Source organism: Oncorhynchus masou, chromosome 29 (assembly GCF_036934945.1).
Source record: "Oncorhynchus masou masou isolate Uvic2021 chromosome 29, UVic_Omas_1.1, whole genome shotgun sequence".
Lineage (NCBI taxonomy): Eukaryota > Metazoa > Chordata > Actinopteri > Salmoniformes > Salmonidae > Oncorhynchus > Oncorhynchus masou.
In genome coordinates this window covers 83,575,220-83,719,398 of record NC_088240.1, presented here as the reverse complement: position 1 = coordinate 83,719,398, position 144,179 = coordinate 83,575,220, and the positions used below count along the sequence as shown (strand labels likewise).

Below are 144,179 nucleotides of genomic sequence, written 5' to 3'. Positions count from 1 at the left end.
CATTATACACCAAAGCATTTGGAAATACCAGTATTAGAAAATAATTTGTCAATACATTTATTTTAAACACTGTACTTTATTTTTGAAAAGCATTTACTCTTGTTGACTTATGGAAGGTAGGTAGGTAGTAGATACCGATGTTGACTGAGGAAAAATCTGATGCATTTATATTTGGATGATGATTACAAAGACCCACAACAGGATGTATGGAGGCTGGGTGTGAAGAGGGGTTTCAGGTTTTGACCACCCAAGCTGGAAGTGCTTAAACATTCTCTTTTCATTGAATCATTTTCTCTGGCCTAGGTTCTCCTGAAGTCCCTTCTCCCCTGCGTGTCCAGAGGGCCTCTACCATGATGAAGCTGACCGGTGCTATTCTACTTCTCTCGTTGGTGTCGCTAGTCCACGGTGCCTGCTCTCTCAATGGGAGGAACAGAGGAGACCTCTATGGTAGGCTATCAAGCCAAGCTGCAGCTGAGTAGCCTTGCTCTCCTGCCCACTCTTTTTTTACTTAGCAAGATGTTATGCCAATACTTAATATCTGTTGAACATTTGCCAAAGCAAAGCATTAAACACAAGAATCCTTAATGTTGCCAAGTGAAAGGGTAGTACATATTAATTTAGATGCACTTTAAAGGGCAACTCCATCACATTTCAACCTCATTTTCATCATCTCCAGCACCGTACCATAGTCAACACATAGTCAACACGTTTTTGTATAATTAAAAAAAAAATCATCAAAAGTTTAAACATTTTAAAAACAGTGATTTTAGAACACTATGAGATTGGCGGTGACGTGGGGATCGTGGCCCCTCCCTCTGGCTAGAAACTCGTTGAAGGTTTTGAAAATCACTGTTTAAAAAAAAACATGTATCCTTCCTGTGATGTCAGAGAAGCACTTCTTTGGATTTCTTTCCTCTTATCTTGTTAACCACAGATCACATAAATACTAAAATATATTAAATTATTTTTTAACTCACCAATCTACACACAATACCTCATAATGACAAAGCAAAAACAGGTTTTTAGAAATTTTGCAAATAAAAAATACTGAAATATCACACTTACATAAGTATTCAGACCCTTTACTCAGTACTTTGTTGAAGCACCTTTCGCAGCAATTACAGCCTCAAGTCTTCTTGGGTACAACTCTACAAACTTGGCGCACCTGTATTTGGGGAGTTTCTCTCATTGCAGATAATCTCAAGCTCTGTCAGGTTGGATGGGGAGCGTCACTGCACAGCTATTTTCAGGACTCTCCAGTGATGTTCAATCGGGTTCAAGTCCGGGCTCTGGCTGGGCCACTCAAGGACATACAGAGACTTGTCCCGAAGCCACTCTTGCATTGTCTTGGCTGTGTGCTTAGGGTCATTGTCCTGTTGGAAGGTGAACCTTCGCCCCAGTCTGTGGCCCTGAGTGCTCTGGAGCAGGTTTTCACCAAGGAGCTCTCTGTACTTTGCTCCGTTCATATTTTCCTAGATCCTGACGAGTCTCACAGTCCCTGAAACTGAAGAATATCCCCACAGTATGATGCTACCACCACCATGCTTCACCGTAGGGATGGTGCCAGGTTTCCTCCAGACGTGATGCTTGGTATTCAGGCCAAAGAGTTCAATCTTGGATTCATTAGACCAGAGAATCTTATTTCTCATGGTCTGAGAGTCTTTAGGTTCCTTTTGGCAGTCTGGCCACTCTACCATAAAGGCCTAATTGGTGGAGTGCTACAGAGTTGGTTGTCCTTCTGGAAGGGTCTTCCATCTCCACAGAGGAAATCTGGAGCTCTTTCAGATTGACCATCGGGTTCATTGTCACCTCCCTGACCAAGGCCTTTCTCCCCATTTTTGCAAGTCTCATAGTAAAGGGTCTGAATACGTATGTAAATAAGGTATTTCCATTTTTTATCTTTTATACATTTGCAAAAATCTGAATACTTTCTGAATAGACCATTCTTCTGTGCTGGAGATGATATATGATTTTGGAAAGTGGCCAAATTGATTAACCAAACCCAAATGTGCTCAACCCCTGTAATAGAAAACAGAGGGAGGTCAGTAAATCTTGTTGTCAGTCAATATCCTCTGAGCAGTCGTTAGGAGGTTGCATGTAATCTCTCTACTACATGTTGATATATGGAGTACCTTTGACCTAAGATCTTTGGATTGAACCAGCCATTTCTCTATGTGTCTGTATAGGGCTAAAGCTTTGTTCACACTGCAGGCCTTAATGCTCAACTTTCTTTTCAAATCCATTCTGGAAAACTGACTCTCCAAACGCTGTGACCAAATTGGATTTGTGTTCAGAAAGCATTCTATGCTAGTTGTTATAGCAATGACCAGTGGTGTAAAGTAATTATGTAAAAAATACTTTAAAGTCCTACTTAAGTCGTTTTTTTCTTCTTCAGTATCTATATATTTTTTTGTTGACTAATTTTACTTTTACTCTACTACATTCCCAAAGAAAATATGTAAATTCTACTCCCATAAATTATCCCTGACACCCAAAAGTACTTATTACATTTCAAATGCTCAGCCAGGACAGCAATATCCAATTTACGCACATACTGTATCAATATTATGCGTTGTCATCCCTACGGCCTCTGATCTGGTGGACTCACTTAACACAAATACTGCTTTTGTCATTTATGTCTGAGTGTTGCAGTGTGCCCCTGACTAGCCGTACATTTACAAAAATACAGTTGTGCCATCTGGTTTGCTTAATATAAGGAATTTGATGTATAGCATTTACTTTGTAATTTTACTCAAGTATGACAATGAGTATGTTTTCCACCACTGTACTTAAGTACATTTAAAACCAGATACTTTTAGACTTTTACTCAAGTAATATTTTACTGGGGGACTTTCACTTTTATTTGAATCATTTTCTCTCAAATATTTTGTAAGGAGATGTCATCCCATTTGAAAATGATCCTTGGCTGAGTTGGCTATAAAGAAGCAGTTCTTCAGAAATTCTTGGGAATTCAGCTTACCAGTGGGAATTCCACATAATGTCTGTTCATGGATATTTTCATAGTTCCTTTCTTTTTGTAAATGACTAAAACAGAGTACATTTTCATCATATGTGTTGAAAACTGTCCTGAAGTTGAATTTAACCAGAACAGTCAGTTTAATGAAAAATAAGCCTGTTTCAGTATCCAGAATAAATAGAAGAAAAAAAACTATATTGAACACAGTATCACCATTTAAAAAAAATAGTTTGTACATTTATTTTATGCTATGTCAAATCTAACATTATCCTCCCCTTCCTGTTTCCCCAGACTGCCCAGCGGATGTGTACATTGTTCTGGACACCTCAGAGAGAGTGGCACTGAGGGCCAAGCCCTACGGCTCCTTTGTTGATCAGATCAAGCAGTTTGCCCTGGACTTTGTGGACCAGCTCAATACTAGGCGTGTATCACCTCCATACTGATAGTTTCAGCTACATGACTGGTATTCATTAAGAAATGATGTGGTTAACAATGGGTGCTTTCAGGTCCTTGACTTCAATTCATGACATTTGGCAACTAAACGGTAATTAATGCTACGTAGTAATGATTATGGCGAGCTTGCCAAGAGAAATCAAGTATCATGTTAGCAACAAGGCTTCTGGGAAACTCGCGCCTGACCGTTTATTCACCCCACAGACTAGCGCAGACCAAACAATATCAATCCTCCTATAGAGGCTTCCATCGGCATACCTCCTGTTTAGTTTCTTAAACTCCTCTCTATGATCATTACTAAAATATACAGTCATATTGTACCAGTATTATTCACCACACACTCAGACTCACCCTGATAAGTGACATGCAGAATGACCATTGATAGCTGCTCTGGGCATTAGTGTTCTCCTGACAATGTGTTGTTGATGATCATCTCAGGAGGTCTGCCTCACTACATGCAGTCTTATGAACACAGTTGTGTGTTGACCTCTGTGTGAACTGTGGTTCTACAGTGATGAATCGGGGCTGAGAGGTAGTGTATGAGAACAACTTCTCTCCTTACATGGTGCTCAGGGTTGCGTTAATATGATGCTCTTGGAAAAGCACAAGCATACTTCTGTGGGCTAAAACAGAGTCACACAGTGTTTCTTGTTAGTATTAAACAAATCTACCTTGAAACAAAAGTATACACCTCACACACATGGTTATGGGCTTAAAAGAAGAAGACACCTGTACCATGTCAGATATTATCAGGTATGAAGGTAAGAACCAGGTGCAGACACATCAAATTAACAATGGTTTAATAATCCAACAGGGCAGGCAATAGACAGGTCAAGGTAGGCAGGGGTCAGTAAACCAGAGATGGGGCAACGGTACTGGACGGCAGGCAGGCTCAGGGTCAGGGTAGGCAGGGGTCAGTAAACCGTCGGCAGGCAGGCTCAGGGTCAGGGTCGGCAGGGGTCAGTAAACCAGAGGTGGGGCAACGGTACTGGTCGGCAGGCAGGCTCAGGGTCAGGGTAGGCAGGTGTCAGTAAATCAGAGGTGGGGCAACGGTACTGGTCGGCAGGCAGGCTCAGGCAGAGTGGTCAGGCAGGCGGGTTCAAAGTCAGGACAGCCAAGGGTCAAAACCAGGAGGGGGAGAAAAATAGAGCCTGGGAAAAGCAGGAGCTGAGAACAAAAACACTGGTTGACTTGACAAACTGGCAACAGACAAACAGAGAACACAGGTATAAATACACAGGGGATAATGGGGGAGATGGGCGACACCTGGAGCGGGGTGGAGACGATCACAAAGACAGGTGAAACAGATCCGGGTGTGACAGATATAGAGTTCAAATGTACATTTTAAGTTTGCATCCCACTCTTACACGTTATATACATCACAGAAAAATATAACAAAATCGTTTGAAATTAAAACACCGGAGTTTGGGAGTAAAAAATATAAACGTTTATTCATTATGAAATGATGACAAATATGAATAACATTCCATCCATGAGGCCACTAGAGGGCGATTTGGTCATTTGACTGAAGGAAAGCGGTCTACGTAGGCCAAGACAGCTCATCTTGTTGAACTACAAAACGCATTGGGCTTTTTGCTAAGACCAGCGGCATTTATACAGATGCTGCAACTTATCTATTATAATCGTAATAGATTTGCTTTTGCCATCCCACTGTTCGGAAACAGTGCAACTATTACGGTTAAAATATTTGAGCCTTGTTTTCTGTGGCCCATACCGATATGTTTCATCACTGAATGCCTGTGTGTGTGTGTGTGTGTGTGTGTGTGTGTGTGTGTGTGTGTGTGTGTGTGTGTGTGTGTGTGTGTGTGTGTGTGTGTGTGTGTGTGTGTGTGTGTGTGTGCGTGTTATTCACTAACAAGCTCATACAGGCAGCCAGGGTAATGAGTGACTGTGCGTGTTTGTTCAGTGCAGCCATTCCAAGTCATTCGCCCAGAAAAGGTTTGGGGTTTACCTTTGGGGCACCGAGCTGCATTCCTGACTGAGAGAAAGGTTGATATGTTATCTCCATCTAACGAAGTCTCACCTCACAGCTTAGGAGTTGTCCTCCTGAAGTTCAGAGGACCTGATGAATGACGTCTTCACGTGATAAGAAACACACATATAAGAGAACAACACTTTGTCATTCAGGCACACAGTGAGCTTTGTCATTATCTGACATTTATTGAATTGGGGCCCATGTTCTGGAGAAGCCCTGTGATTCAAGACATTGTTGTACAATAAAATATCATCAGCTCAATGTTTATAAAGGAAGGATACATGTCCAAGTATTTGCCAAAGATCATGGTGTATCCACTAATGTGTCTGACTCAGCGCAACTTCTTTGCAAAACAGCCAAAATAGTATATATATTTCTTGTGTGATGTGATCCTACTGAAGTATGCAAAATGCTACTGGCCTAAAGTTCAAAGAGCTAAAGAACACCTAGTTATTGACATGGTTGGTTCAGTATTTATGTATCTTTCATTGACTTCGTCAGAATAGCAACTGCCTGATGGTTTGATTGGGTACTGGAGAAAATAGGAGGACGATGGGTGTAAATGTGCTTGGGGCTTGAAAAGACGGCACACTTGTAATAGATTTGTTCTATCAGGTTTTAGTACCACTTTCTCCCCTCTGGGAATCAATTCATCATTCCCATGAACAAACTCCCTGCCTTCTAATCTGGAGACAGTAAATGAAATACTGCTGGTTTAGGGGAATTGTCCCTGTAGTGCATGGAGATCAGAGGTAACTTGCTTGGTGTCACGCTTTGTGTGCCATTGTGACATAGCTCTGCCTGTACTCATCTAGATACTACCGCTGTGAGCGTAACCTGACGTGGAGTGTGGGAGTGCTGCACTCCAGTGATGAGGTAAAGGTGATGAGGGAGCTGACCAGCACTAAGGAGGCCCAAGGAAGAGCTCAGCTGAAGAGAGCTATACAGGACATTCGCTACATCGGCAAGGGAACCCACACCGACTGTGCCATCTCCGTAGCAACTGGGCAGCTGATGACAGGGTGAGTCCATTGATTGTATAAGGGCTCAGGGCCCAGATGCAGATGGTTTGAGTATTTGATATTTATTAGTTTAAAAAAGGGTAGGCAAGAGAATGGTCGTGGACAGGCAAAAGATCAAAACCAGATCAGAGTCCAGGAGGTACGGAGTGGCAGGCAGGCTCGAGGTCAGGGCAGGCAGGCTCGAGGTCAGGGCAGGCAGGCTCGAGGTCAGGGCAGGCAGGCTCGAGGTCAGGGCAGGCAGGCTCGAGGTCAGGGCAGGCAGGCTTGAGGTCAGGGCAGGCAGAATGGTCAGGCAGGCGGGTACCGAGTCCAGAAAACAGGCATGGGGTCAAAACCGGGAGGACTAGCAGGAGCACGGGGAGAAACACGCTGGTTGACTTGGAAACATACAAGACAAACTGTCTCAGAGAGACAGGAAACACTGGGATAAATACACTGTGGAAAATAAGCGACACCTGGAGGGGGTGGAGACAATCACAAGGACAGGTGAAACAGATCAGGGCGTGACAGATTGGTTGATTGAGTAGTTAGTACCAGTCAATCGCTTAGTTAGTCTGTCTGTCTGTCTGCATGCATGTATCCATCTCAAATGTGACGTGTGTGAGAGTGTCTTAAAACACATGGGTTTCATCCCAATATACCGTGCATGATATTTTGATATTGTGTAATACGTTCCTCCTTCACTTCTATAGTGGCCATAGGAAAATGCTTTGATATTTACACCTTGGAGCAGAGTTCAACGTTTTGTCAGGGGCAAGTTAAAAACACACTTCCTGCATCCTTGCAGGGGTAAACAGATAGACATTCAAACCTCTCCTAGGAGATAGAGTTCCTCCACAAAGCTTCTGACAAAATAAAGTGCTCCACAATTATACAGAAAGGATCCCGTTTGACTCAAACGTTCTGCTTCGTTGTATCTCTTTCTTCAACCCACAGCTCTCCTCTCCATGGCAACAAGTAGATGGTGGTGGTGACAGATGGCCACCCGCTGGACGGCTATAAGGAGCCGTGTGGCGGGGTGGCATACACCATGTCTGAGGCCAGAGCCATGGACATTAACATCTTCAGCGTGGCTATCACTCCACATCACCTGGTAATCAAGAGGGAATAGAGCTCTGGCTAGAAGGTCCAGGTTGTAGACAGAGAACTTTGTCCTCTGTAGTGGTCATGGAAATACAATAACTAATACTGCTCAAACAAACTGGATTGGCTGTAGTCTGACATCCTTCAGTTTTTTAACTCAAGGATCCCACTGTATTTGATATATTATATATTTATATGTAGTCTTTGCATTCTTCTCTTGCACCTCAAGAATGTGTGGGTATGCCAAAACCCAGGCTGTATCACATACGGCCATGATTGGGAGTCCCATAGGGCGGCGCACAATTGGCCCAGCGTCGCCCGGGTTGGGCCGGGGTAGGCCGTCACTGTATATAAGAATTTGTTCTTAACTGACTTGCCTAGTTAAATAAAAAATATACAAATAATTAAAACAATTAAAACAGCCTTTTTTACTGTAGTTTTTCTAGTTTGAGGTAGTTTTTTCAGTGTTTCAGTCTCTGTCTCTGTCTCTAAGACTCGCTCTCTCTCTCTCTCGCTCTCTCTCTCCCTCCACCTCTCTCTCTCTCTCTCTCTCTCCCCCTCCACCTCTCTCTCTCTCTCTCTCTCTCTCTCCCCCTCCACCTCTCTCTCTCTTTCTCGCTCTCTCTCTCTCCCCCTCCACCTCTCTCACTCTCTCTCTCTCTCTCTCTCTCTCTCTCTCCCCTCCACCTCTCTCTCTCTCTCTCTCTCTCTCTCTCTCTCTCTCTCTCTCTCCCCCCCCCTCCACCTCTCTCTCTCTCTCTCTCTGCAGGACAACAGACTTGGTTCCATAGCAACAGATGTACAACACACCCGTAACATGTCTGCTACTAGTGAGGACCCGCAGGTTGTTAGGAACACCATCAGCTCCATGTCTACCATGGTGAGTACACCATCGTCACATAGTTACCATCATACAAGCGGACATTTTTAAACCAAGGCCCTGTACCTAAATGGCATTTACTGTAGGGCATTTTTTTTGTTGCCCAAACAAACTATTCTAACCAAATGTCTGTCTCTTCTTTTATGGATCTGTAGTACAAGGATTTTGAATCTGTGGTGAGTTTTTTCTTTTTGATACAAGCATTTCGCTACAACATCTGCTAAATATGTGTATGTTACCAATACAATTTGATTTGATTTGATAGTTCCCGACCAATACAGTGTGATGATTGTTGTTTGTGATCTTATTTATGAACAGTAATTATGACTGGGGTTGATTTATGTTTATTGTTATTTTTCAGTACTGTTCGTTCGAGTGCAAGGTAAGCCTGATCACATTGTCGTCCCTTTTCAACATAATCTGGCAGAAAACTTAATTACAGATTGTTTGTTTTGATTAATCTGATCTCAGTATAGTCTTAATATGGGGTCCAGTGGAGTCAGAAGTATTTCTCATCAGTGTTCTTTGTTTCACAGGCTCCCCTGGGATCTCAAGGCCCTGCTGGTGCAGGAGGGGGCGCGTTAGGGTGCTATCTGTTTTCCTTTGAGTTAAAACACCACATTTAGATTTACCAGACCCTCGTATCCAGAGCAGCTTACTGGGGCAATTAGGGTTATTAGAGTGTCTTGCTCAAGGGCACATTGACAGATTCAAACCAGCAACCTTTCAGTTACGGGCCCAACACTCTTAACCGCTAGGCTATCTGTCGCCCACCTTGGCTATTGGTGAAATTTTTGAAAATGCCGATCGCTGCGTTCTTAGATATACTTACCTTACCTTATACTTACCTTACCTTATACTTACCTCAAATTTTTGATGGTTTGCTTAGCTCCAACTCTCAGTGACTAAGCTAAGTAAGCATAAGTAAGCATTGGGGGGGATTGATTGAAAAAAAGAAAAGATGGAATAGACTGGCTTATCTATAAACATGCGATTCAACCAGTGGAGGTCAGGGGTTTCAAGCCAGTCGTCTACAGTATCATGGGATGTTTTCCGTTACAGAATAAGATCGCATGGCATGTGCTTTTACTATCAGGGCAAAGAGACATGTTTCACTCGCTAATGTACATGTGAGAAAGAGAAAAGAGTGTGTGTGTGCGTGTGTGTGATGGAGGCGTGCATGACTGTGTATAAGAGTGATGAGAGCGAGAGTAAGACAAATTGAAAGACTGGGGCTTGATTCAGTAGTAACTTGTCTACAGAGGATCCAGAGCTGCCCCTGCTGTAGTCTGGATTCAAACCAAAGGTTTTAAGGACGGGAGTGGCTTTGCGCCAATATCCAATGGAATGCTAATGAGATGACAATCTTTGCTTTACCAGGACTGTATTCCATGGGGTGCAGCGTTATGGAACATTGAGATAGAAGCATGGCTTTTCTATGTAATATATTTCCTAAGTCATGTGGAATAGGGAATCATGTCCACTCTATAACAGACATTTCTATGTGTGATCTGAGCGTGCCCCCAGGCCCCTGTTTACCTGATGGGGACTAATGACTCTGGCATTCTCTGTGTCCGATCTAATCATGGTTTCCAGATGGCCTGCCTAGCCCACTGCTAGTCAACACAGCTCTTGTGTGTTCCAGCCAAGAAATGCATTAAACCGGTCATGCTGGAGGATATTGCAGGCAGCAGAACGTTCTCCATGGCGTCTCCAGACTGTCACGTCTGTCACATGTGCTCAGTGTGAACCTGCTTTCATCTGTGAAGAGCACAGGGCGCTAGTGGCGAATTTGCCAATCTTGGTGTTCTCTAGCAAATGCCAAACATCCTGCACGGTGTTGGGCTGTAAGCACAACCCCCACATGTGGATGTCGGACCCTCATACCACCCTCATGGAGTCTGTTTCTGACCGTTTGAGCAGATACATGCACATTTGTGGCCTGCTGGAGGTCATTTTGCAGGGCTCTGGCAGTGCTCCTCCTTGCACAAAGGCGGAGGTAGCGGTCCTGCTGCTGGGTTGTTGCCCTCCTACGGCCTCCTCCACGTCTCCTGATGTACTGGCCTGTCTCCTGGTAGCGCCTCCATGCTCTGGACACTACGCTGACAGACACAGCAAACCTTCTTGCCACATCTCGCATTGATGTGCCTTCCTGGATGAGCTGCACTACCTGAGCCACTTGTGTGGGTTGTAGACTAGAGTGAAAGCACCGCCAGCATTCAAAAGTGACCAAAACATCAGCCAGGAAGCATAGGAACTGAGAAGTGGTCTGGTCACCACCAGCAGATCCACTCCTTTATTGGGGGTGTCTTGCTTAATGCCTATAATTTCCACCTGTTGTCTATTCCATTTGGACAACAGCATGTGAAATTTATTGTCAATCAGTGTTGCTTCCTAAGTGGACAGTTTGATTTCACAGAAGTGTGATTGACTTGGAGTTACATTATGTTGTTTAAGTGTTCCCTTTATTTTTTTGAGCAGTGTATATATATATATATATATATATGTATATATATATATATATATATATATATATATATATATATATATATATATATATAAGGGTAAGGTGACTAGGCAACAGGATATAAGATAAACAGTGTAGCAACAGCTTGTATGTGAGTGGCTGTGCTTGTGTGTAGAGTCAATATGAATGTGCATATTATGTCTGAGTGAGCAGGTGATGGAGTGACAGTGTGTGTGTGTGTAGGGCCCTGTGCATGTGAACAGAGACAGTGTGTGTGTGTGTGTGTGTGTGTGTGTGTGTGTGTGTGTGTGTGTGTGTGTGTGTGTGTGTGTGTGTGTGTGTGTGTGTGTGTGTGTGTGTGTGTGTGTGTGTGTGTGTGTGTGTAGGGCCCTGTGCGTGTGAACAGAGACTGTGTGTGTGTGTGTGTGTGTGTGTGTGTGTGTGTGTGTGTGTGTGTGTGTGTGTGTGTGTGTGTTACTCAGATAGTAAAGATACAAGGTTAACTCAGACAGTATAGATACAAGGTTAACTCAGATAGTATAGATACAAGGTTAACTCAGATAGTAAAGATACAAGGTTAACTCAGATAGTAAAGATACAAGGTTAACTCAGATAGTAAAGATACAAGGTTAACTCAGATAGTAAAGATACAAGGTTAACTCAGATAGTAAAGATAAAGGTTAACTCAGATACAAGGTTAACTCAGATAGTATAGATACAAGGTTAACTCAGATAGTAAAGATACAAGGTTAACTCAGACAGTATAGATACAAGGTTAACTAACAAGGTTAACTCAGATAGTAAAGATAGATACAAACTCAGATAGTAAAGATACAAGGTTAACTCAGATAGTAAAGATACAAGGTTAACTCAGATAGTAAAGATACAAGGTTAACTCAGATAGTAAAGATACAAGGTTAACTCAGATAGTAAAGATACAAGGTTAACTCAGATAGTAAAGATACAAGGTTAACTCAGATAGTAAAGATACAAGGTTAACTCAGATAGTAAAGATAGAACTCAGATAGTAAAGATACAAGGTTAACTCAGATAGTAAAGATACAAGGTTAACTCAGATAGTAAAGATACAAGGTTAACTCAGATACAAGGTTAACTCAGATAGTAAAGATACAAGGTTAACTCAGATAGTAAAGATACAAGGTTAACTCAGATAGTAAAGATACAAGGTTAACTCAGATAGTAAAGATACAAGGTTAACTCAGATAGTAAAGATACAGAACTCAGATAAAAGATACAAGGTTAACTCAGATAGTAAAGATACAAGGTTAACTCAGATAGTAAAGATACAAGGTTAACTCAGAACTCAGATAAAAGATACAAGGTTAACTCAGATAGTAAAGATACAAGGTTAACTCAGATAGTAAAGATACAAGGTTAACTCAGACAGTAAAGATACAAGGTTAACTCAGATAGTAAAGATACAAGGTTAACTCAGATAGATAGTAAGATACAAGGTTAACTCAGATAGTAAAGATACAAGGTTAACTCAGATAGTAAAGATACAAGGTTAACTCAGATAGTAAAGATACAAGGTTAACTCAGATAGTAAAGATACAAGGTTAACTCAGATAGTAAAGATACAAGGTTAACTCAGATAGTAAAGATACAAGGTTAACTCAGATAGTAAAGATACAAGGTTAACTCAGATAGTAAAGATACAAGGTTAACTCAGATAGTAAAGATACAAGGTTAACTCAGATAGTAAAGATACAAGGTTAACTCAGATAGTAAAGATACAAGGTTAACTCAGATAGTAAAGATACAAGGTTAACTCAGATAGTAAAGATACAAGGTTAACTCAGATAGTAAAGATACAAGGTTAACTCAGATAGTAAAGATACAAGGTTAACTCAGATAGTAAAGATACAAGGTTAACTCAGATAGTCCATGTAGCTATTTTGTCATCTATTTATCAGTCGTATTGCTTGGGGATAGAAGCTTCCTGTAGTTAAACACAGTTTATACAAATGGCTTCACTCAGACTCTGCTTCAGAATGACTAACACTGGAAGAGGTTGACTGATGACAATGAGAAATAGATATGATTATTTTTTTCAGGGAACTCCAGGACGTCGGGGGGTTGCCGGGAGACCGGGAAGTTTGGGAGCAAAGGTAGTATATGACACATTACAGAACATGAACTTGTCTGTCTGCTGACTGTAGACTGTGGATACATTATGCTTTGTAGCCTGTTTGATGCTACGGATTATGGCTACAGGCAATGTGGATCATATCTTTGTCACCTAGGGGACTGAAGGTGAGCAGGGGCCCCAAGGACACAGAGGAGAGAAGGTCAGAGTGATTATTTATCTAAAATAAAAATATGTACCACTTTGAATGTTTTAGATTATTCATAACACATGCTGGTTAGCTATAATGTAACATTGCCTGGTAGAATTTAGAGCTATGGAGTAAATGCAATATTTAGAGACATACTTGTCTGGCTGTATGAGGTTAGCTAATGCAATATTCCATGAGCATTCACTTAACTGTATTGAAATATGCCATATGTTCCCAGTGTTTCCAACACCAGGAATTTTAACTGTCCGGATCCGTATTAAGTGCTTAGAAGCTAAACTCTGATATTCGTCACTCTCTTTCTCTACAGGGTGACCGTGGTCCTACTGGTGACAGAGTAAGCTCTAATCGATTTTGTGGAGAGTAATAGTGATTATAATAGTGTTTATAAACCTTGTAGTACATACGTATATAATGTAAACAAAGAATACATCACATCAAATCATCCAACAGCCATGGGTTCAGCTGTCAAAATGTTCAAACATTATTTTACCCTACAGTGTCCAAGAGGACCATCTGGACAAAAGGTATGTTGATCTTATGCATCATTCATTCATTCATTCATTCATGTGTCCATCCATCCATTCAGTCATGCACATTGTCACATACTCACCAATTCAACCAGTTGCAGTGGTGGGAATGAAGTCGTGTGACCCATGTGTTTCTAGGGTGAGAAAGGAGCGGATGGAGTGGACGGGAAGGATGGCCTTGTGGTTTGTTTGTTTTCTTCCTCTTACTCAACACACAACCCCCGCATTATTAAATGTTTAACAAGAGTATCACTCTGTAGACTTACAAACAGAAAAACAAGGCTATCAAGGCCTCGTAAAGTGTGAGTGAGCAATTAAACAGGGATGCAGGCTTCGCCCTCACAGGTCTCCCTTTATACACACCCATATTCCAGAACTATTAGAGGGGTTGAGAGGAAAACAAGATGAGAATGAAATACAGACGAAGGATGGCCCAGCCCATGCTGAAGGCTGTTAGCATTATGTAACACCTGTACCTTCTTCCATAGGCTCTGGACCTATTATACAGTATAGAGCAATGCTTTTGTCCATCCCCATGAGGCACTATATGGAGTATAACAGGGTGCCAGATGAATCATATAGGTGTTTTTATAGGCGAAATGTTCAGCACTAAAGCCTCATGGTCACATCCCTTTAGACCCCCCCCCCTGGGAGATTTGACTGTACTTTTTGTCTGTACACTGGTTTTTCTGAGAAAAAGTATATATATATATACATAAATAAAAAAATAAAAGTCTATTAATTTAAAAATATTTACCAAAAAATTATTAAAATTGAAGATTTAGCTTAAAGACAGTCCCCACCCCCACCTCCACCTCCACCTCCACCCGGGGTCCTGAATCCCTTGGCATGTTTCTCAGACCAGAGCAGATGTTTTTCCGAGCAGATAACTGTGGAGTAGGCCCAGATTACAAAGTACATTAGAGAGTTCTGTTTCTCTGGAAACCTTCAGTGAGGTCACTCATGTTCGTATTATTCCTTGAAATGTGCAGTAAACTCCCACGTCGCCCGCTCTCTTTCTCTCTCTGTAGGGGGACTCTGGGGTTATGGGCCTGCCTGGTTGTAGAGGAGACGAGGGGGCAGAGGTACGTCTATAGGAGTCATGCAAGGTCATGTAGCCAGAGTCAAAGTAATCACACTCTGCTTGTCTTGTTTCCTACTGCTTTTCCTTTTTTTCACAGTCTTTCCAGACTGATCACCACCGGCCCTCCTTAGTCCCACTTCCACACTCCCCCCCATGTGCACGTACCCACACACACACACACACTCACCACACTCACCCACACACGCACCACACTCACCCACACACACACACCACACTCACCACACAAACCCACATACACACCACACTCACCAGACGAAACCACACACGCACCACACTCACCCACACACACACCACACTCACCATCTCACCCACACACTCACCACACGAACCCACACACACACTACACACACCACACACACACACACACACACACACACACACACACACACACACACACACACACACACACACACACACACACACACACACACACACACACACACACACACACACAAACACACACTACACGCACCACACACACCCACACTACACGCACCACACACACCACAGCTTACTGTATTCATGACCTCCTAGACTAGTTACAGTGAAACTCTGGGAGCGTTACACCAAGCGGTCATCATTTCCCAGAATTTTCCCCCCACAGCCAAGAACCACTTGGCAGCCAATAGCGCTCTAGGAGCCAGAGCTAGTCAGTAGACTGACATGTACTGCAAACACAATACTACACGTTATTCCCATAACTCTGTCCTCAGCAGACTTCATAGTCTCTAGATAAATAGTAGATTAATGCTGTTAGTTATATCTGAAGTATTCATATTTCAGTTCAGACTGGTAGATGTTGGTAATGACTGTTTCCTCTGATCTGAAGTATTCATATTTCAGTTCAGACTGGTAGATGTTGGTAATGACTGTTTCCTCTGATCTGAAGTATTCATATTTCGGTTCAGACTGGTAGATGTTGGTAATGACTGTTTCCTCTAATCTGAAGTATTCATATTTCAGTTCAGACTGGTAGATGTTGGTAATGACTGTTTCCTCTGATCTGAAGTATTCATATTTCAGTTCAGACTGGTAGATGTTGGTAATGACTGTTTCCTCTGATCTGAAGTATTCATATTTCAGTTCAGACTGGTAGATGTTGGTAATGACTGTTTCCTCTGATCTGAAGTATTCATATTTCAGTTCAGACTGGTAGATGTTGGTAATGACTGTTTCCCCTGATCTGAAGTATTCATATTTCAGTTCAGACTGGTAGATGTTGGTAATGACTGTTTCCTCTGATCTGAAGTATTCATATTTCAGTTCAGACTGGTAGATGTTGGTAATGACTGTTTCCTCTGATCTGAAGTATTCATATTTCAGTTCAGACTGGTAGATGTTGGTAATGACTGTTTCCTCTGATCTGAAGTATTCATATTTCAGTTCAGACTGGTAGATGTTGGTAATGACTATTTCCTCTGATAGGGGGAGCCAGGTCCTCTGCGGCAGAAAGGAGATGAAGGATCTTATGGATTACCCGGACAAAAGGTAACTGTCATACCCAGCACCTTAATTGTCTGTTCTGCGTTATTTAATGTGTGAGTGACTTAAGTTTCTATTTGACCTTCCTGTCCACAGGGAGAGATGGGAACACCTGGGGAGCCAGGGGTTCCTGGAGTGTCTGGAGCCAACGGAGCCAAGGTAATCAATCAATTTATTGATTTATCAACTAATCAAATCAATCAATCAATCAATCAATGATTTCAATCATCAATTTCGATCATTCAATCATCCATCCATCTATCACACAGGATAGCTTTTCTGTGTGGCTGTATTGTTTCATCTGTGTCTGTAGGGGGAGCCTGGACCAATCGGAGGACCTGGAAATAAGGGTGACCAAGGAGACAAAGTAAAAACACCACCACCTCAATAACTCTTATCGTCAATAAGTTGCAGATTCTGATAACTGCCAGTTGTGATAAACGCACAAATGTATAGGTGTATTTTTTATAGTTGAGTGGAAAAATTATGCCATAACCAAAAACGATTGGACAATGACCTCAGGCACCTGTCCACCTTTCTGTGTTTATCAGGGGGACTTTGGACCGTCTGGAGCGCCAGGCACAGAGGTTTGGAACTCAGCTAGTTCTAGAATCAATACAACACCCGGACCAGGACGAACACTGTCCACATAATCTGACACAGGAAGACACATATCTTACGAGATCCCTGAACATCAGGGTACCCCAACTGATGGCGCGTGGGCCGAATTTGGCCCGGGGGTGGTTTTATTTGACCCCCCCAAGTTTTCTAAAAAATAGGTGACATCTTATTATTTTTTATTGTTGGACAACAGGAAATCAGCTCCAAGGGAATTGAAGAAATCTGTTCCCAAGTATTCACACGCATAATAGAGAGAAACGTGACTGAATACAAATGTAAGCAGGGCTTCTTGCGGTCAATTTGCCATCTATTTGTAACTATGCTCCGGTCCACCCGACAATCTGCTCAAGACATCTAGTTGATGATCCCTGCTCTACATTGACTAAATGGCTGAATGAAATAGTTGTATCACTGGAAAAGAAAACACATTCGTATATAATGAATCAAAAAAGTTGGATTAGCTTTTGTAAACACTTTGATGTTTACATTATGGTAAAATGGCCTTTTTGACCGATGGGAAGCTGCTGTTTAGCTGAACAATGCTGTTCACATCCAAGCTGGTGACCTCTCTCTCTGTAACGACGTGTGCTGAGAGTCAGGAAGCAAGTTCAGGGATTTGTGCTTTAATAAATAAATACAACTAAATACAACACAAGAAACACAAACAGCACACAGATATGAAATAGAAACAATGACGCCCGGGGAAGGAACCAAAGGGAGTGACATATATAGGGCAGGTAATAAAGGAAGTGATGGAGTCCAGGTGAGTCTGACGATGCGCACGTACGCGTAATGGTGACAGGTGTGCGCCTTAACGAGCAGCCTGGTGACCTAGAGGACGGAGAGGGAGCACACATGACACTCTCTCTCCATCTCTCTCCCTATTTGTCTCTCTTAAGGGTGTAGGGGGAGAGAGGGGACTAAGAGGTGCTCCACAAATAAGAGGTGGTCAAGGGGAGACAGGTGACACAGGCTCTGCTGGAGCACAGGGTCATGAAGGTCAAGCTGGAGACGTGAGTTCACAGGTGAGTGTCCCTCTGTCCTCTATTACTCTTGTGTGATCACTTGTTCTTTCTTATATGGTTCCACCAACACCTTCTTGGGGAACAGGCTAGCTCTCTCATGGGCTATTGCTAAATATAGGATGTCTTGCTCCCAGGCAGACTAAATAACTTTTTTGCCCGCTTTGAGGACAATACAGTGCCACTGACACGGCCTGCAACGGAAACATGCGGTCTCTCCTTCACTGCAGCCGAGGTGAGTAAAACATTTAAATGTGTTAACCCTCGCAAGGCTGCAGGCCCAGACGGCATCCCCAGCCGCGCCCTCAGAGCATGCGCAGACCAGCTGGCTGGTGTGTTTACGGACATATTCAATCAATCCCTATACCAGTCTGCTGTTCCCACATGCTTCAAGAGGGCCACCATTGTTCCTGTTCCCAAGAAAGCTAAGGTAACTGAGCTAAACGACTACCGCCCCGTAGCACTCACTTCCGTCATCATGAAGTGTGTTGAGAGACTAGTCAAGGACCATATCACCTCCACCCTACCTGACACCCTAGACCCACTCCAATTTGCTTACCGCTCAAATAGGTCCACAGACGACGCAATCTCAACCACACTGCACACTGCCCTAACCCATCTGGACAAGAGGAATACCTATGTGAGAATGCTGTTCATCGACTACAGCTCGGCATTCAACACCATAGTACCCTCCAAGCTCGTCATCATGCTCGAGACCCTTGGTCTCGACCCCGCCCTGTGCAACTGAGTACTGGACTTCCTGACGGGCCGCGCCCAGGTGGTGAGGGTAGGTAACAACATCTCCTCCCCGCTGATCCTCAACACTGGGGCCCCACAAGGGTGCGTTCTGAGCCCTCTCCTGTACTCCCTGTTCACCCACGACTGCGTGGCCACGCACGCCTCCAACTCAATCATCAAGTTTGCGGACGACACAACAGTGGTAGGCTTGATTACCAACAACGACGAGACGGCCTACAGGGAGGAGGTAAGGGCCCTTGGAGTGTGGTGTCAGGAAAATAACCTCACACTCAACGTCAACAAAACAAAGGAGATGATTGTGGACTTCAGGAAACAGCAGAGGGAACACCCCCCTATCCACATCGATGGAACAGTAGTGGAGAGAGTAGCAAGTTTTAAGTTCCTCGGCATACACATCACAGACAAACTGAATTGGTCCACTCACACAGACAGCATCGTGAAGAAGGCGCAGCAGCGAGGCTGAAGAAATTCGGCTTGTCACCAAAAGCACTCACAAACTTCTACAGATGCACAATCGAGAACATCCTGGCGGGCTGTATCACCGCCTGGTACGGCAACTGCTCCGCCCTCAACCGTAAGGCTCTCCAGAGGGTAGTGAGGTCTGCACAACGCATCACCGGGGGCAAACTACCTGCCCTCCAGGACACCTACACCACCCGATGTTACAGGAAGGCCATAAAGATCATCAAGGACATCAACCACCCAAGCCACTGCCTGTTCACCCCGCTATCATCCAGAAGGCGAGGTCAGTACAGGTGCATCAAAGCTGGGACCGAGAGACTGAAAAACAGCTTCTATCTCAAGGCCATCAGACTGTTAAACAGCCGCCACTAACATTGAGTGGCTGCTGCCAACACACTGACACTGACTCAACTCCAGCCACTTTAATAATGGGAATTGATGGGAAATTATGTAAATATATCACTAGCCACTTTAAACAATGCTACCTTATATAATGTTACTTACCCTACATTATTCATCTCATATGCATACGTATATACTGTACTCTATATCATCGACTGCATCCTTATGTAATACATGTATCACTAGCCACTTTAACTATGCCACTTTGTTTACATACTCATCTCATATGTATATACTGTACTCGATACCATCTACTGTATCTTGCCTATGCTGCTCTGTACCATCACTCATTCATATATCCTTATGTACATATTCTTTATCCCCTTACACTGTGTATAAGACAGTAGTTTAGGAATTGTTAGTTAGATTAATTGTTGGTTATTACTGCATTGTCGGAACTAGAAGCACAAGCATTTCGCTACACTCGCATTAACATCTGCTAACCATGTGTATGTGACAAATAAAATTTGTTTTGATTTGATTTGATGTTTTACCTCCAGTCATTGTCGCACCCCCTCTCTTCATTTCTTCCCCCTGAAAGGGTCTGAGTGGAGTGTCTGGACACAAAGGGTACAGAGGAGAGCCGGGACCTTACGGGCCTGCGGTACGATGGCCAATCATTTTAATGATTTTGATGATGACACAGCTGTACCATGTGGTAACACATGCAAACTACAATACATGTTTGGACCAGGGTCTCTCCCCTCAGGGTGTTAAGGGCTCCAGGGGGCCTCCAGGAGCACCGGGAGATGCAGGGCCCATTGGGAAAAGGGTGAGTGTATTGAAGAGGTTATCTGATTCATCATGAGGCTAATATTCTGAATACACAATATTATCTTGATTCTCTCTTCAGGGGGATGATGGAACACAGGGAGAAGGCCAACCTGGATATCCAGGGTTCCAGGTCTTTATGTCTTCAGCAGTGAATTTCTGAGCAATAAGTAGGCATTCATGGTTTGATTCTTAGTTACAAGTATGATTTATCAACATTGTCTGGACAAAATGTCCATGGACCTCATTTGTCTATTTCAGATTTTTCTTTCATCTTCTTACAGGGATACCCTGGTCTGAGAGGACCTGCAGGTTTAAAAGAAGGAAGGAAGGAAGGAAGGTCGGTAGGAAGGTCTGTCTGTCTGTCTGTCTGTCTGTCTGTCTGTCTGTCTGTCTGTCTGTCTGTCTGTCTGTCTGTCTGTCTGTCTGTCTGTCTGTCTGTCTGTCTGTCTGTCATCTCTATCTCTCTGTCTGTCTCTCTCTATCTCTATCTCTATACCCAGGTCTGAGAGGACCTGCAGGTTTAAATGTCTGTCTGTCTGCATCAGGGTTTGGAACCAAATTATTTTCCAATAGTTCGTTCTGAACAGAAACACTATTCTTTTTGTTCCATTCCACTGTTACGTCCAGAAAATAAAGATATGAACTGGCTTAGCTCAGTAGATTACTTTGTCAATCAGTGCAGATAGAGCAGGCAAACTAGTTGTTTACATATGTGATGGACAGACAAGTGTAGCCTATGGCAACTGAAATTTTGCAGGGGCGAGAAAGCGAGAGAAGGTTGAGGAGGAGGCTTGAAGCGCTGGGCATCTTGTTATGACATGCGTTATCTGAATTAGGTCCACAGAATTATATCTAGGAAGAGGAGCTTCTATGGAGGAACTTAGAATGTCCTTTGAGCTAACAAGCTGTTGTGTGCAGAGCGGCAGCTGAATTAAAAACACCTTTCCTTTTTGTAGTTAACAAATCCAATGTGAAATGTGATAACTCGGCCTATAGAATCCTTAACTAGTATTGTAAAAGTAAATTATTCTCCAGCTAATTAAATATCTCTCCCTATCTTCTGAATCATGCTTGTAATGTCAGTACTGCTCTAGAGGGGGAGGGGCTACAGTAACCTATGCTTTGGAGGGGGGAGGGGCTACAGTAGCCTATGCTTTGGAGGGGGGGGGGCTACAGTAGCCTATGCTTTGGAGGGGAGGGCTACAGTAGCCTATGCTTTGGAGGGGGAGGGCTACAGTAGCCTATGCTTTGGAGGGGGAGGGCTACAGTAGCCTATGCAGTTAGCCTATGCTTTGGAGGGGAGGGCTACAGTAGCCTATGCTTTGGAGGGGGAGGGCTACAGTAGCCTATGCTTTAGAGGGGGGAGGGGGCTACAGTAGCCTATGCTTTGGAGGGGGGCTACAGTAGCCTATGCTTTGGAGGGGGCTACAGTAGCCTATGCTTTGGAGGGGAGGGGCTACAGTAGCCTATGCTTTGGAGGGGGCGGGGGCTACAGTAGCCTATGCTTTGGAGGGGGATGGCTACAGTAGCCTATGCTTTGGAGGGGAGGGCTACAGTAGCCTATGCTTTGGAGGGGGAGGCCTATGCTTTGGAGGGGGAGGGCTACAGTAGCCTATGCTTTGGAGGGGTAGCCTAGGGAGGAGGGCTACAGTAGCCTATGCTTTGGAGAGGGTAGCCTATGCTTTGGAGGGGGAGGGGCCTATGCTTTGGAGGGGGAGGGGCTACAGTAGCCTATGCTTTGGAGGGGAGGGCTACAGTAGCCTATGCTTTGGAGGGGAGGGCTACAGTAGCCTATGCTTTGGAGGGGGAGGGCTACAGTAGCCTATGCTTTGGAGGGGAGAGGCTACAGTAGCCTATGCTTTGGAGGGGGAGGGCTACAGTAGCCTATGCTTTGGAGGGGGAGGGCTACAGTAGCCTATGCTTTGGAGGGGGAGGGCTACAGTAGCCTATGCTTTGGAGGGGGGAGGGGGCTACAGTAGCCTATGCTTTGGAGGGGGAGGGCTACAGTAGCCTATGCTTTGGAGGGGAGGGCTACAGTAGCCTATGCTTTGGAGGGGGAGGGCTACAGTAGCCTATGCTTTGGAGGGGGTAGCCTATGCTTTGGGCTACAGTAGCCTATGCTTTGGAGGGGAGGGCTACAGTAGCCTATGCTTTGGAGGGGGAGGGCTACAGTAGCCTATGCTTTGGAGGGGGAGGGCTACAGTAGCCTATGCTTTGGAGGGGGAGGGCAGTAGCCTATGCTTTGGAGGGGAGGGCTACAGTAGCCTATGCTTTGGAGGGGGAGGGGCTACAGTAGCCTATGCTTTGGAGGGGGAGGGCTACAGTAGCCTATGCTTTGGAGGGGGAGGGCTACAGTAGCCTATGCTTTGGGGGAGGGGGACAGTAGCCTATGCTTTGGAGGGGGATGGCTACAGTAGCCTATGCTTTGGAGGGCTACAGTAGCCTATGGGAGGGGAGGGCTACAGTAGCCTATGCTTTGGAGGGGGAGGGCTACAGTAGCCTATGCTTTGGAGGGGGAGGGCTACAGTAGCCTATGCTTTGGAGGGGGAGGGCTACAGTAGCCTATGCTTTGGAGGGGGTAGCCTATGCTTTGGAGGGGGAGGGGCTACAGTAGCCTATGCTTTGGAGGCCTATGCTTTGGAGGGGGCTACAGTAGCCTATGCTTTGGAGGGCTACAGTAGCCTATGGGGGGGAGGGCTACAGTAGCCTATGCTTTGGAGGGGGGGGCTACAGTAGCCTATGCTTTGGAGGGGGAGGGCTACAGTAGCCTATGCTTTGGAGGGGGCTAGGGGGAGGGGAGGGCTACAGTAGCCTATGCTTTGGAGGGGGATGGCTACAGTAGCCTATGCTTTGGAGGGGGAGGGCTACAGTAGCCTATGCTTTGGAGGGGGGAGGGGGCTACAGTAGCCTATGCTTTGGAGGGGGATGGCTACAGTAGCCTATGCTTTGGAGGGGGAGGGCTACAGTAGCCTATGCTTTGGAGGGGGAGGGCTACAGTAGCCTATGCTTTGGAGGGGGAGGGCTACAGTAGCCTATGCTTTGGAGGGGGAGGGCTACAGTAGCCTATGCTTTGGAGGGGGAGGGGGGGCTACAGTAGCCTATGCTTTGGAGGGGGATGGCTACAGTAGCCTATGCTTTGGAGGGGGAGGGCTACAGTAGCCTATGCTTTGGAGGGGGAGGGCTACAGTAGCCTATGCTTTGGAGGGGGATGGCTACAGTAGCCTATGCTTTGGAGGGGGAGAGCTACAGTTGCCTATGCTTTGGAGGGGGAGGGCTACAGTAGCCTATGCTTTGGAGGGGGAGGGCTACAGTAGCCTATGCTTTGGAGGGGGAGGGCTACAGTAGCCTATGCTTTGGAGGGGGAGGGCTACAGTAGCCTTTGCTTTGGAGGGGGAGGGGCTACAATAGCCTAAACACACACACTAGTAAAGATTTTCAGCTTGTTGGTAGACACTGGAAGAAGTTTTTGAGTGACAGAGGGAGGACTCTGCATTTGTGGGACTAGAAAAAAATGCCTGGAAAGTAAAATAATGTTATAAACCGGTTCCCATGCTTTTAAAATAACCATTCTGTTCTGGAACAGTATTGATCACTTTCACTCCGGGTTCCGTTTCTGTTCATTGAAAATGTTTTTGGTTCTTTTCCATGAACTGGTTCCAACTCCTTGTCAGGACCAATAAACTTGGATTTGCACCACTAGCCATTGACATCCAAACACCTTGGCTTTTATCAACAGCCAGACCAGTATAAGTGTCTTTCAGGAAGCAGTGACTCTGGCATATGTATAAAGTGAAAAATCTCTCCAATTACTCAAGCTGTGTTGAAAACTTTTTAGTCAAAGTTTCAAAGAGCAGGCATGGCGCTTGTCGTGGACATTTCAGTACTGAGAGAGACTTTATTTATTCAAACAATCATCTTTATTCAACATTGATTAATTATTGCAATAATGAAACCATCGACTGCACACCCTAAGTTGTGTTGCAGAGAGCTTCACTTTTACAGAAATGCAGAGTTGTGTATATATAGTAGACCTAAAAATGCTGTCATGGCTGGCTCCACCCTTCCCATTCAGACTAAGGGCCATCATAAGCCACTCTGGGTTCATCTCCTGGTCATCTGCCTCTGGTGTTGTCTTAACCCCACCCTGTCTTAGTTTCCCGGATACTTAGGAATACTGAAGCCTTGGTTCTGCTCCTCCAGGCTCTCTCTATCCCGGCTAAACATACACCATATCTTGTCTATGGAATGCAGGCTTAATCAGACCGGAGACATATGTCTCATATGCACCACTAATCATAGAATGGAATGTGGCTGTTGGTTTTTACCACTGAGATATCCATCAATTACCAGCTCAAGCTATCTCTAGTAAAACCATAAGCCCAGATTAGCTGCAGGGTGCTAGAGTGGAGACCATAAAACACAGCATTAGCAGGACAGAAATATCTTACTGTTTGTTAAGTAAATCATTGTTAAATATCCAACCAATGAGGTAAATACGTTGGTTTTCTCAGGCTCATTTGTTCATGTTCATTATGAAGCAAAGGGAACTTCAGCCTTCACAGCAGCCCATTAAACTCAAGAAACTGTCTAATATGCGATGGTCCTGCCAGTACTTCTCGCTGTGGACAGTGCAAAAAACCCTCCCAGCCATCACTGCTACCTTAAAGGACATTAAGTCGCAGCCCAATTCACGCAGATCGACTTACGAGCGGTCACTACTCACACTCATTGATTCTGAATTCATTTTCCACCTTATCCTGTTTGAGGATCTGTTCTGCACAGCAAAGTTTATGTCTGACACTCTACAGTCCCCTGATCTTTTGCTCGAGATTGCCACTGACCTCGCACAGTCCGTCATCACGAGCATAAAAAAAGAAAAGCACACGGAGGACTCTTGGAGAGCCATATGGAGCAAGGCAGAGGCTCTGTGCACAAAGGTCGATCTCGCCGTACAACCGCCGCCCCACGAGAAGAGACAATCCCAACATCCTCCCCACCTACAGGACTTTATAGTTGAAGCTCCAATTCAAACTGAACATCCATCCATGTCCTGTCCTCTCATGTCATTGACCGACAAACAAAATGACCCAACACTTTTACACAGAAGCAGGTACAGTTCTCATGGGAAAGTCAGCCCTCAACCCCAAGCATGCCAGATTCCTTCAAAAGGAGAGCCTTGTGCCCATGGCACAGCACTATGGAATCAGAGAGGACAGTCTGCTGGAAGATGTGCACCAATTGCGCCTGCTTTTGGAAAGAAACAAAGAACCGTGCGAAACAGTTAGCAGCACACTGGAGTTTCTGTCCATGCTTTAACCCTCCAAAGACTCCTTGGTGGACATCTATAAACTTGTACACATATCTGTCACACTGCCAGTAACCTCCACGTCATGTGAGCGCAGTTTTTCCTGCATGCTGCGTGCAAAAATCTACATGAGAAACAAAATGGCAAACCCTCGACTCATCAACCTTGCCTGCCTGTCCATACACACAGAAACAACCAAGGCCCTGTATGTCCAGAAGATTATAGACTAACTTGTACTAAACCACAACAACAGACGCGTTGTCCTTCTATAAAACAACACTTGGTGAGTAACTGGTCTTTTAATTGACAGAGCGCCTGTCCGGTGGTGGAAACATGATTCAATGGTGCTGATCTGGATCTGGATGGAACAAGAAGACACAGGCATATTGTCAGCCAGTCAGTCTACAAGTATTTTTTGCAATTTAAATATAATCGCTAAGATTGTGATGATAGCCAGCTCGTTTTACACCATGTGTGTACAGTTGACACGCGCAGGGTAAATGCACTTCTTGTTGTGCCTGCACTTTGGATATTATTAGTTTCGTTTCTGAGTTGTGATAGCCATTTAATCCGAAACATTATTACCAACACACAGTTGTCTGATTATGCATATGGAATAAATGCACTTCCTGTTGTTGTCGCATTTTGGATGTATTGTGTTGTTATTGGTGAAAGACTTCAGCACCGGACAGCACCCATGCAGTGCTTGGTGCTGAAGTCTTGCACCTTTGCACGTGAAAGACGTTTTTGTCATTGCCTTGTGGTTACTTGTATTAGGCTTGTAGCTATTTTGTTTAATATTCTTTGGCCAAATTCAATTAAACTACATTTATATAGAATGTGCTGTGTGCCATATCTGCTTTTATTGAAGAAACGAGAACTTCCTTATAACTCTGAAGTCATGAAAATCGACTATTTTCTGAGCATCCCCCACGTATTGGTCAAGCTCCCCCTTAGCAACGGGAGAGAAAATCCTGGCGCCATGCCTGTCAAAGAGAGATTCAAGTGATCTTGAATCATGTCCTACTGGTACTTAATGAACCACAGGATCATGTCCTACTGGTACTTAATGAACCACAGGATCATGTCCTACTGGTACTTAATGAATCACAGGATCATGTCCTACTGGTACTTAATGAACCACAGGATCGTGATGGCGCCAACAGAGATGGTTGCCTCACTTCGAGTTCTTAGGAAACTATGCAGTATTTTTTTTTATGTATTATTTCTTACACTGTTACTCCAGGAAATCTTAAGTCTTATGACATACAGCCGGGAAGAACTATTGGATATAAGAGCAACACCAACTTACCAACATTACGACTAGGAATACGACTTTCCCAAAGTTGATCCTCTGTTTGGACCACCACCCAGGACAATGGATCGGATCCCTGTAGGTGACCCAAAACAACGCCGCCGCAGAAGGGGCAGACGGAGCGGTCTTCTGGTCAGGCTCCGTAGATGGGCACATTGCTCACCGCTCCTGAGTATACTACTCGCCAATGTCCAGTCTCTTGACAACAAGGCAGACGAAATTCAAGCAAGGGTTGCCTTCCAGAGAGACATCAGAGATTGTAACATTCTCTGTTTCACGGAAACATGGCTCACTTGGGATACGTTATCAGAGTCAGTACAGCCACCAGGTTTCTTCAAACATCGCACCAACATAAACAAACATCTCTCTGGTAAGAAGAAGGGCAGGGGTGTATGCTTTATGATTAACGAGTCATGGTGTGATCATAACAACATACAGGAACTCAAGTCCTTTTGTTCACCTGACCTAGAATTCCTTACAATCAAATGCCGACCGCATTATCTACCAAGAGAATTCTCTTCGATTATAGTTCAGCCGTGTATATCCTCCCCAAGCAGACACCTCAATGGCCTTGAAAGAACTTCATTGGACTCATTCATTGGACTATGTCAACTGGAAACCACATATCCTGAGGCTGCATTTATTGTAGCTGGGTATTTTAACAAGGCTAATCTGAAAACAAGGCTCCTTAAATTTTATCAGCATATCGAATGCGTGACCTGGGCTGGCAAAATTCTGGATCATCGCTACTCTAACTTCCGCGATGCATTCAAAGCTCTCCCTCTCCATCCTTTCAGCAAATCTGACCACGACTCAATTTTGTTGCTCCCAGCCTATAAACTAAAACAGAAAACGCTTGTGCTCAGGTCTGTTCAACGCTGGTCCGACGAAATCTGATTCCACACTTCAAGATTGCTTTTATTATGTGGACTGGGATATGTTCCGGATAGCCTCAGACAACAACATTGATGTATACGCTGATTCGGTGAGCGAGTTTATTAGCAAGTGCATCGGTGATGATGTACCCACGGTGACTATTAAAACCTTCCCCAACCAGAAACCGTGGATTGATGGCAGCATTCACGCAAAACTGCAAGCGCAAACCACTGCTTTTAATCAAGGCAAGGCGACCGGAAACATGACCAAATACAAACAGTGTAGCTATTCCCTCCGCAAGGCAATCAAACAAGCTAAGTGCCAGTTTAGAGACAAAGTGGATTCGCAATTCAATGGCTCAGACAAGAGACATTTGTGGCAGGGTCTATAGTCAATCATGGATGACAAAAAGAAAACCATCCCCGTCGCGGACACCGACGTCTTGCTCCCAGACAAACTAAACAACTTCTTTGCTCGCTTTGAGGACAATACAGTGCCACTGACATGGCCCGCTACCAAAACCTGCATGCTCTCCTTCACCGCAGCCAATGTGAGTAAAACATTTAAACGTGTTAACCCCTGCAAGGCTGCTGGCCCAGATGGTATCCCTATCCGTGTCCTCAGAGCATGCACAGACCAGCTGGCTGGTGTGTTTACGGACATATTCAATCAATCCTTATCCCAGTCTGCTGTTCCCACATGCTTCAAGATGGCCACCATTATTCCTGTTCCCAAGAAAGCGAAGGTAACTGAGCTATATTACTATCGCCCCGTAGCACTCACTTCCGTCATCATGAAGTGCTTTGAGAGACTAGTCAAGAATCATATCACCTCCACCCTACCTGACACCCTAGACCCACTCCAATTTGCTTACCACCCCAATAGATCCACAGACAATGCAATCACACTGCACACTGCCCTAACCCATCTGGACAAGAGGAATACCTATGTAAGAATGCTGTTCACCCTGGGTCTCGACCCCGCCCTGTGCAACTGGGTCCTGGACTTTCTGACGAGCCTCCCCCAGGTGGTTAGGGTAGGAAACAACATCTCCACCCCGCTGATCCTAAACACTTGGTCTCCACAACGGTGCGTTCTCAGCCCTCTCCTGTACTCCCTGTTCACCCATGACTGCGTGGCCATGCACACCTCTGACTCAATCATCAAGTTTGCAGATGACACTACAGTGGTAGGCTTGATTACCAACATGATGAGACAGGTGAGGGCCCTCGGATTGTGGTGTCAGGAAAATAACCTCACACTCAATGTCAACAAAACAAAAGAGATGATTGTGGACATCAGGAAACAGCAGAGGGAGCACGCCCCTATCCACATCGACGGGACAGTAGTGAAGAAGGTGGAAAATTTTAAGTTCCTCGGCATACACATCACGGACAAACTGAATTGGTCCACCCACACAGACAGCGTGGTGAAGAAGGCGCAACAGCGTGGTGCTGCCAACATACTGACTCAAATCTATAGCCACTTTAATAATTACAAATTGGATGTAATAAATGTATCACGAGACACTTTAAACAATGCCACTATATTTAATGTTTACATACCCTACTTTACTCATCTCAAATGTATATACTGTACTCTATTCCATCTACTGCATCTTGCCTATGCCGTTTGGACATCGCCCATCCATATATTTATATGACATATTCTTATTCATTCGCTTACACTTGTGTGCATAAGGTAGTTATTGTGAAATTGTTGGATTACTTGTTAGATATTACTGCACGGTCGGAACTAGAAGCACAAGCCACTAACCATCTCTGTCTTTGTCTCTCTCTCTCTCTCTCTCTCGCTCCCTCTCTCTCTCGCTCATAGGGCATCAGGGGATTCACAGGGCTGAAGGGTGATGTCGGCCTGCCAGGTGATCGCGGTGATGATGTAAGTTGACCTTAGATTAAAGAGTTCAGCACTGTCCACTGCCACCAAAGGGCCAAACCAGGCCCATTGTAATCTCCGTATGGTATAAATTGCCTAGCCTAAGCATAGCTAATATCTGTTTGCTCATTCATACTCCTTCCTTATTGATTCCACAGAACGACCAGCCAGGTCGGGGAGGACTCCAGGGGCCAAAGGGATACCCTGGTCTCACAGGAGAGAATGTAAGTTCCACAACAACATTGAGTTCACAGTAAATATTACAGAACCACAGCTCTGGATACATAGGTAACATATTTTTCAACTTTTATTATGACCTATGCTGTATGAATATGTTAAGTAGTACCTACTAAGTCCCATGAACATCTGCTATCTGACTCATGGCTTCATGTCCTTCCCTACAGGGATCACCAGGCCCAGTGGGCCATCCGGGGGCAGACGTGAGTAACTCTTAAATAATGGAGCAATTGTGGGTGATGGGAAGGAGCCAAAGTCCAACACACGTTTCATCACTGTGTGTGTAATGGGGGAGTGCAGGAATAAGAGTTGAGGAAGGTTGGGACTTGGAGCTCGTAGGGATGGGCGAGTGTAGGGTGGGCTGGTTTGAGGAGGTTGGTCAGAGGTAAAAAGTGACCTCTGTTCCTCAGTCACAGTGGGTGTGTATTAAACTTTGTCATCGTGATTTGTGTCAAACAGGTCAGCAGTCAACTTACACTGAATGACAACTGTGTATATTTCACTCCCGTACATAACAGTCTCACACACACACACACACACACACACACACACACACACACACACACACACACACACACACACACACACACACACACACACACACACACACACACACACACACACACACACACACACACACACACACACACACACACACACACACACACACACACACACACACACACACACACACACAGTGGGGAGAACAAGTATTTGATACACTGCCGATTTTGCAGATTTTCCTACTTACAAAGCATGTAGATGTCTGTAATTTGTATCATAGGTACACTACAACTGTGAGAGACGGAATCTAAAACAAAAATCCAGAAAATCACATTGTATGATTTTTAAGTGATTAAAAAGCATTTGATCACCAACCAACCAGTAAGAATTCCGTCTCTCACAGACCTGTTAGTTTTTCTTTAAGAAGCCCTCCTGTTCTCCACTCATTACCTGTATTAACTGTACCTGTTTGAACTCGTTACCTGTATAAAAGATACCTGTCCACACACTCAATCAAACAGACTCCAACCTCTCCACAATGGCCAAGACCAGAGGGCTGTGTAAGGACATCAGGGATAAAATTGTAGACCTGCACAAGGCTGGGATGGGCAACAGGACAATAGGCAAGCAGCTTGGTGAGAAGGCAACAACTGTTGGCGCAATTATTAGAAAATGGAAGAAGTTCAAGATGAAGGTCAATCACCCTCGGTCTGGGGCTTCATGCAAGATCTCACCTCGTGAGGCATCAATGATCATGAGGAAGGTGAGGGATCAGCCCAGAATGACACAGCAGGACCTGGTCAATGACCTGAAGAGAGCTGGGACCACAGTCTCAAAGAAAACCATTGGTAACACACTACGCCGTCATGGATTAAAATCCTGCAGCGCACGCAAGGTCCCCCTGCTCAAGCCAGCGCATGTCCAGGCCCATCTGAAGTTTGCCAATGGCGATCTGGATGATCCAGAGGAGGAATGGGAGAAGGTCATGTGGTCTGATGAGACAAATATAGAGCTTTTTGGTCTAAACTCCACTCACCGTGTTTGGAGGAAGAAGAATGAGTACAACCCCAAGAACACCATCCCAACCATGAACCATGGAGGTGGAAACATCATTCTTTGGGGATGCTTATCTGCAAAGGGGACAGGACGACTGCACCGTATTGAGGGGAGGATGGATGGGACCATGTATCGCGAGATCTTGGCCAACAACCTCCTTCCCTCAGTAAGAGCATTGAAGACGGTTCTTCCAGCATGACAACGACCCAAAACACACAGCCAGGGCAACTAAGGAGTGGCTCCGTAAGAAGCATCTCAAGGTCCTGGAGTGGCCTAGCCAGTCTCCAGACCTGAACCCAATAGAAAGTCTTTGGAGGGAGCTGAAAGTCCGTATTGCCCAGCTCCAGCCCCAAAACATGAAGGATCTGGAGAAGGTCTGTATGGAGGAGTGGGCCAAAATCCCTGCTACAGTGTGTGCAAACCCGGTCAAGAACTACAGGAAACGTATGATCTCTGTAATTGCAAACAAAGGTTTCTGTACCAAACATTAAGTTCTGCTTTTCTGATGTATCAAATACTTATGTCATGCAATAAAATGCAAATGAATTACTTAAAAGTCATACAATGTGATTTTCTGGATTTTTGTTTTAGATTCCATCTCTCACAGTTGAAGTGTACCTATGATAAAAATGACAGACCTCTACATGGTCTAAACGTAGTAGGAAAACCTGCAAAATCGGCAGTGTATCAAATACTTGTTCTGCCCACTGTATATGGAAATGGACAGTCACAAGATTCTCCTAAATCTCCCTGTAATGCATTTATCTTCCTGTCTCAGGAATGTGAGATCCTGGAGGTCATTCAGAAACTCTGCTGTAAGTATATCGAGTGCTGAAAATTCAGTCATACTGGTTATTTTCCAGATGAACATTGTGCTATGCCGAACATGTTCCTTTAGTGAAACATAAGTTTACTCGACATAGATTTAGAAGATGTATCAGTGAGCCTGAACACAGTCCCAACCTCTACTGTTAGAAATGTACCCTGCACTAGTCATCTAAACATGTCTCCATTAAAGCTGACTAATACACAGTTTGTCTTCCTAGCTAAACAGTTCATTTGAAGCATCATTTATCCTGGGTTGAGTTTGGGACAAACTTTGTGAAAGAGATGCAAACGAACACACGCGCAATCACTTAAACACACACACGCAGGCAGGAAGGCACACACACACTCTTGAACACACTTACTTACGCACACATATGCAGGCACACACACAGACTCAGGGACACACAAATTGTGGCGGCAGCTGTGGATGTAATATAGCTATAAGAACTCTGTAGTTCAGTGCTTGTTGTGTATGTTTGGAATGCAAGTGTTTTTAAAGTTTTTTACAATTGCTAACAAGCATTTACTTATACTTAAAATTATTAACTCTTAAGACAGCAACACCCCTACATCACACAATTAGACAAATAGTAAATTTTCTGCTCAAACCAAAATACAAATACAAACATTAAATACCAACTTTACATTTCAAAATTCAAAAAAAACTTTCTCTACTGCACATACACTAACTCTATCAAAGCACGGCAAACCTGACTCAATACAGTATCTAATCATTCTGTCAAAACACGTCTTCTATCCAAGAGGAATGTATAGTCAATCATAACACAATGACTTTCAAAATACTAACAGTTAATGGCATTACAAAAACTGCATTACTTTTCATGTTTCAGTTCTACCTGCATACATTAGACAATATGAAATCCATTGTTTTTATAATTCAGTTCCCTCTTACTGTAAACTACTCTACATTTTTGGGTTGAGTGTCGATTGCGTGCATTTTTGGCAAAATACTATCTAAAAGTGAATGAGTAATCTTTACCTCATAGAATGTAAAGTAGGAAAAAAATTAAGTGACCTAATTGCTGCAGTAAAAGCTTTATTTGAAACATGAAATTACTGCCAGTGATCAACAACACATCCAACAAACATGACCTTTGGTTCAACAACACCTCCAACATACATGGCCTTTGGTTCAACAACACATCCAACATACATGACCTTTGGTTCAACAACACATCCAATATACATGACCTTTGGTTCAACAACACATCCAACAAACATGACCTTTGGTTCAACAACACCTCCAACATACATGGCCTTTGGTTCAACAACACATCCAACATACATGACCTTTGGTTCAACAACACATCCAACATACATGACTTTTGGTTCAACAACACATCCAACATACATGACCTTTGGTTCAACAACACATCCAACATACATGACTTTTGGTTCAACAACACATCCAACATACATGGCCTTTGGTTCAACAACACATCCAACATACATGACCTTTGGTTCAACATAACGTCCAACACACATGGCCTTTGGTTCAACAACACATCCAACATACATGACCTTTGGTTCAACAACACATCCAACATACATGGCCTTTGGTTCAACAACACATCCAACATACATGACCTTTGGTTCAACAACACATCCAACATACATGACCTTTGGTTCAACAACACATCCAACATACATGACCTTTGGTTCAACAACACATCCAACATACATGACCTTTGGTTCAACAACACATCCAACAAACATGGCCTTTGGTTCAACAACACATCCAACATACATGGCCTGTATTCAACAACACCTCCAATATACATGACCTTTGGTTCAACAACACATCCAACATACATGACCTTTGGTTCAACAACACATCCAACATACATGACCTTTGGTTCAACAACAGATCCAACAAACATGGCCTTTGGTTCAACAACACATCCAACACACATGACCTTTGGTTCAACAACACATCCAATATACATGACCTTTGGTTCAACAACACATCCAACATACATGGCCTTTGGTTCAACAACACATCCAACATACATGACCTTTGGTTCAACAACACATCCAACATACATGACCTTTGGTTCAACAACACATCCAACATACATGACTTTTGGTTCAACAACACATCCAACATACATGGCCTTTGGTTCAACAACACATCCAACATACATGACCTTTGGTTCAACATAACGTCCAACACACATGGCCTTTGGTTCAACAACACATCCAACATACATGACTTTTGGTTCAACAACACATCCAACATACATGGCCTTTGGTTCAACAACACATCCAACATACATGGCCTTTGGTTCAACATAACATCCAACACACATGGCCTTTGGTTCAACAACACATCCAATATACATGACCTTTGGTTCAACAACACATCCAACATACATGACCTTTGGTTCAACAACACATCCAACATACATGGCCTGTATTCAACAACACATCCAACATACATGACCTTTGGTTCAACAACACATCCAACATACATGACCTTTGGTTCAACAACACATCCAACATACATGGCCTTTGGTTCAACAACACATCCAACATACATGACCTTTGGTTCAACATAACGTCCAACACACATGGCCTTTGGTTCAACAACACATCCAACATACATGACCTTTGGTTCAACAACACATCCAACATACATGGCCTTTGGTTCAACAACACATCCAACATACATGGCCTTTGGTTCAACAACACATCCAACATACATGACCTTTGGTTCAACAACACATCCAACATACATGGCCTTTGGTTCAACAACACATCCAACATACATGGCCTTTGGTTCAACAACACATCCAACATACATGGCCTTTGGTTCAACAACACATCCAACATACATCGCCTTTGGTTCCAAATGTGTAAAAAATACAACACAATTACAGTAAAAAAGGCACAGAAGGGAAAAACAGTAAAATGTCCAGTCCTGTTCTAATCTATACCATCTTCAGCATATGGCCACGTGTTCTCGTCCACATCACATCTTATGTCATCTCTCGCTATGCACCTGGATAGAAACGCTTGTCATGCCTCATCCACCCCTGGCAGTCTTCAGCTGAGATGTCTCTGCACCTGGATAGAAACGCTTGTCATGCCTCATCCACCCCTGGCAGTCTTCAGCTGAGTTGTCTCTGCACCTGGATAGAAACGCTTGTCATGCCTCATCCACCCCTGGCAGTCTTCAGCTGAGATGTCTCTGCACCTGGATAGAAACGCTTGTCATGCCTCATCCAACCCTGGCAGTCTTCAGCTGAGATGTCTCTGCACCTGGATAGAAATGCTTGTTATGCCTCATCCACCCCTGGCAGTCTTCAGCTGAGATGTCTCTGCACCTGGATAGAAATGCTTGTTATGCCTCATCCACCCCTGGCAGTCTTCAGCTGAGATGTCTCTGCACCTGGATAGAAACGCTTGTCATGCCTCATCCACCCCTGGTAGTCTTCAGCTGAGATGTCTCTGCACCTGGATAGAAACGCTTGTCATGCCTCATCCACCCCTGACAGTCTTCAGCTGGGATGTCTCTGCACCTTGGATAGTAACGCTTGGCCTGCCTTATCCACCCCTGGCAGTCTTCAGCTGAGATGTCTCTGCACCTTGGATAGTAGCGCTTGGCCTGCCTTATCCACCCCTGGCAGTCTTCAGCTGAGATGTCTCTGCAGCCAGCATCCATTGCATCCAGGAGGGACATTTGGTCATTTCAATTTGTAATATTTTTATTTAACCTTTATTTAACTAGGCAAGTCGGTTAAGAACAAATTCTTATTTACAGTGACGGCCAACCAAAAGGCCTCCTGCGGGGACGGGGGCTGGGATTAAAAAAAGAAAAAGAAAATATAAATATAGGAAAAAACACATCACGACAAGAGACACAACACAACACTACATAAAGAGAGCCCTAAGACAACAACATAGCAAGGCAGCAACACATGAAAACACAGCATGGTAACAACAAAACATGACAACACAACATGGTAGCAGCACAAAACATGGTACAAATGTTATTGGGCACAGACAACAGCACAAAGGGCAAGGAGGTAGAGACAACAATACATCACGCAAAGCAGCCACAAACTGTCAGTAAGAGTGTCCATGATTGAGTCTTTGAATGAAGAGATTGAGATAAAACTGTCCCATTTGAGTGTTTGTTGCAGCTCGTTCCAGTCGCCAGCTGCAGGGAACTGAAAAGACGAGGGACCCAGGGATGTGTGTGCTTTGGGGACCTTTAACAGAATGTGACTGTCAGAACGGGGGTTGTATGATAGAGGAAACCAAGTCTAGATTGAACTTTAGTCTGCTGCTTTGATATGTGCTGAGAGAAGGACAATGTACTGTCTAGCCATACTCCCACGTACTTGTATGAGGTGACTACCTTAAGCTCTAAACCCTCAGAGGTAATAATCAGACCTGTGGGGAGACGGGCATTCTTCTTACCAAACCACATTACCTTTGTTTGGAGGTGTTCAGAACCAGGTTAATGTTGGAGAAATCTCGTTGGACACTAAGAAAGCTTTGTTGTAGAGCATTTAACACAAAATCCGGGGAGGGGCCAGCGGTGTATACGACTGTATCATCTGCATATAAATGGATGAGAGAGCTTCCTACTGCTTGAGCTATGTTGTTGATGTAAATTGAGAAGAGCGTGGGGCCTAGGATTGAGCCTTGGGGTACTTTCTTGGTGACAGACAGTGGCTGAGACAGCAGATTTTCTGACTTTATACACTGCACTCTTTAAGAGAGATAGTTAGCAAACCAGGCCAAACACCCCTCAGAGACCCCAATACTCCAAAGAATGGAATGGTCTACCATATCAAAGCTTTGGCCAAGTCAATAAAAATAGCAGTACAACATTGCTTAGAATCAAGGGAAATGGTGGCATCATTGAGGACCTTTAATGTTACAGTGATACATCCATGACCTGAGCAGAAACCAGATTGCATACCATAGAGAATACTATAGACATCAAGAAAGTCAGTCAGGTGATTATTGACAAGTTTTTCCAACACTTTTGATAAACAGGGCAAAATAGAAATAGGCCTATAACAGTTAGGATCAGCTTGATCTCCCCCTTTAAATAAAGAACAAACCGTGGCTGCCTTCCAAGCAAGGGGATCCTCCCCAGAAAGGTTAAAAAGGTTGGAGATAGGCCTGGCGATGATAGGGGTAGAAACCTTAAATAAGAAAGGGTCTAAACCATCTGACCTAGGTGTTTTTTTGAGGTCAAGTTTCAGGAGCTTCTTTAGCACCTTGGACTCAGTGACTGCCTGCAGGGAGAAACTTTGTTGCAGGGCAGAGGAAAAATAGGGAGAAGCATTGGGGATAGTCACATTAGAAGGGGTGGGAGATGAGGAAATGTTGGACGGGCAAGGAGGCGTGGCTGAGTCAAATAGGAATCCCGACCTAACGAAGTGGTGATTAAAGAGCTCAGCCATGTGCTTCTTGTCAGTAACAACCACATCATCATCTTTAAGGAACATGGGCAGCTGTGAGGAGGAGGGTTTATTCTCCAGGTCTTTAACCGTTCTCCAGAACTTCTTGGGGCTAGACCCACCGAGAGAGAACTGCTCCTTAAAGTAACTAACATTGGCCTTCCGGATAGCCTGAGTGCACTTATTTCTCATTTGCTTGAATGAGTATGTGTGTTCCGAGCCGTTCGCCAAATGCAATTATTGAGGTGGAGTAACTCTGCAAGATCACGGTCATGTGGTCGTTGATCATACACTTTCCACCTCCAGGCAGAAAATAATTGCTCAGTTTTTCCTCCCTCCTGTTCCCTTTCTGCTTCTGGCACCAGTTGTTTGTGGAGGTAATCTAAAAACAGAAGAAGGCGCTCAGTGTTGTAGGGACCAATCTGGCATTTCTGCAGTACTGAACCAGAGAGATTGCAGGACACATTGTGATATTTGCTCCTCTCTGACCCGGGACATCAACGGTGGCCCTTTTCCCGATGACCTTTCATCCCCACAGATGTGTTTTTCCCAGGTTAAACCCTGTCTCGTCTACATAAATTACGTTCATTTCTGGCATACTGTGTGCAAGCATTTATAAATAAGACAAGAGAGATCCCTCATTATGGTATTGGGTAAGCTTGTATGTAAAGAAAGTGTAAGCATTTTAGAAACGTGTTAATTAACTGAATATTCTGTGAAAACAACATGAATTGTGTTATTGGTATGGTCCACAACAGACAGATGTTATTGTCATGTCTTGTTATGTCTGTTCCTGTCCTTTCTCTTCATTCTCTCTCTCTGCTGGTCTTTTTAGGTTACCTTCTCTGTCTCTCATTCCTCAGCTGTTCTACATTTCCCCTAACTAGCTCATTCTCTCTTTCCCCACCTGTTCTCTCTTCCCTCTCTGATTAGGTCTCTATTTCTTTCTCTGTTCCTGCTACTTTCAGTGTCTGATTCTTGTTTGTGTTTTTTGATGCCAGAAGCAAGCTGTCGTCTCGTTTGCTTCCACCTTGTCCTGTCCTGTCGGAGTCCGCCTGGCAGGAGCATCCTGCACTATACTAACGTTCTTTTGTTCCGCTGACAACGTTGGATGAGGATTTATGCCATTCCTGTATTTTCATTAAAGAACTCTGTTTTCTGTTAAAACCGCTTTTGGGTCTTCACTCAAGTTCATAACAGAAGAATCAGACCAAGAATGGACCCAGCGGCTCCGGACCCTTTTCACTCCGCCGTCGAGATCCAGGGAGCGATGCTAGGCAGACACGAGGAGGAATTGTCTGCTGCTCAACATGCCGTTGAGACCCTGGCCGTCCAAGTCTCCGACCTCACAAGACAGGTTCACCAACTCCTCCTCGATCCACCGCCCACTTCCAGGGTTTCCGAGTCTCCGGAGCCCAGGATCAACAACCCGCCGTGTTACTCTGGGGAGCCCACTGAGTGCCGCTCATTCCTCACTCAGTGTGATGTGGTGTTCTCTCTCCAGCCCAACACTTACTCCAGGAGCGCAGCCCGCATCGCCTACGTCATTTCTCTCCTTACCGGACGGGCGCGTGAGTGGGGCACGGCAGTCTGGGAGGCGAGGGCTGAGTGTATTAACCAGTATCAGGACTTTAAGGAGGAGATGATACGGGTTTTTGACCGTTCTGTTTTTGGCGAGGAGGCTTCCAGGGCCCTGTCTTCCCTATGTCAGGGGAATAGATCCATAACGGATTATTCTATTGAGTTTCGCACTCTCGCCGCCTCTAGTGACTGGAACGAGCCGGCTTTGCTCGCTCGTTTTCTGGAGGGTCTCCACGTCGAGGTTAAGGATGAGATCCTCTCCCGGGAGGTTCCTTCCAGTCTGGACTCCTTAATAGCTCTCGCTATTCGCATAGAGCGACGGTTTGATCTTCGTCGCCGAGCTCGTGGAAAGGAGCTCACGTTCTCCGTTGCTCCCCTCTCCACATCACTGCCACCTGCCGCATCACTGCCACCCTCCTCCGCCGGCTCGGATGCTGAGCCTATGCAGCTGGGGGGTATTCGCATCTCGGCCAAGGAGAGGGAACGGAGAATCACCAATCGCCTCTGTCTCTACTGCGGCTCCGCTGGTCATTTTGTCACCTCATGTCCAGTAAAAGCCAGAGCTCATCAGTAAGAGGAGGGCTACTGGTGAGCGCAACTACTCAGGCCTCTCCTTCTGGATCACGCACTACCTTTCCGGTCCATCTCCGCTGGCCCGGTTCATCTGCTTCCTGCAGTGCCTTGATAGACTCTGGGGCGGAGGGCTGTTTTATGGACGAGACCTGGGCTCGGGAACATGACATTCCTCTCAGACAGTTAGGGAGCCCAGGGCCTTGTTCGCTTTAGATGGTAGTTCTCTCCCCAAGATTCAGCGTGAGACGCTGCCTTTAACCCTCACTGTCTCTGGTAATCATAGCGAAACCATTTCTTTTTTAATTTTTCGTTCACCTTTTACACCTGTTGTTTTGGGTCATCCCTGGCTAGTGCGCCATAACCCTTCTATTAATTGGTCTAGTAATACTATCCTATCCTGGAATGTTTCTTGTCATGTAACCTGTTTAATGTCTGCTATCCCTCCTGTTTCCTCTGTCTCTTCTTCACAGGAGGAGCCTGGCGATTTGACAGGGGTGCCGGAGGAGTATCACGATCTGCGCACGGTGTTCAGTCGTTCCAAGGCCACTTCTCTCCCTCCACACCGGTCGTATGACTGTAGTATTGATCTCCTTCCGGGAACTACTCCCCCGGGGTAGATTATACTCTCTGTCGGCTCCCGAACGTAAGGCTCTCGAGGATTATTTGTCGGTTTCGCTCGACGCCGGTACCATAGTCTCCTCCTCCTCCCCCGCCGGAGCTGGGTTTTTTTTTGTTCAGAAGAAGGACGGGTCCCTGCGCCCATGCGTGGATTATCGAGGGCTGAATGACATAACAGTTAAGAATCGTTATCCGCTTCCTCTTATGTCTTCAGCCTTCGAGATCCTGCAGGGAGCCAGGTTTTTCACCAAATTGGACCTTCGTAACGCCTACCATCTCGTGCGCATCAGGGAAGGGGACGAGTGGAAGACGGCGTTTAACACTCCGTTAGGGCACTTTGAATACCGGGTTCTTCCTTTCGGCCTTGTTAACGCTCCAGCTGTCTTTCAGGCACTAGTTAACGACGTCCTGAGAGACATGCTGAACATTTTTGTTTTCGTTTACATGGACGATATCCTGATTTTTTCACCGTCTCTCTCGATTCATGTTCAGCACGTGCGACGCGTCCTCCAGCGCCTTTTGGAGAACTGTCTTTATGTGAAGGCTGAGAAGTGCACTTTTCATGCCGCCTCTGTCCCTTTTTCTCGGTTCCGTTATTTCCGCTGAGGGCATTAAGATGGATCCCGCTAAGGTCCAGGCTGTCATTGATTGGCCCGTTCCTAAGTCACGCGTCGAGCTGCAGCGCTTTCTGGGCTTCGCTAATTTCTACCGTCGTTTCATCCGTAATTTCGGTCAGGTGGCAGCTCCTCTCACAGCCCTTACTTCTGTTAAGACGTGCTTTAAGTGGTCCGTTTCCGCCCAGGGAGCTTTTGATCTTCTTAAGAATCGTTTTACATCCGCACCTATTCTTGTTACACCTGACATCTCTAGACAGTTTGTTGTTGAGGTTGACGCGTCAGAGGTGGGCGTGGGAGCCATTCTTTCTCAGCGCTCTCTCTCTGACGGCAAGGTCCATCCTTGCGCGTTTTTCTCTCATCGCTTATCGCCGTCAGAACGTAACTATGATGTTGGTAATCGCGAACTGCTCGCCATCCGCTTAGCCCTAGGCGAATGGCGACAGTGGTTGGAGGGGGCGACCGTTCCTTTTGTCGTTTGGACTGACCATAGGAACCTTGAGTACATCCGTTCAGCCAAACGACTTAATGCGCGTCAGGCTCGTTGGGCTCTGTTTTTCGCTCGTTTCGAGTTTGTTATTTCTTATCGTCTGGGCTCAAAAAACACCAAACCTGATGCTTTATCTCGTCTCTTCAGTTCTTCTGAGGTCTCCACCGACCCCGATGGGATTCTCCCTGAGGGGCGTGTTGTCGGGTTGACTGTCTGGGGAATTGAGAGGCAGGTAAAGCAAGCACTCGCTCACACTCCGTCGCCGCGAGCTTGTCCTAGGAACCTTCTGTTCGTTCCCGTTCCTACTCGTCCGGCCGTTCTTCAGTGGGCCCACTCTGCCAAGTTAGCCGGCCACCCCGGCGTTCGGGGTACGCTCGCTTCCATTCGCCAGCGTTTCTGGTGGCCCACTCGGGAACGTGACGCGCGTCGATTTGTCGCCGCTTGTTCGGTCTGCGCGCAGACTAAATCTGGGAACTCTCCTCCTGCCGGCCGTCTCAGACCGCTTCCCATTCCCTCTCGACCGTGGTCTCACATCGCTTTAGATTTTATCACCGGACTGCCTTCATCAGCGGGGAAGACAGTTATTCTTACGGTTGTCGATAGATTCTCTAAGGCGGCTCATTTCATTCCTCTCGATAAGCTCCCTTCTGCTAAGGAGACGGCTCAGATCATTATCGAGAATGTTTTCCGAATTCATGGCCTTCCGTCTGACGTCGTTTCCGACAGAGGCCCGCAGTTCACGTCTCAATTTTGGAGGGAGTTTTGCCGTTTGATTGGGGCTTCCGTCAGTCTCTCGTCCGGCTTTCATCCCCAGTCTAACGGTCAAGCCGAACGGGCCAATCAGACTGTTGGTCGCATTTTACGCAGTCTTTCTTTTCGTAACCCTGCGTCTTGGTCAGAACAGCTCCCTGGGCAGAGTACGCCCACAACTCGCTTCCCTCGTCTGCTACCGGTCTATCCCCTTTTCAGTGTAGCCTCGGGTACCAGCCTCCGCTGTTCTCATCTCAGCTCGCCGAGTCCTGCGTCCCCTCCGCTCAGGCTTTTGTCCAGCGTTGCGAGCGCACCTGGAAGGGGGTCAGGTCGGCACTTTGCCGTAATAGGGCGCAGACTGTGAGGGCCGCTAATAAGCGTAGGACCAAGAGTCCTAGATATTGTTGCGGTCAGAGAGTATGGCTCTCCACTCAGAACCTTCCCCTTAAGACAGCTTCTCGCAAGTTGGCCCCGCGGTTCATTGGTCCGTTCCGTATTTCCCAGGTCATTAATCCTGTCGCAGTGCGACTTCTTCTCCCGCGCTATCTTCGTCGCGTTCACCCGGTCTTCCATGTCTCCTGTGTTAAGCCCGTTCTTCGCGCCCCCGCTCGTCCCTCCCCCCCCCATCCTTGCGAGGGCGCACCCATCTACAGGGTTCGTAAGATTTTGGACATGCGCCCTCGGGGCCGTGGGCCATCAGTACCTAGTGGATTGGGAGGGGTACGGTCCTGAGGAGAGGAGTTGGGTTCCCTCTCGGGACGTGCTGGACCGTTCGCTGATCGATGATTTCCTCCGTTGCCGCCAGGTTTCCTCCTCGAGTGCGCCAGGAGGCGCTCGGTGAGTGGGGGGGGGGGTACTGTCATGTCTTGTTATGTCTGTTCCTGTCCTTTCTCTTCATTCTCTCTCTCTGCTGGTCTTTTTAGGTTACCTTCTCTGTCTCTCATTCCTCAGCTGTTCTACATTTCCCCTAACTAGCTCATTCTCTCTTTCCCCACCTGTTCTCTCTTCCCTCTCTGATTAGGTCTCTATTTCTTTCTCTGTTCCTGCTACTTTCAGTGTCTGATTCTTGTTTGTGTTTTTTGATGCCAGAAGCAAGCTGTCGTCTCGTTTGCTTCCACCTTGTCCTGTCCTGTCGGAGTCCGCCTGGCAGGAGCATCCTGCACTATACTAACGTTCTTTTGTTCCGCTGACAACGTTGGATGAGGATTTATGCCATTCCTGTATTTTCATTAAAGAACTCTGTTTTCTGTTAAAACCGCTTTTGGGTCTTCACTCAAGTTCATAACAGTTATGCTAATGGTGTTTAGAGTTTTGAAAATGTGACTACAGATTGGACAAAAGGATGTTAGCGATTGTAAAAAAAAAACTGTAAATGATGGGGCTGTGATTATGATATCAATCAGGGTGGATCTTGATGTAATGTCTTTGTTTTTCTCTTGTCGCATGCTGTGGTAAGTTCCTGGACCCATACAAAGTTTTAGCGCTTAACAGTTACACATGGCATTATTTTACATCCTTGCATGACCTTCAGTTTCAATTTTCAAGATTCAATTTCACTCTGTATGCCAGTGAGAGACTCTGAGAGGCACCAAATTACATCCACAGCATGTATTGTAAATAGTCACATAGATATACAGATGTACGATCTTAATTTGAGACAGTTTGCTACAGCAAGGAAATAATCCTGCAGCAACAGGGAATGTGAATTATTATGTGGATTATAGTTAACTGGGATTTTTTTGTAGGAGTTGATACATTTTTCATTAGGGCAAATCAAGTCTGACATTCTAAAGTGTAAATTACAAACTTTAGAAGCATTTTTAAACCTCGAACACACTACAAGTTTGCATTTCCTGCTGTGCAGGACATTTTTCAGCAACAAAAGAGTGATCAAATGAAGATCCTTCATCTGTACTATTCATATGGTGTATGATGCTCAGAATATATCATGATATTATTATAATGACAATGTAACAGGCATTCACAGTGTGTGAGTGTGGTCCGGTGAAGCTACTCTTTGTACTGGACAGTTCAGAGAGTGTTGGGCTGCAGAACTTCACCCTGGAAAAAGAGTTTATAATTCAAATCATCAACAAGATTACCAAGTTCAGCAAAGACAAGGTGGGTGAACATTTGTCCTGACTTCCCTGGGTGAGACAGGGGCCTTAACTAAATGTTGTTTCTCTGTGTGTGTTTCTGTTTGCAGAAGGAGCTAGGATCACGAGTGGGTGTAGTTCAGTACAGCCATGACGGCACCCAGGAGCTGGTATCTATGGAGAACCCCAAGATCACCACAGTAGCACAGCTTAAAAGGTCCGACCAGATAAGAGTCAAAAGTCATTGTACAGCAGTTACCTGATATCAGTTGACTGACTGACTGACTAACTGTTGTGTTTGATGTCCCATACTTGCAGCTCGGTGAGAAACATGCGCTGGATTGCCGGTGGTACGTACACGGGAGAGGCGCTGGATTTTGCCCGGCAGGCATTCGGCAGCTCCCAGCTGGACCGAAAGGTGGCCATAGTCTTGACAGACGGACGTTCAGACATCCGCCGGGACGCCAAACCGCTGTCCTCCCTCTGCTCTGTGCCCAATATAAGGGTGAGGGATGTCAATGGGATGGGCAATGGGGTGGGGGAGAGTGGGCTGAAGGACATGTATAGGTTGGGGGTGAAGAGATGATGTCAGGACCAAGGGTTAATTTCATTAGACATAAAGAGAACCATCTCTCCTCCAAGTCTGCCATTTTGTGGCAAAGCCTCAGTATGTCCTCCATCTTGGCTCCTCAGGTGGTGGGCATTGGCATAGGTGACATCTTCAGACGGGCGTCCTACGCCACCATGCTGGAGGAGATCACCTGTCTGGGCACAGCCTCACCTGGACTCTACCTGAAGATTACAGACCACGTGCAACTGCTGGAGGACTCCTTCTTCAACAACGTTACTGGCTATATCTGCCAAGGTAGACTGTGTACAGGCTAGCTCTAATTTACAATATCTGGAGCTAGCTACATCTGCTAAGGTAGTCTATGTACAGGCTAGCCCTAATTTACAATATCTGGAGCTAGCTACATCTGCCAAGGTAGTCTATGTACAGGCTAGCCCTAATTTACAATATCTGGAGCTAGCTACATCTGCTAAGGTAGTCTATGTACAGGCTAGCCCTAATTTACAATATCAGGAGCTAGCTACATGCTATGTTCCTATACTCTCAACTAAGGTCTGGGTTGTGTTTACAGATAAGAAATGTCCTGATTACACCTGTCCAGGTAAGACTGCTCTTCTCCCTTGTTTTTATGGTCACAGTTTCCTATGCATTCTTTTAGCATTCAGCCTAGTACTGCAATTTAAAGATTTAGTGGAATGTATCTGAACCCCAACTGCTGTTCTAAAATAGTCTACTCTTCCTCCAGCCAACTTCCGGGAAGCTACAGACATAGTCTTCATGTTGGACGGCTCCTCCAGTGTGGGCCAGGCCAACTTCTACAGAGCCAGAGAGTTTGTTGAGAACATGGCCGCCAGGCTGCTGTCACAGGACCGGGGAGGGCTGCTCCACCTGTCCATCATGCAGTACAGCGATGGGCAGCAGCAGAGAGTGGAGGTGCCCTTCACTGCCAGGGTTGATGATGTGCTAACGGGGCTAGCAGCTACGCTGTACATGGACGGGGCCACCAACTTACCGTCTGCCCTGGCCTTCCTGACCTCCACCCTCCAGAGGGAGGGCCGCTCTGCTGTCCCCAGGAAAGTGGTGGTGTTACGGCGGCAGGTCTGTGGCTTCTGCCCGGGCTGCTATCCCCAGAGCCGTTGACGCCGCTCTGGCAGAGAACACACAGCTGCTGGCCGTCACTGTGGGCGAGGGCTTTGACGAGGCGGGCGTGTGCCAGCTGGTGACGGGACAGGCGAACGGGTTTGATTACCGCGTCGTGGATAGTCGTGTCCACCGAGTGGCGCTGTACAGTGACCTGGCCAGACGGGTGGTCATGCAGAGCCTGGCTAGAAAGCTCTCTAAAGCTCTCTGAAGCTCTCCAACGCTCTCCGAAGTTCTCTAAACCTCTCTGAAGCTCTCTAAAGCTCTCTGAAGCTCTGTAAAGCTATCTCAAGCGCTCTGAAGTTCTCTAAAGCTCTCTAAAGCTATGTAAAGCGCTAAAGCTTTCTGAAGCTCTGTAAAGCTCTCTGAAGCTCTCCAAAGCTCTGTAAAGCTCTCTGGAGCCCTCTAAACCCTCTTAAAGACCTCCCTACTACTGAACTGTCTATGAATTGTCCTGTTATGCCATGTATTAGGCCATTAGGAAATTAGATAGATATGGTGCACATTTTATACTTCTGTGTTTTCCTTCTGCCTTTGAGGGCTTCCTGCTTTTCATGTGAAATAAAATGAATATGTTTGTCATAAGAAGCACTTGGGTAGATGAATAAACGTTTGTGGCAAAGCTTGGTGAAGTTTGGTGATAAGATGAGCAGCTTTCTTTTGCTCAAATTTTCTGGAGGTCTTGACAAATAAAATATTGGACAAACTAACTAGCTAATTCTGAATACAATACAATTTATTATTTTCAAATATATGCAGGGCCATTTAGTGAAAGAATTACCCAGACATGCCAATAAAATGCACTAGAGGGCAGTGTTGGAGTGTTGAGAAAAAAGGGCTGAGTAGAGGAGCTCTGACATACGCTTGGAAAATTCTGCTATTCTGTTCTACATAGTGATTAGTGATAGTTTGCCACATTCGTTATAAGAATCGGACCAAGACGCAGCGTGAATAGAGTTCCACATATTTGTAATCAACTGAAACTCACCGAAACAAAACAACAAATTACCAAACGAAACGTGACGCTACTAGTGTGCACACAGGCACCTAATTGTAGACAAGATCCCACAAACACCAAAGGGAAATGGCTACCTAAATATTATCCCCAATCAGAGACAATGATAAACAGCTGCCGCTGATTGGGAACCATATCAGGCCTCCATAGACATACCTGGACCTATAAAAACATACAAAAACTAGGATACCCACCCTAGTCACACCCTGGCCCAACCAAAATATAAAGAAAACAGAGATATCTCAGGTCAGGGCGTGACATAGTTGTTGTAGAAGGACCTTTTACAGATCGGTCCAAAAAGACACTAGGCTTCCCCCTTGTACTCTGTACTTATCTGAGGGTGTTGGGCTACTGACCTCAGGATGTACCCAACTTCAGCACCATGGACAGAGTTAGAAATTCCGCTGTTTGAAATCCCAGATGCCAATCAGTGTACTCATTAATTCCCTTATGAAATAGCATGTATTTAGTATATCTGGCTCCAACTGTACTCTGAGAATAATAAGAAGCAGGGATCATGAAAACGTTTTATTTTATATAGCTATGTTTTGTTACTGTGAAAATTAATCTGTAATGAAAAAAGGGATAATGATCTCAGTGACTGTAATGATCAGTGGGTTCCTCTATCTCAGAAAGCCACTTCTGAATCTCACTGCTCTTCTTCTCTGTCTCCTCACTGCTCCTGTTCCTCAGCTCCTCACTTCTCTTCTTCTCTGTCTCCTCACTGCTCTTGTTCCTCAGCTCCTCTGCCACCCTATTTCCTGCTGAGAAGCGATTGACTCTCTTGGCTGTGGTCTCCAGAGAGATCACCTGTATCCTCTTCATGTCTTTCCTGCAGCGCAGCTCCTTCAGCTTCCTGTAGTAGACCCTGCAGCTGAAGCCCTCCATAAAGCCCAGGGTGATGTGTGTCTGCAGAGAGGACAGGCTGGGGTAGTACCACAAGCAGCTGGCACACTTATACAGCAGTTCCCCATTGAACTTCTCCAGGGCAGAGGAGGCTCTGAGGAAGCAGAAGTCCAGGCGGTCTGTGTACGACGGCTCCTTGGGCTCCACTGACCTACTGCCTCCCTTCCTCGCCGTGTGTCTGTAGGAGATGTCTGCTGGCTTCAGGGGAGGGCAGAGAGTGTGAGGTGTTTTGGAGCCAAGAATACTAGGGGGTTCTGCTGCTCTTAATGCCTGAGCATGAGAAGGACTCCACTGGGTACCTGGTGTTAGAGAAGAATAGGGTCCTGCTGTCACACTATAGCAATCCTGATTCACATTTACTGTAAATCAAATGGGATGTCAATAAATATGTCATGATAGTGCTACGTTTGCCAAAAATACTTCACAGCGCTTACCCGTTCTCTTCCTTAGCCTTTCAGTGACAAAAGGTTCTCTTAAGAAAACTTGTGAGGACTTCATTTTTTACAATAAATGGATCATGGAACCATGGAATAGAACCTAGCTAAGAAAATGGGTCAAGTGGTTTTACAAATGTTCTAGAATGGATTGGAATTCCAAATTCCAAAAGCAATGATGTCATAATGACCTCTTTGTGTATGATGATGAACTTCAATTCATTCATGGTTCTGGAGATTAGTAATAATAATATAAGATGTATTTAACTGTTATAGTGCTATTCATTACATAAATACATCTCAAAGCCATGCAAAAAACAAGCAATTTAAAAACAATCAACATCATTAATCATCATGAGTATATTGACATCAAGAGACTGAAGAATTATTAAAATGCTTTAGTTTAATTTATTAGGATCCCCATTCGCTAGCTACTGCACATGAAGCAGCTATTTTTCCTGGTGTCTGTCACACCCTGACCATAATTTGCTTTGTATGTTTGGGCCAATCAGAGGCAGGTGTTAGTCATTGTCTCTGATTGGGAACCATATTTAGGTAGCCTGTTTTGTGTTGGGTTTGGTGGGTGGTTGTTTCCTGTCTTTGTGTTTGTTGCACAAGATAGGGCTGTTTCGGTTTTGCCAAGTTTATTTTTTGTATTATGTTCATGTTGAGTTTTCTTATTAAAAAACATGAACTCCAACCACGCTGCATTTTGGTCCGCCTCTCCTTCCCAGGAGGAAAGCCGTTATAGTGTCCCCATAAAGCGTACAAATAGATTACAAAGTACACAACAGAAATAGACAAGAACAACATAATATATTACATTAAATTCAAAATATTTGTTTACAAATAACATAAGAGTTTTATATAGGAAAGACACCAAGAGACAACAAAAATACTATCTACACACTATTTATATATCCATATTCATTCTTATATACAGTATAGTTAAATTACAATATCTCTTTAGAAAGAGGAGAGGCACTTTGATGCAAGATATTTCCTGTATCTGTTTTGTAAAGCTGAACTTTCTTTTTGCCTGAGTAACCTCTGGTGGCAGAGCATTCCACCATGACATGGCTCTATACAAGCCTTTTGCTACACCCGCAATAACATCTGCTAAGTATGTGTATGTGACCATACAATTTGATTTGATACATAACTGAGCGATGCATTAAATCTGTTTTTCGTTTGGATACTGTGAAGATACACCATAAAGGCATGTATGGTGGGGTTTGTAAGTCTGTTTGAAGTATATGAAAAAATATTAATCAAAGGCTTAGCCATTTTCAACACATAAATGTTTCGTAAGAAGACTAGAAGAGACGTAGTCCATTTCTCCTCAACCTTAACCATGAAAGACTATCATGGTATCCATCTGCAGAGTGGTATTCTATAATGGTATCCATCTGCAAAGTGGTATTGTATAATGGTATCCATCTGCATAGTGGTATTCTATCATAGGATCCATCTGCAGAGTGGTATTATGTCATGCTATCCATCTGCAGAGTGGTATTCAATCATGATATCCATCTGCATAGTGTTATTCTATCATGATACCCATCTGCATAGTGGTATTCTATCATGATACCCATCTGCATAGTGATATTCTATCATGATACCCATCTGCATAGTGATATTCTATCATGATACCCATCTGCATAGTGGTATTCTATCATGATACCCATCTGCATAGTGGTATTCTATCATGATACCCATCTGCATAGTGGTATTCTATCATGATATCCATCTGCATAGTGGTATTCTATCATGATACCCATCTGCATAGTGATATTCTATCATGATACCCATCTGCATAGTGGTATTCTATCATGATACCCATCTGCATAGTGGTATTCTATCATGATACCCATCTGCATAGTGATATTCTATCATGATACCCATCTGCATAGTGGTATTCTATCATGATATCCATCTGCATAGTGGTATTCTATCATGATATCCATCTGCATAGTGGTATTCTATCATGATACCCATCTGCATAGTGGTACACCTGAAACCCCACCTCTTCAAGGAATACCTAGGATAAGATAAGTAATCCTTCTCACCATTAATGATTTAGATGCACTATTGTAAAGTGGCTGTTCCACTGGATGTCAGAAGGTGAATTCACCAATTTGTAAGTCGCTCTGGATAAGAGCGTCTGCTAAATGACTTAAATGTAAAATGTAAATGTATTCTATCATGATATCCATCTGCATAGTGGTATTCTATCATGATATCCATCTGCATAGTGGTATTCTATCATGATATCCATCTGCATAGTGGTATTCTTGGATCATAAACCTATAAATAGGCAGCCAAGACACATCAGAAACACATTTGTCAAGATTCTGTATTTTTATTTATTTATTTAACCAGGCAAGTCAGTTAAGAACATATTCTTATTTTCAATGACGGCCTAGGAACAGTGGGTTAACTGCCTGTTCAGGGGCAGAGCGACAGATTTGTACCTTGTCAGCTCGGGGGTTTGAACTTGCAACCTTCCGGTTACTAGTCCAACGCTCTAAGGCTACCCTGCCGCCCCAAGATTACATTTTAGGACAGAAAATCAACCCTGTAATATCCTTTTCTGACATTAAATTGTAGTGTTGTGTAATCACACAAAAGGATATATCCCGTTATCCTAACCCAGAAACACGGAACAGAACATCAAATCAATTGTTGTTGATGTAACACTGACAGCTTGGTTCACTTTCCAAGATTATTCAGGTTAAAATAGGACAGCCTGTTCATAACTCTATTGGTTTGGTGTGGGGGTTGTTTCAGACCCTAATCCACAGTCTAGAGTATAGATTATGGCTGTAGGTAGGAATCATGTACTGGTGACATCCTTAAGAAGCAGTGGGCTGAGATGTCATTTATTTCATCGCCCCTGGCTCCACCCACATGTAGGATGACAGAGCGTTTTGTGTTAGAGGGACTGTCACACATTGTGACTCTTGTGAAGAAGAACAGAAACAGCACAGCATGGCAGCCTTTGTCTCGGTGAGTTCCTCTCTTCCAGGCATTTACACAACTTTGTTGACTCTCAATGCTTTGATACAAGCATTGTTTGTGAGTTGATCATTTGGGAGTGTGGTAGCAGATTGTTGAATTGTGCTCGGTAAAGAATGTATACTTTGTTTTATCGTTTCCATGGTAAATTTAAGGAATGTCTGATAGAAGATGGGAATTATTTAGGGCTAGTCCTATAATTTAGCGATGTCTTTCTCTTTCCACATAGGCAACATATTACTGTAGGCGACTGTAACAGTTTCTGAATGTATCATGCTTATCCTTGCTTAATTTATGTGTGACACAAATACTATGCATAGAACCAAAACATATAGTTATTATAAAAACATAAGTTATTGTCGCTACTATTTTTATAAACTAAGCATAGAAAGAGTGAAACACTGTTCTCCATAGAAATGTCATAAGAAAATTTGTGGGCAACATAATGTGATGATAGCCTTTAATCCAGTGTGCGCCATACAATAGATTCAATGTACTTACTATGTTGTCACACCTAGCTATCTTAAGATGAATTTACTATTTGTAAGTCACTCTGGATAACAGAGTCTGCTAAATTATTAACTTGTAAAATAAATAAGCGTGTTCTGGTTTAGAAGTGGGGCTATGATGCGCTTGATGCTCTCCAGACTCTAGAGAGCTGTCCTGATATCCTATTGGTGGAGGGGAGTAATTGACAGTGGGCTAGGGCCAACATGTGTGTTATCACATCTGAATTTAGCCTTGTGTTCTTTATGGAGAGAGGCCTCTAGGGTCTTGGTTTACTTTTAACCAGGTCTACATGACTTTCATTATTACAGGGAGTAGCATGGCCTGGTTTTAATGATTTGTTTATCATCCTCACCCACTTACTTTCCTCAACGTCCTTCTTTGAATCTCTTTGGGAATTGTCTCAGCATGTCTGTAACGTTGAATAGCGAACCCCTATGGCAGTGTCTTTTACATTGACCTCTGCCCTTATTTACCTCTCTCTCAGTTGGCCACGTGTCACCACTGCAGCATATCTTCCAGACATGGCCTTGTCTACAGGGAGTCCATGGCAGCTCTATCCAGGAACGTCATGGCTCCCAGTTACACCAGGAGGCATAGTTCACAGGCTAGAACCCTGCCACTGCGCGCTAGGGGAAGACTCATCACCCAAAGGCCTGTCGGAGAGGCCAAGAATCGGCCTAGAGCTCCAAGGTAAACATCTTACTCTATTACCTAGTAATATACAGATGTTTGGAGTTAATGGCGCATATTTTGAATTGTTGAATGTAATAGAACTCATTTACAGTGTATCTTTAATATCACCATTTTTTTGTCCTCCATTAAAATGGCATCAAACCTTTAAACTCTCTCTTCACAGGCCCAATCCTCCAGAGTTCATTGCCATATCTTCATCCAAGCTGGCCGGTGTGAAACATTTTGTATTTGTCCACCTAAGGAAGCTTTTTTCATTGAGTGACACCCAGAGGCGCAGAAAGAGTGGCCTGAAACTTTTCTCCTGAAGTTTTGCAAATAGAATTTGATGGTAAACATCAATGGGCTTAATGATCCACAAGGTGGCGCTCCAGTAATTCAGTAGGAAGAATCAGTGATAGAGGAGTCAGCAGGAAGATGCTCACTTGTCAAGGCTAAGACATGCAGGTATTCAGACCTCCCTCACATGAGAGAGATTGAAGAATGGTGACTGCAGGCCTATACCTTTGGCAGGAGTCTCTATGGCGACCAGTAGCCATGTGGGTGAGATGGTTCTGGGTGGAATGCAAGGCAATATTTTTGCAACACTTTTTTAGCTTTCTACATATTTATTGTTCTGAGGTATGATGTAAAATCAGACATACTATTTCATTTAGTCACATGGTACAACACTTGTATCAGTATCAACTTTTAATGTGATTAGGTTTTTGAAATATAATTGAAAGTCTGTAGAGTCATATGATATTGTTGCCTCCAGCTCAGGCCAAGAAGGAGCCATTGCATATTTTGTTTAACAGTAAGTTGTAATCGATCAAGTGTGAGCTTAATGACTGTATTATTACTGTTGTCAAATGTTTAATGCAATGTTATAAACATGTACAGCAGTATAATATACTTGCTTGTTTAGAAATAATATACAGAAACTAATCTAATAAAGGCTTAAATGCTATTTGGGTAAAAATACATTTTTAAATGTTTCAAGTTTTGTTTCAAATTATTACTGAATCTATTCAGACAGGTGGGGGAGCCATAGGATAGACGCTAAAACATTGATTTGGCTCAACCAAAATCATAAAATCATAAAATCAAATCAAACGATATTTGTCACTTACACCGAATACAACCGTGAAATGCTTACTTATAAGCCCTTAACCAAAAATGCAGTTCTAACAAAAATAAGTCTTAAGTAAGTATTTACTAAATAGTTAAAAATAAATAAATTGAAAGATATCAAATAATTAAATAAGCAACAATAAAATAACAGTAACGAGGCTATATACAGGGGGTACTGGTACAGAGTCAATGTGCGAGGCCACAGGTTAGTCGAGGGAATTGAGGTAATATGTACATGTAGGTAGAGGTAAAGTGATAATAAATAGAGAGTAGCAACAGTGTAATTTGGTAATTCTTAGACCCTTCCTCTGACACCACCTGGTATAGAGGTCCTGTAAAGAATGAAGCTTGGCTTCAGTGATGTACTGGTCGTACGCACTACCTTCTGTAGTGCCTTGCAGTCGGAGGCCAAGCCGGTGCCATACCAGGCTGTGATGCAACTAGTCAGGATGCTCTCGATGGTGCAGATGTAGAACTTTTTGAGGATCTGAAGACCCATGGAAAATCTTTTCAGTCTCCTTGAAGGAATAGCAGTTGTTGTGCCCTCTTCACCACTGTCTTGGTGTGTTTAGACCATTATAGTTTGTTGGGGATGTAGACACCAAGGAACTTGAAGCTCCCAACCAGCTCCACTACAGCCCTGTTGATGAGAATGGGGCGTGCTTGGCCCTCCTTTTCTTGTAGTCCACGATGATCTTCTTTGTCTTGATCACATTGAGGGAGAGGTTGTTATCCTGGCACCACTCTGCCCAGTCTCTGACCGCCTCCCTATAGGCTGTTAACATACATGTTAAACCAGGGATGGTCCTCTGAGCCATGGCTGGCAGTTTTTCTTGTCCAATATCTTTTTTTTTTACATGTTCAGAAATGACATTTTTCCTAAAATGTTAAATAATTGTTTTAACTAGGGTCAACAGGTGGCTGAAATATAAATTTTGATCCAACTAAGGTCACCTTTGATGTTCAGAGAGCTAGCAGGTATTAAGTCACCTCCAACCCCTAGTGAGCATTTCTAATGCCACAGCATCACTTCCAGTAACAGGCTATAGAAATAACCTGAGACCAAATGAAGGGGATTACAATGTTTAGACTCTGCACCTTTGGTCCCTAGAGGGTTGCCCTCCAGCAGTCTTATTAATCACACACACACACACACACACTTGTATTGCCATCCTGATTGGTCATTGGGAATGTATGTGGCAGCGGACATCTACGTCTGACACGTCTGAAGTTCCATATCAGTGGTTAATGTCATGACATTCTTTTTCCTTATCTGGTGCAATGGAATGGAACCCTATATCACAATATCTAAACTACTCTGTTTACAATGTCCACGAGAGGAAGATGATGATGAGGACGACGACGAGGATGATGACGATGATGATGACGACAATGATGATGACGATGATGGGGATGAGGATGGTGATGATGATGAGGACTACGACAACGATGAGGATGATGACGAAAATGATGATAGCGATGATGATGATGAGGATGGTGATGATGAGGACTACGACAATGAGGATGGCGATGATGATGATGATGGTGATGAGGATGGTGATGATGATAATCAAACGTAAACATGCCTTTTCATGGAACTAAAAATGCTCAGATGACTTTTATATGTAGGCCTATTTTATGCACTTACCTTTTAACTTTCTTAGAACAGCTGTGTTTACTCTGAGGTGACACAGCAATTGATTGTTTATTTGTAAACCACTATGAGCAGATATTTCATAACAGAGTTTAATTTTTTTTTTTTTAAATTCAAACTTAAACCTTGGGAACAATAATGATCTTGAACTATTAAGATAATCTGTCAGAATTATGCTGCCAACACAAACATCAGGGGGCAAACTCTACATGAATATGAACCAGTTAATCTTTAATAAGCTCCTTACAGGCACCACATACATGTAGTTACTGATGACAGATTCCCACCATACGCACCTTGTGGCTTTACTTACAATAAATTCAACGTCAATCTTGGAAAATTTAATCAAATTAAAGTTTATTTGTCACGTGCGCCGAATACAACAGGTGAAATGCTTACTTACAGGCTCTAACCAATAGTGCAAAAAAGGAATTAGGTGAACAATAGGTAGGTAAAGATATAAAACTACAGTAGAAAAGACAGGCTATATACAGTAGCGAGGCTATAAAAGTAGCGAGGCTACATACAGACACCGGTTAGTCAGGCTGATTGAGGTAGTATGTACATGTAGATATGGTTAAAGTGACATTACTTGTAATGTATATAAGAAAAACAATATGAGTTCACTATTTTGCTTACCTTCAGATAAACTCATGGGCCAAAAGGATTGACAGTAAAACCAGAGATAGGCTATATAGCTAAATCTATAGCCTTGGCATGGCTTTGGTAAAACAATGCTTTTTGACCAAACAAGAAGACCATTTGTGGTTATTTGCTGGCAGAATTCCATTAATCTGTTGAAAGTTCACAGATACAGCATCATACCTTTGGCGCAAAGTAATGGCCAGACAATCAACACAGCATCCTTGCTCTTTCACCAGCCCCTCCGGAATAGGCGTGTCGTACACGCCCATTTGTCTTTTCTACTCTTATCATTGGTCAAAGGAAACCGGCTGCTTGGATATGAAAGGAAGAACATAAACTGTCAATCAAAATAGGGCGGGTTATGCTCTGTATGTAAAAGTCGCTACGTTAGGTTAGTGAAAATGCCAGTCAGTCGAGTTAGTGTCGGTGACACGTCAAAAAAGGTTATTTCGGTATTCGATATTCAAATTCTCCCAGAGGATAGGGGACAGAAATTTGGACAAATGGAAGAAGAGGCCAGTGAACAGATGCGACCCCTCTTGACATCCGTAAGTAACAAGTCGTGGTCACGTTTTTTGTTTTGTTCACCTTTTTAAAGTTTCTGGAAATTATTTGTTAGCTTGGTGGCTAGCAGTTCATTTGAGGGCGCATTTCTCAAGAGAAAGGAATGGGTACGAAATGGGGGTGGGGGTTCATTTATGCTTTGCTACCAAGGCATATCGAGATGGAAGTGACAATAAACATGTAGTTAGCGAACTTACAATAGGAAACAACTTCATTGCTGTTACTTAATACGTGGTATAAACGTGAGACATGGGTATGCCCATATGTTTTCCTTTGTAATTGTTGTTGGGTACCATGTGTGTGCCAGGAAGTAGCCTATATGTCGTCGGTCTCTCTAGCGATTATTCAGAGGCTGTTGAAACTGAGAGGAAAACCTTTTATTGTTAAGAGGACATGTGCGCCCGCCCGGGGTGGTCAGAGGGTATCACCTCGTGGACTCCCAATGTCTCATGTCTCCCCCTCTACCGTAGCTACAGGACGTTTACTGTAGCTAAAACTTCTTATGGTACATTTCAATGATAAAATCCACAGTTTCATCACTATTGGATCCCTGACCTCAAATTATTTTATTGAAGGTACTGAGTTCTCTTGAATAGCAGTTTACCATTGTGTCACACGGGGGTATTTCCCTGTTCTCCTGACATTCGAGTTCAGCAGTGTCATATTCATTAATCGTTTTCTGTTGCAAAAACGTTTTGCTAGTGTGACCTAACGAATAAGACCCTGACGATTGTGCAGTTGGGAGAGATGGTAGTCCATATCCAGGCCAGAACTTTGTTGAGCTGACTGGACCACATATGCGAGCCTCAAATGGATCATTGTCTGTGCCCTTCTTTTCTGTCCCCTCAATATCAAGGCTCAATATTTCCCAAATTCTGTCATGAGTCTGTCTGTGTGTGGTCATGAAGTTAACCTACCAAATACTATCTAGATTTACAGTTTTCTAACAGGGAACTAGCCTATTCCTTTAAGTCCTCTCCCTCTCGCTCAGCCTGTGTATGTTTATTGCTTGGCTGTATCACAAACTGATGTTGACATTCATAAAGCCTCTCATAGAACAACACATATAACATCTCCTTAACCTGTGTTTGCAACAGACCCTTCGGCGTTTATCCACAAACCCTCCAAAAACGCCATTAAATTCCCTTATAGGCTTTGTTGAACAAACCAATGGCAGAGTTAGTGCCCACAGAAAGATGCAATTACCATTTTTCTAAGTACAGCCACACATGGGCTCTTTTTTTGGGCTATAGCCCACCTGGTAACATAACCCCATTTGTACTAAGTAAGCCTAGGCCTAGATTATAGGGTCTGATGCAGAACAGGACCAGACTTGTTATAGACCTACAAATAGTCAACACTTGAGTAAAAAAATACATAAAACAATGTTTTATTTTCACATACAAGGTGCAATTGCAGTGAATTGTGTTATCAGGGTCAGCCATAGTAGTATGGCATCCCTGGAGCAAATGTAGGTTAAGTGCCTTGCTCAAGGGCACGTCCGACAGATTTTTTCATCTTGTTGGCTCGGGTATTCGAACTAGCGAGCTTTTCGGTTGTGGGACCAACACTCCAAATGCTAGGCTTGCTGAGTGGGTGTGGTGGGAAATTGTAATTCCATTTCCAACACTTTGCCATGTGAATGATGCAGCACCACCTTTCTTAGAGCATATATTCACCTGGTTTGAATATAGGATGCTATTGATACAGTAGGCTGTTGTATGGGTGGCAGGTAGCCTAGTGGTTAGAGCGTTGGGCTAGTAACCGAAAGGTTGCTAGATTGAATTCCCAATAAAAATCTGTCGTTCTGCCCCTGAACAAGGCAGTTAACCCACTGTTCCTAGGCTGTCATTGTAAATAATAATTTGTTCTTAACTGACTTGCCTAGTTAAATGAAGGTTAAATTAAAAAAATTGCAGACATAGATAGTAAAACAATGCTGCAGAGTACAGGTAGTTGGTGAATAAGTATAGAAATCCTGTTCTGCCATCATGGTGACGCTTTCTGATTATGTTTGTGGGATGCTCCCTTGCTGTGTAGGCTCTGGAGCGTCAAATCTTTCTTATTGCGTGTGGACCCTGACCTCTAAACAAAACACAATAACATGACAGCGTGTAGGGCATGTTATGTAGTATCACTGTGATTATCTTTAAAGTTTGAAGTGCTCAATGCTGTCACGTGTAAGACAAGGTTCCATTACAGACACTGTCTGGACTAGACATTGAATTATCAGACTAACTCTGTGAGATTTGAAGTAGTCTCCATCTCTTGACATTGTTGATATGCTGACTAGTTACTAGCTAATTACCAGGCACAAGGCTGCTTTATTGTAGTGGGCATAATCTGTGAATGCTAATCCTATACTACAAAATTGACCCTTTACACCTCTGCTTTGGGTCAAAGGTGTTGATGTAAATGGTTGGGTAAGTGGGCACATGTCTAGCTCTTTCTAAAGGGAGCTTTGACACCAGGAAGCATCATTGTGTCTGTCTGGAGACTCAGCAGCTCTGGTGCTGGCAGGGCTGAGCAGACAAAGGCAGGGGTAAAGCCGGCTGACTGACACAGGCACACACTGGGAACGTCAGAACTCACTCCCGCACACTGGGGACTGGTGGACACAGTCATGAGCTCAGCAGGATGAGGCCTACTGCAGTCTGGTACACTGGGCTCTGGGACTGGGACTCCCCTTGCAGCTTGTGGCTGCTAACAGGACAATAGCAAGGACCTCCCCCCTCCTGGTTCAGCTACACTCCTGACTGCACTGGAGCTGCTCTATTTGTCACCATGAGAGAGAGAGAACAGCGAGCCAGAAGCCTACCATTTGTGCATAAACTGTCATAACAGGCTACACGCTCAGTCACAGACAAGTCATATTAGGGGTCAAGTCCTCTGTACTGAAAATGTATGCAATGAACCATTTGATAAGCATTTGTGTTCTTGGTCCACACTTCCATGTCAAGGAGCTCGTGAAATGTGAATGAGTTCTTAGTCCTGTCTGGAAATGGAATGATCATGACATCACCTGTTTACCATTTGAACACTTTGTTTTCCAAGCCTTCCAAGTTCCAACCCCTTCTGTGAGTACAGCCAGGGGTTCATAAACTTTGATTTCTTGTCCAGTCTTTTTTCTGCCTGAGAGCTTTCAGGAAGGACACTAGAGCAGGGCTTTCCAACCTTGTTCCTGGAGAGCTACCCTCCTGTAGGTTTTTGCTCCAACCCTGTTCCTGGAGGGCTACCCTCCTGTAGGTTTTTGCTCCAACCCTGTTCCTGGAGGGCTACCCTCCTGTAGGTTTTTGCTCCAACCCCAGTTGTAACTAACCTGATTCCTCTTATCAACCAGCTAATTATTTGAATCTCAGGTGCGCTAGATTAGGGTTGGAGAGCCCTGCTTTAGAGAACTGGGACAAATCAAAACCAAACGTTAGTCTACTAAAGGGTAATTTATGTTTAAAAAATGCACAGAATGAGTGTGAATGCACAGAATGATTTCTACAATTACATCTATCTTATCAGATGTAAATTGGCTCTAATGGAATTTCTCTGACTCACAAAGACCTGCCTCATTCAGGATGTCGCTATGATCAGAGGCCCCTTGACCTGTTATTACACTGTAGTAGAGGGCTGAAGGGGACATGTTTGTCTTTTCAAGGTCTATTGAGTTACTCTGGTGTATTAAGGTTAGGCTATGTTTCCCACGGTGGAGGCTGATCTCCATCTGTCTCATTTGGTTTTTCATCTGACTGTTTTCACTTCCCTGTTGAGTACAGTGAGTCATGCAAATTAGTCTTACTGACTTCCCTCTCTCGCAGACGGCATACAAACACTTAGAACAGAGTGGGAGATAGGTAGCAATTGTATGGTTTTCTGTACGACTCATCAGCAAGTGACCGAACCTGCTAGAAGATGATACACAGTATTTCTATTTTAATCCCTTTTTTTGATGCGTTGGCAGTGTTTAGACAGGCAGCTAATTCTGACTTTTTTTTCACTAATTGATCTTTTGACTAATCAGATCAGCTCTGAAAACATGTGAAAAGATCTGTGATCGGTCAAAAGACCAAGTAGTGAATAAAATCTCAGAATTGGGCTGCCTGTGATATTTTTTGCTCCTTTCAAAACACCAAAGAGCTGTTTCTGATTTTTTTTTTTTCTGCATCGTGTTGAACATCTCCCTCACACGTACTGTGTGTCTGCCGGTCGGTATGACCGTCCCTGCTATCAGGAACTGAATAATTAAGCTATTGAGACTGGACCCTGAGGAACTCCATCCCCCTCCCCTCTCTCTCGCGCTTTCTCTCCCTTTGACTTCCAAAGCCCCCCTCTTTTCATCTACCTCTTTTTAATGGCCAACCACCACCTTTATCTCTCCCTCTTTCTGGTGTGCCAGACCGACAGCGATTGGTTGACGGGGGACATTAGTAAATCATAGAGCCTGACTGGATTGGTTGCTGAGCGAGCAGCCGGTTAATAGTGTGCATCGGTCTGTCCCCTTTTTTCCGTGCACCTCTCACTCTTTCTCCACCTCTTCTTCGCACTTGTGGGATGGTCTTTGGGAGATACATGGCTATCTGGAGATGCATAGATTCTGAAATGCACTGTGGAAGCTTAAAACCAAGGATACCCATCCAGTAAGAACAGAAGTTACCCTGCCTGTGGTGATTCTTCCCAGTTATGGAGAAGGAGGAAGGAGAGCATGTGCTGCAGACGGTAAGTCTGTTTACATCTGTGAGGAGAGATGAAGAGCAATCGGGGGAGACAGGAAGTAAGAGGGGAAGATAAACAAGAGAGGTGGGTGGCAGTAGTGTGAAACGGAAAATAGTTTCTATTCAGCGTTTGGTAGGTGTTGCTACATCCTTGAGTCTGTTTCACAGCTGTTTCACTACCTTTTTTAAAAATCTTTCACTACCTTTTTTTTTTAAATTTCACATTTTATACTCTGTGTGTGTCCTCACAAGGATAGTAAAACAAGGACATTTTTTTCAGTCCCTGTGAGGAAAAATGCTAATTTAGGGTTAGGCATAGTGTTAAAGGTTAGTTAGGCATAGATTTAGGGCAAAAATGATTTTAGATGGGAATCAATTATTTGGTCCCCACAAGGATAGCAATACCAAACTGTGTGTGGCCTCAATGTATTACTTTATAGGTCTAGATTGCAATCTACAAGTAGCCAGGGGTTTAGTGGGTTCATGTTGTGTTTGTATCCATTTCTTTTCAGCTGGTTGTCCTAAAATGGAACAGGGGATTGAGTGAGAACAAGAGAAGCAGTTTGAGGAACTTGTTTGGTTTACTGACTAGCATGATACATCACTTGTTTCACTGTGAATTGTTCAATGTGAGAGTTTGAGGATATTACAGTAGAGATGACAGGTTGTATGTTTGTGCTCGCCATTTGTTCATATTCTGATATCTCAGATGGCTTGGTGGTGATGGTGTTTTACTTTGCATGCCTGTATATCATTATCCTGTTCAAAACTAAGTGGCGGGTTCACAGAACATTCAGATTTGGCATCAGGAGACTGTCATCAGAAAATGGAAGGGATAAGGACACCTAGTCAGTTGGACAACTGAATGCATTCAACCGAAATGTGTCTTCAGCATTTATCAGAGAGGTGAGGGGGGGCTGCCTTACTCAACGCCCATGTCATCAGCGCCCGGGGAGCAGTTGTTGGTTAATTGCCTTGCTCAAGGGCAAAACGGCAGATTGTTTTTTCCCAGTTTGCTGGCTCGGTGATTCAAACCAGCAACCTTTCTGTTACTGGCCGAATGCTCTTAACGATCAGCGTAGCAGTAGAGTAGAACGACTTTCCTGTTTTCTTCTGCTGTTATTTGTATCAGAGGGGTTTAGACCTACAGTTTGTGTGTAGGCCTCTTCAGTGTAATTGCGATATGGGTGTGTAGGCCTATGAGTCGTATATCACCCAGAGCGGATTGAGTGTCAGCAATAGCAGCACCGGTGGCTTGTAGCCTGGAGACAGAGCTAAAGAAAGCCCCATGGGTTGTCCTTCTGACTACTTAACTGAAACAGAATAGAGGGATGGTAGAGGCCAGTATCTCATTCATTGGATGTTGCATACACTCATAATCTCTCATTTGCAGGGCGCTAGATACACTCATAATCTCTCATTCGCAGGGCGCTACATACACTCATAATCTCTCATTCGCAGGGCGCTACATTCCCCCGCTCAGCACAAGGGACTTTACATAACATACGGGAACCAATGGGCACTAAAGTGGATCTAATTTCTGGTGAAACAGATGGAAAATGGGTCTTAGAAAACATCTACCAGGAAGTCTTAAAAACGTATTAAAATACTGTGTTGCATTCAAAAACTATTCAGACCCCTTGACTTTTTCCACATTTTGTTACGTTACAGCCTTATTCTAAAATGGATTAAATATATATACTTGTATCATCAATTTACACAATACTCCATAATGACAGAGCAAAAACCAGTTTTTTTTTTAAAGTTCTTGCAAATGTAATCAGACCATTTGCTATGAGACTTGAAATTGAGCTCATGTGCATCCTGTTTCCATTGATATTTTTTTTTACTTAACTTTTTTTAACTAGGCATCATCCTTGATGTTTCTACAACTTGATTGGAGTCCACCTGTGGTAAATTCAATTGAACATGATTTGGAAAGGCGCGCACACACCTGGTGTGTTTGCATACACACACACACACAGAAGTATGTGGACACAACCCTTCAAATAAGTTGATTTGGCTATTTCAGCCACACCTGTTGCTGACGGGTGTATAAAATTGAGCACACAGCCATTAATTTCTCCATAGACAAACATTGGCAATAGAATGGCCTTATTGAAGACCTCACTGACTTTCAACGTGGAACCGTCATAAGATGCCACCTTTCCAACAAGTCAGTTTGTTACATTTTTGCCTTGCTAGAGCTGCCCTGGTCAACTGTAAGTGCTGTTATTGTGACGTGGAAACGCCAAAGGAGCAACAATGTCTCAGCCGTGAAGTGGTAGGCCGCACAAGCTCACAGAACGGGACCGCCGAGTGCTTAAGCACGTAGCGCATAAAAATCGTCGGTCCTCGGTTGCAACACTCACTACCGAGTTCCAAACTGCCTCTGGAAGCAACGTCAGCACAAGAACAGTTCCCCAGGAGCTTTATGAAATTGGTTTCCATGGCCAAGCACGAGCTAGCATGATCCCATTGTAGCATGTATTTGCATATTTCCGTTAGGGAGCGCCCCCTCTGAAGCGCGCGTGTGCACAGACTCAATTCGACCTTGCACTCCAATACGATGCCATTTTGTATTACTTTGGCAAAGCGACAAGTCTATACAACATAGTGCATTTTGTAACAGATTTTGGTTTTGGCAACAGAAAATGGTATTGTGATCAGATGTTTCATCAATGAGAGTCTGCATACTGGCAGCCCAGTTTCACCTAGTTCCATCCTCTCCCACTACCTGCAACTGGACTTCCTCTCACTATCATTTGATGAGAAATGTTCTAAACGGATGCTTCAGCCTTATAACCCCTGTGACATATCTGTTTCCCCTTCTGTCTGTGCTGATGGTGTGTGTGTGTGTGTGTGGTTGCAGTCATGTCTTTACACGCAGGGGAGAGCGCATACATTTTCACATCCATATAATGTGAGTGAATTTGCTCGTCCCATATAATGTGGTAACGATGAGTCTCCTGGGCTAGACTTTTCAGTGTATTTTTGCATTCCAGTTAAACATTCACCTGCTCTGCTGCAGTCTACCATTGAAGACTAGACGCGTAAATGTCATGCTATTTGTATTTGAACAATATGATTGGCTGTTCATGTCAAGCTCCAGCGAGTCACAACTTCTCGAGCAGTCGGCGTCTTGATTAGTACATGAGTACATTTCTCTACACTCACAATAACATCTGCAAACCCTGTGTATGAACCAATAACATTTGAGTTGATGCCTTCACACAGCACATGTGTGCTCTCCAGAGCAAAGAAGTGCCCATCAATCTACTTGCTGAGTTTATTTATTTTAAGGAAAGTGATTTACAAAAGTAAACCTTCAATAGTGAACATACTAGCGGATACACTTGCCACTGAGTCTGCAAAAAGGAAGTTACAAATTAGACACCTAGCATTCGTCTTGGCTAGCCTACTGTCGACCTGTGGCGACATTTCTTCTGGAACATCTGTATTAAAGGGGTAGCGTCTTCTCATTACACTTCAGAAACAAATGCATGCAATTACTTCAATGCAATTATAGAGAATATAGTAATGACTTGCATTGCTAAATTATACTACACAGCTTTTTAATACATGTCTTAATAATCCCCAAAAGCCCAGTAACAGCTGAAATATAGAGAACATGCCAACCTATAGGCCCTGCATGACCTCAATGTATTGAACTACACCATGTCCAGGACAGTATATATTCTGTTCGGGACAGTACATTTTTGACCAACAGGGGAAAAGTAAACGGCTGTTTACAGTGCTTTGATTGACGAACAGCAAGCTTGACTAGTTTATAAAAGGTGACGAATTAACTGATTAAAGTTGATCTTGTGTATATCCCTGTCATTTATAAATCCTATAACATAGTTCTATATCTATGGTATTGCATCGGGACAAGTCAACTAAACATCTTGTTTTTATTATTGATATGAAGTCCATTAGGACTTGCCAGGCAGTGACGTTTAAAGTGAGTGACTCGTCAGTATCCTAACAAATTGCATTGTTAAGAGCGCTGCTCATTTGTCTCCCTAATTTGCCTCACAGATAAATGATGAAGCATTAGATGGTGTATCCTCCTCACTGCAAGAACAATAGATAGGCTAGTGGAGAAATGGCCTCACTCTAGTCCAAATGATAATAAAAGAAAAAACAATTTAATCAGTTAAAAGTGAATGATGCCTAAATGGTATTTTCTAAGATATTAATTTGTCAACAATGGAGTTGTCGACTGCTGCTTTCCGCTGCCCATGTTTAACACCTGTTTCATTCTCCAATCATACCTGTATTGAAGACCTGTATTGGGGCGGCAGGGTAGCCTCGTGGTTAGAGCGTTGGACTAGTAACCGGAAGGTTGCAAGTTCAAATCCCCGAGCTGACAAGGTACAAAATCTGTCGTTCTGCCCTTGAACAGGCAGTTAACCCACTGTTCCTCGGCTGTCATTGAAAATAAAAATTTGTTCTTAACTGACTTGCCTAGTTAAATAAAGGTAAAATAAAAAAAGATAGCTGGGAGTTTTCTAAAAACCTGTTTTCGCTGTCTGTGTGTTAGATATAGATATCAAAATTGGGGAAAGTCGAGGGGTTTGAATACTTTCAGAATGCACAGTATATCCACCAATCCCCCACATGTCAAAGTGAGTGACTCATGCTGACTAACCTTCACACAAAATACCCACCCCCAACAGACGCCTGTTAGTCACCCACACCAACCCCTCCTTACTAATAACTCTGCTTTTCTCCAATTTAGACTTAATAATCAACTAATCCTCCATACTACAGTAGAAGATGTAGCCTACTTCTAACACACCAACTAAACACAGACCATGTTTATGCCTAGCTCCAGTATATTTATTTTCTCATCATGGAGTCATGGAAAGATTTAGCAAAGGTGACTTACACTAGTTCCTTGTGCTGAGCTTGATGTTGATGGGATTGGACTATGCAAATAGAACACACAGTGCATTTGGAAAATATTCAGACCCCTTCACTTTAGCCAGATTTTGTTACATTACAGCCCATCTAAGATGGTTTAAATCTTTAAAAAGATTCCCCAATCTATACACATTGCCCTATAATAACAAAGTGAAAACAGGTTTTTAGAAATATTTGGAAATGTATTAAAAATATGAAGGATACCTTATTTACATAAGTATTTAGACCCTTTGCTATGAGACTCAAAATTGAGCTCGGGTGCATCCTGTTTCCATTGATCATCCTTGAGATGTTTCTACAACTTCATTGGAGTCCACCGATGGTAAATTCAATTGGTTGGACATGATTTGGAACGGCGCGCGCGCACACACACACACGTCTATATAAGGCCCCACAGATGACAGCACATCTCAGAGCATAAACTAAGCAATGAGGTTGACGGACTTGTCCGTAGACCTCCGAGTCAGAATTGCATCGAGGCATAGATCTGAGGAAGGGTACCAAAACATTTCTGCAGCATTGAAGGTCCCCAAGAACACAGTGGCCTCCATCATTCTTAAATGGAAGAAGTTTGGAACCACCAAGACTCTTCCTAGAGCTGGCCGTTCAGCCAAACTGAGCAATCTGGGGAGAAGGGCCTTGGTCGGGGAGGTGACCAAGAACCCGATGGTCACTCTGAAGGAGCGCTAGAGTTCCTCTGTGGGGATAAGAGAACCTTCCAGAAGGACAACCATCTCTGCAGCACTCCACCAATCAGGACTTTATGGTAGAGTGGCCAGACGGAAGCCACTCTTCAGTAAAAGGCACATAAAAGCCTGCCTAGAATTTGCTAAAAGTCACTTAAAGGACTCTGACCATGCAAAACAAGATTCTCTGGTCTGATGAAATCAAGATTGAACTCTTTGGCCTGAATGCCAAGTGTCACATCTGGAGGAAACCAGGCACCCTTCATCACCTGCGGTGAAGCGTAGTGGCATCATCATGCTGTGGGACTGTTTTTCAGATCTAACAGACACCTACTAGTCAGGCTTATTGAGGTAGTATGTACATGTAGGTGTTGTTAAAGTTACTATGCATATATGATGAACAGAGAGTAGCAGAAGTGTAAAAAGAGGGGTTGGTGGGTGGTGGGACACAATGCAGATAGCCCGGTTAGCCAATGTGCGGGAGCACTGGTTGGTTAGGTAGTATGTACATGAATGTATAGTTAAAGTGACTGCATATAAGATGAACAGAGAGTAGCAGCAGCGTAAAAGAGGGCCTGGGGGGGCACACGATGCAAATAGTCCGGGTAACGACAGGGACTTCAGCGGCAGGAACTGGGAAACTAGTTAGGATCGAGGGAAACAGAGAGCTCCTTGATGATGACCTCGGACTGGGGTGAAGGTTCACCTTCCAACAGGACAATGACCCCAAGCACACAGCCAAGACAACACAGGAGTGGCATCGGGACAAGTCTCTGAATGTCCTTGAGTGGCCCAGCCAGAGCCCGGACTTGAACCTGATCGAACATCTCTGGACAGACCTGAAAAAAGCTGTGCAGCGACACTCCCCATCCAACCTGATAGAGCTTGAGAGGATCTGTAGAGAACAATGGGAGAAACTCCCCAAATACAGGTGTGCCAAGCTTGTAGTGTCATACCCAAGAAGACTCTAAGCTGTAATCGCTGCCAAAGGTGCTTCAACAAAGTACTGAGTAAAAGGTCTGAATACTTATGTAAATATTTCCGTTTTTGTTCAGTTTAAAAAAATATATATACATTTGCAAAAAAATTCTAAACCTGTTTTTTTGCTTTGTCATTATGGGGTATTGTGTGTAGATGGATGGAACAAAAATAAATGTAATCCATTTTAGAATTAGGCTATAACAAAATGTGGGAAAAGGGAAGGGGTCTGAACGTTAGCCTCTGCGGTATTTAGTCATCTAGCTAACGTTACCTCTGCTTGTCGTCTGGGTTTGGCCGGGGTAGGCCGTCATTGTAAATAAGAATTTGTTCTTAACGGACTTGCCTCGTTTAAAATAAATGCCTTGCACACTCTTGCCTACATCTGCCATGTGTAATCATTAGTTACAAACAAGAGTTTCTATTGGACAAATCCAGTAATGCTTATTCCCGTTCAGTTTGCTTCTGTTTTTAAGAAATTATTTTCAACAGAATCGACATGAGCACCTTCAAACAGTTCACTTTCATAGTAGCCACATAGAAACAGCATTATCACTTTTCTCGTTGTATAATTCCTTCTCGCATCTACACGTTCTCCTCCTCTCACCTTTTTCCTTCGCTTGTGGAATGGTCACACAGCTGTCTGTGTGTGACCGTGACGTCTTCCGGAAGTTGTCATAATCACTGTGCAAGAACCATGAGCCTGCTAGGTGTTGTATTGAAGTCAATGTACCCAGAGGAGGATGGAAGCTAGCTGTCCTCTGGCTACACCATGGTACTACCCCAGAGTGCTGTTGAGGCTACTGTAGCCCTTCATTCACGTAACCCTAACCCATTTTGTGCGTGAATACATTTAGTATAGTTTTATCTGAAAAGGATAACTTAATGTTTCACTTTTTATTAGATCTTGACCCAAAACGTATAGCAGGTGAATAGCACGCTATTGTCATGCTTAAGTTCAAGGTCAGAATACTCATAGAAAAAAGTACATTAAATAGGGAATTGCATTCCATTTAAGCGCACTTCAGGTCGGAATCGGGCCCTAACGGAATGACTGCAATTGAATTGACTACAATGGAAATTCATAGTAGTCACAAACCAACTGTGGGTCACCTGCCAACTGTCCTCTCTTCCACTGGCATACTGTTATGTTGAGCTCATAACTGTTTTTTCTTCTCTGTCACATGGTGGTCAAAGCACGAGTTGTGAAAAACAGTCTGGACAATCTAACTCCCTCTCGTTAATGTCACCTCTCCCACCTCTTATTGACACCTACCCTTTCCATGAGACTGACCAGGTGAATCCAGGTGAAAGCTATGATCCCTTATTGATGTCATTTATTAAATCCACGTCAATCAGTGTAGTGGGAGTAGACGGGTTTAAATAATTTTGTTAAGCCTTGAGACAATTGAGACGCGGCGTGTGTATGTGTGCCATTGAGAGGGTGAATGGCCAAGACAAAATATTTAAGTGCCTTTGAACGGGGTATGGTAGTAGGTGTCAGGCGCACCGGTTTGTGTCAAGAACTGCAAGGTTGCTGGGTATTTCACGCTCAACAGTTTCATGTTTGTATTAACAATGGTCCACCACCCAAAGGACATCCAGCCAATTTGACACAACTGTGGGAAGCTTTGGAGTCAACATGGGCCAGCATCCATGTGGAATGCTTTGGACACCTCGTAGAGTCCATTCCCCAACGGACTGTTCTGAGGGCAAAAAGGGTGTGCAACTCAATATTATGAAGGTGTTCTTAATGTTTTGTACACTAAGGTCTGTATCCTGTACTGAACTATGCTGAACTGAACTGTGCTGTAAAATTGTCAGACTCCAGCCACCCTAGTCATAGACTGTTCTATCTGCTAAAGCACGGAAAGTGGTACAGGAGCGCCAAGTCTAGGCCCAAGAGGCTTCTTTACAGCTTCTACCCCCAAGCCATAAGAGTCCTCCACCTAATCAAATGGCTATTTGATTTGCGAGTCTATTTGTGTTGCCCCCTCTTTTACACCGCTGCTACACTCTGTTGTTATCATCTATGTATTTAATAACTCTACCTACATGTACATATTACCTCAACTAACCGTTGTCCCCGCACATTGACTCTGTACCGGTACCCCCCCTGTATACAGTGCCTTGCGAAAGTATTCGGCCCCCTTGAACTTTGCGACCTTTTGCCATATTTCTGGCTTCAAACATAAAGATATAAAACTGTATTTTTTGTGAAGAATCAACAACAAGTGGGACACAATCATGAAGAGGAACGACATTTATTGGATATTTCAAACTTTTTTAACAAATCAAAAACTGAAAAATTGGGTGTGCAAAATTATTCAGCCCCCTTAAGTTAATACTTTGTAGCGCCACCTTTTGCTGCGATTACAGCTGTAAGTCGCTTGGGGTATGTCTATCAGTTTTGCACATCGAGAGACTGACATTTTTTCCCATTCCTCCTTGCAAAACAGCTCGAGCTCAGTGAGGTTGGATGGAGAGCATTTGTGAACAGCAGTTTTCAGTTCTTTCCACAGATTCTCGATTGGATTCAGGTCTGGACTTTGACTTGGCCATTCTAACACCTGGATATGTTTATTTTTGAACCATTCCATTGTAGATTTTGCTTTATGTTTTGGATCATTGTCTTGTTGGAAGACAAATCTCCGTCCCAGTCTCAGGTCTTTTGCAGACTCCATCAGGTTTCCTTCCAGAATGGTCCTGTATTTGGCTCCATCCATCTTCCCATCAATTTTAACCATCGTCCCTGCTGAAGAAAAGCAGGCCCAAACCATGATGCTGCCACCACCATGTTTGAAAGTGGGGATGGTGTGGTCAGGGTGATGAGCTGTGTTGCTTTTACGCCAAACATAACGTTTTGCATTGTTGCCAAAAAGTTCAATTTTGGTCTCATCTGACCAGAGCACCTTCTTCCACATGTTTGGTGTGTCTCCCAGGTGGCTTGTGGCAAACTTTAAACAACACTTTTTATGGATATCTTTAAGAAATGGCTTTCTTCTTGCCACTCTTCCATAAAGGCCAGATTTGTGCAATATATGACTGATTGTTGTCCTATGGACAGAGTCTCCCACCTCAGCTGTAGATCTCTGCAGTTCATCCAGAGTGATCATGGGCCTCTTGGCTGCATCTCTGATCAGTCTTCTCCTTGTATGAGCTGGAAGTTTAGAGGGACGGCCAGGTCTTGGTAGATTTGCAGTGGTCTGATACTCCTTCCATTTCAATATTATCGCTTGCACAGTGCTCCTTGGGATATTTAAAGCTTGGGAAATCTTTTTGTATCCAAATAGGGCTTTAAACTTCTTCACAACAGTATCTCGGACCTGCCTGGTGTGTTCCTTGTTCTTCATGATGCTCTCTGCGCTTTTAACGGACCTCTGAGACTATCACAGTGCAGGTGCATTTATACGGAGACTTGATTACACACAGGTGGATTGTATTTATCATCATTAGTCATTTAGGTCAACATTGGATCATTCAGAGATCCTCACTGAACTTCTGGAGAGAGTTTGCTGCACTGAAAGTAAAGGGGCTGAATAATTTTGCACGCCCAATTTTTCAGTTTTTGATTTGTTAAAGTTTGAAATATCCAATATCCACTGTATAGTCTCGCTATTGTTATTTTACTGCTGCTCTTTAATTACTTTTATTTCTTCTTTTTTTAAACTGCATTGTTGGTTAGGGACTCGTAAGTATGCATTTGTTCAGTGCATGTGACTAATAAAATTAGATTTGAATGGCCCTCCAACTGGTAATTACTAGTGTGAAACTTGTCTTTAATCCGGAGCACCCACTTACATACATTTTTGTCATTTAGCAGAAGCTCTTATCCAGAGCAACTTACACTAGTTGACTCCATACATTTTTCTCCCACATGGTGACCTCTGATGTCACCCAGTAAGGAAATGGCCTCTAACAGCATTTTTGGCAGTTAAATAGATTGCTTTTTATTTTTTTAATAGTTTTGTTACAATCATAATAGCTGTACTATTAGTTTATGGTTGACGCAGCTTGTTGGCCATTAAGCCAACCAGCTTTCTCAACCAGTTCAAATGACATGAATGCATTCAGCTGGTATTTACAACATCACAACTGATACATTCCCCACCTCCCACATGGTTACAAACGCAGCATCACAGTGGAAACTTGAGAGGCCCAACATAACAATCCTGTCACAAGAGACAATGCCAAGAACATTGTGAATGGCATTTCATTTTCCTGCTGTACTGAAACCGATCCAAACCGTGACCCCCCCAAAACCATAATACGTACCGAACCATGGGTTTGGTGAACCGTTACAGCCCTTATTGGAAATTGTTAAAAGTAGTCCTTTTGCATAGAGTTGTATGGTTTGTTTAACTTTACAATCAATGTAATTTTTTTGGCATACTTTTAAAGTAACATCCGAGTCTGTGTCACTATTACCGTGGCATTACCCAGACCCAGACTTGTCAACCCTCCAGACATTATTCCCAGAAGAATGCTCTGCTTCCTGGGCCCTCGCCCTCCCATGGATTGTCTGACTGTGTGTTTTGTGCCACCATGGAGCCTAAAGATTATTTGTTTTTTGTGTGTGAGAAATTTAAAACCGATGAATAGAGTCACCTGTCTTGATTTATCAAAGCCATCTGTTTCCTTCTACATTGTGTTATATAAAATAAAAATTGTTTTTTAAATTTAACCTTAATTTAGCTAGGCAAGTCAGTTAAGAACAAATTCTTATTTACAATGACTGCCTACCTCGGCCAAACCTGGACGACGTTGGGCCAATTGTGTGCCGCGCTATGGAACTCCCAATCACAGCCGGATGTGATTCAGTCTGGATTTGAACCAGGGACTACAGTGACTCCTCTTAAACTGTGATGCAGTACCTTGGACGGCTCTGTGTATGGAGGATGACAGATGTCAGCGTCGGGTCACAGGGCACTTGAGGACACTTTGGATTCTGACGGTAGCTCACTGTAGCTTATTGCTTTCACTTTCTTCCGAGGGTTGGGTGGTATCCAGATGTCCATACCTTCATGCCATGCCTGTGCCATCCCGGGATATATGGTATTACTGGAAGTGCACACAAGGGGCGCTATTTAAAAAATGTACGTAGAAAAAGACCCAAAATGTCACTTACCAGAATGCTATAGGTACTAAGGAATTCTTATAGAGGATGCTAGGTAAGTGCTAACGAGCGCATGCAAACATTTACTACTAGGACAGACAACCCAGCTCATAAAGTTATGCAAGTATCTCAAAACACAGTTTTCAGCATGCACAAAACAAATGTTAGGGAGCAGGGATCTTAATCCCGGAGGAGATGTTCTCTGCTGCTCTTACCAAGAAGCTTGATCTTGCAAGCTAACATGTTAGCCACTTAGCTAACATTAGCAAGTTAGCAACGCCCAGCTGGAGAGAATTTATTTGGCACATATTAGTTAACTTAACAGTTATATATTGCACCAGTCAGTTTGGTCACACCTACTCATTCCAGGGTTTTTCTTTATTTGTACTATGTTCTACATTGTAGAATAATAGTGAAGACGAGCTATGAAGAACATGTGGAATCATGTAGTAACCAAAAAAAGTAGCAACTTGTTGCCATGATGACAGCTCTCCATATGTGTTATTTCATACTTGTGATGTCTTCTATTATTCTACAATGTAGAATAGTAAAAATAATGAAACATCCTTGAATGAGTAGTTGTCCAAACTTGACTGTTGGGATGTGTTTAGGCTGATTGACAGACCCACTTTTTTATTTGACTGGCTCGCTGGTGTTTCTTAGTTTACAGTGCCTTCAGAAAGTATTCAGACCCCTTTTTCAACATTATGTTACAGCCTAATTCTAAAATGGATTAAATAGTTTTTTTCCCTCATCAATCTACACACAATACCCCATAATGACAAAGCAAAAACAGGTATTTAGTTTATTTTTTATACATTTAAGTCATTTGGCAGACGCTCTTATCCAGAGCGACTTACAAATTGGTGAATTCACCTTATGACATCCAGTGGAACAGCCACTTTACAATAGTGCATCTAAATCATTTAAGGGGGGGGGGTGAGAAGGATTACTTTATCCTATCTTAGGTATTCCTTAAAGAGGTGGGGTTTCAGGTGTCTCCGGAAGGTGGTGATTGACTCCGCTGTCCTGGCGTCGTGAGGGAGTTTGTTCCACCATTGGGGGGCCAGAGCAGCGAACAGTTTTGACTGGGCTGAGCGGGAACTGTACTTCCTCAGTGGTAGGGAGGCGAAGGCCAGAGGTGGATGAACGCAGTGCCCTTGTTTGGGTGTAGGGCCTGATCAGAGCCTGGAGGTACTGCGGTGCCGTTCCCCTCACAGCTCCGTGGCACCATGGTCTTGTAGCGGATGCGAGCTTCAACTGGAAGCCAGTGGAGAGAGCGGAGGAGCGGGGTGACGTGAAGAACTTGGGAAGGTTGAACACCAGACGGGCTGCGGCGTTCTGGATGAGTTGTAGGGGTTTAATGGCACAGGCAGGGAGCCCAGCCAACAGCGAGTTGCAGTAATCCAGACGGGAGATGACAAGTGCCTGGATTAGGACCTGCGCCGCTTCCTGTGTGAGGCAGGGTCGTACTCTGCGGATGTTGTAGAGCATGAACCTACAGGAACGGGCCACCGCCTTGATGTTAGTTGAGAACGACAGGGTGTTGTCCAGGATCACGCCAAGGTTCTTAGCGCTCTGGGAGGAGGACACAATGGAGTTGTCAACCGTGATGGCGAGATCATGGAACGGGCAGTCCTTCCCCGGGAGGAAGAGCAGCTCCGTCTTGCCGAGGTTCAGCTTGAGGTGGTGATCCGTCATCCACACTGATATGTCTGCCAGACATGCAGAGATGCGATTCTGGTCATCAGAAGGGGGAAAGGAGAAGATTAATTGTGTCGTCTGCATAGCAATGATAGGAGAGACCATGTGAGGTCATGACAGAGCCAAGTGACTTGGTGTATATCGAGAATAGGAGAGGGCCTAGAACAGAGCCCTGGGGGACACCAGTGGTGAGAGCGCGTGGCGAGGAGACAGATTCTCGCCACGCCACCTGGTACGAGCGACCTGTCAGGTAGGACGCAATCCAAGCGTGGGCCGCGCCGGAGATGCCCAACTCGGAGAGGGTGGAGAGGAGGATCTGATGGTTCACAGTATCGAAGGCAGCCGATAGGTCTAGAAGGATGAGAGCAGAGGAGAGAGAGTTAGCTTTAGCAGTGCGGAGCGCCTCCGTGATACAGAGAAGAGCAGTCTCAGTTGAATGACTAGTCTTGAAACCTGACTGATTTGGATCAAGAAGGTCATTCTGAGAGATAGCGGGAGAGCTGGCCAAGGACGGCACGTTCAAGAGTTTTGGAGAGAAAAGAAAGAAGGGATACTGGTCTGTAGTTGTTGACATCGGAGGGATCGTGTAGGTTTTTTCAGAAGGGGTGCAACTCTTCTCTTGAAGACGGAAGGGACGTAGCCAGCGGTCAGGGATGAGTTGATGAGCGAGGTGGTAAGGGAGAAGGTCTCCGGAAATGGTCTGGAGAAGAGGGGGGGATAGGGTCAGGCGGGCAGGTTGTTGGGCGGCCGGCCGTCACAAAATTTCATCTGGAGAGAGAGGGGAGAAAGAGGTCAGAGCACAGGGTAGGGCAGTGTGAGCAGAACCAGCGGTGTCGTTTGACTTAGCAAACGAGGATCGGATGTCGTCGACCTTCTTTTCAAAATGGTTGACGTCATCTGCAGAGGGGAGGAGGGGGGGGAGGGGGAGGAGGATTCAGGAGGGAGGAGAAGGTGGCAAAGAGCTTCCTAGGGTTAGAGGCAGATGCTTGGAATTTAGAGTGGTAGAAAGTGGCTTTAGCAGCAGAGACAGAGGAGGAAAATGTAGAGAGGAGGGAGTGAAAGGATGCCAGGTCCGCAGGAGGCGGTTTTCCTCCATTTCCGCTCGGCTTACCCTGTTCTGTGAGCTCGCAATGGTCGTCGAGCCACGGAGCGGGAGGGGAGGACCAGCCGGCCTGGAGGATAGGGGACATAGAGAGTCAAAGGATGCAGAAAGGGAAGAGAGGAGGGTTGAGGAGGCAGAATCAGGAGATAGGTTGGAGAAGGTTTGAGCAGAGGGAAGAGATGATAGGATGGAAGAGGAGAGAGTAGCGGGGGAGAGAGAGCGATTGGGACACATACCATCCGAGTAGGGGCAGTGTGGGAAGTGTTGGATGAGAGCGAGAGGGAAAAGGATACAAGGTAGTGGTCGGAGACTTGGAGGGGAGTTGCAATGAGGTTAGTGGAAGAACAGCATCTAGTAAAGATGAGGTCGGCGTATTGCCTGCCTTGTGAGTAGGGGGAAGGTGAGAGGGTGAGGTCAAAAGAGGAGAGGAGTGGAAAGAAGGAGGCAGAGAGGAATGAGTCAAAGGTAACGTGGGGAGGTTAAAGTCACCCAGGACTGTGAGAGGTGAGCCGTCCTCAGGAAAGGAGCTTATCAAGGCATCAAGCTCATTGATGAACTCTCTGAGGGAACCTGGAGGGCGATAAATGATAAGGATGTTAAGCTTGAAAGGGCTGGTAACTGTGACAGCATGGAATTCAAAGGAGGCGATAGACAGATGGGTAAGGGGAGAAAGAGAGAATGACCACTTGGGAGAGATGAGGATCCCGGTGCCACCACCCCGCTGACCAGAAGCTCTCGGGGTGTGCGAGACACGTGGGCGGACAAAGAGAGAGCAGTAGGAGTAGCAGTGTTATCTGTGGTGATCCATGTTTCCGTCAGTGCCAAGAAGTTTGGAGGGAGGCATAGGCATGAACTCTGCCTTGTTGGCCGCAGATCGGCAGTTCCAGAGGCTACCGGAGACCTGGAACTCCACGTGGGTCGTGCGCGCTGGGACCACCAGATTAGGGTGGCACGCGGTGTGGAGCGTTTGTATGGTCTGTGCAGATAGGGATAGATAGACACATAGTTGACAGGCTACAGAAGAGGCTACGCTAATGCAAAGGAGATTGGAATGACAAGTGGACTACACGTCTCGAATGTTCAGAAAGTTAAGCTTACGTAGCAAGAATCTTATTGACTAAAATTATTGAAATGATACAGTACTGCTGGAGTAGGCTAGCTGGCAGTGGCTGCGTTGTTGACTTTGTAGGCTAGCTGGCAGTGGCTGCGTTGTTGACACTACACTAATCAAGTCTCCATATGTGTTAGTTTCTACAGTGCTGCTGATGTCTGGCTCTAGCAGTGTTGATTACTACAAAAGTAGACAATAGCTGGCTAATAACCTGAAAAATCCTTGAATGAGTATTGTCTTAGATACAAACTTATGACTGCTACGATCAAACAAATCAAACCGTTGTACTGTAATGAAGTGAAATGAAAATGTGATACTACCTGTGGACCCGGAATGTTGACTTTTTTCTATGCGGTGACGTTGGCTAGCTAGCTAGTGTCTCTTAAGGACGACAAATAGCTGGCTAGCTTCGGTAAATTAAGATAATCACTCTAAGTCTACACACTCTAAACTACACAATTATCTTGGATACGAAGACAGCAAAGACAACTATGTAGCTAGCTAACACTACACTAATTGAGTATAATGTAATAGTTTTTGCTAGTAGACGGTGGACGTTAGCATGCTGGGCAATCAGTGTAGACTACGTTACAATACCAATTATCTTTGTTACAAAGACGGCTATGTAGCTAAAGAAGAAATTGCTAAAACAAATCAGACCGTTGTACTATAATGAAATTAGTAATGTTTTTACCGAAGTTTATTTTTATAATTTATCAACCACATTTACATAAGTATTCATACCCTTTACTCAGTACTTTGGAGCACCTTTGGCAGTGATTACAGCCTCGTCTTCTTGGGTATGACACTACAAGTTGGCACACCTGTATTTTGGGAGTTTCTCCCATTCTTCTGGATGGGGAGCGTTCCTGCAGAGCTATTTTCAGGTCTCTCCAGAGATGTTCAGGTTCTGGCTGGGCCACTCAAGGACATTCAGAGACCTGTTCCCGAAGCCACTCCTGCGTTATCTTGGCTGTGTGCTTAGGGTCATTTTCCTGTTGAAAGGTGAACCTTTGCCCCAGTCTGAGGTCCTGAGCGCTGTGGAGCAGATTTTCATCAAGGATCTCTCTGTACTTTGCTCCGTTCATCATTCTCAAATTCTCAAATTTTATTGGTCACCTACATATGGTTAGCAGATGTTAATGCGAGTGTAGCGAAATGCTTGTGCTTCTCGTTCCGACAATGCAGTAATCTCTAACAAGTAATCTAACAATTTCCCAACTACCTAATACACTCATCTAAAAGGGTGAATGAGAATATGTACATATAAGGATGAGCGATGGCCGAGCGACATGGGCAAGGTGTAGTAGATGGTATAAAATATGGTATATCAATGTGATATGAGTAATGTAAACATTATTTAAAGTGGCATTGTTTAAAGTGACTAGTGATCCATTAAAGTGTCCAGTGATTGGGTCTCAATGTAGGCAGCAGCCTCTGAGTTCGGGATTGCTGTTTAGCAGTCTGATGACTTGACTATAGAATCTCGATCCTGACTAGTTTCTGTCTCTGCTTCTGAAAACCACCCCCACAGCATGATGTTGCCACTATCTTTCACCATAGGGATTGTACCTGGTTTCCTCCAGACGTGACACTTGGCATTCAGGCCACAGAGTTCAATCTTGATTTCATCAGACCAGAGAATCTTGTTTCTCATGGTGAGTCCTTTAGGTGCCTTTTGGCAAACTCAAAGCGGGCCGTCGTGCCTTTCTGAGGAGTGGCTTCCGTCTGGCCACTCTACCATAAAGTCCTGATTGGTGGAGTGCTGCAGAGATGGTTGTCCTTCTGGAATCCCATCTCGACAGAGGAATTCTAGAGCTCTGCCAGAGTGACCATCGGGTTCTTGGTCACCTCCCTGACCAAAGCCCTTCTCCCCTGATTGCTCAGTTTGGCTGGCCGGCCAGCGCTAGGAAGAATCTTGGTGGTTCCAAACGTCTTCAATTTAAGAATGGAGGCCACTGTCTTCTTGGGGATCTTCAATGCTGCAGAAATATGTTGTTACCCTTCCCATGATCTGTGCCTTGACACAATCCTGTCTCGAAGCTCTTCTGACAATTCCTTCGACCTCATAGCTTGGTTTTTGCTTTGACATGCAGTGTCAACTGTGGGACCTTTTCTATAGACAGATGTGTGCTTTCCAAATCATGTCCAATCCACTGAAGTTGTAGGAATATCTCAAGGATGATTAATGAAAACCGGATGCACCTGAGCTCAATTTCGAGTCTCATAGCAAAGGGCCTAATACTTATGTAAAATAAGGTATTTCCTTTATTTCTAAAAACCTGTTTTCGCTTTGTCATAATGGGGTATTGTGTTTAAATTGCTGAGAAAAAAAAACTGAATTTAATCCATTTTAGAGTAAGGCTCTAACGTAACAAAATGTGGGTTAAGTCAAGGTGTCTGAATACTTTCCCAAATGCGCTGTACATAACTGCACACATTTTTGATTCTGGCTAGTGGTCTAGCAAACTAGCATAAAACAACCTAAATATCCCTCCACGTTGGATTTGATAGGTACAAAACAGTTAACAATATCCCATGTACAAATGCTTCAAGTGCAACAATCTATCTTCCCGACGAATGTCTTACATTTTGGGTGCAGAAACCTACATTTAGTATAACCTAATGTTCCAAATCCCATGTAGCCTAGCTTTTTAACTGTAAAATAATTCTGGATTGATTTTATTAGCACCCCAAATGTGGCACGTGGACTGATTTTACATCTGACCTCCAGACCAGCTGCCCCCCGTGCCCCACATGCTGTTTTTAATTTGTGTGGGTGCCCCCACCCTTTTTAAAGCAGCTCTCAGGACACACCCACAGCTAAAAATAAAAATATATTTGGACCACACTCCTGAAAGCAGATGCAAATTGTGAACACGTGTACTTACACACATTCAAGGCCTATTTGGGCACCCACCCAGACTGTCTGCTCAGACCTGTAGGACTATTTGGACACCCACGCAGACTGTCTGCTCAGACCTGTAGGACTATTTGGACACCCACCCAGACTGGCTGCTCAGACCTGTAGGACTATTTGGACACCCACCCAGACTGTCTGCTCAGACCTGTAGGACTATTTGGACACCCACCCAGACTGGCTGCTCAGACCTGTAGGACTATTTGGACACCCACGCAGACTGGCTGCTCAGACCTGTAGGACTATTTGGACACCCACCCAGACTGTCTGCTCAGACCTGTAGGACTATTTGGACACCCACCCAGACTGTCTGCTCAGACCTGTAGGACTATTTGGACACCCACCCAGACTATCTGCTCAGACCTGTAGGACTATTTGCGTTCACTGCCACCTCGATTCCCCACTCCAACCACCCATTCACCATCCAGTGATTACAGCAGGACTTGGGTGCTCTTTAGTTGGAGGGGGTTCCGCCACTCTGCGGAGTCTGCCAGCCATGGACTTCTGGGGAGATATTGCAGAGGATTCAGGGCTTCTTCCACCATCAGGTTGCAGAAAGAACTTGGAATCCATGGACAGGCTCTGCGGCAGACCGTCAGAGCAGTTTCTCAAGCAGCTGAAAGAGGCAGCCAGTGGATCTGGATCAAACGGAAGGACCCTTGCTGGGCTATAACTTCATGACCCCCCACCTGAGAACCCAATTCAGATCCCTCCAACTTGAGGAGGGCATATGAGGTATGCGGTCAGCTGTAGGGCTGGCTCAGGGAAGAGGACGCCCCTGCCTTGCATAGTCCCGTGGGACATCTTAATTGGCCATGGGACACAAGCTAAGGCTTGATCACCCTTTAGCTGGCCACCTTTGAGGGTGTTTAGTGATTAAAGGCCGAAAAACCCACTGATTCGAAGGCACACTACTGAGGACGTGTCCCAAAATTGGCATCTTAACCGAGTCTAAGAAATAAACCTCCCATACCACTCTGTCAACATCACGGCAAATCTCATGCGAGTGCATTCCATCTATTGGCACATTGGACAGTTTTTAACATCTCGTCCCGTGTTTTATGAATCTGAATTTTGTCAATTTGAAGACCACCACAGCAGCCAAACTCCATGTGTGGTATGTGTGTTCTGGTCTGTATTGGGAATAGGCATGTGCTTTTTTTCATAGCAGTGTGGTTTTTAATACTGTTTAGTTTGAGAGTCTATTACTGTACCAGTGATGGAAGAGGTAGGAACCCAAATAACAAGCAAACGATCTCCAAAAGTTAAGCCCACTGAATTACTCTGAAACCATCGCCTTTTAGCTATTTCAGTAGAAGCAGCACTTGCTAAATTGGTAGTTCTCTAGAAGTTCCTTCCATATTGTTTAGCTAGCAGGCCCAGCAACCCTACTAGCTAAATCAATAAATTTCCACTTCATGAACGTTTTGCTTTAATGTTCTAATGCAGCACATTCAAGCTATAAAAATCATGAATGTAAAAGTGCCGTGGGGCAGAAGTTCAGTGGTTGTCTATTTAACCCTTTGTGTCTAATTATTTAAAAGGCATACCTTGGTTCTAGAAAAAAGCTTGGCAGCCATTTTTAAACTCTGAACTCTGCTGTAGTGCCCTGAAATAGTGCACCACGCCTAGAATAGCCATGAAAATGACAGGTCAGTCAGTGGCATCTATCATATGTGACAGGAGGCTGATCTGCCGAGAAAGTTAGCAAAACGTTGCCAACTGCCACTTACTTTAATATCTGTCTGTTGAGTTGGTCTCTAATAAATAGACCTAGAGTTTACGTCAATGAGTTCAATAAGTAGTAGACTAAACCTAATAAACCCAACAGGTTGGACTTCTCTTGGGTTCATAGCTGTTACAGAACAATTGTCCCTTGTTAGGAGAATGCAGAGTGATGTAGAGACCAAGAGGGAATGCAAGCTGGAGAGCTGGATAACACAACTTGTAAAGTATAAGTAACTCAAATCTAAACACTGTGTCTGTGTTGTGTGGCTAAGACGGCCTGTCTTTGGACTCGGGGCGTGCTGGCTTGTGCCCAACACAAATATTTACCTCTGCGCTTACCCCCGCAGGTGGTGTCCAGCCGCCTAGGCTTTATTCAGCAGGGACATCCCTCTGAGTCATTCCCCTTGCCTATAGCGTTCAAAGGCCTTTCTCCTGTTTAGGCCGATACCGTAGGATACACTGTCTCTTATTAATCTAACCTAGTAGGCGTAAGAGAAACACCTGAAACTATATCCCCCTACATACTGGTCTTGTCAGGAGGTTCTCTTCTACACTGTTCAACCAATCCAGTAAATATGGAGGAGTTAAGATGGAGTGTCACCTTGTTAATGTCCAAAAGCTGAAGTCTCGTCACAGGTTCTTTTTCCATTTCCCCTGAAAAGCAGTGGTAATGGCATCCCATATCAACTGAAGCATGACAGTTTGGAGTTGTTCTTGTACATGGTGTAGTTGTATGGAAAATGCAGGGTCTTTCCCATGACTCTTTAAGAGCCTATCAGAATATAGCTATGATTTCTTTGTTGGGTCCAGTCTTGAAGCAGATGAAGCTCTACTATTATACTATTGCCTGTGTGGTCTTAGTGAGATGGCTGGATTAAGTAGTCCTATTGAATTTGACTGCTGTGTTAAAAGGTGTAACCTAATAGGAAGTGGAAGACCAAGAACAGGAAGTTAACTTCACACAGCTCCAACTGTCACCCAATGTGACCTGTATTACTCTCTTCCATTGTGTATCTCTGGTGCTGTGCTGCGTCGTCAATAGGAGTGACTACGTAGGCCCACTTTTTAAAGTACCTCATTATTTCCTTCCTACACACTAGTGTCTAGGTTGTTGTACAATTCTTTCAATGCTTAAAGATGCACTATGAAGAAATCCCTCCGCCATTTCCTGGTTGCTAAAATTCTAATTGTTTGCCTAATTTCAGTTTGTGATAAAACAAGCAAGTATAGTGTAGAGAATCATTGTACCATCTAAACCGCTGTGAAATATATATTTTCCATAACCAGAAGTATTGTTTGCAGCTGGTGTGCAAAACCAAAAGCAAAAGACACTGAAGAACGGGAAGCATGGAGCACATAGACCATATCTACCGCTTCTTAGACTAGACTTAGTGAGAATGACAGATCTATAACTCACATTTCTATGTGAATTTTGTCAGGTCTCTCAAACAGTTACATATTGCAGCTTTAAAACATATTGCTCTTTGGGAACAATGAAGATTTAGGCTATTGACTGAATAAATGTCCTTTCTCTCTGCATCTCCACCATATGTACATTCTGTTCTCTTACAAACTCATTGGGCAGATTGTTTAGTTTTAATTTCTCCTTGTTGTCTCCAGGGGAACGATGATGAGGCGGTGGTGGACCTGGGGAAGACTAGCTCCACCATTCACACCAACTTTGAGAAAGAGGAGCTAGAGAGTAAGTCTGATTTTAGTGTTTATATATACACATAAAGTATCACATGGGCCCGGATCCTATTCATGTTGACAGTATACACAGAGCAGTATCAAGGAGGCCCACGTGTAATGGCATTGTATGGCCATAGGACAGAGGGATTCTACAAATGCATGCTCTCACTCACACACACATGTGTTTTTACTCATGCGCTGTAATATCGTGAGAAATTCAGTCACGTTTGTCTGGCTTGGTCTGGTGATTGAGGTATGCATTGCTTCCACCCACATTCCACTGAGCTCTGACTGCAGGGGAAAAGCCCTGGCACAATTTCCAGACTTTATAGGATCCACAATGGAATTCTTAACAATTTATCTTCCACACACACACACACACACACACAAGCTGTAGCTGCATCCCCTCCCAAGAAACTGTGTTTGGGGAGACCAGGCTTTGTGAGGTGAACTTGAACACTAATAACTTGTAATCCCTGGTTAATGAGCAGTGTAATTTGGAACCCTGGTAACGTGTAACCCCTGGTTAATGAGGTAGAGCACAGTGTAATTTGGAACCCTGGTTAATGAGGTAGAGTAGAGTGTGAGAATGTAATGTGTTAGCTGCCCCCCCCCCCCCCCCACCCTGGTTCTTGCTCTAACAGCATTACTGAGGATTAGCCTGCAGCTCGAGCCTCCACTAATTTAATAGAGCCTTCTCTTTCACTCCCCCCTTCATTCTTTCTCACACTCATTCACTCATTCTCTCTGGAACACTACCACTCATTCACATAATCACACGGTTGGTACAGGCAGACCCAACCTCCATGTTCCCCTTCTGCTTCTCTGTCCCTCCTCTCTCCTAACCTCCATACTTCTGTAAAGTAATATTTACTTGTGTTTTGTTCTACATCATGATCAATGTTCCCCCTAAGCTGTGTGTGGGTGCTCCACTCCCCAGGACTGCCTGGCAGAAGAAATACCAGCCTGCGCAGAGACTCAGGAGATTGAACTTCACTCTGCTAGTTTCCCTGTTAGTTTACACCAACGTTTCCCTCTACTGTAGGAATTGTGACCAAATCGACATTTTTTAAAATGCAACATAATGAAATAAACCTAACTATGCAAGACCGTCTGAGATTGTTCAAAGATCAAAGCGAAGAGCCGCATGTAGCCATGTGCACATTTGTTCATGTCCTTTGCTAATTAGTGCATTATTAGCATAGTTATAGCAATTTCTGCTCAGCAAGTGATAAGTGATTGCTTCCTACAAGAGCACAAAACATATACACTTCTAGCCATCTTTGAAAAGCCAGTCAGGTAGTAAAGAGTTTTTTTTTTATATATCTTAAAGGGGCAGTGATGTATTTTGAGAAGGGCTTGAATACGCTACGTAGTCAATAGGCAGATGGTAGCATACATTTTTTGTCTGACTCTCTGTGATAATGGTATGCAAATAATGATTTTTGATTTGTAAAGTGGTTTCCTCATCAAAAAGCACAATAAAACATTTTCGGTCACCTCCTTGTCTGAAGGACAAGTTGCTAAACAGGTTAATTTCCAGCGCTGCACAAGTCTCATGGAATGTAGGCTGACATAGAACACCACACTGGCTGCTACTGTAGGCTGTATTGTAGAACACCACACTGGCTGCTACTGTAGGCTGTATTGTAGAACGCCACACAGTGGCTGCTCCTGTAGGCTGACATAGAACACCACACAGTGGCTGCTACTGTAGGCTGACATAGAACACCACACAGTGGCTGCTACTGCAGGCTGTATCATAGAACACCACACAGTGGCTGCTACTGCAGGCTGTATCATAGAACACCACACAGTGGCTGCATCGTAGAACACCACACAGTGGCTGCATCGTAGAACACCACACAGTGGCTGCATCGTAGAACACCACACAGTGGCTGCATCGATTGTAGAACACCACATAGTTGCTGCTACTGTAGGCTGGAACAACTATTTCAAAAGCTATTTCTATGTTAAAATGTTATGGGATGCATTTTCCCCATAATCCTAGGGCACTGTGACAATGGTCCTATGTACTCTGTCACATAAATCTAAAACCTTTGATAAAGGACCAGACATGGTTTATGAGAAGGACATTTGTTGACGATAATGTGGGGCGGCGATGTTCTTTTTGTTGGTCGATCATCCGTGAATGAGAAGTAACAAGAGTTTTTAGTTTGGCGCACCGGGAATTGTTTTTTGTTAATTAATATAGGTTCTTTCTGGTCATACATTTTGGTGATCCCAAGTTCTAGATGCAATGTGATATTGTTTACTAATTAAAATGTGAAGGTAGATGGTCAGAAATGTGTATGATTACCTTGTATGTCCTCGTTTTGAAGAGGGTTCTGTTCATCGTTAATGAATGGTACGGGTGGCGCGGTAGGAGCTTAAACCCGGGGGACGTACGTTTTTATATCCCAGAGAGTATTTATGCTATGAAGCAGTGTTTCCCAGCCTGGTTCCTCCTGGACCCCCAACAGTAAACGTTGTTGTAACCCTGGACAAACGCCTCATACAGCTCTGAGGGCTTGATGATTAGTTGACTAGTTGAATCAGGTGTGTTTGTCCGGGGTTACACTAAAAAGGTTACTGTTGGGGGTACTGGAGGACTGGGGTTGGTCAACACTGCTCTAAAGCATGGGTTTATCATAGTTACTGAGGTGTGCTGCTATAACTACATATGTTTATTATCTGACTGTGTCTGTATGGTACTGTATTTAATGTGCTCTGAATGTCAATTGACCAGATACGTGTAAAGGTTTCCCGTTTTAGTTGCATCATGGGTATTGTGATACAGGCTGTATCACAACTGGCCGTGATTGGAGTCCCATAGGGTGGTGCACAGTTGTCCCAGCATCGTCCGGGTTTGGCCAGGGTAGTGTTCTTAACTGACTTGCCTAGTTAAATAAAGGTTCCACATAAGAAGCCTGTCCTCATTGTTTGTGGGACAGGACAGGGGACAGGTCAGCATGCTGCTGGGTTTTGTTTGAAGAGCTCTATTTGATCCAGTTTATTCTTTTCTAAATACTTGTACATTTCGTCGGCTGTTATTATCTTCACTTGCAAATAGAAAGTGTCACTCTGGGCAAGAAATAATGTTCTGTGTTGTTGCCTCCTCCACTGTAAAATCCTACCGCCGGGTCTCACAGCCACTCTGGTAGGACTACATTATGATCGAATGGCCACGGTAGCCTACTTGGCCACGGTTAAAACTAACTTGAAGCGGGTACAGCCCCGTGTTCACAGTAAATGCAAAATGTTCACGTTTGTGCTCAGCATAACTGAAATTTGCTCAGTGGCGGAAATAATTTGAGGCAGGGAACATTGATCATGAGCCTGCCTGAGAGCCTAGTCTCACAAGTCAGATGATTGTTTCTGAAATGTGAAAGACTGGAAATGGTGAGTTTTGGTCTCTAACTACTGGTTGTCTATAGTGGGAGGTAACAGGTGGGAGGTAACGTCAAACTGTATTGGTCACGTGCTACGTAGACCAGGTTTAGACCAACAGTGAAATGTTTAATTACAGGCCCTTCCTAACCACACAGAGAAAATAATAATAGAAAAGTAAAACACGTAATAATAAATCCACAATGAGTAACGATAACTTGTTTCTATTCAAGAGGCACCAGTTGTGAGTAGATGTGCACGGGTACGGGGTAGGCCTACATAGTAATTGATGTGCACTGTGTCTCAGTGGAGACATTGGCAGCCTGCAGGAGACCTGACCCCAACCAGCGGCAGTGTTATGGAGACAATTGTTTATCTACTGGCTGTGTGCGTGTGTGTGGCCCAGGGACTCCTCCTACTGCGCAGAACATTACAGCTGACAACCCAGAGGTGCTAATGGAAACCACAGAGGAAAACCTCTGAATGTTATTTATTCATAGGAACGCCCAGAGATACAATAAAGATGTTAGCTGGAAGCCTGGAACAATAACGATTTTAGTTATATTATAAGGGCTGTTGTGTGTCTCTGTCATCCATGTAAATGGAAGGAACAAAGTACTTTTAGACAGGAAACCCTGCAGGGGTATCAGCTCAGTATCGCAGACCTTTTTTAGCTGATCCAGACACCAGAGAGGAACTGGGGGGATTAGGTAATGTTTCTCTCTATGCTATGCTTCCTATGCTAGGCTCACAGCTCACCTTTAAGCGTGGTACCCACAGCATGGGACACTTAATTTAGGGAGGTCACAACTGAATTATTCAGAGATGTATTACTGCTAAAAACTCCCACTGGCTCATAATAGGAAAAGCATTGGAAGACACAGGCCCCACTCACAAATACTATGTTTTTAGTGTGATTTTAAAAAAATACAAAAATAAATTTGTAATACAGTGCCTTGCGAAAGTATTCGGCCCCCTTGAACTTTGCGACCTTTTGCCACATTTCAGGCTTCAAACATAAAGATATAAAACTGTATTTTTTTGTGAAGAATCAACAACAAGTGGGACACAATCATGAAGTGGAACGACATTTATTGGATATTTCAAACTTTAACAAATCCAAAACTGAAAAATTGGGCGTGCAAAATTATTCAGCCCCTTTACTTTCAGTGCAGCAAACTCTCTCCAGAAGTTCAGTGAGGATCTCTGAATGATCCAATGTTGACCTAAATGACTAATGATGATAAATACAATCCACCTGTGTGTAATCAAGTCTCCGTATAAATGCACCTGCACTGTGATAGTCTCAGAGGTCCGTTAAAAGCGCAGAGAGCATCATGAAGAACAAGGAACACACCAGGCAGGTCCGAGATACTGTTGTGAAGAAGTTTAAAGCCCTATTTGGATACAAAAAGATTTCCCAAGCTTTAAACATCCCAAGGAGCACTGTGCAAGCGATAATATTGAAATGGAAGGAGTATCAGACCACTGCAAATCTACCAAGACCTGGCCGTCCCTCTAAACTTTCAGCTCATACAAGGAGAAGATCAGAGATGCAGCCAAGAGGCCCATGATCACTCTGGATGAACTGCAGAGATCTACAGCTGAGGTGGGAGACTCTGTCCATAGGACAACAATCAGTCGTATATTGCGCAAATCTGGCCTTTATGGAAGAGTGGCAAGAAGAAAGCCATTTCTTAAAGATATCCATAAAAAGTGTCATTTAAAGTTTGCCACAAGCCACCTGGGAGACACACCAAACATGTGGAAGAAGGTGCTCTGGTCAGATGAGACCAAAATTGAACTTTTTGGCAACAATGCAAAAAGTTATGTTTGGCGTAAAAGCAACACAGCTCATCACCCTGACCACACCATCCCCACTTTCAAACATGGTGGTGGCAGCATCATGGTTTGGGCCTGCTTTTCTTCAGCAGGGACAGGGAAGATGGTTAAAATTGATGGGAAGATGGATGGAGCCAAATACAGGACCATTCTGGAAGAAAACCTGATGGAGTCTGCAAAAGACCTGAGACTGGGACGGAGATTTGTCTTCCAACAAGACAATGATCCAAAACATAAAGCAAAATCTACAATGGAATGGTTCAAAAATAAACATATCCAGGTGTTAGAATGGCCAAGTCAAAGTCCAGACCTGAATCCAATCGAGAATCTGTGGAAAGAACTGAAAACTGCTGTTCACAAATGCTCTCCATCCAACCTCACTGAGCTCGAGCTGTTTTGCAAGGAGGAATGGGAAAAAATGTCAGTCTCTCGATGTGCAAAACTGATAGAGACATACCCCAAGCGACTTACAGCTGTAATCGCAGCAAAAGGTGGCGCTACAAAGTATTCACTTAAGGGGTCTGAATAATTTTGCACGTCCAATTATTCAGTTTTTGATTTGTTAAAAAAGTTTGAAATATCCAATAAATGTCGTTCCACTTCATGATTGTGTCCCACTTGTTGTTGATTCTTCACAAAAAAATAGTTTTATATCTTTGTTTGAAGCTTGAAATGTGGCAAAAGGTTGCAAAGTTCAAGGGGGCCGAATACTTTCGCAAGGCACTGTATATATTTTTCCCCTCATTGAGCTTAGTGGGCTATGACATATTACATGTATGTGACAGGGGTGTGATGACTCACCATGCTGTAGTCCTCACCTCCCTCCTGGTCCATTTATCTGCTCTGTCCAGACTGACGTCAGTCGTATGCCATCCAGAACGGTTTAACGGTCCCAGCTCTCAAAATATAAAGTGTGTTTATAAGCACAAAGAGCAGGCTACATGTCCTTCTCCTTTTTGAGCCTTCTCTCCTTTCCCCATGTCCTGACAACGAGCAGTGAGTAGAGAGCAGCGGGTCTTGGGCAGTGACTTCCTTTCTATCCATTCTTAGCTGCTGCCAGAACGGCACGGAACTCGTCCATTCATTTCACGCTTCTGGTCTGGCCACTGACGTACGTAAACAACAGACACGTGTGTAGGGGGGGGCACAGTCTGTGATGGTAACTCTAGGGTGGCTGCAGTGTATGAAAACAACTGCATTTGTCTCATGCCATTTTGGGCCTGTAAAGAAAGGGGATCTAAAGATTGTAAAATGCTGAAATCAGACCATATGTATTACCAAGAACCGTATTGAAAATTCAGATTTTTAAATGCACAGTGTATATACCCAGCCCAACTGCAGATAAAGACTATTATACATGGTAGACCGTGATTGACCATGCCTCTCTCTACCCTTTTCCCAGGTCACAGAGCGGTCTATGTGGGTGTCCATGTTCCTCTGGGCAGAGAGACCAAACGGAGGCACCACCGTGGCCACCGTGGCCACAGACACCACCGCAAGAGGAGAGACCGCTCGGACCATGAAGATGGACGAGAGTCTCCTTCCTATGGTAGCTAAGACCAGTTCACTCTCCCACCTCAACGTCTGCTTCATTCACTGTCCTCAGATCCGCTCTATTGCCATATCTCCATTCTCCAGCCCTGTTTCCTATACCAAACCTTTTACTGTCCTTTTCCCACTAATATTCCCCTTGGTTGTACTACATTACCCATCTTCCACCGGTACCCCTGTGTTTCAGACACCCCGTCCCAGCGGGTCCAGTTCATCCTGGGGACAGAGGATGATGATGAAGAGCACATGCCCCACGACCTGTTCACTGAGCTGGACGAGCTGTTCTTCCGGGACGGACACGTCTACGAGTGGAGGGAGACAGCCAGGCATGACGCACACCCTTCCTCACTACTCCTAGTGGATGTTTCCTCATCCAACCACATCAACAGCTCCTTTCATCTGTGTGTGTGTGTAGGTGGTTAAAGTTTGAGGAAGACGTGGAGGATGGAGGGGAGCGTTGGAGTAAGCCCTACGTAGCCACGCTGTCTCTCCACAGCCTCTTCGAGCTCCGCAGCTGCATCCTCAACGGCACTGTCATGTTGGACATGAGAGCTAACACTATTGAGGAGATCGCAGGTGAGTGTGTATGTATGTCTCTGCAGACATTTTACTGTGTGTGAGTCTGAAAGTTGAATGTGTTGAATAAAGCATGTAACTGTTGAATAAAGCATGCAGTCTACCCTGTACCCCCATAGACATGGTGATAGACAGCATGGTGGCGTCAGCTCAGCTGGAGGAGGAGTTGAGGCAGAAGGTGAGGGAGGCCATGTTGAAGAGACACCACCACCAGAACGAGAAGAAGCTCAGCAACCGCATCCCTCTGGTGCGCTCCTTCGCTGACATCGGCAAGAAACAATCTGACCCACACCTGCTTGAGAGAAACGGTGAGGGCCCTCGCTGCACCTCTCCTTTTTCCTCTTCTGCTCTTCATCCCTTCATTTCAGCCCTTCTACAAAATAATGCTTTATCTACACCCTTTTTGTTGTGTTTTGACAGATTGAATGTATGTACTATGCACATGTTGTTTTATGAAGTGGGTTGGGTCATTCAAATAGGTGTCAATTGGCTGAGGTAACTGAGTGACAAGACGATGGGCAAGATCTGATTGGTGCATGAGCCTTTTACTGGCATGTGATTTTCCCATCATGACTGTTCTTGAACACTGCAGTGATAAGTCTGAGAGTTTGTTTTGTGTGCTGGATTGTGTTTTCTCCTGGAAAGATGTTTTTGTGATTAGGATTTTGTGTTGAAATTTTGTAATAGGCTAATAGTTAATAACTTAAAACCAATGTAAATATGTGCACATGCCATCATGTAGCAATGAAATTACAGTTGAAGATTATTGGTCAGCTTCCCCTTGCTTGTGATTGGTCTGTTTGAGTGACCTATAGTATATCCTTATTAAAGTGTGACGTAACCGCGGCATTTGTGTTTTTGTAACATTGTTGCAAAAGGTTGCTAAACAGTGTTTTTGTGTGTGTTCTGAACATGTTCGCTGCTGTTTGTGGGCAGTTGGCATTATGACAGATGTTAATTGATCTTGACTTAATCTCTCCTGGTTTACTGCGGCTCCATGTACATTGTGCAAATGTTCCCTGTGACGTTTTGGGATGTACTGAATATGCCCCTGCTCTTTGTCTTTGACTTCCACTAACAAGACACTTCCAAGGCCTGGGATTCGCAGCATGAAGAGCATTGTTCCCAACACACATTTAGTATTCTTACCCTTCTTGATGTATTTTTCCTCTCCCTCTTTCCTTTTTCCATCCTGTCTTCTTTCCCAACTACCCTTGTCCCCTCCATAGGAAGTCTATCCACCTCCCGCCCCTCCCTCAAGGGAGTCCAGGGGGTCTCAGTTCCTTAGTCGCTTCCTGCTCAACGCCAGCACCCCCCCTCCCCCCTTAGTACCCCCCAGAACACCCCTCCCTTAGCCAGATGCAGATCCCCCACCCCTCCTTGCCTGTCCCCCACCCCTCCTCTGACTGACCCAGACCCACCCCTCCCTGTCTGTCCCCCACCCCTACTCTGATTGACCCAGACCCACCCCTCCCTGTCTGTCCCCCACCCCTCCTCTGACTGACCCAGACCCACCCCTCCCTGCCTGTCCCCCACCCCTACTCTGATTGACCCAGACCCACCCCTCCTCTGACTGACCCAGACCCACTCCTCCCTGCCTGTCCCCCACCCCTCCTCTGATTGACCGGTGAGGGTAGGAGCTGGAGTATCCCCAGTGTGGAGGTCCATGCTCCACATGGGGAGGAACTGAAGCTCCGGTCCGTTCTAGTCAAGGACCACAAGGAGGAGTCTGGGATGCAGACCCTGCCCGTCTGGTGCAGCTCCTCCCCCACCTCCAGCAGGTTAAATATCCTGCAAATAGCATGAAACCCTCCCTCCACACCTTCACCTTACATAATCTGACCCCTCTCGGTCCTTAACATTGTATGTGTCTGTCTGTGTGCGTGATGACTTGTGAAGCACTTAGAGTACATTTCATCAAAATAAACCAGATGTTTTGGACTTAGTGAAACACGCAATTCTGGTCTTCATTTCCACAGTTGGTTGCGAAAGGGCTATATTTTGTTATTTTGATTTACTATTAATCTCATTCCCCCCAGCGGTTACATCACACCTTGAGAAGGTTCCTCTACATCTCAAGCGAGCAGTTCAGAATGAAATGCACTCCCTTCTGGATGTGCTTGGTGGTACCACCTCGTGGCTTACTATAAAAACAGGTGACCGCACGCCTTATTTGGCAATGGTCTTGGTAAGTGGAGTGTGCCAATATATATTTTACATGACGCTTCCTTGACTAGACTACTGGCGTTACACAAAATTCTAAAGGCAGGGAGGCGCATGACCAAATTCAACGTTTTTGCTTACCGTTTCATGCATCTTTTATGAAGAAAAAAAACATGGAGGCTATGAGGATTATACATTTATTTGTAGCTACATCCATCGTTACAAGAAATGGATGACAATGGCTCATAGTTCAATGGTTTTGAGTTCTAATCCCACATGGGGCAGAGATGTGTACAGTTGAAGTTGGAGGTTTATATACACTTAGGTTGGAGTCATTAAAACTAGTTTTTCAACCAGTCCACACAATTCTTAACAAACTATAGTTTTGGAAAGTCAGTTAGGACGTCTACTTTTTGCATGACACAAGTATTTTTTTCCAACAATTGTTTAAACACAGATTATTTCACTTATAATTCACTGTACCACAATTCCAGTGGGTCAGAAGTTTACATGCACTAAATTGACTGTGCCTTTAAACAGATTGGGAAATTCCAGAAAATTATGTCATGGCTTTAGAAGCATCTGGTGGGCTAATTGACATAATTTGAGTCAATTGGAGGTGTACCTGTGGATGTATTTCAATGCCTACCTTCAAACTCAGTGCCTCTTTGCTTGACATCATGGGAAAATCAAAAGAAATCAGCCAAGACCTCAGGAAAAAAAAATTGAAGACCTCCAAGTCTGATTCATCCTTGGGGGCAATTTCTAAATGCATGAAGGTACCACGTTCATCTGTACAAACAATAGTATGCAAGTATAAACACCATGGGACCACACAGCCATCATACTGCTCGCGAAGGAAGGGAAGTTCTGTCTCCTAGAGATGAACATACTTTGGTGCTAAAAGTGAAAATCAATCCCAGTACAACAGCAAAGGACCTTGTGAAGATGCTGGAGGAAACGGGTACAAAAGTATCTATATCCACAGTAAAACAAGTCCTATATCGACATAGCCTGAGAGGCCGCTCAGCAAGGAAGAAGGAAGAAGCCACTGCCCCAAAACAGCCATAGAAAAACCAGACTATGGTTTGCAACAGCACATAGGGACAAAGATTGTACTTTTTGGAGAAATGTCCTCTGGTCTGATGAAACAAAAATAGACTGAGGCCATAATGACCATTTATGTTTGGAGGGAAAAGGGGGAGGCTTGCAAGCCGACGAACACCATCCCAACAGTGAAGCACAGGGGTGGCAGCATCATGTTGTGGGGGTGCTTTGCTGCAGGAGGGACTGGTCCACTTCACAAAATAGATGGCATCATGAGGGAGGAAAATGATGTGGATATATTGAAGCAACATCTCAAGATATCAGTCAGGAAGTTAAAGCTTGGTCGCAAATGGGTCTTCAAAATGGACAATGACCACAAACAAACTTCCAAAGTTGTGGCAAAATGGCTTAAGGACAACAAAGTCAAGGTATTGGAGTGGCCATCACAAAGCCCTGACCTCAATCCTATAGAAGATGTGTGGGCAGAACTGAAAAGGCGTGTGCGAGCAAGGAGGCCTACAAACCTGACTCCGTTACACCAGCTCTGTCAGGAGGAATGGGCCAAAATTCACCCAATTTATTGTGGGAAGCTTGTGGAAGGCTACCTAAAACGTTTGACCCAAGTTGAACAATTTAAAGGCAATGCTACCAAATACTAATTGAGTGTATGTGAACTTCTGACATACTGGGAATGTGATGAAAGAAATAAAAGCTGAAATAAATCCTTCTCTCTACTATTATTCTGACATTTCACATTCTTAAAATAAAGTGATGATCTTAACTGACCTAAGACAGGACATTTTTACTTGGATTAAATGTCAGGAGTTGTGAAACTGAGTTTAAATGTATTTGGCTTAGGTGTATGTAAACATCCGACTTCAACTGTAGATGGATGGATAGATAAACATTTTTATTTACAATATTCATGTGCCCACACACTTGTAATTCTGAAAAGTGAACACATGCCTGTGAGAGGGGTGGCCCTGGTAGTAGTTGTAGGTTTTTATACAGTACCCAAGACTATTGAGTTAATTTGACCAAGAGCTACAGCATGAATACTGCAATGTGTGTTGGATTGAAATGAGCCCCTAATCTTCATTATCAAGGTGATGACTCGCTTTATTCTCCAACACAATTCCGCAATAAATGTTAGTCCACATTTCAATGTATAATAATTATTTCTTGCGCTACATTGGGGATTTTAATTTACACTGGCAGTAGATGTCAGGATCGCATCACCTTTCCACTGAGAGCGAACTGTCCAGAGCCATATCTGCCCGAGATGCACATCATTTTATTATCAGCACGTGCCAGTGGACTTCTGAGAATGCTTTAGTGTTGGGATCAGATACTACTATGTTTACCCACCCACAAAAATTAATATTCATGAGCAATTTCCCCGCTGCCCACAATTTCTCACCTGAAAATGTGAGCAGTTTGGGCAAAGGCTGAATTTGGAGTTGAGTTACCCTTATACTAAGTTTGGTAACTGTTTACAATAACATAGGGCCCACTTAATGTAATCAGGCACTATTACCCCCGTTACCACTGGCTAATAAATGATATCAGGGTTTGTGAGGCGTGCTCAGGTTTCACCCCCATATGCACACAGATGCTGCACAGTATTACACAGTGAGTTTCAATTGGCAAGGTTCATAGACCGTGAGATGAGAGGTCAAAATACGTTTTTACAGCAAGAGGCTGAGGCCATGGTGTGTGTGTGTGTGTGTGTAAATACCAACACGTGAGTGTGTTCTGTTTTTCCCAGCTTTAAATGTGTTGTCTTATTGGACCATGTGGTGTATCTTGGCTGACTGGTTCAGTAAGAAGCAGGGGATTGACAGGCAGGGCCCCATTGGAGCACATTCCACCACTAACCTCCCTCTGAAACCTTTCTGTCCAACTCCAGCCTCCATAGGGTCGGTCCTGTAAACACAGAGGATGTCTATGGGTGTCTACCTAATTGAACCCCCCCCCCCCCACTGTTTAGTTATTTCTACCATCTCTGATTACTTTGTTGTGATACGTGGAGTTTCTCACCCAGCATGTACAGAGCAGCTGCATGTCTGAACAAACTCTCAGTCTCACTGAGTCACACATGCATAGCCCCCCCCCGCTCTCCTTCTCAGACACATATAATTGTGTACGTCTACAAATTGTACCAATTCCCCATTCATATCGACCATACACACAGTTCATTTTTTACTGTTCAATTGACCACTGGTTTCTTCTACCCCTTCCTCCCCTTGGGCAGGCCTCCTGGCATCCCCCCAGTCAGCTCCTGGGAACCTGGAGAACAGTAAACCGAGTGAGAGCCGCATCAACGGAGGAAGCAGAGAGAACAGCACTGTGGACTTCAGCAAGGTAACGTCTCTCCTCCCACTGCTGAGCAGTGTGTAGACCCACCGTCACGAGGACAGACAAGTAGAGCTCTGCTACCCGTCCCGGGCCCGACATTATACATTGGGTCAGGGCCGAGTAGGGCCTTTTTTATCAATATCTAGGGAACAGGCAGGGCTCATGGACCACTAAATTGATCACGAACATTTTGAAGCTGAGCCATTTGCTCATGCTCTGCTGCGCAATAGTCATATCTGACAACGATCATAACATGGTGTCAGAAGTGCTTCAACCTCATCAAATATAAGACAGGAGAGATTATTTCACAGAAAATAATGTTCCTTGAGTTTTGTTAGTGACAAAGTAGTTAACTGCTCTGTCATGTCTCGTCATTGAGCAGAGCAGCCCTAGCAGAGCCGTTGCTATGGATACTCTCTCAGAGCCGCCATGAGTAGAGTACATGCAGAGTGAGCTGCGTGCAGGATGAGACTGACAGAGCAGCTAATGGATTTACTAATGGAGGAAGTCATTTTTGGTTTCGGTCAGGGACGGGGCTTTAACTTGGTTGAAGCAATTGGGCCTGGGTAGGACCTGAACGTCACAGCATAGGTAGGGCTCGGGCTTAAAATTCATGCCCATACAGGGCTCTACAGAGAACTCAATATGGCAGCCGCTGGCTTCAAAGCCTCTGATTGGCCAATACATAGCATCAGAAATCCAGGGTTTATACAGTGCATTCAATAAGATTTCAGATCCCTTGAATTTTTCCACATTTTGTTACGTTACAACCTTATTCTACAATTTATTTATTTTTATCCCTCAATCTACACACAATACCCCATAATGACAAAGCAAAAACAGGTTTTTGGAAATAAAATAATAACTGAAATCACATTTTACTTAAGTATTCAGACCCTTTACTCTATACTTTGTTAAAGCACTTTTGGCATTGATTATAGCCTCAAGTCTTCTTGGGTATGACACTGCATATCCTCTCAAGCTCTATTTTCAGGTCTCTCCAGAGATGTTCGATCGGGTTCAAATCAGGGCTCTGGGTGGGCCACTCAAGGACACTCAGAGACTTGTCCCGAAGCCACTCCTGCATTGTCTTGGCTGTGTGCGTCATTGTCCTGTTGGAAGGTGAACCGTCGCCCCAGTACAAGGTCCAGAGCGCTTTGGAGCAGGTTTTCATCAAAGATCTCTTTCCTTCGATCCCAACTAGTCACCCAGTCCCTGCTGCTGAAAAACATCCCCACAGCATGATGCTGCCACTCATGCTTCACCGTAGGGATGGTGCCAGGTTTCTTCCAGACGTGACACTTGGCATTCATGCCAAAGAGTTCAATCTTGGTTTCATCAGACCAGAGAATCTTGTTTCTCTTTGTCCTTTGGCAAACTCCAAGCAGACTATGATGCCTTTTACTGAGGAGTGGCTTCTGTCTGGCCACTCTACGATAAAGGACTGATTGGTGGTGTGCTGCAGACATGGGAGAACCTTCCAGAAGGACAACCATCTCCACAGAGGAGCTCTGTCAGGGTGACCATTGGGTTCTTGGTCACCTCCTTGACCAAGGCCCTTTTCCCCCTGATTGCTCAGTTTTGGCCGGACTGCCAGCTCTAGGAAGAGTCTTGGTTCCAAACTTCTTCCAGTTAAGAATGATGGAGGCCACTGTGTTCTTGGACCTTCAATGCTGCAGAAATTATTTGGTAGACTTCCTAAGATCTGTGTCTCAACACAACCCTGTCTCGGCGCTCTATAGACAATTTCTTCCACCTCATGGCTTGGCTTTTGCTCTGAGATGCACTGCCAACTGTGAGACCCTATCTAGACAGGTGTCTGCCTTTCCAAATCATGTCCAATCAATTGAATTTACCACAGGTGGATTCCAATCAAGTTGTAGAAACATTTCAAAGATTAATTTCTAAAAACATGTTTTCGCTTGGTCATTATGGGGTATTGTGTGTAGATTGAGGTAAATAATGAGTTGAATGTGACAAGTGGAAAAAGTCAAAGGGTCAGATATGCAATGCATTCGGAAATTATTCAATCTCATTTGAAGTAACGCATGCTGGATACTGAACAAAGTGACTGGTTTCCGCTCCTTGGGGGACTGATGGGTATGAGAACAGTGTATTAAGAGGATGATGTTATAATAAGAGGTGACATCATGGATCCAGATTGGACCCCAGCTGAGTGAGCTGAGCTTATGGTGTGATCTGAATTAAGTTGTGCCCCTATTTGTCCTGCTCTCAGAATGCTTGCCACTGTAGTTGTGGTTCCTGGGGCGGGGGTGCCAGGAGGCCTGCAGTAAGTCCTCTCTCCTGTCAATCACTGGCCCTGGCCAATCAGTGCTGTTGTGTTGATCCATGAGACTGTGTTGTTCCGTGACGTGACTGTACATGACATGTTACCTGCCAGTGCCGTGTGTGTGTGACTGTAGTGTTGTGACTGTGTTGATCTGTCTGTAGTGGTCCGACCGTGGTTCAGAGAATCTGGTGTTTTCATTATCTTTTTTTGTGCAGCAGTACGGCTGTCAGCAGCACAGCAATATTCTATGTGATTTATTACTTATTAGGTGTCCTGTTTGAGGTCATCGCTTCTGACGGAAGCATCCATAGTAGAGTGTAGTGGGTAGGGTCCGCGGTGTAGGGGTAGCGGGTAGGGTCCGCGGTGTAGGGGTAGCGGGTAGGGTCCGCGTTGTAGAGGTAGCGTCCGCGGTGTAGCGGGTAGCGTCCCCGGCGTAGTGGGTAGGGTCCATAATGTAGGCGATAAGGTACCCCGTCTCCTTGCCTGGTACATGTGATTAATGGTGTACACGCGCTGGTTCTTTTTTTTTTTTTTTTTGGGGGGTAGTTCAACCCTCAAACTACCCGTCTATATACACATCCTCAGTAACTGACCATGTTACCAAAACACACATCTTATATTTTCCACAGTTTATAACAGTTGAGAATTTTGTAAAAATTTGGCAAACACATAATGGAGGGTTGGTATCTTGGATAAGTCTTGGAATGTCCTGGAAAAGTTTAGAAAATGGTCAAATCTGAAAATAATACTTTTTTTGTGTGTTTTATTTGGGCACATATTCTTTACCAATCACATAAAAATCAACTTCAGTGCATCTGTGTCATCACCTGCATGTGTACCAGTGGGCCATTGCTCAAGGAGAGGCCTATAAAATATGATAGAGAACAGAGTAGGTAGCCAATTCAAATCCTGTAGCCTGGCAAGTTCTCGCTCTCCCTCTAGTTAAGTGTTCAGTGTTTCCTCTATGCGTTCCCCCTATATGATCGTTGATATATTGAATGAGCTAATTATTGGACAAAGCCAGAGCAACATTTCCCCAACATATGTTTTACGTCCAGGGAGGTCAACCTTTCTCCAGGAGAGCTGATGAGTGTAGGCTTTTATTCCATGTATTTATTTTAGTCCTCCAACAAAACATTTTAGAAATGAGTTGCTCAACCGGACCTTGATAAACTGACTGCAACGTGTTTGAACAGGGCTGTATCAAAAGCCTGCACACCCATCAGCTCTCCAGACTGAGGGTTGACCACATGTGTTTATATAGTTGCCTAACAGGGATTCTACTTTGTGGGGGGTTAAGTGCCTTGTACAACGACAGGAGATGGTAGACTACATGGGATCAGCCGCCAAGTGTTGATACCACATTTCTGCCAAAAAATATATACTTCTATTTAAACACCACCAATTGTTGTCATGGGGATTTAGTTTAAAGTCCTGAAATTCAATCTGTCTAAATGTCTATGAACCCTGCATGGCCAATACAATTCAACTTCAGGAACATCCAAGCATGTATACTTCCTGTTTAACCCTGTGACCTTCAACCTCCCAGGTGGACATGAACTTCATGAAGAAGATCCCTCCTGGGGCGGAGGCGTCCAACGTGCTGGTGGGAGAGGTGGAATTCCTGGAGCGACCAATCATAGCATTCATCAGGCTGTCCCCCGCCGTGCTGCTCACTGGTCTCACTGAGGTGCCTGTACCCACCAGGTAAGTGTGTACACACACTTATCTGAATCGTATGACAGGCATTTAGTTATTTTGACTGTGAAGGAGTTATGGCAATAGACAACCATTTTTGCAAAATATATTGTGTGTTGAGGGGGGTGTGTGGTGGTGTGTGCTTGGATGGACTCTGATTCTATCCTGCTCTCCTATTGGTCAGGTTCCTGTTCCTGCTGCTGGGTCCGTTTGGGAAGGGTCCTCAGTACCATGAGATCGGCCGCTCCATCGCCACGCTGATGACAGACGAGGTGAGGAGCACTACAACACAGCTCTGGATTGGTCCAATTTCAACCTTGACCAATCACCAATTGGTCCCATGCTGTGGCGTCAGAAGCAGCGACATGTCGTTTGAGAGACTGCTGTTGTCGTCCTGTGCCAGGTCTTCCATGATGTAGCGTACAAGGCCAAAGACCGGAACGATCTGCTGTCGGGGATAGATGAGTTTCTGGACCAGGTGACCGTCCTACCCCCAGGAGAGTGGGACCCCACGATACGAATCGAGCCCCCCAAGAGTGTCCCATCTCAGGTGAGGGATCTGGACGCAGATGTTGGTTGGCTGCTATTAAACGTGTGAGACATGCTGATGGGTAATATTGTAAGAGAACCGCTGTGGACACGGTGTGTGTACAGTACAGATGGTTAGAATGTTGAGGGCTGTGCAGTAACCTGGCCTGTGGGGGCTTTTCTCTCTACACAGGACAAGAGGAAGACGCCCTCATTGCCCAACGGCTCTGCCCATAATGAGTCCTTCAAGGAAGACCAGCACCAAGCAGGACCAGAGCTACAGAGGACAGGGAGGTGGGTCTCTCTCACACACAAACACACACAATGGGTTTTCTTTAAGTCCCTTTTGATGAAAAGGAGCTGCCAGACTGAGTGGTCACCTTGGCAGCTCATTATAAAAGCATTACAAACATGAAGAGAGCTGTTCACTAGAGGTCTGGAAAGTCTTTCATGTGTCTGGTGTAGAAGCTGAAGAGGTCTACTGCAGACTTTCATCTAGCAGCACTTCACCAGTACCCCACACACACCGTCTACACACCAGTACCCCACACACACCGTCTACACACCAGTACCCCACACACACCGTCTACACACCATTCACTCTCTAATAATACTGAAACCACACCATAGTGTATTTCTAGTTCATGAAAAAGACCAAAAATATACTAGATTTCTTTCTTACTTTTACTAACTTGTCTTCAATTGTAGGTTGTTTCATGGGAACTACTAGGTATAGTTGTATATTATTGAGCAGCAGTTACTGTGTAATGTTGAGTAATGACATTCTGCTCAGTGAAGAAGTTAGTTAATAACTATGGCATTAAGGGGACATTACTTTAAAGAGTCTATGCAGGCTTTAGACATGCTATTCTTGACCCCTCTCTGAAACATGACCTGAAGTGGCCTGTACAGGAGGTGTGTCTGTGTGACAATTATGGCTATATTCCAACTGCCTACTACATTTAGTCTGTCCAGTTTTTTGAGTTGGCTCTGATTTAGAGTTGTCCCCAATACTAAAGGTGCAGAGATGATATCACATCTCTCTAGCAATTAAACTATTATTAAACTCCCTCACTGGCTTCCCTGCTCTCTGACGTCTTCCCTCTCTCTCCCCCTCCCTCCCTCCCTCCCTCTCCTCTGTCAGGATCTTTGGGGGCCTGGTGATGGATGTAAGGAGGAAAGCTCCGTTCCTATGGAGCGATATTAGGGATGCTCTGAGCCTGCAGTGCCTGGCCTCTGTGCTGTTCCTCTACTGCGCCTGCATGTCCCCTGTCATCACTTTCGGAGGCCTGCTGGGCGAGGCCACCAAAGGAAACATTGTGAGTGATGTCACCAGAAACTAATGGGAGATATTGTATTTGTCTACAGTTATTGATGACTTTGTGATAAAAATGTTTAATTGCTCACCGTCTTTGCCTAATCTCCCCTCACTCTCACTCACACCCAGAGTGCGATCGAGTCGTTGTTCGGGGCGTCTCTGACGGGCGTGGCCTTCTCCATGTTTGCGGGCCAGCCACTCACCATCCTGGGCAGCACCGGACCAGTCCTGGTCTTTGAGAAGATCCTCTTCAAGTTCTGCAGGTGAGTGTGCAGGCTACTGCTGTAGCAGTGTCCCAACTGTCTCAAACACCTCCTCAGGGTTCGTATTGTCATGAAAGTCCTGGAATTTTATTTAACCTTTATTTAACTAGGTAAGTAAGTTAAGAACAAATTCTTATTTACAATGATGACCTACCCCTGGCCAAACCCTAACCCGGATGACGCTGGGCCAATTGTGCGCCGGCCTGTGGGACTCCCAATCACGTCCGGTTGTGATACAGCATGGAATCGAACCAGGTTCTGTAGTGACGCCTCTACCACTGAGATGCAGTGCCTTGGACCGCTACACCATTCAGGAACCTAATAAAAGTTGGAAAAGTTTTGGAAAATGATAAATTCCCAAAACGTTTTCGAAATGTCATGGAAATTCATTTAATAATTTCTGTTAATTAATTTTTAAGGCACCGTTTTAAAATATTTTATAAATAAAATAAAAATCTAAATATCAGCCAGGATCGGAATGACACTAGCGTGTCGGTGTTTGCGAGCATCATCTGCGTAGTGCTAGACTAGTGGGCCGTTGCTCAAGAAGAGCGAGACAGTCGGGACATTACAGCAGCAGGTAGGCCTAGCCTACAAAATATGATAGAACAAATTAACTAGGTAGCTAATTCAAAACATGTCTTCTATCCTCTAGCTGTTTAGCTATTATTAGCATGTATGAATGTTATCTCCCCAAAAACTTTCCACCGATACTCGTGAATAAGGCCATACAAAGTTGCTTTAACTTTTTTGAACAATTCTTGATTCATTTAAACGATTCCAGTTTGGCAAAATAAATTATTCACTTTGCTATTGTATTAGTTGGGATTCGGTTCAATCATGGTGAATTGGATCGTGTGAATCAAAGTAATTATTTGTGAATAGTGAATATTAATTTTAGGGAAAAATATTCTATATAGCCTTTTTTTTCTTGTTGATTTGGGCATCCAATGTATGGGACATTACTACTCAATAGATACTAGTCAGCCTGCAAAGTAAACACTTCTAAGGTAAATATGACTGAACAGCTGAATAAATATTTGTAGCCTACCATAGCCATTTGAACTTTTGATATTGAATTAACGATTTCAAAAGGCATAACATTTTTGGTGGTAATGTTGCAATGTTTTACATCAAGGGAGGTCAACCATCCTCCAGGATAGCTAATGAGAGTGCAGGCTTTTATTCAAGTCCCCCTCTAACAAACCATTAGAAATGAGATGCTCCATTGGACCTTGATAAACTGGCTCGGATGTGTTTGAGCAGGGCTTGATCAAAAGCCTGCACTACCAGTGGCTCTCCTGTCCTAAGGGTTGACTACATGTTTTATACAGTTTCCTAATAGTTTTCTAAACTCAGCAAAAAAATAAACGTCCTCTAACTGTTAACTGGGTTTATTTTCAGCAAACTTAACATGTGTAAATATTTCTTTGAACATAACAAGATTCAACAACTGAGACATAAACTGAACAAGTTCCACAGACATAGAATAATGTCTCCATGAACAAAGGGGTGGGGGGCAGAATCAAAATTAACAGTCAGTATCTGGTGTGGCCACCAGCTTCATTAAGTACTGCAGTGCATCTCCTCCTCATAAGCTGTGCCAGATTTGCCCGTTTTTGCTGTGAGATGTAACCCCACTCTTCCACCAAGGCACCTGCAAGTTCCAAGACTTTTCTGGGGGGAATGGCCCTAGCCCTCACCCGCCGAACCAACAGGTCCCAGACATGCTCAATGGGATTGAGATCCGGGCTCTTCGCTGGCCATGGCAGAACACTAACATTCCTGTCTTGCAGGAAATCACGCACAGAACGAGCAGTATAGCTGGTGGCATTGTCATGCTGGAGGGTCATGTCAGGATGAGCCTGCAGGAAGGGTACCACATGAGGGAGGAGGATGTCTTTCCTGTAACTCAGATTGCCTGCAATGACAACAAGCTCAGTCCGATGATGCTGTTACACACCGCCCCAGACCATCACGGCCCTTCCACCTCCAAATCGATCCCGCTCCAGAGTACAATCCTCGGTGTAACGCTCATTCCTTCAACGATAAACGCAAATTCGACCATCACCCCTGGTGAGACAAAACCGCGACTCGTCATGTGAAGAGCACTTTTTGCCAGTCCTGTCTGGTCCAGCGACGCTGAGTTTGTACCCATAGGCGACATTGTTGCCGGTGAGGTCTGTTGAGGACCTGCCTACAAGCCCTCAGTCCAGCCTCTCTCAGCCTGTTGCGGACAGTCTGAGCACTGATGGAGGGATTGTGCGTTCCTGGTGTAACTCGGGCAGATGTTGTTGCCGTCCTGTACCTGTCCCGCAGGTGTGATGTTCGGAAATACGGATCCTGTGCAGGTTTTGTTACACGTGGTCTGCCCCCTTTCGCGCTGTGGCCACCAGCTGCATGTTGTTACATGTGGTCTGTTGCGCTGTGGCCACCAGCTGCATTAAGTACTGCAGTGCATCTCCTCCTCATGAGCTGTGCCAGATTTGCCCATTTTTGCTGTGAGATGTAACCCCACTCTTCCACCAAGGCACTGTCTTAGGTGTCTCACAGTATGGACATTGCAATTTATTTCCCTGGCCACATCTGCAGTCCTCATGCCTCCTTGCAGCATGCCTAAGGCACATTCACACAGATTATATTTATTTTGGTGATTTTCAGAGTCAGTAGAAAGGCCTCTCTAGTGTCCTAAGTTTTCATAACTGTGACCTTAAACCTCTTGATACTCCCCACCCCGGATCCGGGATCGTGAATAAAGCCTCAGGCTCATTAGCATAACGCAACGTTAACGATTTCTGAAAATCGCAAATAAAATAAAAATAATGCGCCTGCTCTCAAGCTTAGCCTTTTCTTAACAACACTGTCATCTCAGATTTTCAAAATGTGCTTTTGAACCATAGCAAATCACTAATTTCTAAGAGTATGCTAAGCTAGCTTAGCATTTTGAGTAGCATTTAGCATTTCGCTCCGTTTTGTACATCACATTTGGCTACCGAAACGAACCGAAAATTCAGTCACCAAAACGTCAAACTTTTTCCGAATTAACTCCATAATATCGACCGAAACATGGCAAACGTTGTTTGGAATCAATCCTCAAGGTGTTTTTTCACATATCTCTTCATTGATATGCAGTTCGTGCAAGCCTGCTTTCCCCTCAGAATCACATGGAAAAATACCAGCAGCTGAAAAAGACGCACCAATTTCGACGGAGGACACCGGGCGGACACCTGGAAAATGTAGTCTCTTATGGTCAATCTTCCAATGATATGCCTACAAATACGCCACAATGCTGCAGACACCTTGGGGAAACGACAGAAAGGGCAGACTCATTCCTCTCGCATTCACAGCCATATAAGGAGACAATGGAAAACGGAGCCTCAAAAATCCTGTTGGTTTCCTGGTTGCCGTTTCATCTTGGTTTTGCCTGTAGCTCCCGTTCTAGGGCACCCACAGACAATATCTTTGCAGTTCTGGAAAATTCAGTGTTTTCTTTCTAAAGCTATCAATTATATGCATAGTCGAGCATCTTTTTGTGACAAAATATCTTGTTTAAAACGGGAACGTTTTTCATCCAAAAATGAAATTGCGCCCCTAGAGTTTCAAGAGGTTAATTGCCTATCGTCTGTAAGCTGTTAGTGTCTTAACGACCGTTCCACAGGTGCATGTTCGTTAATTGTTTATGGTTCATTGATCAAGCATGCGAAACAGTGTTTAAACCCTTTACAATGAAGATCTGTGAAGTTATTTGGATTTTTACGAATTATCTTTGAAAGACAGGGTCCTGAAAAAGGGATGTTTCTTTTTTTGCTGAGTTTACTTTGTGGGGGGGTTAAGTGCCTTGCTTAACTACAGGAGATGGTACATGGGATCAGAGAGCAGCCTCCCAGTGTTACCACATTACGCTGACGACAGGAGATTGTTTATGGGATCAGACTGATTGTTTTTATACATATAGACGCTGCCAATTGTTGGTTGATGGAAATATTAAACGTCATGGAATTCCATGTGTCAGAATATGAACCCTGCTTCTTTCTCATCTCCTTTCCTTCCTCAAACACCTCCTTCTCTTGTCACCTTCTCTTGTCTCCTTTCCTTCCTTCATCTGGAAGGATTTGATGAGCAATATGATAGGAACCTATACAGCCCAGCACTAACATCAGAGGTGGCCTACAACTTGAAAGCCTGTTCACATTGTAAAGGGACAGGGCTGGAGGCCAGGCTACTGTAAACCAGATCTGGAATTTGTGTTACTATAGCACCATCTGCTGGTAAAGAGAAGACTGACACCTACACTCAACTGAAACAGAAGTGACCATCGTCTGTAATCAAGTTGAGGGGTATTATGGTATTAGCCCCAAGTACTCAAGGAGAAAAGATCATGCCAGAGTTTAAGATAATTTATCTTTCATCTACTGGACAATAACTGATGTTCCCACTGGAGGTAAGAGGTATAAGCTAAAATACCAGTCTAATATGCAGAATATTTTATTTATTTTTAAATATATTTTTAATGTTATTTTACCAGGTAAGTTGACTGAGAACACGTTCTCATTTACAGCAACGACCTGGGGGATAGTTACAGGGGAGAGGAGGGGGATGAAGGAGTCAATTGTAAGCTGGGGATGATTAGGTGACCGTGATGGTATGAGGGACAGCTTGGGAATCTAGCCAGGACACTGTGGTTAACACCCCTACTCTTACGATAAGTGCCATGGGATCTTTAATGACCTCAGAGAGTCAGAACACCCGTTTAACGTCCCATCTGAAAGACGGCACCCTACATAGGGCAGTGTCCCCCATCACTGCCCTGGGGCATTGGGATATGTTTTCGACCAGAGGAAAGAGTGCCTCTTACTGGCCCTCCAACACCACTTCCAGCAGCATCTGGTCTCCCATCCAGTGACTGACCAGGACCAACCCTGCTTAGCTTCAGAAGCTTAACCTTATTTAACTAGGCAACAAATTCTTATTTATAATGACGGAATAAGCAGACTTTCACCTCAATGTTATTTTTAATTCAGTCAATGATTTAACAACAGTTGAAAATAATGCTACTGTGTATGTACACCTCTGGTTGCTGTGTCATGGGGAAGAGGAGGGATGTAGACCTATTGCTTCAGCTGCTGTGACATGGGGAAGAGGAGAAAGCCGCTGAAGGTGCTGTGGTGGTTGGCGTTGTCCCAGACCTGGGTGTTGGCCCACAGCATCATTTGCAGACGGTCTCCCTCCTCCAGCAGCAGAGTGGCTCCGTTAGACGCTGTGTCGCTGCCCTCGCCGGACGGACTCTCGTGAGCGGCCAGAATGACTTTGCCGCCGTTCTTATACAGCATGGAGCTCAAGGTGACGTCTGTAGGAGCGTTGGCCGTGAACCGGATGTAGTAGACTCCACGAACCGGAGCCGTGAATTCACCTGAGAGGACAGGGTTGTTTTTAACAGGGGAAGAATGAGGAGAGGGTTAAAGTGTGTGTGTGTGTGTGTTACCTGTCTCTACGTTGTATGCACCACCAACATTTGTCAAGACCTCTCTGTAGACCAGCTTTTTGTTAAAGTCTCCTGCCTTTTGGAGTCCATTGCCTCCCAGTGATGCTGCGAACGCCACCTTAGGAATGTCTGTGGAATGCACATTTCATTCATTTATCAACACACATCAGTATTCCAGATCACACACCATTGGTTGTCATGTAATTGTCTACGCATCTGCGTGTGTAAAACCTCACCACATTCTTATCAGTTACCACACTCCACACAACAGATGATGCTTTCTCACCTTTCAGTGCCTGCAGTTCTTTCTCCATGGATTCCAATCTCTCTTTCATAGCTAGAAACATGGAGAATACACAGCACTTTCACTGTAGTAGCATCTATCTTTATACACAGCCCCACTCTCTCTTCCACTGCACATACACAGTGGCAATTCAGGCTTACACACACACACACACACAACCGAAATTGTCACAGCATAATGTTTTCCAGGTCCATCTTACCGAGCACGCTGGCTGTTAGGTCAGACTTGGCCTTCAGCTCCGCCACAGTGTCCATGATCTGTCTGAACATGGAGGGGATGTCCTGGTCCCCCCAGGTGGGCTGAGCTGTGACCAACAGAGACAGGCAGGCCAGGGCCAGCAGTGGAAGGCTGCAGGGTGCCATTATCGCTCTCCTCTGTGTGTGTGATCAACAAGGTCGCAGAGAGAAGAGGAAGAATGTAACACGGCTCACACTCTCCTTAGCTCTTATAGAGACAGACACCCACTCTCTGTCATACATACACCCACACACACACACCCCCACACACACAGAGATGTTGCAAGCAAACAGGGATTCCCGAAGTCATTGCTTTATCTAAACCTAGTTCTTCAATAAGGTAAATAGTGTATCTCCCATCCCCCCCCAGTCTGGAAATCCAGACCTTGTGTACCTGGTCAGGGTTCAACAGGTGACCTGATCTAGTATTGCTTTTCAGGATGAGGGTTGTTGCTTATTCAGTTTTAGGATTCCTACTTCTGTAAGTTTGAAATTATTTCTCATTTTGTGACATCGGGTTTGTATAGGACCAATGCCAGTACTTTAAGTTGTCCATATACATTTAGTATTGTGTGTGTGTGTGTTGTCTCCCTAACCCTCTGTCCCCATCTCCCCATGTCCAGTGACTACGACCTGTCCTACCTGTCCTTGAGGACCAGCATCGGCCTGTGGACGGCCTTCCTGTGCCTCGTCCTGGTTGCCACGGACGCCAGCTCCCTGGTCTGTTACATCACCCGCTTCACGGAGGAAGCCTTCGCAGCGCTCATCTGCATCATCTTCATCTACGAGGCCCTGGAGAAGCTGGTTCACCTGGGGGAACTCTACCCCATCAACATGAACAACAAGCTGGACAACCTCACCTTCTACATGTAAGAGCGCTGAGCTATGACCTTCTACGTGTTAGAGCGCTGAGCTACGACCTTCTACGTGTTAGAGCGCTGAGCTACGACCTTCTACGTGTTAGAGCGCTGAGCTACGACCTTCTATGTGTTAGAGCGCTGAGCTACGACCTTCTACGTGTTAAAGCGCTGAGCTACGACCTTCTACATAGTTTAAAGGAAGTGTACTCTGCACATCCAAACTACCTCAGGTGTTTTGGTTAGGTCAGTTGTAGTAGGTGTTTTGGTTGGGTCAGTTGGAGTCGGCGTGATGGTTAGGGCAGTTGGAGTCGGCGTGATGGTTAGGGCAGTTGGAGTCGGCGTGATGGTTAGGGCAGTTGGAGTCGGCGTGATGGTTAGGGCAGTTGGAGTCGGCGTGATGGTTAGGGCAGTTGGAGTCGGCGTGATGGTTAGGGCAGTTGGAGTCGGCGTGATGGTTAGGGCAGTTGGAGTAGGCGTGATGGTTAGGGCAGTTGGAGTAGGCGTGATGGTTAGGGCAGTTGGAGTAGGCGTGATGGTTAGGTCAGCTGTAGTAGGCGTGATGGTTAGGTCAGCTGTAGTAGGCGTTTTGGTTTGGTCAGCTGTCGTAGGCGTTTTGGTTTGGTCAGCTGTCGTAGGCGTTTTGGTTAGGTCAGCTGCCGTAGGCGTTTTGGTTAGGTCAGCTGCCGTAGGCGTTTTGGTTAGGTCAGCTGCCGTAGGCGTTTTGGTTAGGTCAGCTGCCGTAGGCGTTTTGGTTAGGTCAGCTGCCGTAGGCGTTTTGGTTAGGTCAGCTGCCGTTGGCGTTTTGGTTAGGTCAGCTGCCGTAGGCGTTTTGGTTTGGTCAGCTGCCGTAGGCGTTTTGGTTTGGTCAGCTGCCGTAGGCGTTTTGGTTTGGTCAGCTGCCGTAGGCGTTTTGGTTTGGTCAGCTGCCGTAGGCGTTTTGGTTTGGTCAGCTGTAGTAGGCGTTTTGGTTTGGTCAGCTGTAGTAGGCGTTTTGGTTTGGTCAGCTGCCGTAGGCGTTTTGGTTTGGTCAGCTGTAGTAGGCGTTTTGGTTAGGTCAGCTGTAGTAGGTGAACGGTGTCGGTTAATGTTTAGTCTCTGTCTCAGATGTCAATGTTCTCCGCCGGTTAACGCCACGCCTGAGATCCAGCAGGTCTGGAACCACAGCGGGGTCACACCGGAATCAATATCTTGGACCCAACTGGATGTTGATGTAAGTTGTGTGTGTTTTTTTATGTGTGTCTGCTTGCGTGTGTGTGCTTATGGGGTGTCCATGATACCTTCTTATTGTTGTAATCTGTCTTGTACTGGTTTTCCATTTCAATAGTAAAATTACATTGATTTCATGCATGGACATAAAGTTGATTTTGACAACCCTCAACTGTCCTTCCCCCGGTCTGTGTTGTAGGAGTGTTCTAGGCTGCGTGGGGAGTTTATTGGGCCAGCTTGCGGTCAACATGGTCCCTACATCCCTGACGTCCTCTTCTGGTCCGTCATCCTCTTCTTCACTACCTTCTTCCTCTCCTCCTTCCTCAAGCAGTTCAAGACCAAGCTCTACTTTCCCACCAAGGTTTGGCATTAGAGTAGGAGTGATGTGTCTGTCAGGGTTGTGTACTAGTGAGTTTAGGTCCTACCACTCTGCTCTCTCCCTTGGTTTGATCCTCTATATTTGAACCTTTACCTCTTTCCTTTTCAGCTGTGCACTCCTTCTCACTCTCTGTCCTTCTGTGTTCCAGGTACGGTCGACCATCAGTGACTTCGCGGTCTTCCTGACCATCATGATCATGGTCCTGGTGGACTACCTGGTGGGCATTCCCTCCCCCAAACTGAATGTGCCTGACCGCTTTCAGGTATGGATTGGTTTCAAACAGTTATCTCTGAATTTAGTTTAGTTTGGGCCTTTAAATTGTTTCACATTAAAAAAAGTCTAAATGATTATATCCGAATACATTATTATTGTGTTGAGTGACACGACATACAATGGACATTATGCGAGAATTGTAAAAATCTGTTTGACTTAATGTCAATAATGTGGTCATCAAAATACATATTAAATCATTTCACAATACTGAATGTGCCATGCTAAGGATGTTCAAAGACCTTTTTGTGAAACCCGCGAAATCGGTGTGTTCCTATTTGCTCTTGGCGGAAGGTATTCCTCAACCGATCAGAGTACGATCGATGTGACATTGGAAAGTCCTGAGGTTGTTTCATGGTCATCAGATGTCTTTTCACTGAAATATCAGGTGAAACGTTTTTCCCTCACTTCTGTCATTCAGGTGTTTTCAGAGAAACTAAAAAAAAACACAGCCAGTTACAAAGTAGAGCTTCATAGCTACTGGGTTGTCAGGGATTGGTCCAAATTCCCCTTTCGCCACCCCCACTTCCATGATGGGTGCGAGCTGTGTGGGAGTGGCTGACACAGTTCGCTGAGGTAATAACCCAGGTGAGAGGCAGCGCTGCTCTGCAGTGGCTGTAATGTGCCAGCGGGGAATTTTGTGATTGATGGTTTTTATTCTTTCAAGTATAAACTACCAGAATTCAGTGGCAGCCTTACAATCGATTAGAAACAGGCTTAGTTCACTGTTATTTAGCTATGACTAGGCTAATAATTTGCTGCAGTTCATCCTCTCATCACCAAAGTAACTCAACACCAAAAATAACATTACTGTATAACCTAACTCCATTGTAGCCTTCTGTGTTACAGTTTAGTGTGTGTGATAAAGTATGATCAAAAGTTATCATTTCATAAATGGTTTCAAATTGTTACTAAGTTTTGCATAAAGCATTAAAATGTGTTAATAATATGACCACCTTGCCTGAAAAAATGTTGGATCATTTGCTTAATACACCATTTTAATTGAATCGATTTGACTTGTATTTGAATCATCTCGGTGTTCTCCATCAGTCCTGAAAGTTCCTTAACAGTAGCTAGGTTTCCATCCAATTAGCCACATAAAACCAATCTGCGTATTTTCCCAGCAGTGGTGTTTTCAGCGCGTGATGACGTAGTGCACACAAAATGATATTTTTCGTGTACTGAATAAAAAATCTAAAGTTCAATGTATTTCCATCGCATTGTCAACTCTACAAAAACTGTTGCATAAAATAGCAAATGTGCTTACTCTGGTCTTGGCACCTGCGCTCCAGCTAACAGCTCTGATACAGTTGGGGAAGGCGGTGTGGGGAGGCTAGTCTACATTTATAGATTCTGTAGAAGAACTAGTTTTTATTTGCAAGCAGCAGTCAAGGATTGACCATCATGATGCCAGAATAAGACCCTCAATATTTATTGGAAAGGAGCATCAAGGTCATCACTGAAGTTCATCAGAATGTATTTCATCTGTCGCCTAATAAACTGCATGTTTTCCTGAGTTGTAGTGGGAGGATAACACACCATCTCATCGAGACTCCCAAGTTTACTTTGATATGATGGTTATTATAACAATATTTGTGTATAAAGGTGTTTCCACCACCATTACTTGCATAATCAATATTTTAGACACAAAATGATTGCACCATGTCAAACGAACAGATTATCTGTCAGTATTTATAACATTGTACTGAAACCTCCTGTTTCCATCGCAGCAGCAGCTGATGTCATGATGATTGTTTTCAGACGTACTCTTGACTCGTAAAACCCGTGGATGGAAATGTGGTTAATTTGACAAGCCTATCGTGAGACATTGAACAAAACGTGTTGAATCTAAGAATCCAGACAGGTGGTTTGTTGCCATTTTTGACTAGGGATTAACATCGACCTGTCCAAAATTTTTTACCTTTTCCAATAACTTGAAAATAAAATCTCAGCAATGGTCAGTCCTATCCTCATGAAATAGTGTTCTGTATAACACTAAAACCAACGTTTCATTTAGTCCACTAACACCCTACTATGATACTGTACATCAGATTGCCAACAGAATCTGTCAGGTATGTGCCAAGTTCACTAAACTAGAACAGGCAGGAGGAGCCTGTTTGTGTCTTTGTGCTGATCTAGGTCAGAGTAGTTTATTTAATGTATTTGTGTTGGGACTCGAACAAACCTTGACACTCTGAATAGATAAAGAATGTCCTATATAGATAAGATAACGAACCATGTCCTGATTATCAATGGATTTGATTGAATGAGATCAGGGTATGGAAAATATGAACTCATTTATTTAGTCAACTTCCAGTTATAAAGAGAGAAACCTGGATAGCACTGCCCTATTTTAGAGTATTATCAACCTACTATTTGAGACACTGGTTTACTGTATGTGTTGTGACCTACTAGTTTACTGTGTGTATTGTGACCTACTGGTTTACTGTGTGTGTTGTGACGTTCTGGTTTACTGTATGTGTTGTGACGAGAGGTCGACCGATTTATGATTTTTCAAAGCCGATGCCGATTATTGGAGGACCCAAAAGCCGATACCGATTCATCGGCCGATTTTTAAAAATAAAATTTGAAAAAATATATATAATACACATTTTTAAAAACAATGTATTTGTAATAATGACAATTACAACAATACTGAATTAACACTTATTTTAACTTAATATAATACATCAATAAAATCAATTTAGCCTCAAGTAGATAATGAAACATGTTCAATTTGGTTTAAATAATGCAAGAAGAAAGTAAAAGTGCAATATGTGCTATGTAAGAAAGCTAATATTTCAGTTCCTTGCTCAGAACATGAGAACATATGAAAGCTGGTGGTTCCTTTTAACATGAGTCTTCAATATTCCCAGGTAAGAAGTTTTAGGTTCTAGTTATTATAGGACTATTTCCCTCTCTGCCATTTGTATTTCATTAACCTTTGACTATTGGATGTTCTTATAGGCACTTTAGTATTGCCAGTGTAACAGTATAGCTTCCGTCCCTCTCCTCGCTCTTCCCTGGGCTCGAACCAGCAACACAACGACAACAGCCACCACATCGAAGCAGCATTACCCATGCAGAGCAAGGGAAACAACCACCCCAAGGCTTAGAGCGAGTGAAGTTTGAAATGCTATTAGCGCGCGCTAACTAGCCAGCCATTTCACTTCGGTGAAAGCCTCATCTCGGGAGTTGATAGGTTTGAAGTCATAAACAGCGCAATGCTTGACGCACAACGAAGAGCTGCTGGCAAAACGCACGAAAGTGCTGTTTGAATGAATGTTTACGGGCCTGCTTCTACCTACCACCGCTGTCAGATACTTAGATGCTTGTATGCGCAGTCAGATTATATGCAACGCAGGACACACTAGATAATATCTAGTAATATCATCAACCATGTGTAGTTGAGTAGTGATTATGATTGATTGTTTTTTATAAGAAAAGTTTAATGCTAGCTAGCAACTTACTTGGCTTACTGCATTTGCGTAACAGGCAGTCTCCTTGTGGAGTGCAACGAGAGAGAGGCAGGTCGTTATTGCGTTGGACTAGTTAACTGTAAGGTTGCAAGATTGAATCCCCAGGGCCAACAAGGTGAAAATCTGTCTTTCTGCCCCTGAACGGGGCAGTTAACCCACCGTTCCTAGGCCGTCATTGAAAATAAGAATGTGTTGTTAACTGATTTGCCTAGTTAAATAAAGATGTAAAAAAAAAACCAAATCTGATTGTTATGAAAACTTGAAATCGGCCCTAATTAATCGGCGATTCCGATTAATCGGTCGACCTCTAGTTGTGACCTGCTGGTTTACTGTGTGTGTTGTGACATCCCGGTTTACTGTGTGTGTTGTGACGTTCTTTCCTGACCGTGCCTGCTCCTCTAGCCCACGTCTGAGAACCGTGGCTGGCTGATCTCCCCGCTGGGGACCAACCCCTGGTGGACCATGCTGGCTGCAGCCATCCCTGCCCTACTCTGCACCATCCTCATCTTCATGGACCAACAGATCACCGCCGTCATCATCAACAGGAAGGAGCACAAACTCAAGGTGAGAGACAGACTGGAAGACTGATATCTAGAGAGAGAGGTTGTGACTTGGAGGAAGACAAGCTGATATAGAGAGAGCGAGGTTGTGACATAGAGGAAGACAGGCTGATATATATATATATATATATATATATATATATAGAGGTTGTGATATAGAGGAAGACGGGCTGATGTATATAGAGAGAGGTTGTGATATAGAGGAAGACAGGCTGATATATATAGAGAGAGGTTGTGATATAGAGGAAGACAGGCTGATCTATATAGAGAGAGGTTGTGATATAGAGGAAGACAGGCTGATATAGATATAGAGGAAAACAGGCTGATATATAGAGAGGTTGTGATATAGAGGAAGACAGGCTGATCTATATAGAGAGAGAGGTTGTGATATAGAGGAAGACGGGCTGATATATATATAGAGAGGTTGTGATATAGAGGAAGACAGGCTGATATACAGTGCCTTGCGAAAGTATTCGGCCCCCTTGAACTTTGCGACCTTTTGCCACATTTCAGGCTTCAAACATAAAGATATAAAACTGTATTTTTTGTGTAGAATCAACAAGTGGGACACAATCATGAAGTGGAACGACATTTATTGGATATTTCAAACTTTTTTAACAAATCAAAAACTGAAAAATTGGGCGTGCAAAATTATTCAGCCCCTTTATACAGCCCCTTTCAGTGCAGCAAACTCTCTCCAGAAGTTCAGTGAGGATCTCTGAATGATCCAATGTTGACCTAAATGACTAATGATGATAAATACAATCCACCTGTGTGTAATCAAGTCTCCGTATAAATGCACCTGCACTGTGATAGTCTCAGAGGTCCGTTAAAAGCGCAGAGAGCATCATGAAGAACAAGGAACACACCAGGCAGGTCCGAGATACTGTTGTGAAGAAGTTTAAAGCGGATTTGGATACAAAAAGATTTCCCAAGCTTTAAACATCCCAAGGAGCACTGTGCAAGCGATAATATTGAAATGGAAGGGTATCAGACCACTGCAAATCTACCAAGACCTGGCCGTCCCTCTAAACTTTCAGCTCATACAAGGAGAAGACTGATCAGAGATGCAGCCAAGAGGCCCATGATCACTCTGGATGAACTGCAGAGATCTACAGCTGAGGTGGGAGACTGTCCATAGGACAACAATCAGTCGTATATTGCACAAATCTGGCCTTTATGGAAGAGTGGCAAGAAGAAAGCCATTTCTTAAAGATATCTATAAAAGTGTTTAAAGTTTGCCACAAGCCACCTGGGAGACACACCAAACATGTGGAAGAAGGTGCTCTGGTCAGATGAAACCAAAATTGAACTTTTTGGCAACAATGCAAAACATTATGTTTGGCGTAAAAGCAACACAGCTCATCACCCTGACCACACCATCCCCACTGTCAAACATGGTGGTGGCAGCATCATGGTTTGGGCCTGCTTTTCTTCAGCAGGGACAGGGAAGATGGTTAAAATTGATGGGAAGATGGATGGAGCCAAATACAGGACCATTCTGGAAAAGACCTGAGATTGGGACGGAGATTTGTCTTCCAACAAGACAATGATCCAAAACATAAAGCAAAATCTACAATGGAATGGTTCAAAAATAAACATATCCAGGTGTTAGAATGGCCAAGTCAAAGTCCAGACCTGAATCCAATCGAGAATCTGTGGAAAGAACTGAAAACTGCTGTTCACAAATGCTCTCCATCCAACCTCACTGAGCTCGAGCTGTTTTGCAAGGAGGAATGGGAAAAAATTTCAGTCTCTCGATGTGCAAAACTGATAGACATACCCCAAGCGACTTACAGCTGTAATCGCAGCAAAAGGTATTAAAAAGTATTAAATTAAGGGGGCTGAATAATTTTGCACGCCCAATTTTTCAGTTTTTGATTTGTTAAAGTTTGAAATATCCAATAAATGTTGTTCCACTTCATGATTGTTTCCCACTTGTTGTTGATTCTTCACAAAAAAATACAGTTTTATATCTTTGTTTGAAGCCTGAAATGTGGCAAAAGGTCGCAAAGTTCAAGGGGGCCGAATACTTTCGCAAGGCACTGTATATAGAGGTTGTGACATAGAGAAAGACAGGCTGATATATAGAGAGGTTGTGAGATAGAGGAAGACAGGATATATATATATATATATATATATATATGAGAGAGAGAGGTTGTGAAAGAAGAAAAGTGGCACTTGCATGTTGTGTAGCAATACTAGATCAGGTCACTACATGAACCCTGACCAGGTACACAAGTTCTGGATTTCCAGACTAAGGGAGACCTCTACTATTTACCTTACATAACTATAGAACAACTGCAATAGGTTTATACAAATCTATGATTTGCTTGCAACGTGTGCGTGTGCCTTTCCAGAGAGTTGGAGCTTGGAGGTACTAGTATCAAGGACATCTTTATTCTGTTGTATCCTGGTTGGCCTCTCACCTGACTCTCACCCCCTCCCTGGTTGGCGTCTCTCCTGACTGACTCTCACCCCCTCCCTGGTTGGCCTCTCTCCTGACTGACTCTCACCCCCTCCCTGGTTGGCCTCTCTCCTGACTGACTCCCACTCCTTCCCGGTTGGCTTCTCTCCTGACTCTCCACCCCTTCCCTGGTTGGCCTCTCTCCTGACTGACTCTCACCCCCTCCCTGGTTGGCCTCTCTCCTGACTGACTCTCACCCCCTCCCTGGTTGGCCTCTCTCCTGATGGACTGTCTCCCCCTCCCTGGTTGGCCTCTCTCCTGACTGACTCTCACCCCCTCCCTGGTTGGCCTCTCTCCTGATGGACTGTCTCCCCCTCCCTGATTGGCCTCTCATCTGACTCTCACCCCCTCCCTGGTTGGTCTCTCTCTCATGACTGACCCTCACCCCCTCCCTGGTTGGACTCTCTCCTGACTGACCCTCACCCTCTCCCTGGTTGGACTCTCTCCTGACTGACTCTCACCCCTTCCCTGGTTGGCCTCTCTCCTGACTGACTCTCACCCCTTCCCTGGTTGGCCTCTCTCCTGACTGACCCTCACCCCCTCCCTGGTTGGACTCTCTCCTGACTGACCCTCACCCCCTCCCTGGTTGGACTCTCTCCTGACTGACCCTCACCCCCTCCCTGGTTGGCCTCTCTCCTGACTGACTCTCACCCCTTCCCTGGTTGGCCTCTCTCCTGACTGACTCTCACCCCCTCCCTGGTTGGCCTCTCTCCTGACTGACTCTCACCCCCTCCCTGGTTGGCCTCTCTCCTGACTGACTCTCACCCCCTCCCTGGTTGGTTTCTCTCCTGATGGACTGTCTCCTCCCCCAATTAGAAAGGCTGTGGCTACCACCTGGATCTTCTGGTGGTGTCTGTGATGCTGGGGGTGTGCTCCATCATGGGCCTGCCCTGGTTTGTAGCGGCCACCGTGCTCTCCATCTCCCACGTCAACAGTCTGAAGCTGGAGTCAGAGTGCTCGGCCCCTGGGGAACAGCCCAAGTTCCTGGGGATCAGAGAGCAGAGGGTCACCAGCTTCATGATCTTCATCCTCATGGGCTGCTCTGTCTTCATGACCTCGGTGCTCAAGGTAAGATGAGACTCTTTTATAGACTGGAATGGTGTTTCAAATCAAGAAGAGACGCTCTTATAGGATTGCAGGCTGGTTTCTTGATCAGATCCTCAACATCCTTTCACTGTTTTGGAACATCATTTATTTTTGATACCAGAGTGATGAGGAAAGGGAGGTATTATTTGGCACACCCCAGTGGTTTGTGGGTAAAGAAATTAGAAAAGGTTGAGGACTATGATTAAATGACTAAAAAGTACCTTCTGTCCCCTGTGCTGTCTTTCTAGTTCATCCCTATGCCAGTCCTCTACGGGGTGTTTCTCTACATGGGTGTGTCCTCACTCAAAGGCATCCAGGTCAGTCTGTGTGGTGTGTTATGTCATGTGGTCAGTGCGGTAGGTTTACACTGCAGTGTTGCCCCCCCCCCCCCCACACTTGCAAAATGGTACATCTGAACCACAGGAGGTTGGTGGAACCTAATTAAATATATAAGAATTTGTTCTTAACTGACTTGCCTAGTTAAATAACAGGTTAAAGAGAACAGACTAGTGGTAATGGCTGGGGGGGGGTGGTATCAAACACATGGTTTCCAGGTGTTTGATGCCATTCCATTTGCTCCGTTTGGGACATTATTATGAGCCATCCTCCCCTCAGCAGCCTCCTGTGGTCTCAACATGGTTGTGTTGTGGTTGTCCTCTCCTGTAGTTCTTTGACCGTATCAAGCTGTTCTGCATGCCAGCTAAGCACCAGCCTGACCTGATCTACCTGCGCTACGTTCCCCTGTGGAAGGTCCATGTGTTCACCCTGGTGCAGCTCACCTGCCTGGTGCTGCTGTGGGTCATCAAGGCGTCTGCCGCCGCCGTCGTCTTCCCCATGATGGTAAGAATATGGATATGCTGTTAGTATGGCGCTAGAAAGACATTTCACAGGCAATGTCTTCCAGAAACAGAAGTCTGAACTGAAGACAGAATAGATCAAGCAAAGAGATGGCACAGCATTGGATTGTCAGGATGATGCCATTTTAATGAAGAGTTAAAAGTACAAGTCACTGATTTTGTTTCGGTGTCTCTAGGTGTTGGCCCTGGTGTTTATACGGAAGCTGCTGGACCTATGTTTCACCAACAGGGAGCTGAGCTGGTTGGACGACCTGATGCCTGAGAGCAAGAAGAAGAAGGAGGACGACAAGAAGAAGAAAGCCAAGGAGGTGTGTCCAACTGTTCTCAGACTACTGCAGAGAGCTGTGACAGTCCCACTGACACGTTCCCTCTGTTTCCATGGTTACAGGAGGCCCAGCGCATGCTGGGCGTGGAAGAGGGCATAGCACACCCCTGCGACGGGCCGGGCATCCTCAAGACCCTCAAAGTCAGGTTAGTGGTTGGGGACAATTTTGATGCAGTATATCAATGTCCATTATACTTGGAGGAAGTCACGGCCTATTCACCATAGCCCATCAGTGCTGTTCCTCACGGGTTCTGTAATGCATTGTGAAGCACTTTGGAGAACTATGGACTAGTATATTCATGTAACAGGGAAGAGTAACCCCTTTTGAAGCACTGGACCCGTCTCCCAAAGCAGGGTTGGTCTCAGTCTCAGGCCTGCTCTAGTCTCACCATGCACTCCTCATACAGCTGCTCTTCCACCTGGTTGATTAACTGCCCATGACCACCTCGGACCGGTTTATTCCACACCGCCGTTTCCTCCCCTCTGAAGGGCCTATGGAAGTGGACAGCCTTGTGGAATGAAATACAGCCCTCGTGTTTGATTTGTTGTTGAACATGACCCCCTCCGACCCTCAGCCCCATAACAACCACCAGAAAAAAGACCAATCACAGACTGTCCTTGCAAACAAGCGACTATTTCATCCAACTATTATATTTGAAGTAATACTAAATAGCTAATTTCCCTTAGTATTGCAATTTATAATGGTTATGATAGTTTTCTAAGGGTCCTCTGTAATACTGTATGTTGACTGCAGCCAAGCAAAGATCATTCATAAGTTTGTTTCAGAAATGAGAACCACACTGGGGGGGGGGGGGTGTGTGTGTCCTTAAATGTGTGTTTGTGTACGCCAGCTTAGGGTGTTGTGTGTGTTTGTTCCCCTGCAGTTTGGACCCCTCTATGGTAAACATTTCTGATGAAATGGCCAAAACTGCCAATTGGAAGTCTGTCTCCATGAACTCTGACAGTGCCAAAGCTCTGAAGCATAGTGGCAGGTAGCTATAACTCCTCCTCGGTATGGTTCAGGTGCTCACCCTTCCTCTTCCTGTCTGGCTGCTGGGGCCAAACCCAGAAGCATGCTCCCATCCCTCTCAGAAAATCACACCCTGATAATCATTTTGATTAAATATTTCAACCAATAAATAAATACTTTTCTATTTAAATATTTTGAAAATGAATTCTGAAACTATCTAAAAATTTACATTAAATTCATGCATGTCAATATGTGTCTCAATCACATGCTTTTCATGTTGATGAAACCTTGTATAAGGCTATTATTGCTTACTCTCAAGATTGAGGGCCAGAGAAGGGAGCAAGTGTTCCCTTTGGAATCCAGCCTGGTGTTTCTATGTCTCCACCTTATTGTCCTATATAGTCCATAAGTTGAACCCATGCCTTTTTGTGCTTGACAGTATATTAACCTTTGAATAACCTTTCAATGAACTAAGAGCGTAAAGGCTAATTATAACACTCCCACCCACAATCTCGATACTATGATGCACCAACTTGCAAATCAATAGTACTGGATGTGTGGCAAATGTCTTAGAACTGTAAATATTTTCAAATAAACCAAAGATAAGAGCATTTGGGTCCACCTGGTGTACATTCAGTCTTGCACGTTGTGTGGCAAAGGGGTGGTGAGTGGGTTCATACTCACTGTATTGGGTTGTCATTTTTTGAATGAGTTTGGAGGATTTAACTTACTAAAATTCAAGTTTAATTAATTAATTTTAAACAGCTATATTTAGATATAATTTAAAAATGTCAATGAATGAACTGAATTTTGGTAGTGATGATGGTGTTATTCTCTGTTCCCAGCCAGGCGAAGGTGTCCTGTGTGAAGATACACTTGGAGAATGACCAGGGGGAGAAGTATGGGGATGCTGAGACCTCCTTATGAAGGAGGGACGGGAGGAGCAGGGAGGGGGCCACTTCAGCCTCTAGCCCACCAGGTGGCGTTGTCCTCCTGTCCTCCCACACAGCAGGGGGCAGTGTCCTTCATGGCCCTGGCCGTTGCCCTAACAGCCGCTACCATACCAATGCCAAGGGGGCACACAAAGACACAACCACTTCTACTTAGCCATGTTTCTTTAGTTCTTATTGTGAAATTAGTCCGAGGGAAATTTGTCTTTTAATTTTATCATCGTTTTAAGGTGAAAAAAACATTAACTTTAGATTCAGGTGTGTCTTTTTAAGGAACCACTTGGTCTTCTTGGAATGACTTTCATCAGGCTTTTTACCAACATATCCATAGTCTCTGGGATAGGGTGTACAGTCTGTCCTCGTAACACTTACTTCGAGGGCAATGCATTATGAATGCATGTAGTGGCCTCTATCGCCCTTAGTGCATTATATTAGAAGAGTTGCTGTAAGCATTTCAAACTTGTCAAGACTGTCCCCAGGTGGTTTATAGGAAGCAGTAGGCCTAACAGCAGTCCAAGCACCCCGGGTGGCTTGACCACAACGACGGCTACTACTCACAGCACTCTATCTGGCCCACTCTGAACAATAGACACTTTCTGTTTGAGAAAGCAGGTGACGCTCAACAAAAGGTCCAAATACATTTGGAGCACCTATTAGATTTAATGGTGTGTGTGTGTGTGTGTGTGTGTGTGGGGGGGCACATGGGTGTGTGTACAAGTGTAAGAAACTTAAGAGCAGCTTAAGATGTCTTTTCACAATATCATGTGTACAATGTGCTGTTGATTCAGATTATCAGTCACAGTAGGTTGAAAGACTGAGTATGTTCTGTCAAAGTGAACATGACAGACCACAGCATAGACCATAGTTTGCAGAATATTTCTTGAATTAATTGGCAAACATCTCTTACTAATCTTAAACAATCCCAAATTGGAAGCGGACTATAATAAGATAACGTTTCAAAAACAAAATGTTCTCACATTTCTCGATTGAGCGGTCTTGTTATTTTGGAGTAATGGTGAGGGTATTGCCTGCAGTGTCCATACATACATAATCGTGGACTTGAAAGGAAGAAAATATGTATAGAGTAAGTCTATGGAGGTTTCTAAAACTGCTGCCTTCTTTAGGGCAGGTTTAAAGCTGTTCAATAGTGTTACTGTACATGGCTGTGGTAGCCGGGGTTTCATCTAGTGTAGTGCACCTGCACCAAGGAAGTCTTACCAGAGCTGTAGCCTCCCTTGGTTATGATGACGAGGGGAAACCCACTTTTATCCATTTAAACGGTTTACATCCAATGGAATATTTTCTGTTATGGGGTATATATTTTAGATTGTCTATATATATATTTTTTATCATTATTATCTATATCATTACAAAATGTAATGCATTTAATTTATTTTGAGTGGGTCAACGTTGCAGAGTTTGGGGGGGGGGCAGGAGGAGGGAGCAGTGTCGTTTGTTGCTGGCCGGTAATTAATGTTCTTTATTTCCTGTCTTTATATCTGTGCACTTTAGATACGCCTGCTGCACAACGAGAGGGGTGGGCAGGCTACATGTACCTTTTTATATACATGTATCTATTTAGATCAGTCTCAGGAACCAATGGGCTCAATGAGGCCCTTGTCTCTCTTTCTCACCATCTCTGTCAGTCTTTCTTTCTCTCCCTTTCTCCCTGTCACTCTCTTTCTGTGTCTTTTGTCTCTCTCTCGGCCTCTCCCTCTCTCTCTGTGTTGTCTCTCTGTTGTCTCTCTCTCCCTCTCTGTGTTCTCTCGCTCCCTCTCTGTGTTGTCTCTCTCCCCGTCTCTCTGTTCTCTGTCTCTGTGTTGTCTCTCCCTTTCTCTCTCTGTTCTCTCTGTCTCTGTGCGTTGTCTCACTTTCACTCTGTTGCTCACTGACTGACTCCCTCATTGTCAATCCACTTGTGTTGCTAGAAGATGTTGCTGTGTGTTTCTCTGCCCCTCCCTTTCAGCTGTAAACCCTTTTTACCTATTTGACACTGGACAACACTGTGATAGGTGGGTTTCTCTGTGCTCTTCTTTTATTGGCTATTCTGTTGTAGGCAGTTTTGTAAAGAAAAATTCTTAATTTTGTCCCATGGATTTACTGTTAATGAATAGCAATGCTTTTGGTTGATTATCCGATATGTATACTGTTACAGGAGTCCTACTGGGAAAGGCATCAGTCTGTTGTTCATGGCTCTGTGATTGAGTTTAATTCATGAGTTTGAATTATGTGATTGAATTAGTTTTATTTAAATCTATAGTGTTATACAAATCTGGAAGGAAGGTTATGAAACTTTGGGTGTAAGTCGTACGGGGGGCAAGAATTTGTTTTGACTTCAATAAAGAGGAGACTCCTCAAGTTCAATAACTGACTGACCACTTCCATCTGAACACCTTGATGAAAACAAACCGTCATCTGTTTTAGCAGCTGTTTTGCCCTCTGGGTCAATTATGGGCCCCATACTATGAATGTTGGAAATTGACGTACGTTCTCTTTCCTTCTGACTTTGTGCTTACCAGTGGTGTAAAAATACTTTTAAATATTACTTAAGTCATTTTTGGGGTATCTATACTTTTCTTTACTAGTTATATTTTTGACAACTTTTACTTCACTACATTCCTAAAGAAAATAATGTACTTTTTACTCCATACCTTTTCCCTGACACCCAAAAGTACTTGTTACATTTTGAATGCTTAGCAGAACAGAAAAGGGTTAAATTCACACACTTATCAAGAGAACATCCCTACTGCCTCTGATCTGGCGGACTCACTAAACACACATTCTTAATTTGTAAATGATGTCTGAGTGTTGGCGTGTGGCCTGGCTATCCGTAAATTTAAAAACAAGAATTGTACTGTCTGGTTTACTTAATATAAGGAACTTTAAATTAGTCTTACTTTTGCTTTGATACTTAAGTATATTTTAGCAATTACATTTACTTTTGATACTTAAGTATATTTTAAAACCAAAATTTAAACTTTTACTCAAGTAGTATTTTACTAGGTGACTTTTACTTGAGTCATTTTCTATTAAGATAACTTTACTTTTACTCAAGTATGACATTTGGGTACTTTTTCCCATCATTGGCGTTGCCTTGGTGTGCATTATCTCTTGGTAGTTGAGTACTTAAGCAGGCTGGGACTAGGAAACGTGGCCTACTGGGGAGCTTGTTAAGAGCAGTCCGAGGTGCATTTTTCTCCGTATCTAACCTACGCTGTACAACAATAGAACACAGAATCAACTGTCATAGTACTGCTATGTGAAACTCCTAAACCAGTGAGGATCACTGAGGACAGGCGATCGTTCAGCACCATGTGACTAGACATTTCAGTCCCCTATAAAGTGGCTTGGATTGGCCTCATGTTGCCATTCGGTTTGATATCAGTGAAGTTTTTAATGAATTGTTCTTAAACTGTACAATGAATGGTATCTGTACTATTCTTATGAGGTTGGGATGGCGGGAACCGGGGGATAATGCAAATGAACCCTTGAATTTTTTTGTAATGGAAATGAAGTTGTTGAAGGAAAGCAATAAAGGTTACTACATTGTAGCTGTGTTGGTTGGCCTCAATCTTTGACACGTTGTTGTAGCTACATTGCTTGGTGATGAACAGAAGTAGTATTGTATCACTGATCTGCTAGTACACTAAAATACATACATACAAAACATACAGCTCACACTACAGACTGAAAGTCACTATTTTGATTTAAAGGGGCAATCTCACTGACTAATCCCACTCACTGTCACAGTCATACGCTGGACCTAGTTTTGTTCCATTGAATAAATGTTGTGGATCTTAAATGTATTTCCTCATAATCCTGGGCTATCGGACCACCATTTTATTACGTTTGCAATTGCAACAAATAATCTGCTCAGACCCCAACCAAGGAACATCAAAAGTCGTGCTATAAATTCACAGACAACACAAAGATTCCTTGACGTCCTTCCAGATTCCCTCTGTCTACCCAAGGACGCCAGAGGACAAAAATCAGTTAACCACCTAACTGAGGAACTCAATTTAACCTTGCGCAATACCCTAGATGCAGTTGCACCCCTAAAAACTAAAAACAATTCTCATAAGAAACTAGCTCCCTGGTACACAGAAAATACCCGAGTTCTGAAGCAAGCTTCCAGAAAATTGGAACGGAAATGGCGCCACACCAAACTGGAAGTCTTCCGACGAGCTTGGAAAGACAGTACCAAAGAGCCCTTACTGCTGCTCGATCATCCTATTTTTCTAACTTAATTGAGGAAAATAACAATCTGAAATTCCTTTTTGATACTGTCGCAAAGCTAACTAAAACGCAGCATTCCCCAAGAGAGGATGACTTTCACTTTAGCAGTGATAAATTCATGAACTTCTTTGAGGAAAAGATTATGATTATTAGAAAGCAAATTACGGACTCCTCTTTAAATCTGCGTATTCCTTCAAAGCTCAGTTGTCCTGAGTCTGCACAACTCTGCCAGGACCTAGGATCAAGAGAGACGCTCAAGTGTATTAGTACTATATCTCTTGACACAATGATGAAAATAATCATGGCCTCTAAACCTTCAAGCTACATACTGGACCCTATTCCAACTAAACTACTGAAAGAGCTGCTTCCTGTGCTTGGCCCTCCTATGTTGAACATAATAAACGGCTCTCTATCCACCGGATGTGTACCAAACTCACTAAAAGTGGCAGTAATAAAGCCTCTCTTGAAAAAGCCAAACCTTGACCCAGAAAATATAAAAAACTATCGGCCTATATCGAATCTTCCATTCCTCTCAAATTTTAGAAAAGGCTGTTGCGCAGCAACTCACTGCCTTCCTGAAGACAAACAATGTATACAAAATGCTTCAGTCTGGTTTTAGACCCCATCATAGCACTGAGATGGCACTTGTGAAGGTGGTAAATGACATTTTAATGACATCGGACTGAGGCTCTACATCTGTCCTCGTGCTCCTAGACCTTAGTGCTGCTTTTGATACCATCGATCACCACATTCTTTTGGAGAGATTGGAAACCCAAATTGGTCTACAAGGACAAGTTCTGGCCTGGTTAAGATCTTATCTGTCGGAAAGATATCAGTTTGTCTCTGTGCATGGTTTGTCCTCTGACAAATCAACTGTAAATTTCGGTGTTCCTCAAGGTTCCGTTTTAGGACCACTATTGTTTTCACTATATATTTTACCTCTTGGGGATGTTATTCGAAAACATAATGTTAGCTTTCACTGCTATGCGGATGACACACAGCTGTACATTTCAATGAAACATGGTGAAGCCCCAAAATTGCCCTTGCTAGAAGCATGCGTTTCAGATAAGGAAGTGGATGGCTGCAAACTTTCTACTTTTAAACTCGGACAAAACAGAGATGCTTGTTCTAGGTCCCAAGAAACAAAGAGATCTTCTGTTGAATCTGACAATTAATCTTAATGGTTGTACAGTCGTCACAAATAAAACTGTGAAAGACCTCGGCGTTACTCTGGACCCTTTTCTCTCTTCTGAAGAACATATCAAGACCATTTCAAGGACAGCTTTTTTCCATCTACGTAACATTGCAAAAATCAGAAACTTTCCGTCCAAAAATGATGCAGAAAAATGAATCCATGCTTTTGTCACTTCTAGGTTAGACTACTGCAATGCTCTACTTTCCGGCTACTAAATAAACTTCAGTTAGTGCTAAATACGGCTGCTCGAATCCTGACTAGAACCAAAAAAAAAATGATCATATTACTCCAGTGCTAGCCTCTCTACACTGGCTTCCTGTCAAAGCAAGGGCTGATGTCAAGGTTTTACTGCTAACCTACAAAGCATTACATGGGCCTGCTCCTACCTATCTCTCTGATTTGGTCCTGCCGTACATACCTACACGTACGCTACGGTCACAAGACGCAGGCCTCCTAATTGTCCCTAGAATTTCTAAGCAAACAGCTGGAGGCAGGGCTTTCTCCTATAGAGCTCCATTTTTATGGAACGGTCTGCCTACCCATGTCAGAGACGAAACTCGGTCTCAACTTTTAAGTCTTTACTGAAGACTCATCTCTTCAGTGGGTCATATGATTGAGTGTAGTCTGGCCCAGGAGTGGGAAGGTGAACGGAAAGGCTCTGGAGCAACGAACCACCCTTGCTGTCTCTGCCTGGCCGGTTCCCCTCTTTCCACTGGGATTCTCTGCCTCTAACCCTATTACAGGGGCTGAGTCATTGGCTTACTGGGGCTCTCATGCCATCCCTGGAAGGGGTGCGTCACCTGAGTGGGTTGATTCACTGATGTGGTCATCCTGTCTGGGTTGGCGCCCCCCCTAGGGTTGTGCCATGGCGGAGATCTTTGTGGGCTCTACTCAGCCTTGTCTCAGGATGGTAAGTTGGTGGTTGAAGATATCCCTCTAGTGGTGTGGGGGCTGTGCTTTGGCAAAGTGGGTGGGGTTATATCCTTCCTGTTTGGCCCTGTCTGGGGGTGTCCTCGGATGGGGACACAGTGTCTCCTGACCCCTCCTGTCTCAGCCACCAGTATTTATGCTACAGTAGTTTATGTGTCGGGGGGCTAGGGTCAGTTTGTTATATCTGGAATACTTCTCCTGTCCTATTCGGTGTCCTGTGTGAATCTAAGTGTGCGTTCTCTAATTCTTTCTTTCTTTCTCTCTCTCGGAGGACCTGAGCCCAAGGACCATGCCCCAGGACTACCTGACATGATGACTCATTGCTGTCCCCAGTCCACCTGACCGTGCTGCTGCTCCAGTTTCAACTGTTCTGCCTTATTATTATTTGATGCTGGTCATTTATGAACATTTGAACATCTTGGCCATGTTCTGTTATAATCTCCACCCGGCACAGCCAGAAGAGGACTGGCCACCCCACATAGCCTGGTTCCTCTCTAGGTTTCTTCCTAGGTTTTGGCCTTTCTCTGGAGTTTTTCCTAGCCTCCGTGCTTCTACACATGCATTGCTTGCTGTTTGGGGTTTTAGGCTGGGTTTCTGTACAGCACTTTGAGATATCAGCTGATGTACGAAGGGCTATATCAATAAATTTGATCTGATTTGATTTTGAATCTGCTGTTGCTTTATCCATTTTTTTACTTTTTAAATTCATTTCCATTGAGTCTTGAAGACCCCTTTGTCCACATTTTGTTACATTACAGCCTTATTCTAAAATGGATTAAATTGTTTTTTCCCCTCAATCTACACACAATGCCCCATAATGACAATGCAAAAACAGGTTTAGAAATGTTTGCAAATGTATTACCAATAAAAGAAAAATGAACGACATTTTACAAAAGTATTTAGACCCTTTATTCAGTACTTTGTTGAAGCACCTTTGGCAGTGATTACCGCCTCGAGTCCTCTTGGGTATGACTCTACAAGCTTGGCACACCTGTATTTGGGGAGTTTCTCCCATTCTTCTCAAGCTCTGTCAAGTTGGATGAGGAGCGTTGCTGCACAGCTATTTTCAGGTCTCCAGAGATGTTAGATCGGGTTCAAATCCAGACTCTGGCTGGGCCACTCAAGGACCTTGAGACTTGTCCCGAAGCCACTCTTGTCCCGAAGCCACTTCACTACAGGAAAAGGAGGGCCGAGCACGTCCCATTCTCATCGACAGGGCTGTAGTGGAGCAGGTTGAGAGCTTCAAGTTACTTGGTGTCCACATCAACAACAAACTGGAATGGTCCAAACACACCAAGACAGTTGTGAAGAGGGCACAACAAAGCCTATTCACCCTCGGGAAACTAAAAAGATTTTGCATGGGTCCTGAAATCCTCAAAAGTTCTACAGCTGCAACATCGAGAGCATCACTGCCTGGTACAGCAATTGCTCGGCCTCTGACGGCAAGGCACTACAGAGGGTAGTGTGTATGGCCCAGTACATCACTGGGGAAAAGCTGCCTGCCATCCAGGACCTCTACACCAGGCGGTGTCAGAGGAAGGCCCTAAAACAATTCTAAGACCCCAGCCACCCCAGTCATAGACTGTTCTCTCTACTACCCATGCGGTACCAGAGTGCCAAGTCTAGGACAAAAAGGCTTCTCAACAGTTTTTACCCCCAAGCCATAAGACTCCTGAACAGGTAACCAAATGGTTACATGGACTATGCATTGTGTGCCACCCCCCAAACCCTCTTTTTACGATGCTGCTACTCTCTGTTTATTATATATGCATAGTCACTTTAACTATACATTCATGTACATACTACCTCAATTGGCTAGCCGGGCTATCTGCATTGTGTCCCACCACCCGCCAACCCCTCTTTTACGCTACTGCTACTCTCTGTTCATCATATATGCATAGTCACTTTAACCATATCTACATGTACATGCTACCTCAATCAGCCTGACTAACCGGTGTCTGTATGTAGCCTCGCTACTTTTATAGCCTCGCTACTGTGTATAGCCTGTCTTTTTACTGTTGTTTTATTTCTTTACCTACCTATTGTTCACCTAATACCTTTTTTGCACTATTGGTTAGAGCCTGTAAGTAAGCATTTCACTGTAAGGTTGTATTCGGCGCACGTGACAAACTTTGATTTGATTTGCATTGTCTTGGCTGTGTGCCTGGGGTCGTTGTCCTGTTGGAAGGTGAACCTTCACCCCATTCTGAGATCCTGAGCGCTCTGGAGCAGGTTTTCATCAAGGATCTCTCTCTGTACTTTGTTCTGTTAATATTTCCCTCAATTGTGACTCGTCTCTGTCCCTCCTGCTGAAAAGCATCCCCACAGCATGATGCTGCCACCACCATGCTTTACTGTAAGGATTGGTATTGGCCAGGTGATGAGCGGTGCACCCTTCCGGTTACTAGTCCAACTCTCTAACCACTAGGCTACCCTGCCGACATGCACTGTCATCTGTGGGACATTTATATAGACAGGTGTGGGTGTGTGTGTGCCTTTCCAAATCATGTCCAATTAATTGAATTTACAGTACCACAGGTGGACTCCAAGTTGTAGAAACATCTAAAGGATGATTAATGGAAACAGGATGCACCTGAGCTCAATTTTGAGTCTCATAGCAAAGGGTCTAAATACTTATGTAATTAAGTTATTTGTTGTTTTTTATTACATTTGCAAAAATGTCTACAAAACTGTTATCGCTTTGTCATTATGGATTAAAACATTGAATCCATTTTAGAATAAGTCTAACAAAATGTGGAAAAAATGAAGGGATCTGAATGCACTGTAACTTCTAAATGGCTCAGAAAAATAAGAGGTCAAATCATGACGTCGGTGATCTTCAGATTGGGAAGTTGGCGCTCTAGAAAGAGGCCCTACTTCCCGAGTTGGATGACCTTTCAAATCGATATTTCCCCGACGGAGCCCATTTTTCCCCCCCAGAGTTCCCTGTTGTTTTGAATGTGGCATTCATCATTTTATTATTTTAAATGTTTTACTTTTAAATATATCCATTGAGTCTTGAAGAATATAACTTATAAATACTTATAGCTTAGTTTAACCTGACGTTCCACATCCGAACCCAAAAGCTTGTTTTATTCCTTAGTAAACAATTTAAATGTAACCATGTTATAGCCTCAAAACATGGTAAAACTATTATTTTGATGTCATGGATGGTTAGTACTGGTATCATTGCTCTCTCCATTTGAGTGGTAACATTTATCCAGCCCCACCCCTCAGTGGCAGGTGTCCGCTTTGTTATTGTTGGAGCTGCAGATTGCCACTTTAAAAGGAAGCAGCAGTCGGTGTTGAGTCCCTCTATTCTAGTGACTACATCTGGTTCCCCTTATCAATACCAAATAGGCTTCTCTGCACAAACTCAGATTTAAGTGTTCAGATATTTCAGATGACTATTCAGTTTGGTTTGTGCTTCTATGGAAATCGTGTGCGCAATGATTTGAAAGCTCATTTACTATTCAAAGTGATTGTTTTTGGTACACAGTACACACACACCCACGTTTGGTGTTGATAAGAAACCCTTTAAAATAAAGCCCAATCACCCCCTATATTATAAACTGGTTGGTCTGAGCCCTGAATGCTGATTTGTCTGAAAGCCATGGTATACCACAGGTATGACACCACTTTTATTTTTACATCTAATTACGTTGGTAGCCAGTTAATAATAGCAATAAGGCACCTCGGAGGTTTGTGGTACATATCCAATATACCACGGCTAAGGGCCGTATCCAGGCACTCTGCGTGGCCATGTAGCATTTATATTAGGGGTCGACTGATTATGATTTTTCAACGCGATACCGATTTATTGGAGGACCAAAAAAAGCCGATGCCGATTTTTATATATATATATTTGTAATAATGACAATTACAACAATACTGTATGAACACTTATTTTAACTTAATATAATACGTAAATAAAATCTATTTAGTCTCAAATAAATAATAAAACATGCTCAATTTGGTTTAAATATTCAATATTCCCAGTAAAGACGTTTTAGGTTGTAGTTAATATAGGAATTATGTCACGTCGACTGTTTCTCTCTATACCATTTGTATTTCGTATCTTTGACTATTGGATGTTCTAATAGGCACTTGAGTATTACCAGCCTAATCTCAGGAGTTGATAGGCTTGAAGTCATACACCGCGCTGTCAAGCATTGCTAAGAGCTGCTGACAAAACGCAGTGAGTTTGAATGAACGTTTACGAGCCTGCTGCTGCCTACCACCTCTGTCAGACTGCTCTATCAAATATCAAATCATAGACTTAATTATAATACAATAAACACAGAAATACAAGCCTTTGGGCATTAATATGGTCAAATCCGAAACTATCATTTAGAAAACAAAACGTTTCCGTATTTCACTGAAAGAATAAACGTTCCGTATTTTATCGAACGGGTTGCAACCCTAAGTCTAAATATTGCTGTTACATTACACAACCTTCAATGTTATGTCATAATTATGTAGAATTATGGCAAATTAGTTCGCAACGAGCCAGGCGGCCCAAACGGTTCTGTATACCCTGACTTTGCATGCAATAAACACAAGAGAAGTGACACAATTTCCCCAGTTAATATTGCCTGCTAACATTCATTTATTTTAACTAAATATGCAAGTTTAAAAATATATACTTCTGTGTATTGATTTTAAGAAAGGCATTGATGTTTATGGTTAAGTACATTCCTGCAATGATTGTGCTTTTTTGCGAATGCGCTTTGTTAAAACATCACCTGTTTGGCAAAGTAGCCTGTGATTCGATGATAAATTAACAGGCGCCGTATTGATTATATGCAACGCAGGACAAACTCGTTAATCTAGTAATATCATCAACCATGTGTAGTTAACTAGTGATTGTGAAGATTGATTGTTTTTTTATAAGGTAAGTTTAATGCTAGCTAGCAATTTACCTTGGCTCCTTGCTGCACTCGCATAACAGGTGCTCAGCCTGCCCCGCAGTTTCCTCATGGAATGCAATTTAATCGGCCATAATCGGCATCCAAAAATGCAGATTAATCGGTTGACCTCTATTTCATATTACAACCAATGGCCATGTACCACACACCCCTCGGGCCTTATTGCTTTAATATACTTCAACCTGGTAGACTTTAGAGGCCAAAAAAGGGCAGTTGTGCCATGCACGATGCAGACAATGTTTCACAAACATTTTAAAGAACTGGGGTCGACTCCTTTTTCATTCTCAGTCATTTAAAATAATTTAAAACTGAATTTCAACATTACTTTCAAAATATACAATTCAACATCAGAGTGCTGACATGTAGTAATGGCAACAAGCTATTAAATGGAATTGGATGTGTCATAGTGCAGGTGCTATGACCATTTACTTAACCTTTTTCCTTTGTCACCTTTCACCTACCGCCCCCAGTCCTCCAGGCCTCTGTCTGCTTCTATGCAAAGAGTTGTCAAATGTCAAGAGTTTGACTGTCAAATGTGTCAGTGTTTCCAAGGAGGAAAAGCAAGACAGAGTCTACGAGAGTCAGTTAACTGAGGGAAGGTGAAGAGAGTGTTTCTGCCCCAAGGTAAGAGGATACGGGAGTGTCTTTAAGCTTCTACAAATGTAGCATATCAATGTTTGATAGCTTTTTAAATAACTCAATCTTGTTAAATAATTATTCTGTATAAATCTGTAATAATGCTTTAAATAAAAACAAACAATTAAAGGTAATACATGTAAAGTAATGAACGAGTGGTGTTTATGAAACATGTATTTCTGAAGAGATCCCCAGGGCAGCTCTAGGCATAAGCAACATAAGAGGGTGTTTAGGGCCCCGAACTCAGTCGGGGTCTCAACTTACTATTGAGAGTTAGAATAGTAGAATACACAAGGTGCAAACTTGAAATTTGGTTGTGCATCAGCAGTCTTTCACTTGTTTTGTCATTCACTGACAGTCACTCAATTAGCCATGTCAGGTAACAATTTTAGATTGGAAAGTTGGTCTTGCCAGTTATCTAAACTTGTAGTAATCATGGCCGAATACCAACCGGGCACGCAGGGCACATTCTCAGGGGTCCTGACCACTAGGGGGCCCCATTGATTTTGTTAGTCACTCTCCTCAGATATCATTAACATGGCATAAGTGATGGAAAAATGTGTAGAATTGCATGAAATTAGCTTTAAAACTGAAAACAATTTTATCTCCACCCTAAGGTAAAATGGGAAGAATTGCAGGAAATGTGCTTTAAAACTACAAAATGTTTCTCTTCCCCATGGCAAAATGTGTAGAATTGCAGGAAATGTACTTTCAAGCGTACATGTTTCTCCCCGTCATCAAAAGGGGGGCCACTAAAACTATTTTGCTCAATTGGAGATACCCAAATATACACTGTGTACAAAGTATGGACATGCAGCCAAATTGACAACTGTGGGAAGCGTTGTAATCAACATAGTCCAGCATCCCTGTGGAATGCTTTGACATCTTGTAGAGTCCATGCCTGTCGAAGTGAGGCTGTTCTGAGGGCAAAAGGGGTGCAACTCAATGTAAGGAGGGTGTTCCTAATGTTTTGTACACTCAGTGTATTTTACTGTATTAACTTTAGTAAATCTGTATAATCATCTGAGGAGTAAGGCTGGAATTCACTTGTCACAGATTTAGGCTCAATGCTTTCACTCAAAGTATTTTATGCTGTGCCTATTTACAGTGGGGCAAAAAAGTATTTAGTCAGCCACTAATTGTGCAAGTTCTCCCTCTTAAAAAGATGAGAGGCCTGTAATTTTCATCATAGGTACACTTCAACTATGACAGACAAAATGAAAAAAATCCAGAAAATCACATTGTAGGATTTTTAATGAATTTATTTGAAAATTATGGTGGAAAATAAGTATTTGGTCACCTACAAACAAGCAAGATTTCTGGCTCACAGACCTGTAACTTCTTTAAGAGGCTCCTCTGTCCTCCACTCGTTACCTGTATTAATGGCACCTGTTTGAACTTGTTATCAGTATAAAAGTCACCTGTCCACAACCTCAAACAGTCACACTCCAAACGCCACTATGGCCAAGACCAAAGAGCTGTCAAAGGACACCAGAAACAAAATTGTAGACCTGCACCAGGCTGGGAAGACTGAATCTGCAATTGGTAAGCAGCTTGGTTTGAAGAAATCAACTGTGGGAGCAATTATTAGGAAATGGAAGACATACAAGACCACTGATAATCTCCTCGATCTGGGGCTCCACGCAAGATCTCACCCGGTGGGGTCAAAATGATCACAAGAACGGTGAGCAAAAATCCCAGAACCACACGGGGGACCTAGTGAATGACCTGCAGAGAGCTGGGACCAAAGTAACAAAGCCTACCATCAGTAACACTACGCCGCCAGGTACTCAAATCCTGCAGTGCCAGACGTGCCCCTGCTTAAAACTTTTGACACTACCCATCCCTGTAGCGGATCATTTTCTTCAGCAACCGCTGAATAGCATAGCACAACAGTCAAGTAATATTACTAAAAAATATTCATATTCATGAAATCACAAGTGCAATATTGCTAAACACAGTTTAGCTTGTTAATCCACCTGTCGTCTCAGATTTTGAAATTATGCTTTACTGCGCAAATCCAAGCGTTTGTGTAAGTTTATCGATAGCCTAGCATAGCATTATGTACACTTAGCATCAGGAAGCTTGGTCACGAAAATCAGAAAAGCAATCAAATCAACTGTTTACTTTTGATGATCTTCGGACGTTTTCACTCACGAGACTCCCAGTTACACACCTTTTTGTTCCATAAAGATTATTTTTATACCCAAAATACCGACATTTGTTTGTCGCGTTATGTTCAGAAATCCACAGGAAAGAGTGGTCACGACAACGCAGACGGAAATTCCAAATAGTCTTCATAATGTCCACAGAAACATGTCAAACGTTTTTTATAATCATTCCTCAGGTAGTTTTTAAAGTATATATTCGATAATATATCTACCGAGTGTGTAGCTTTTTCCATAACAGCGGGAGGAACAATGTCGGCTTTACTCAATTGCGCACAAACTCACTCTGAGAGCCCCCACCTCTCCACTTACGCAATGTGATCCTTCACGCTCATTTTTTAAAATAAAAGCCTGAAACTATGTCTAAAGACTGTTGACACATTAGGGAAGCCACAAAAAAAGGAATCTGGTTGATATCCCTTTAAATGGAGGATAGACATGCATAGGAACACAGAGGTTTCAAAATAAGAGGCACTTCCTCAGGCTTTCGCCTGCTATATCAGTTCTGTTATACTCACAGACAATATTTTACCGTTTTGGAAACTTGAGTGTATTCTATCATAATCTGTCAATTATATGCATATTCTAGCACCTGGTCCTGAGAAATAGGCTGTTTACTTTGGGAACGTTATTTTTCCAAACATAAAAATAGTGCCCCTAGCTTCAAGAGATTAAGCCAGTACATGTCCAGGCCCGTCTGAAGTTTGCTAGAGAGCATTTGGATGATCCAGAAGAAGATTGGGAGAATGTCATATGGTCAGATGAAACCAAAATATAACTTTTTTTGTTTGGAGGATAAAGAATGCTGAGTTGCATCCAAAAAGAACACCATACCTACTGTGAAGCATGGGGGTGGAAACATCGTGCTTTGGGGCTGTTTTTCTGCAAAGGGACCAGGACGACTGATCCGTGTAAAGGAAAGAATGAATGTGGCCATGTATCGTGAGATTTTGAGTGAAAACCTCCTTCCATCAGCAAGGGCATTGAAGATGAAACGTGGCTGGTCTTTCAGCATGACAATGATCCCAAACACACTGCCGGGCAACAAAGGAGTGGCTTCGTAAAAGCATTTCAAGGTCCTGGAGTGGCCTAGCCAGTCTCCAGATCTCAACCCCATAGAAAGTCTTTGGAGGAGTTGAATGTCCATGTTGCCCAGCAACAGCCCCCAAAAATCACTGCTCTAGAGGAGATCTGCATGGAGGAATGGGCCAAAATAACAGCAACAGTGTGTGAACCTTGTGAAGACTTACAGAAAACTTTTGACCTCTGTCATTGCCAACAAAGGGTATTGAGAAACTTTTGTTATTGACCAAATACTTATTTTCCACCATAATTTGCAAATAAATTCATTAAAAATCCTACAATGTGATTTTCTGGATTTTTTTTCTTAATTTTGTCTGTCATAGTTGAAGTGTACCTATGATGAAAATTACAGGCCTCATCTTTTAAGTGGGAAAACTTTCACAATTGGTGGCTGACTAGATACTTTTTTGCCCCACTGTATGTTGAAACTAGCCTTATCCATCAACTTTGGCTACACACCTTTCTCAAATGACAGGACCTGTCAGAGATGCAAATGACTTCCTGTCCTCAAAGACCTGCCATGGCAACAATAGGAGTTGGCCTGTAGGCCTCCTGTTTCCAATGTTTTCTTTGCCAAAGCATATGGTCAAATTTGGGCTAAGGGAAATTGGTTGATATGTAAACAACCCACAGTGTGCCTAAACAAAACTGCTACCTAAACAACCACAACCAACGGCCACATAAATATTAGATGACAGGGCTGTTTTGCTATGTTTCTGAAATTGTAACAAATGAAACTAATATTTGCCTTCACAGCCCAGTTACCTGCCAACCTCGACGACCCATCTGACACCCCCTGCTCCCTTCTGGCTTTTGTCCATGGCCCTCGTCACAACCATGGGAGTGGTGCCAGTCGTTCTCCTGGTCCTGGCAGCATTTGACTCAGGTGAACCAATCCCATACAGTATCTCTCTACATGACTGTGACCTGTTTTAGGACTTTTTACAAAGTTACTCTGTCATTATAGATGCTGTAAATGCTGAAGAAAATACAAACTGGGTTCATCTCAATAAATACATCTCATCATCTCCTTTGAAAAACTGACTGAACAGGGTGGAAGCAAATTCATCCACCATATAGCTTTCAGCTATCCTGTCAATATACAGTACCAGTCCAAAGTGTAGACACACCTACTCATTCAAGGGTTTTCTTTATTTTTACTATTTTTTACATTGTAGAATAATAGTGAAGACATTAAAACTATTACATAACACATGGCATTGCGTAGTAACCAAAAATGTCTTAAACAAATCAAAATATATTTTATATTTGAGATTCTTCAAAGGAGCCATCCTTTGCATTGATGACAACTTTGCACACTCTTGTCATTCTCTCAATCAGCTTCACTTGGAATTCTTTTCCCACATATGCTGAGCACTTGTTGGCTGCTTTTCCTTCACTCTGTGGTCCAACTCATCCCAAACCATCTCAATTGGGTTGAGGTTGGGTGATTGTGGAGGCCAGGTCATCTGATGCAGCACTCCATCACTCTGCTTCTTGGTCAAATAGCCCTTACACAGCCTGGAGGTGTGTTGGGTCATTGTTCTGTTGAAAAACAAATGATAGTCACTCTAAGAGCAAACCAGATGGGATGGTATATCGCTGCAGAATGCTGTGGTAGCCATGCTCGTTAAGTGTGCCTTGAATTCTAAATGAATCACTGACCGTGTCAGCAGCAAAGCACCCCCACACCATCACACATCCTCCTCAATGCTTCACGGTGGGAACTACACATGCAGAGATCATCTGTTCACCTACTCTGCATCTCACAAAGACACAGCGGTTGGAACCAAAAATCTCACATTTGGACTCTTCCAGACCAAAGGACCCTGGGACTAAACACCTCCCTATGCAACTGGATCCTGGACATCCTGATGGGCCGCCCCCAGATGGTAAGGGTAAAGCAACAACACGTCTGCCACACTGATCCTCAACACTGGAGCCCCTCAGGGGTGCGCGCTTAGTCCCCTCCTGTACTCCCTGTTCACCCACAACTGCATGGCCAAACACGACTCCAACACCATCATTACTTTTGCTGACGACACAACAGTGGTAGGCCTGATTACCAACAGAATGAGACTGCCTATAGGGAGGAGGTCAGAGACGTGGCAGTGTGGTGCCAGGACAACAACCTCTCCCTCAATGTGAGCAAGACAAAGGAGCTGGTCGTGGACTACAGGAATAGGCGGGCCGAAGGGGCCCCAATTAACATTGATGGGGCTGAAGTGGAGCGGGTCGAGAGTTAAGTTCCTTGGTGTCCACATCACCAACAAACTAACATGGTCCAAACACACCAAAGAGAGGGCACAACAACACCTTTTCCCCCTCAGGAGACTGAAAATATTTGCCATGGGTCCCCAGATCCTCAAAACGTTCTACAGCTGCACCATCGAGAGCATCCTGACCAGTTGCATCACCGCCTGGTATGGCAACTGCTCGGCATTTGACCATAAGGCGCTACAGAGGGTATTACGTACGGCCAGTACATCACTGGGGCCAAGCTTCCTTCCATCCAGGACATATATACTAGGCGGTGTCAGAGGAAAGCCCCAAAAAATGTCAGACTCCAGTCACCCAAGTCATAGACTGTTCGCAAGGCAAAGCGGTACCGGAGCGCCAAGTCTAGGACCGAAAGGCTCCTCAACAGCTTCTACTCCTCAAGCCATAAGACTGCTGAACAATTAATCAAATGGCCACCCGGACTATTTACATTGACACTTCCCTTGGTACCGGTACCCCCTGTAAATAGCCTCATTAATGTTATTTTTACTTTAGTTTATTTGGTAAATATTTTCTTAACTATTTCTTGAACTGCATTGTTGGTTACGGGCTTGTAAGTAAAGTATTTCACAGTTCCTGTTGTATTCGGCACATATGACAAAATAAAGGATTTATTTTCCACCGGTCTAATGTCCATTGTTCATGTTTCTTGCCCCAAGCAAGTCTCTTCTTATTGTTGGTGTCCTTTAGTAGTGGTTTCTTTGCAGCAATTCGATCATGAAGGCCTGATTCACGCAGTCTCCTCTGAACAGTTGATGTTGAGATGTGTCTGTTACTTGAACCCTGTGAAACATTTATTTGGGCTGCAATTTCTGAGGCTGGTAAATCTAAACTTATCCTCTGCAGCAGAGGTAACTCTGGGTCTTACTTTCCTGTGCGGTCCTCACGAGAGCCAGTTTCATCATAGCGGTTGATGGTTTTTACGCTGCTCTTGAAGAAACTATCAAAGTTATTGACATTTTCCGTATTGACTGACCTTCATGTCTTAAAGTAATGATGGAATGATGGACTCGTTTCTCTTTCTTATTTGAGCTGTTCTTGCCATAATATGGACTTGGTCTTTACCAAATAGGGCAATCTTCTGTATACCAACCCTACCTTGTCACAACACAACTGATTGGCTAAAACGCATTAAGAAGGAAAGAAATTCCATGAAGCACACCTGTTAATTGAAATGCATTCCAGGTGACTGCCTCATGAAGCTGGTTGAGAGAATGGAAAGAGTGTACAAAGCTGTCATCAAGGCAAATGGTGGCTACTTTGAAGAATCTCAAATAATATGAAATATATTTTGATTTGTTTAACCTTTTTTGGTTATTACATTATTCCATATGTGTTATTTCATAGTTTTGATGTCTTCACTATTAGAAAATAAACCCTTGAATGAGTACAGTAGGTGTGTCCAAACTTTTGACTGGTGCTGTAGCTTGCACCTATCCTGTCCTTTCAGATTACTGGAGAAGAAAGGAGAATAGGAAAGGAAGCCACTTTACACTATTGAGATGAGCCTGCTGTGTTGAATGAAAGGAAAACAGGCTGATCAGGCCTGTAGTATGTCCCCCTCTGCTGGTATGACACTAGTAGTATTGGAGCGTTCTCCACCTCTATCATCAACAAGCACATAGTCACCTAAAATACAATTTCCTTTATTAGTTCAACAATATGGAACACAGACTCTTAAGTCTGTCGACATGTTTGGGTATTTTTGGTAATTAGATAATCTTATCCTGGAGCAGAATTGTTTTGTTTGCATTTGAAAATGGATGTTTTAGCAGTTTCTACCCCTCTTTAGTGTCCACAGCACCTCTCTTCCTAATAGCTTTTGGCAAAGAGTTCATCACTGCGTTCCCGGAGAACATCGCCTTTTACCATCCCACTCAGCCTTACAACAGAATTGTAATCACAGCACTACACAGTGACACCACGGTAATTGTGAAAATGAGGGAACTGGGTTCCACAGATACCAGGAACCTGAATGCAGCACAGGAAGTTGTGATTGAGACACGTTGGATAAGTGCAGAACTCAAGAGGTCAAAGTTCTCTAACAACACAATCCATGTGACCAGCAACAAAGACATCAGTGTCCTTGCCATCAGCCAAAGAGGTGAAAGCATCCAGGCACGGTAGTCCCACCGGTGGAGAGCTTGGGTACAGAGTACCATGTCCCCCCTATACCTGAGATGAAGCATCCTCAGCCTCAAATAAACCCAGGGAACCATTTGTTTAGGCTCATCATCATAAACAATAAAGAAACTAACAATGTCAACATCTCAGGGCCAGTAGGTGAGAACGAGACTGTCTCACTCCAGCCGTTCCAACTGGTTCAACTCGGGCTCAATAGATCGCTGCCAGAGCCACACGTATTGGCCGACCACCCGTGGCGGTTCTGTACAGCCACCCATGTGCTGCCACAACTAACTGCACCTGTAGTTTTCTGTTCAGCCCTCTGTACCCTGTCACAGCTTGGGGGTCAGAATACCTTGTGCACCCCTCTTTGGAGAATGGAGCTTTGAATGAAACTACCTTCCTGCTGACGACCAACCAAAGTGTGAGTTTACTCAGAACCCCTACAGAGCCCCCTCCAACTGCAGTCTTCCCACGAGCTGCCCTTCTATCCCTTCCTCCCTGGTGGCTCCTCCTGGTCAAGACCTCCAGTCTTGTCTCCCTGACCCTCCACAGACCAGGCCCACTACTCCTCAGCCTCATCCCAACGCATAGCTTCTCCACCTGCTACCTCCTCCACTCCTCAACGCCATGAGGAACCAAGCCCTGTTAGTAGCCCCCACAGCCCGGACAGAGGGGGTGCATCAGGGAACACAGCCCTGGATGTCACATGGACTCCCATGATGGGGACCGAGTACTCCTGGGCACTCATTGACTTTGGAACAGAATACAGGAGGCATGTCATCTGGCATAGTTCCTCCAAAATGGCTGCTTACTACTTGGGAGAGACAAACGGCATGGTTTGGGAATCCATTGCCAGCATCAGCACAGATCCAGGTATGGTGTTGTAGAGGTTTCATAGTGTTGTATTGCTGTGAATTATGCATATCATTCATGTCTGTTGTATGCCAGTTTTTTATAGGAATATATTGATTGCTCTCTCGTGTGCGTGCACTTGTGCGTTTGTATGCACAGATTCTAAGGGCTGTTTGCTGAGGCCAGAGGTTGTGACACTTGGGGATGAGCAGGGTGGCTGGCCTGAGTCTCTGAAGTACTGCCAAGATCAGGGCTACAGTCTGGTCAGCCTGAACACAGAAGAGTTTCTACTTCAAGTGACCAATAAACTGAGGAGTCTGAGACCCCGATTCAGGGACAGACGCAGGGTCAGGTGTGGATAGGCCTCCGTCGGAGCTCACTGACAGGGCAGTGGTACTGGCTGAGCAAGGCTGCTGTGTCCTTCAGTCACTGGGCCCAGGGCAGAGCCAGGGACCCCCATACAGGGCCAGTGTGCCATGATGACACTGGACCCCCAGGGAAACTATACCTGGAGCGACCAGAGCTGCTGTGAAGCTCTCCCAGCCGTCTGCTACAGAGAGCCACTACACTTCCCCCTTCAGTAGAGCTCCATACATGACCACGTCCCTTTCTGTAGTACCCTTCATACATTATACTCACTAGGTTCAAGCCCCTTTGTGAAGGGCATTTCATAAGATATATTCTCTAAACAGCTGTACTGTATGTCTCAATCCAGAATTATTGAAACCGACTGGTGTCTCTGATCTAGGACTTCTTGACAAATAAGACTGTTTTACTTGTTATTCATATTGCAGGTCCAAACCTGATTGTATCAAATCAATGAAATAGTATCTACTGTAGTCTTGTGTAAAGTCTTTGATAAGGTGTAACATATGAATTGAAATATTGAGGAGTTAACTAGATATTAACTAGATACCGACACTAGCACAATAATGGGGCAGAAAGCACCTGGTTGGCTTAGACTATTGACAACATGTAAACTATATTTATTCTCAATGTTTATAAAAATAAAAAAAACTACATTTGCACAATGAGCACTTGTCTCTCAAATACATTGTTACAGATATTGGTTAGCTAGATAGCTAATTTGAGCCATATTAGCATAGATGTGAAATCAGTCAAAATGCCCCAACAAGACAAGGTATCAAGAACAAGATAAAAACCTGCTGAAACGAGACACCTGGAGCACAATTCCCCACATGGCAGCGTCTTGTTATATTACCTTAAATGACATTAAATGTGGCATATTTGTAAAGTAAACTATGCTTGTGCTCTATTCTTTAAACCACCACAACCACAATAAATATACCATCCTCACCTTTAAATGTACAGAGGTTTTGTGTGTAGCCCCCATTTGAGGCTTGACAAATAGTTTGATCATCACAACATTATTTGTTGTTCTCAACTAACATCAAGGCGGTGGCCCGTTCCTGTAGGTTCATGCTCTACAACATCCGCAGAGTACGACCCTGCCTCACACAGGAAGCGGCGCAGGTCCTAATCCAGGCACTTGTCATCTCCCGTCTGGATTACTGCAACTCGCTGTTGGCTGGGCTCCCTGCCTGTGCCATTAAACCCCTACAACTCATCCAGAACGCCGCAGCCCGTCTGGTGTTCAACCTTCCCAAGTTCTCTCACGTCACCCCGCTCCTCCGCTCTCTCCACTGGCTTCCAGTTGAAGCTCGCATCCGCTACAAGACCATGGTGCTTGCCTACGGAGCTGTGAGGGGAACGGCACCGCAGTACCTCCAGGCTCTGATCAGGCCCTACACCCAAACAAGGGCACTGCGTTCATCCACCTCTGGCCTGCTCGCCTCCCTACCACTG

At 44.1% G+C, this 144,179-nt stretch overlaps 2 protein-coding genes and 1 pseudogene across 6 annotated transcripts; 2 read left to right on the top strand and 1 right to left on the bottom strand.

The window, feature by feature from the left end:
- The first annotated feature begins 343 nt into the window (after positions 1 to 343).
- Positions 344 to 49,293, top strand: LOC135519790 (collagen alpha-1(VI) chain-like; annotated as a pseudogene).
- A 7,324-nt stretch (positions 49,294 to 56,617) lies between these two features.
- LOC135520809 (sodium bicarbonate cotransporter 3-like) lies at positions 56,618 to 125,468 on the top strand. Of its 5 annotated transcripts, none has more exons than XM_064946599.1 (25): positions 56,618 to 56,777; positions 83,391 to 83,472; positions 90,097 to 90,243; positions 90,433 to 90,571; positions 90,661 to 90,821; positions 90,941 to 91,129; positions 96,286 to 96,395; positions 100,229 to 100,386; positions 100,562 to 100,649; positions 100,781 to 100,927; positions 101,099 to 101,199; positions 102,050 to 102,224; positions 102,353 to 102,486; positions 109,132 to 109,377; positions 110,473 to 110,578; positions 110,774 to 110,935; positions 111,102 to 111,215; positions 115,105 to 115,266; positions 118,546 to 118,797; positions 119,064 to 119,132; positions 119,482 to 119,655; positions 119,849 to 119,980; positions 120,061 to 120,143; positions 120,882 to 120,989; positions 121,813 to 125,468. In XM_064946599.1, the coding sequence occupies exons 1-25, from the start codon at positions 56,631 to 56,633 to the stop codon at positions 121,892 to 121,894; spliced, it is 3,468 nt and encodes a 1,155-aa protein (XP_064802671.1). In that variant the 5' UTR covers positions 56,618 to 56,630; the 3' UTR covers positions 121,895 to 125,468. The 5 variants fall into 5 exon arrangements, with proteins under 5 accessions (XP_064802671.1, XP_064802673.1, XP_064802672.1 ...); XM_064946600.1 differs by lacking the exon at positions 56,618 to 56,777 and adding an exon at positions 61,345 to 61,500; XM_064946602.1 differs by lacking the exon at positions 56,618 to 56,777 and adding an exon at positions 89,692 to 89,805.
- Positions 107,480 to 108,699, bottom strand: LOC135520811 (complement C1q-like protein 4). The gene is made up of 4 exons (XM_064946604.1): positions 108,472 to 108,699; positions 108,255 to 108,305; positions 107,969 to 108,097; positions 107,480 to 107,896 (listed from the first exon to the last, which is right to left on the bottom strand). Exons 1-4 carry the CDS (start codon positions 108,632 to 108,634, stop codon positions 107,595 to 107,597), a joined length of 645 nt encoding a protein of 214 aa, XP_064802676.1. The 5' UTR covers positions 108,635 to 108,699; the 3' UTR covers positions 107,480 to 107,594.
- Positions 125,469 to 144,179: the final 18,711 nt, after the last annotated feature.

What these genes read in the sequence shown, in the direction of transcription:
- LOC135520811 (XM_064946604.1), bottom strand. Translation starts at nt 108,634, where the DNA reads ATGGCACCCTGCAGCCTTCCACTGCTGGCCCTGGCCTGCCTGTCTCTG. An exon ending in CCTAACAGCCAGCGTGCTCG is followed by an intron (nt 108,306 to 108,471) that starts GTAAGATGGACC and finishes CCATGTTTCTAG; the next exon opens with CTATGAAAGAGAGATTGGAA. An exon ending in AGAACTGCAGGCACTGAAAG is followed by an intron (nt 108,098 to 108,254) that starts GTGAGAAAGCAT and finishes TGCATTCCACAG; the next exon opens with ACATTCCTAAGGTGGCGTTC.
- LOC135520809 (XM_064946599.1), top strand. Translation starts at nt 56,631, where the DNA reads ATGCCAGTCAGTCGAGTTAGTGTCGGTGACACGTCAAAAAAGGTTATT. An exon ending in GAGTGGAGGGAGACAGCCAG is followed by an intron (nt 90,572 to 90,660) that starts GCATGACGCACA and finishes GTGTGTGTGTAG; the next exon opens with GTGGTTAAAGTTTGAGGAAG. An exon ending in ACACCTGCTTGAGAGAAACG is followed by an intron (nt 91,130 to 96,285) that starts GTGAGGGCCCTC and finishes CCCCTTGGGCAG; the next exon opens with GCCTCCTGGCATCCCCCCAG.